The 121,896-nt window shown below is 45.5% G+C and overlaps 1 protein-coding gene across 2 annotated transcripts; it reads right to left on the minus strand.

Annotated features, from left to right (window-relative positions):
• Positions 1-19,826: 19,826 nt before the first annotated feature.
• Positions 19,827-120,652, minus strand: GTF2A1 (general transcription factor IIA subunit 1). Of its 2 annotated transcripts, none has more exons than XM_029597708.1 (9): positions 120,188-120,652; positions 100,339-100,440; positions 93,970-94,156; positions 79,347-79,411; positions 77,711-77,783; positions 61,105-61,238; positions 48,845-49,159; positions 37,208-37,297; positions 19,827-23,451 (listed from the first exon to the last, which is right to left on the minus strand). In XM_029597708.1, the coding sequence occupies exons 1-9, from the start codon at positions 120,215-120,217 to the stop codon at positions 23,344-23,346; spliced, it is 1,104 nt and encodes a 367-aa protein (XP_029453568.1). In that variant the 5' UTR covers positions 120,218-120,652; the 3' UTR covers positions 19,827-23,343. The 2 variants fall into 2 exon arrangements, with proteins under 2 accessions (XP_029453568.1, XP_029453569.1); XM_029597709.1 differs by lacking the exon at positions 120,188-120,652 and adding an exon at positions 119,244-119,290.
• Between the last annotated feature and the right edge of the window lie 1,244 nt (positions 120,653-121,896).

The raw sequence follows: 121,896 nt of genomic DNA on the forward strand, positions 1-121,896 counted from the left end.
AACACTAGTTTAAAAGGCTTGTTTCAATATTGCTTCAATCTTTCTTTAAGGATCTCTCAATAAGGTTCCACCCTCAACCAGGATTCATGGTTTTGCGGGTGACTACCGAGACCAGGGCGTCCCTGTTGGGCATTCTCAGCAAGGAATTCTTTTCTTCCAATGCGAGGAAGCACATCTTGTTCATAGTCTCTCCCCTTTAGCTCTCCCTGGGGTTATCCAATTTGGACAGAACCATGGATTTCAAAGCTCAGTGCAAAGAGAAGGCTTCGTGGACTTCCCGAACCCTTGTAGGATTTGGTCTCCTATCTGGACATCTCCCTTGGGTCCAAGACTCTAAGGGCAAACATGATGTCCAAAAGAAGTGCTGCTTGCTCCTCTCTATGGAGCAAACTTTTAAAGTAGAACAAGGGGGAAAGCCAACAGTCACTCAGCAGTGCATGGTTCGGAGGAATGTATCTTTGAAGGATACTAATGAAACATGAGAGTTAGGACATCCCAACAGAGAAGTTCCAATAAAAGCAAAAGCAGTCCATGTGCCTATAAGTAAAGAATCATCTGAGCTAAAGAATTCCAAATTATCCATATCAACTCAAAAACAGGTTGTTAATACAAACAAAAAATGCACTTAGACTTCTGGCATTGGCAAACAGATATTTCAAAGAAGTAAGATGGGAGAGTTAGACTGTATAGCAGTGAATGATGAGATAGACATAACTGGCATCTCAGAGTCCTGGTAGAAGGAGGATAAACAAAGGGACAGTGCTATATTAGGGTACAAATTATATCGCAATGATAGGGAGGATCAACTTGGTGGGGGTGTAGCACTTTATATACAGGAGGGTATAGAGTCCAAGAGGATAAAGATTATACAAGAGACTAAATGCTCAGTAGAATCTATATGGGTTGAAATCCCATGTATGCTGTAAGAGTATAATGATAGGAGTATACTGCCGTTCACCTGGCCAAAATGGTCAGACAGATGATCAAATGCTAAGAGAAATCAGGGAAGCTAACCAATTTGGCAGTGCAGTAATAATGGGAGATTTCAATTACCCCAATATTGACTGGGTAAATGTAACATCAGGACATGCTAGAGACATAACATTCCTGGATGGAATAAACGACTGCTTCATGGAGCAATTGGTTCAGGAACCAACGAGAGAGGGAGTTATTTCAGATTTAATTCTTAGTGGAACGCAAGATTTAGTGAGAGAGGTAATAGTGGTGGGGACACTCAGCAATAGTGATCATAACATGATCAAATTTGAAACTAATGACTGGAAGGGGGACAATATGTAAATCTACAGCTCTAACACTAAATTTTCAAAAGGAAAACTTTGATAAAATGAAGAAACTAGTTAGAAAAAAATGAAAGGTACACTTTAAAAGGTTAAAAGTACATCAGGCATGGACACTTTTTAAAAATACAATCTTAGAAGCACAGTCTAGATGTATTCTATGTATTAAGAAAGATTGGAGGAAGGCAAAATGATTACCGGCAAGGTTAAAAGAGGAGGTGAATGAGGCTATTTTAGCCAAAAAAACATCTTTCAAAAATTGGAAGAAGGATCCATCTGAAGAAAATAGGAAAAAGCATAAGCATTATCAAGTTAAGTGTAAACATTGATAAAGAAGGCTAAGAGAGAATTTGAAATGAAGTTGGCTGTAGAGGCAAAAACTCTTAATAAAAATCTTTAAAAATATATCCGAAGCAAGAAACCTGTGAGGGAGTTGGTTGGATTATTAGATGGCCAAGCAGTTAAAAGGGCTCTGAGGGAAGATAAGGCCATTGCAGAAAGGCTAAATTAATTCTTTGCTTCAGTGTTTACTAATGAGGATGTTGGGGAGATACCAGTTCCGGAAAGGGTTTTCAAGGGTGATAATTCAGATGAACTGAACCAAATCACTGTGAACCTCCAGAGATCAGGCTACAAAGTGATCTCAAGACATTCAAGAAAAAACTAAAAACATGGCTTTTTAAACAAGCATTTTACAAAGAGACAGGAGAATAGAGAGAAATATTTCAGGAAAAGACAGAAAGGCACAGACATACAGTCCTTAGGACTATACAGTAGATTAGTCTATGAACTCCACACCACAGTAAACCATAACTATAATACTATGTGTAATAAAACTACCGGTGTAAGTACCTTGGTACAATTGGTCAGGAACTATTTCGCTAAATGACTATGTCTAATGATATTTTGTAACCGAACCTTTGACGGCACCTGTTAGAATGTACTATTGTACACTTTTACCTACATTAAATATGTGCCTACATGTAAACCGTTGCGACGGTATTTAACTTAGCAACGGTATAGAAAAGTTAAAAAATAAATAAATAAATAAAATAAAACCTGGAAGATGTAGTAGGCTAGATTGACAAACTAAAGAGTAGCAAATCACCTGGACCAGATGGTATGCATCCTAGGGTACTGAAGGAATGAAAAAATGAAATTTCAGATCTGTTAGTTAAAATTTGTAACCTATCATTAAAATCATCCATTGTACCTGAAGACTGGAGAGTGGCCAATTTAACCACAATATTTAAAAAGGGCTCCAGGGGCGATCTGGGAAACTATAGACCAGTGAGCCTGACTTCAGTGCTGGGAAAAATAGTGGAAACTATTTTAAAGATCAAAATCACAGAGCATATAGAAAGACATGGTTTAATGGAGCACAGTCAACATGGATTTACCCAAGGGAAGTCTTGCCTCACAAATCTGCTTCATTTTTTTTGAAGGGGTTAATAAACATGTGGATAAAGGTGAGCCAATAGATGTAGTTTATTTGGATTTTCAGAAGGCGTTTGACAAAGTCCCTATTAGAGGCTTCTAGGTAATTTAAAAAGTCATGGGATAGGAGGCGATGTCCTTTTGTGGATTACAATCTGGTTAAAAGACAGGAAACAGAGAGTAGGATTAAATGGTCAATTTTCTCAGTGGAAAAAGGTAAACAGTGGAGTGCCTTAGGGATCTGTACTTGGAACGGTGCTTTCAATATATTTAAAAATGATACAAAATTATTCAGAGTAGTTAAATCACAAGCGGATTGTGATAAATTGCAGGAGGACCTTACGAGACTGGAAGATCGGGCTTCCAAATGGCAGATGAAATTTAATGTGGACAAGTGCAAGGTGTTGCATATATAAAAACCTCAAACTCAATTTACGTCAGAAAGAAAGTAAATGGCGTAAAGCCCCTTCCCCTACTACACTTTCTTCTTACAAACTCGCCCTCCACTCATACAAGAGCTCCACATTAAAAACAAAAAGAGACTACTACGCACATAAGATTCATGACATTATCTTCGACCCCAAAGCGCTTTTCACTTTCGTCTCCAATTTAACTCAGGCTAATACACCGGACATACCATCCAACCAAGCTCAATCAAAAGCTGATGAGCTGGCACTCTTCTTCAGTAATAAAATTACAAACCTTCTAACACATCTTAAGCCCAATACAGGCACCCCAGCCAGCACTTACGTACTCCACAACAAGGAAATATCCCTACAATCTTTTGAACTCACCACCTCCACAGAGATCCAAACACTTCTGAAGAAAATGAAACCTTCTTCTTATCCCTTCGACCAAATCCCATCTAAATTACTACTTCTAATCCCAGACACCATAAACAAATCTCTAGCGGACATCATAAACTGCTCATTCACCCAGGGTTACTATCCAGATGACCTTAAACTAGCATCCATCAAACCGCTTCTCAAGAAACCTAATCTGGACCCCAAAGATCCTAACAGCTACCGTCCAATTTCCAATCTTCCTTTCATTGCCAAGGTGATGGAGAAACTAGTAAATACGCAACTATCGGATTACATAGAAGAACACAAAATTCTATTCCCTACTCAATTCGGTTTCAGAAAAGCCTCAAGTACCGAATCACTACTCATTTCACTTACGGACTACCTGACTTTGGGCCTCGACAAAGGACAGGCCTTCCTATTGATCCTATTAGATCTATCGGCGGCTTTCGACACTGTAAACCACGCCATATTACTAAACCAGCTGGCGAACATCGGTATTGCAGGATCAGCGCTGACTTGGTTCAAGACTTTCTTAGAGAACAGAGGTTTCAAAGTTAAAATCCACAACAAAGAATCCCATAGATACCCATCTTCACAAGGAGTTCCTCAGGGTTCCTCTCTCTCACCAACACTCTTCAACTTATATCTTCTCCCGCTTTGCCAACTTCTAAACAAATTGAACCTAATACACTTTATTTATGCCGACGACGTCCAGATTGTGATCCCCCTTAAAGAATCCATCAACAAAACTCTAGAATTGTGGGAAAACTGTTTTCAAGAAATTAATGACCTTCTATCCAGCTTAAACCTAATTCTTAACCAATCAAAAAGTGAATTCCTGCTAATCTCTCCAGATAACTGCAAAATCTCCACGAACCCGCCAGCCAACTTACAAATCTCAAAAGTAAGAGATCTAGGAGTTTCGATAGACAACCGACTAAACCTAAAATCATTTATTAATCAAACAACTAAAGACTGCTTCCACAAACTACACACATTAAAAAGAATAAAACCCCTATTTCAGGGGTCGGGAACCCATGGCTCGCGAGCCAGATATGGCTCTTTTGAGGGCTGCATCTGGCTCGCAGACAAGTGTCGCCACACTTCGCGGTTCCCCGCTGACCCAGCTGCTCCCCGGTCCTCCGCCGCCCGGGCTTAAAATGCTGTCAGCCCGGGCGGAACGTGGCGGGACAGCTGGAGTCAGCGGCACCGGCGTGCTCTCTCCTCCTCCTCCCCCCCCCCCGCAGCCCGGAAGAGGAAGTGGTGAGCATCGGGTGCCTGCGCGGAAGAAGAGACCACGCTAGTGTGGTCTCTTCTTCCCGCGCAGGCACCCGATGCTCTCCACTTCCTCTTCCGGGCCGCGGGGGGGGGGGGGGGAGGAGGAGGAGAGAGCACGCCGGCAGCGGCACGACTGGAGTCAGCCGGGTGCCAGCGCTGGAGTCATCGGGTGCCTGCGCGGGAGTCTTCCCGCGCAGGCACCCGATGCTCACCACTTCCTCTTCCAGGCCGCGGGAAGAAGAGAGCACGCCGGTGCCGCTCAGCACCGGCGTGCTCTCTTCTTCCCGCGGCCCGGAAGAGGAAGTGGTGAGCATCGGGTGCCTGCGCGAGAAGAAGAGGCCACGCTTGTGGGAAGAAGACTGCAGCGCGGCTCGGAGGAAAATGAAGAGTTTCAACCGCGGCCGATGGGACTCCGCCTCCGCGAGGGCTGAAAATGAAGGAGGTTAGTGTTGGGAGGAGGCTGCTGCTGCCGCGAGTTCCTGGGGTGGGGGTGGGGGAGAGAGAGAGTGAATGAGCGAGCAAGCGTGTGTGTTTGAGATCCTGTGTGTGTGAGTGAGAGATTGCATGTATGTGAATGATTGAGAGCCTGTGTATGTGAAAGAGAGTATGTCTGTGATTGAGAGCCTGCCTGTGAGAGAGAGAGCATGAATGTAAGTTTACCATTGGGAACCTGTATGTGTAAGTTTGTGATTGAAAACCTGTTTGTGTGAAAGAGTATGTGTGTATGATTGAGATCCTTTGTATGTGAGAGAAATCATGTGTATGTATGCTTAAGAGCCTGTGTGTATAAGTAAGAGAGAGATCATGTGTGTCTGTGTCTGATTGACAGCTGGTTTAGGTGATGGAGCATGTGAGTATGTGATTGAGAGCCTGTGTTTAAATGAGAGAGAGAGACCATGTGTGTCTGTATGTGATTGAGAGCTGATTTAGGTGAGGGAGCATGTGAGTATGTGATTGAGAGCCTGTGTGTAAATGAGAGAAAGAGAGGACATGTTTGTAAGCATGTGAATGAGAGTCTGTGTGTGAGAGAAAAAGACAGCATGTATGTGTGTGATTGAAAGCCTGTGTGTGTGTAAGCGTGAAAAGATAGACAGCATGTGTGTAAATGTGTAATTAAGAGCCTATATAAGTGAGTGAGAAAAAACATGTGTATATGTGAGTACTGAGAGCATGTGTGTATAGGTGTGTCATTGAGAGCCAGTGTGAGAGAGAGCGCTGGTATGTGACTGAGAGAGGAGAAAGTTCCAAGCAAACCACCCCACCTCCTGCTAATTCAGAACAATCTCAGGACACCTGGATATCAAACGTTCCCAGGTATGCAGAGCCAAAAAATGTTTGTATCCTTATTATTTTTCATTACTGGATCTTTGTGTCTGCTATTTTGAAATATTTTGTTGGTATCTGGAAATGTTTTATATGAGTTTTAATTATTGGATATTCCTCTCATCAGCTGTTTCGAAATATGTTCTTTTTGTTAGTACAGTTTTACTGCTGATGATTTTATATTTCTTGATTTGTTTTATAAGGATGGGTGATGTTTCTTTTTTCCTTTGTTACACTGCATACAGAGACTCTGGCTTGTTGCAGTTTCCAATTCAGTTTTTTCTGCATGCTTCTTGTTATGCATTTTGGTCTCTTTATTCTATGTTAGGTGAGGGACAGCACGTGATTCAGGTGAGGTTTTCTGCTGGCGTGTTGTTTCTGTGTAGGACTCTATAGCAGCCTGACTTGGTCCGTTTTCCTAATAGGAGATGTATTGGTGTCTTAAGGCCTGGTGTAATATTTTCAGAGACTTATTGTACATTAAAAGTGGGATCTTACATAAAATGCACACATTTACTTGTATTTAGTTTTAAACATATTGTATGGCTCTCATGGAATTACATTTTAAAATATGTGGCGTTTTTGGCTCTCTCAGCCAAAAAGGTTCCTGACCCCTGCCCTATTTCATTTCCATGATTACAGAACAGTGCTCCAAGCAATAATCTTTGCGAAAATAGATTACTGCAACGCTATTCTACTAGGCCTCCCATCATTCCATACTAAACCTCTCCAAATGATTCAGAACACGGCAGCAAGAATCCTAACGAACAAGAGGAGAAGAGATCACATTACGCCAGTACTTAAAGACCTTCACTGGCTGCCAATCCACTACAGAATAATCCATAAGTCCCTCACCACAATCTTAAAAAATATTCATGGACTAGCTCCTCTCAATCTACAAATAGCTCTCAAAAAACACTCCTCCAACAGACCCATCAGAGAAGCGTACAGAGAATATCTACAGGTACCACACGCCAATACCACCCAACATATAACACTGAGAGACAGGGCCTTCTCTACAGCAGGTCCCCCACTATGGAACTCAATCCCCTTAGAATTACGACAGGAACCATGTCTTCCAACCTTCAGAAAGAGACTTAAGACATGGCTGTTCAAGAAAGCCTTTCCGGACCCTGACTGATGCTCTCCCACCAAACACAGCAAGACTGATTATCACCCACTAAACTAATACAGACTTACCAACCACTGCACGTTCTACTTCTTGTTAAACTTCTTGTTAAACTTCTATCATCCTCTTCTTCAACTCCCAGTTAGAACCATCCTTGTTTTATTGTAACTGCTTTTTCTGCGCACTTGTTATAATTTGTTATATTTTGCAAATGTATACTCTCATGTTATAGTTATGTACGTTTATAATTTATTGATCACCCCTTGTTTTATGTAAACCGACATGATACGAACTCCGTGAATGCCGGTATAGAAAAAACTCAAATAAATAAATAAATAAATAGGGAAAAATAACCCTTGCTGTAGTTACACAATGTTAGGTTCCATATTAGGAACTACCACCCCGGAAAGAGATCTACGCGTCATAGTGGATAATACATTGAAATCATCTGCTCAGTGTGCTGCGGCAGTCAAAAAAGCAAACAATGTTAGGAATTATTAGGAAGGGAATGGTGAATAAAACGGAAAATGTGAGACCGCACCTTGAGTACTGTATACGATTCTGGTTGCCGCATCTCAAAAAACATATTTTTGTGATGGAGAAAGTATAGAGAAGGGCTACCAAAATGATAAGGTGAATGGAACAGCTCCCCTATGAGGAAAGGCTAAAGAGGTTAGGGCTGTTCAGCCTTTAGAAGACAGTTGAGGGGAATATGATAGAGGTGTTTAAAATCATGAGAGGTCTAGAACAGGTAAATGTGAAGTGGTTATTTACTCTTTCAGATAATAAAAGGACTATGGGGCTCTCCATGAAGTTAGCATGGGGCACATTTAAAACTAATCAGAGAAAAGTTTTTTCACTCAACGCACAATTAAACTCTGGAACTTTTTGCCAGAGGATGTGGTTAGTGCATTTAGTATAGCTGGGTTTAATTTGGGTAAGTTCTTGGAAGAGAAGTCCATTAACTCCTATTCCCTGTACGTACCGGATCAGTCCAGACTCCTGGGTTATGCCCCCGCACCTTATATTTACTTGAAAATAATTTACCAAACATCCAGGAGGTACAAGTCCCCCAGCCCTGACCTCCACCCAGACTAAACAAATTGTGACCACTGATCCCTCACAGGGTTCCCTCTTAATCCCTAGTTCCCCCCCCCCCCCCCATCTCAATATCCACAGCCAACAAAATATTAGTGCTAGTTGCTCGCTAACCTCTTGCTAAGGAGTCCTGTCCCACTCAGCAAACCTTTAATAAGTCCTTGTCTTTAAGGCCAATTCCCAAAGCACATTCTTGCAAAAGTATAGCAATCAACAGCTTTGCTTAGCCATTTGCACAATAGGTTAGGAAAAAAATGGGAAAATTAGTAGCCCTGTCTTTAATGTCAATGTCCTTCGAAGAGCCAGCCCAAAGGGACTTAGAAGTTTCCTTTTTAGCAGCTTTGTACAAACTGGGGCAAATGTTCTCCTCTTGTGGCTGCCACCATAGCCAACTAATTCTGGAAATGCAGACTCTTTTTACCTTCATAAAACCACTCTCCTTTATGTCAGTATGCCTTCCAAATCTCCACTTTGTGAATAAAATTAAGTATCCGGGCAATGACAACGCAAGGCAAGTCAGTGTTTTCCTTCTGCAGACCATCCGTACACCCTCTCCACTCTCAGCAGGCAGTGTCAGGATTCCATATGAAAGCTCCACAGTAACCAAGCTTCTCAGAGCAAGACCAACTCAGAATAGGTCACACTTTCTGGTATCCCCACCAGATGGAGCTTATTCTTCCTGGACCGGTTTCCTAGGTCTTCCATCTTATCACCAAAGACTTGCTAGATGCCAACGTCTTCAGCGTTTGGGTACCCTATCCCCCAGCCCAAATGTTTAATAAAGTCACACCGAGTGCTCACCCCCTCTATCTGCTCAATTTACTGACCTTGCCTCATAACGTTTTAGCCACAGCCTCCACAACATCTGTGGTACATTGTTCTATGGGTTCAGTCGCAGGGCCTAGTTCAGAGGGATCTGCCTTTTTAGGATCTCCTACCTTTGACTTATCTTTGTCTTTGCACATCATTTTAGTTGCCATCGCCAGATTTAAAAGTCATGTATTGGCACCAACACACTCCTGACGAGCGTTATTGAGGGTACAAAGGATCATGTTGCAGTTTTGGTGAACATAGAAGAGGGCCCCAGGAGAAAGTCAACACCCATCCTCCTCCTCTCTCTGCATTGCATGACCTCTAGGATTTGTTTTAAATCTGGTGGCTGTTCATTTCACAAAGTGTCCCTTTATTTTAGAATGTTTTAAAAGGCTAAATAACTCTCCTTTACTTACCCATTCTACCCCACTCATGATTTAAAATACTTGTATCCTGTCCCTTCTTAGCCTTCTTTTCCAAGCTGAAAAGCCCTAGCCTGTGACTCTCAGCCATTCCTTCCCCTTTATCATTTTTTTGTCACCCTCTTCTGCACTTTTTCTAGTTCCACTATGTCCTTGAGATGGGACAACCTGAACTGCACACAGTACTTAGCATGCAGTCGTACAGATCCATACAGAGACAATGATATTTTTGCTCTCCTTTCCAGATCATTCTTAAACATTGTTTGCTTTTCTTTTACTGCCATCCCATACTACGCTGAGGATTTCAATAGGTTGTCCACAAGGATTCCAAAGGCCTTTTCCTGGCTAGTGACTCCCAATGCAGAACCTAACATTTGTCTACCTGTGGTGGAGATTTTCCCCAATGTGCAGCACTTTGCATTTATCCAAATTAAATTTCACCTGCTTTCAGATGCCTAGTCTTACACAGTCCCTCTATAGCAGTGGTCCCCAACCCTGTCCTGGGGGCTCACTAGCCAGTCGGGTTTTCAGGATATCCACAATGAATATGCATGAAAGAAAATTTGCATGCACTGCCTCCATAACATGCAAATCTTCTCTCATGCATATTCATTGTGGATATCCTGAAAACCCGACTGGCTGGTGGGCCCCCAGGATAGGGTTGGGGACCACTGCTGTATAGCACCTCACAATCCACGGCTTTTAACAACTTTGAATAATTGCCATTTGCAAATGTGATCACATCACTCTTTGTTCCCTTTTCCAGATTATTTATGAATATATTAAATAGCACAGGTCCCAGTACCAATTCCTGTGATACACAACCAATCATCTCTATCTAGAAAACTAATTAGTCCTATCTGCTGATTCCAATATATCACTTCCTATCTCAACTATTAATTTCCCAAGGAGTCTCTCATGGGAAGGCTATGCCCAATGCCTTCTCAAAATCCAAATACACTATATCAACTGGATTAGCTTAATCTACATATTTATTTACACCTCCAAAAATATGTAAAAGATTGGTAAGGCAAGCCTTCCCTTTGCTAAAACCATGTTGACTCTTCCCACTTGTCATGTCTGTTTATATGGCCGGTGATTTTGTTTTTAAGACTAGCTTCTACCATTTTGTCCGGCACAGACATCAGGCTCACGGGATTAGTTTCCCAGATCACCTCTGGAGCCCTTTTTAAAAATTGGCATCAGGCTCTCCACGCTGTAGTCTTGATTAGTAATTTTTATTCTTAATATATGGATAACGCAGATTTAGCAAAGGAAGGCTGGGCCTTACTAACCTATGAGAATTCTTTGACGGTGTGAACAAGCATGTAGACAAAAAATGAGCCAGTAGACATTATCCAAGGCCTTCTGAAAACCAAATAAAGTGCCTGAAGAGAGACTCCTCAAGAATTTAAAGGATGCAATGTCTTGCTGCAGATAGGTAACTGATTAGAAAAGAACGAGTACGGTTAAACTACTTTTCCAAAAAAAAGTGAATATTGCTATACTTCAGGAATTTTACTGGGACCACTGTTTACATTCATAAATGATCTGCAATCACAAGTGAGGCAATCAAGTTTGTAAACAACACAAAACTAAGTAGTTAAAACACAAGTAGACTGAGGAACCACAGAAGGACCTTACAAGACCAGGAGAGGGGGCATTAAAATGGCAAATGGAATTTAATGTGGACAAGTACAAAGTGATGCAGATAGGATTATTTTTCCCTAACTACAGATACACAATGTTGGGTTTTTGGATTAGGAGTCACCACCAAAGAAAAGTATCGCTGTGTCATTGTGACTGAAATCCTCAGCTCACGGTACAGCAGCAGTCAAAAAAGCAAATAGAATAGGATTATTCAGAAAGGATTGGCAAACAAAACCGAGAATAGATTGCCTCTGCAGAGATCTATAGCATGACCGCACCTTACGGCTCCCTTATGAAGAAACGCTAGTTAGGGCTCTTCAGGTTGAAGACGTTTTTCCACATTTTGTTGCGTTACAGCCTTATTCTAAAATGAGCATGCATTTTCTCTCCTCAAGCTACGCTCAGTACCCCCTAATGACAAAGTGAAATCAGGTTTGTAGACTTGTGCACATTAAAAATAAAAAATTGAAATATTACATTTACATAAGTATTCAGACTCTTTACTCAGTACTTTGTCGAGGCACGTTTTGCACCAATTACAGCCTCAAGTCTTGGATATGATGCTACAATCTTGGTACACCTGGATTTGAGGATTTTTCCCCCCATTCTTCTCTGCATATCCTCTCAAGCTCTGTCAGGTTGGATAGGGAGCATCAATGCACAGCTAATTTCAGGTCTCTCCAGAGCGGGTTCTGGCTGGGCCACTCAAGGATATTCACAGATTTGTCCCAGAGCCATTCCTGCATTGTCTTGGCTATGAGCTTAGGGTCATTGTCCTGTTGGCAGGTGAATCTTCACCTCAGGCTGAGGTCCAGAGTGCTCTGGAGCAGGTTTTAAAGGATCGCTCTGTACTTTTTGTCAGGATCGAGGGAAAGATGAATGAAGTAGTCTCCCAGCTCCTGCAGCTGAAAAACATCCTCAGCATGATTCTGCCACCACGCTTCACCGTAAGAATGGTATTTGCTAGGTGATGAGCGGTGCCTGGTTTCCTCCAGACATGACACGTGGCATGCAGCCAAAGAGCTCAATCTTGGTTTCATCAGACCAGAGAAACTTGTTTCTCATGCTCAGAGTCCTTTAAGTGCCTTTTGACAAACTCCATGCGGGCTGTCATGTACCTTTTACTGAGGAGTGGCTTCTATCTGGCCATTCTACTATAAAGGCCAGATTGGTGGAGTGATGCAAAGATGATTCTCCTTCTGGGAGGTTCTCTCTTCTCCACAACAGAATTCTAGAGTGACCATCTGGTTTTTGGTCACCTCCCTGATCAAGGCCCTTCTCCCCTGATTGCCCAGTTTGGGCGGGCAGGCAGCCAGCTCTAGGCAGAGTCCTGACTGTTCTGAACTTCTTTCATTTAAGAATGATGGAGGCCACTGTTTTTCAGGACCTTCAATGCTGCAATTTTGTTGTACCCTTCCGCAGAACTGTGCCTCAACACAATCCTGTCCCAGAGGCCTACAGACAATTCCTTTCATTTTGTTCTGACATGCAGTCAACTGTGGGACCTTATATATACACAGATGTGTGCCTTTCCAAATCATGTCTAATCAATTGAATTTAACAGAGGTAGACTCCAATCAAGTTGGAGAAACATCTCAAAGATAATCCTGAGTTCACACACATAAACACAGTAACAGAGTAATGATGGCAGAAAAGGGCCAAGTGTTCCATCCAGTCTGCCAGCAAGCTTATGGCAGTTTTCATGCCATACAAGTTACACCCATGTTTCTCTTAAGGGTAGCAGCTGCCACTGCATACAGTTATTCCCAAGTCTTATGATAACCAATACAAAATTTATTGCTAGCAACATTTTTAGTAGGGGATGAGCCTTCTTGAAAATTCAGACAAAGCTATTGTGTTTTGCTTATGGACTTGACCTTACAGGCACTCATGTGGTTTTTCACTTATGAGGGTTAGTGCCATGCTGGGCATGCCTAGTAGGGGCCAGTCAAAGTTCTGGAAACTTTGACAGAAGTTTTCCGTGATTGGGCTCCATCCTGATGATGTCACCCATATGTGAGGACTACCATCCTGCTGTCCTGTGAGAAACAATTTACACACATTTCTACAGACCTATTTTGCTTTGTCATTATGATATTGTGTATAGAGTGAGAAATGAAAAACTGCATATTATCCATTTTAGAAAAAGACTAATGTAACAAAATGTGGAAAAAGTGAAGGGGTCGGAATACTTTCTGAATGCAATGGATATGCTGCTAGCACGATGACGTTCTCCCTTTTCTCTCCCCCCCAAGAAGATGCTAATCCAATGAAAAGCTGAGGTTGATTTAAGGTCTAAGAATAAATCCACAAGCATTTTTTTTTTAAATAACATCTTTAATTAAAGTATCTGCAAAGGCAAAATAGTAAACTTAAAATAGTTCTCAGTACATCAAAATACCAAGTTCTCTAATTGTATCTGAAGCGTGGCTTTTGCTTTTATAATTGTTTTCAAACATAATATCCTGTAGATCAAAAGGACAGCAAACTTAATCTGCAATAGTACAGAATGAATTTTACAAACATAATAAATATATTTGCCCTCCCATACATTATAATAGTATGTACAACAGCAGTTGACAATAGCTCAAAATGAGGAACGAGAATGGGCTCTGCACCCACATTTAAGTCATTCTCCCAAGTTCTTCTGCTTTACCATGGTCAGCAGAACTCCATTAGCAGGTTTCTTCCTGTAAACCAAGTTTACTAGTTCTTAGAGGCCTACAGGACCCTCATCATAAAAAGGCAGCATGTCACGTCTACAGCTGTCCCTTACAAAATCTACTACGAGCAGGGCACAAATTGGAAGTATACCGAATTACTATTAGAAGCCATAAAAAAAAAAAAAAAAAAAAAGGTAAATCTAAAAATAAATCTCTTTAAAAGTAATCCAAGGACAGATTTATGAAAGACCGTAAAGAAATGGTAGAACCAGACAGTATAGACTGAAGCGTAGGATACATTTAAATTAAAATAGACTTTTTCAAATTTAGCTCGTACAGATAAGGTGACTCCTGAATAGCTTTCCAGATAAGCTTTTTAAAAGAAAAAATAAATTTATTTAGATGATAAAAATATCGCTGGGTATAGACATGTACAGGAAACATCTGATGCTTTTACAATTAGTCAACAGCTTCTCCCATAGGAACAGGAGGGAAAGCACTTTGATTAATCAGGATCCACGATGGCAACAATGTAAACAAACTGCAAATATCTAGTCAAAACCTTTCCATTGTCTTTTTGTGCACAGAAAGGAATTTTATCAAAGCCAAGCAAAGAATACGGAATCTTCCCAATTTCAAACAGTCCCAGGTCAAACCACCTTCCATGAGCTGGGGAGGCAGCGCTCCCATGTGGAGACCCAGGTCTGATTCCCGAGTTTGGCACAAGCTCCTTGGCCCAGGAGGGCTGGGGACGTTAGGGGTTATTCGCAGCCCTTGATAGAGTCCCAGCTATCACATGATGGTGACAACCAGAAGCCAAACTTGGGACGCAGCAGAAGGAACGGATCCCTTGCCGGGACTCTTGCTGCAATGGCTGCATTAATACGGGAGAGGGTTACAAATGGAGGGAAAATCCCAAGACACAGAAGGGTAACACAATCCCAAGCAGGTCTCAGAGCCAAAGCACCGTCCAAAGAAAAGACAATTCTTATTAGAAACACTATAAGTTGTGTAACTCCAGAACACGTTTATACACAGGTCTGATAAAATGTGCTGGGTTCTATACCATTGTTTACCACCAATCCCTGGCACCCATTGTCAGGCCTTGAGTGTAGCACTCAAATCATGATCTGTGTAAAAAAGACAAAATCAAAAACCCCAAACCACCACAACTTCTCTTCAGGGCGCTGCACAGTCCCCCAAATTCTGTAACCTCGGATCTGCATGGTGAGAAGGGGTTTTCAGATCAGAGCTCTTTCAACACTTTCTTCTATGGAGTGCTCTCTCCCACTGAAAAGAGAGACCACCATTCTCCCTTCTACTAAACCTGCTCCCACCCTCCCCCCCAAACAAAACCCCCCTCCTTTATCACACTAATTGTCTTAGCTGCCCATTACTGTACCAGTACCAAACCTGACACCAAGATTAGAAGACTGGCCTGAAAATGCAAAAGCCCTTAAACTACGATACTAGTTCACCTTATTTGGAAATTGAGTTTAGTGCCAGTGTCAAGATTTTATAGATAAAAATGAATTCCACAACCATGGAGAAGGGATTACACACAGAACTGTACCTTCAGAGATTAAGAATTATAGTTGGTTTTCAGGGGCTTGTGTTTGCAATTTGTGGAACAATTTGGTTCATGACGAGAGACTGCAAATGACCATCTATTTTAAAGTATTAAAAAACAAGCTATAAACATCGTATGTAAGCTACCCTGTGTCTGCAACTCTCTAAATTCATTCCCTTTCAAAATGTTCAGATAAAAGCAGGACATTTGGGGCTGTTGAATACTTTGCTTTCCATCTGTAATTCAGCTGAACATGAGCACTAGTGACTGCATTGCTCCGGGACATAAAGCTTAACCAACAGACAAAAAAGTTATCTCAACCTAAAGAGACTCCTAGCTGCAAAGGAGACTTGGGTTTTTCAACGCTCTGATGCACTAACCTAAGAGGCCGATAACGTCAAGTTGGTGATTATTCTGAGGTCATCCTTTGGCTCCAGTAGTGACAGTAAAACTTCTTCCCGAGTTATAGAAGAGAGTGTTTCCTGTACTCACATTCAGTGATCACAAACGCGTCGCTTCTTCCAGGGTGTGCGGACACTATCATGTTGGAGTTTTAAGAAAGCCCTGTCAGAGGTCTAACAAACCTCCCCCTCTTCAATGCGCTCTAGACATGGCAGAGACGCCAACAGAAAGTCCGGCGGCTGGAAAAACCACCCCAGAAATCCTGAAAGAGCATGTAATTAGCAGTTGCCAAATGGAAAAGATTTTTTTTTTCTAAATGTAGCATTACTTGAGAGTCAAGTATGGAAGGGTCACTAGATCTATGGTAGAGGAGAAAAGCTGCTGTTGGTCCCCTATAAAGTCTAGCGGGACTTGAAAAGCAATACATCTACAAGCCAGGAAGAAAATGGAGCATGCTCTTTCCTGCGCAGGCAGGACTTCCTACACCTAGGTGAGGGTGAGGAGCTGCTCAATGCTTCATATTTTGATATAAGATCAGAAGAGTGTGATTTGGGGATCACCACAAATATTTTTGAAACCTAGATCTTTAGTACTATAGGGCCATGGCTTTCTGGTGGAACCCCCCCCCCAAAGATTCTTAATCCAACAGGGATCACATTATCTTCTTGTGGAAAATTTTAGAATTTGCAGAATTCCGATGGACCTGTGAAAATGGACAAACCTTGTTTTTGCCCTCAGAAAAAACTGCCCATGCAGCTTTATGCCAAGACTATACTAGCGGCAAAGACTGCTCAGTTTACACTTCGTGCACACATGAATGCAGAGAATTGAACTTTTCCAGCTGTAAAAATAAGGCTCTTAAATTCTCAGTTTAAGTACAGCGAATCCTGTGACAACTGAGAAAAAGTGAAAGCAGACAGCAATCATTTTCCCTGCTTGACAGCGACAGCAACTGAGAACGGTGGAGCTGAGAAGATAGGCGCATTACCAGCCAACTCAGATTACTGTTGCCCATGGGGAAGTTCATCCAAAACCTGTGCTATTGTGTGTGTGGAATGCCTGACAAGTTCACAAGGAGGAATAAAAGCTTGCTGGATAAGTCTTCCCCAAAACTCTCATACTAGACATGAGTTAGACTACAGCGACACTACCGTCCAGGCTCAGGAAAAGGCAGCTGAAATAATTTCCACTTCACAAGAAGGGTTTCTGCAAACAGAGAGCAGAGATAGTCCCACAATGCTATAAAAGCAGTCCCCTACAACTCGCAAGTTACGTTTACAAAGTGAATTCTCCTGGGAAAGCTTCCTGTAACCTCTATGTAAGTTTATCTCCATAATAAGAACTATTTTCAACAATAAACCTGTTCTCCTAATTCAAGTCTAGCATCCAAAGCTAGCCCCCCTGCAGGAAGAACTCCTGAACAAACCATATAGTGCTCGGAGATGATTTTACAAAGCAGCACCAAGATTAAAATCTAAATGTAAAACCTTTCATTCAGTTAAGTTTAAAATTTGTTTTGTTCTTAAAAGAAAAACCACAATATGAAAATATGCATAAGCAGAGTTTGGTATAATTAGGTTTCATGAACATTTCAGAAGGGCTAACTTGTCAACGTGTGAAAGCACTGTTAAAGCTTTCTAGATGTGCTGTGCCATTTCTTCCTTCCCCTGGATTGTCTCAACAGTACTCTCAAGAAAGATGGTACTGAAAACCCAGAAGGACAGCTTGAATCCTGTCCTACTGTGAAATGCAATTAAGCGACTGGTGTCATGCCACACGTGGGGAAATCAGAGACTAAGGGCCAGATGTACTTCATTGTGTACGGAGATAAAACCATTCCCAAATAGCCACAGTACATCTGGTCTTTAGTGGCATATTCAGCGGTAAGCCTTGCTCTCCTCCCAAGGAGTAAGAGGTACTTGCAATGATCTCTAGGCCAAGCAGTTGCACCAAATGGAACTGCAAAGTAAGCAATCTTACCCTTTCACTCACAGGTGCCAGGAAAGCTGGAAAGGCTTGAGGGAGCATGGGGAGAAAAGAGCCAGGCTGCAGCCTGATGGGACCTCGTCACAAGATGACATTTCATTGGTCTAAGAGTAGCAGGTATGACTGTCGAATAGGATCAGGCAGCAAAGTGCTGGTGAGAGGTGGGCTCCAAGCAAAACTTGAGACATGAGGGGGAACAAGAAGGTGGCCTTAAAATGAAAATTATACAACAAAATCCTACACGCCAATGAAAGTTAAAGTATTTGTTCCATTTTTAAAAATTGTATGGCTGTAATAATAAATAAAGGGAAGGCTATCTGCTTCTGGGGAGCGTCTTCATCAATAGCAGGAAGCCCGGCCTGCCGGCAACACAGAACCTCGAGTGGTAAAGAAAACGCCCTGGAAATGGATAGTACTAGGGGTTAACAAGTCCATCGAGATGCACGTGTGCAAACAAACTGCAACCAATCACATGCCTCCAAGTTCTGAACCTGTCTATCACAGTAAAACAACTCAAAGCAGCCATTTAACACCAACCTAAATTAAACTAGACATGAGCTGCCCTCTGCCAGGGAGTTTTCTGAGTAACAGTCTATACAGTATTTCCAAGTCTGTTTAAAGGGGTGCACAATTTCACTGAAATTAACCAAACTGGTAATCCCATCCATCTACAAACATACTGCTGCAACAGTTCACTAAAAATAGGAATTTTCTACAAAGGGTTAAAAAAAAAAGGGGGGGGGCTGGTGCCAAGGATCTCCCCCCCCCCCAATACGATACACTGAAAGCACGAAAAAGCTGAGCCCGTAAAACCAAGAAACTTAAAAACACTTAGCGCATTCTTTATTGCTTTAAAACAGCAGCAGTCTTTTCTGGGAGTAAGGGGACGGGAGGGACAGAGTATTGTAACCAGTGAAAAGTGTACCCCAAAACCAGCTGACTAATTCATTCTGAAAAGCCACGTGCTGGATCGGTACTCGACAATCTTATCCTGACCAAACGCACGGGTCTAACCGGAATGGAGTAAGCGGCTGTTCTCTTGCATCATATAACACAAACTATCCACATCCCTACCACTTCCTTCTGCTTACGTTTAAGGCCCAATGTGTTGATTGAGGCTCAGCAATCTAGTCCAAGTGCTTGGGCAGTCTGAGTCAACAGGAGCTTGCATTGCATAATTAGGGAGGAGACTGGTGTTAAAGGTTTGCTATCTTTATTACCGTCACAGACAAGTCTGAATTATTTTATGTAATCACCGACCCTGTCAGCAAATCACAGACAAGACCGCTGGGCTAGGTACAGATACAAGTATAAAAACCCTACTGCGTCTTTAATATAGATATGAATTGTGAAGGACCATCACATCCGAGACCAACAATTCTACACTTGTTGCTTTTGATGTGGTAATCATCAGTCCAATGAGTTCCACTATTAAGATGTCAAACAATTACAATTAAATACTTTTATCAAAACACCACCCTGGTGTACTTAACTGAGGCTGTAGAATCAATGTCGCCATTCCTCAAGCCCATTGTACTGAAACTGGGTCTCCTATGGGCTGCGTGGTGGTAACCTTATCCAGAAATTAAAATGTGCGCACACAGTTTGGGATCTTCACATTAAATTCTATTATTCCTCGAGGACTAAATGAAGAATTGGAGTGGTGTATTGGGATCTAGCACTGGTCGGTCAGCTGGTTTTTGTTGCAATCATGTGATGTGTTTTGCACCCTAGAAAAGGCTGAGTTGCTGAATCAAGATGGCCGGAGAAGTGTGACACCGAGAGCACGCCTGCAGTCGTTACACGAAGCGGCCCCCTGAAGCAGATAGTTTTGAAACACAGGGCCTTGCCAGGCCGAGACAGGTGGTCAAGTCGACTAATATCAGGGCGTGAGGAATGGAGGCGCTGATTCTAAGACCTCATTTAAGTACACTAAGGTGGTGTTTTTTTAAAGTATTTTTTGGTTGCAATTGTTTAAAATTTTCAACAAAAGAACTGGACATTAATAGTGAAATTCACCAGATTGATGATTATCACATTAAAACCAACAAGTGTAGAATTATTGGTCTCAAATATGATGGTCCTTCACAATTCATAAATATTATTAAAGAGATGCAGAAGGGATTTTACACATAATTTATTCATCTACACATCTGAGGAAGGCATTGGAGCTTTAAGACAACATCTCTAGCAACAAGTACTTAGCCCGCTTATCCACTGCCACTTTAATTGATTTCTATACAAATTGGTTGACTGTTCCTCACAAGGGATATGAACTAGCAACAAATTTGCAGTCATCTTCAAACTGCACCAAAAATGCAAAAAACCGACAGTCAAAGCGCTTGGTTACCTTTCAGCTGCAAGAGATTTAATTACAAGCTTCACAACTCTTGCTGTGAGCTCCACTGGGTCACATACTGAATAGAATACTACTTATCACAAAGCTCCTAAGAGAGTACAAAGACATTGAAAAAAAAATGTATTCGCTGACATTCAGATTCTGATAATAATCCAATATAATTATGCTTAAATATCAATAATAAATTCCACTTAGAACTAATGAAGCCTACGCTGCAGAACACATCTATATATGAATTCAACAAAAAAAAAAAAAAAAAATTTAAAACACCCCCTCCCCTCGACATGCTGAAAATTTGGTGTGGGTAGGAAACTAAACACAAATATAACACAGAGAGAGAGAGAGAGAGAGACACACATACAGTCATACCATAAGCTTTCTTCTCTCCAGGAAAGTGGTTAAAAAACAAGTTTCTGTAACAATGGCTTGAAGTGACATTTGTTCTTACAATTCGACTGGATAACATTGCATTTCTTGAGAATTGTATTTATTTGATCTTAAAACTGCTGGGATACATGGTCACGCTCCGGCAAGCCACAAAATTATTTATTCAGGCATGCTCTCCAGAATACTCTCCTGTTGCTAGCAGAACTGCAGTGGCAACAGTATTGTCCTGTCTAGCAATGTAAGTTTTGCATTTTAGAAGAGAAATGCTTTTCCAACAAGTCTAGCAAGACTGCTGTATATCTAATCAGAGACCAAGATGAGCTGTGGCTTTGAGAAATTGTTTCTCAACCTTTGCAGCAGAAACAGTATTTAGAAGGTTTCATAAGCCTCATTTGTAATTTTTGGTCTTAAGATGATCTCAGAAAGGATTGATAAATATCCTGCCGCCTTCTGGAATCACATCTAGCACACGAGGGCAGGCTTAGCTTTTTATGGGCCCATTCTTTGGAATTCAATACCTAAGGAAACCTGGGAGGAGTTTAACTTTCTGAGATTAGGAAAGGAGATCACAGCATTTTATGGAGTGTTATGGGGGAGTAAGCTGAAGGTTGGGCCTGAATCCAATAAACCCAGGCTTTGTCACAGGAAGGGTAGATCTTGTTGATTAGAGACATCATTTAGTTCTTGGAGGAAGGTATCCATACTTTTGGGAACTTGTGGGGGGAAGGGATTTTGAAGGGGAGAGAGGATATAAAACTCTTTCCAAGCTCCCTGTCTGGTTTATATAATGTAAGGAGTGTTTACTTATATTGGGTTTTAAGTTAAGTTATTTGGTTAATTTAATGATTATATTTTATTTTGAAATATGTTTTACTGTAACTCACCTAGTATGTTGCAAGGGCGTTTATATTCAGGTCACAAAAATGTCAGGTTTGCTCCACACATGGTAGGGGAACACAACCCTAGTAACGTTCAATTACTGGCCAATGGCTTTTCTCAGTTAAATTCAACCCCTTGTGCTTGAATTTCCATTGGCAGAGTCTGAAAAATGGCAATAAATTGCTGAGCTCCTGACGACCCCTAGAGAAAATCCGAAGCACCAGCACACAGTGCCGGCTGGAGAATATTTTTCCCCACAAGCTAACTTGATGTACTTGGGCATTACACCTTTAGGTACTGAGGCAGCAGAACGGATGCCAGAACTTTCCAATAATTTAAGTCCAAGACTTGTTTAAATTTGCATGAACCTCAGTTTCATACACAGAAGCAACACAGAATAGGTGATAACCAGATATGCAGACTGTAGCCCTTCTCCTCCCATTCTAGCAACGGCCAACGGGTTTAGAGTCTCTTTGAATACATCAATAATTTTAACAGAGCTGATTTAAAAAAAAAAAAAAAAAGTTTTAAAAAGCCACATGCACATTAGTAATGTTTGCAGACTGCTGTCCCGCCTGAAGCAAGCTTTTACAGAATATATCACGAAACATATAACAGTAATACCCTTCCAGAATCCTCTCCCCCATCTCATCAACACAAAGCTTCAACTCAGTGATTACTGAGCAGAGTTACTTCCCATCCTGTGAGGTGTTACACAGTTTACTACTACAAAGGTACTGCTGTCCCAGGAGGAATCCTCTTCAAGAGTCAGCAACAACAAAAGCAACCTCTGTCCAGGACCTCCAGCTCCTTCACTCAACCCCCCCCCCCTCCCCGAGCTAAATCACATCTTCCAAATTTTAACAATGCGCCGCTAAAACCCCCCCTTCCCAAAGATGGGCGGTATCACAGGTGCCGACGACACACTGTAGTTTAAGTGTATGAAAACCACGGAAGGTGAAGAGAAACAGGATACAAATACGTCCCAAGAGTATTTCCTGGCACCTGGAATTTTGATTTTGACCACAGAACTATAATGGAGATCAGAGACAGAGGAAGAGGTAAGTAAAGGTAACCTGGTCGTCCACCAAGTAGCAAATGCAAAAAGCCTTAAAGAACACCCAATCAGGAGAGCGACTGCAGATAACCTAGGGTAGATGAAAACATTGCTCATTTCTAATGCTTACTCAAAAGCCAGCTTACAACATGATTGTTTCTCCATCATGTGCCCAAGCAGCTCCATCAAGAAGGGAGGTACAAATGTAATCGGGGGTCTAACACCATTATAAATAGTCATCTTTAAAATTAAAACCATTCAGAACTCAGATTGCCAGCCTCCTACAAAACGTTTCCAGATTTTGTATGAAAAGCCAGGGGAAAAAGCTTTGTTCCACTCTTCCCAGCCATCCCAAGGAAGTCCTTTGTCAGCTTGCTGCTGGCTCATCCAAGACGAGGCACATGGACGAGAGAGTGTGGCAGTAGAAAGCAGCACATGCTTTTGTGTTACCAGCTGTAATTACATGTATGTGGAGCAATGGCAACCACTTACCCTCCCCACCCTCCCCCAACACTGCAAGCTGTTGTCCTTTGTGTCCTTCCCGTTTCAAAGCAGAGCCTAGGATTTTCACATTCTGCCATTTGTTCCAGTAGTCTTAGCTTCTCAGACTCCACAGTTCTGCAACGCACAGATTCTAAAAAATAAAATAGAAGTTGGAACGCGTCCGTGTCTTCATCCTGTCCTGCTTTATCTTTTATTTTTGTATTGATTTTATTTAGATGAGTTTTCTTGTAATTTTTCTTGATTTTTTTTTTTACAATGTTTTTTTTAATTAATAAAAAGATTTCACCATTCTGCATCACCAATAGCTTTGGAAAACACATAATCCCTTCCATTTAGGTTCATGATACCGTCTTTGAGGTGAAACTTCCATTTATTTTTACTTCTGTGTATCTTTAAAAAAAAGAAAAAGAAAAAAGTGTTATATTTATTCAGCATGTAAGAAAATCAGCAAATCAGAAACAGTGAGAAAGCTTACGGTAGTCAAGCATCCTATGGAAAGCAGAGTTGCTCACCTGTAACAGGTGTTCTCCTAGGACAGCAGGAGGTTAGTCCTCACATGTGGGTGACATCAGATAGAGCCCGGCACGGAAAACTTTTGTCAAAGTTTCTAGAAGCTTTGACCAGCACATTGAGCATGCCCAGCCTGCCGCTGTCCACGCGTCCATGCGAGGTCCCCCTTCAGTCTTGTAATATAGAAAAATATGAGCAAAAAAAATAAAACAAACCAGAGGGAGAACCCAACTCCATGGGGAGGCGGGTGGGATTCCTGAGGACTACCATCCTGCTGTCCTAGGAGAACACCTGTTACAGGTAAGCAACTGCATTCTTAGGACAAGCAGGATGGTAGCCCTCACGCGTGGGTGAGTGCCAAGCTCCAGACTGTCCCTGCTAACAGAAGAGACCAACAGCGGTGGAACAAGGTACCAATGGGCACAACAACTGCGGCGTTGTGGGTCACTAGGGGACTGTCTGGTTCCCACAAGAAGTATGAAGAAGAGTTGGGTTCAGGTCTGGAACAGGTTGCGCAGGACGGATTGACCGAAGGCACAGCCCTGACGCCCATCCTTGTCCAAACAGTAGTGAGCCGCAAACATGTGAAGAGAACTCCAGGTTGCGGCTCGGCAGATTTTGACGACGGTGACTACACGCAAATGAGCCACTGACGTCACCATAGCCCGCACAAAGTGAGCCTTTACTCTGCCAGCTAGCGGAAGGCCTGCCTGCGCATAGCAGAAGGCAATGCAATCCATCAACCAGTTAGATAAGGCCTGCTTACCCACTGCCACTCCCAGCCTGTTGGTATCAAAGGACACAAAGAGCCTAGTGTCAGCCTCCCTAAACTGGACTATTGTCCCTAGTGTCAGCCTCCCTAAACTGGACTATTGCAACTCACTCCTCCTGGGCTTGCCAGCCAACACCATCAAACCACTTCAGATGGTCCAGAACGCGACAGCCAGAATTCTCACTAACACCAAAAAATGGGATCACATCACCCCTATCCTCCAAAATCTTCACTGGCTGCCCATAAAATTTAGGATACAATTTAAATCCCTCATGATGATTCACAAGGCTCTTCACAACATCTCCCCCCTCAACCTATCCTTCCAACTACAGCAACACGTCTCCAATAGACCGATCAGAAGTGCATACCAGAACATGCTTCACACCCAGCCAACAAAAACCTCATTGAGGAAACGAGCTCTGTCCACTGCAAGTCCCCATCTTTGGAACCTGCTCCCACCGGACCTCCGCCAAGAACCATGCCTTCCGACATTCAAAAAGAAGCTAAAGACTTGGCTATTCACTCAAGCTTTCCCTGAGAGCTAAAATCTGGTGAAGCGACAGACGATATACCTACCTCTGTACATTTGTTCCTGATTTATGGTTCCTGATTTATGGTTCACAGTTACATTTAATTGAGTTTATGAAAGTTTCTCTTTTAATAGTTTTCCTGTATACTTGTGTTAATGTATTCTGCCTTGAGGCGACTGTTTTAATGTATTTCCGCCCTGGAGGCGACTGTTCAGTTCCTTGTAAACCGGTGCGATATGTATTCTTTACAGGAACATCGGTATATAAAAATTAAAAATAAATAAATAAATAGTGGACTGCCTATCGCCGGCTGTGCGATCTAAATAGAAAGCCAAGGCCCTCTTGCAGTCCAACGTATGAAGAACCCATTCCCCTGGGTGGGAATGAGGCCTCAGAAAGAAGGTGGGTAAAACGATGAACTGATTGAATGGAAATCAGATACGACCTTGGGCAGAAACTTAGGGTGCACACGCAAGACCACACGATTGTGAAAAAAGAGCCTTGTGTACGGCGGGTACGAAATCAAGGCCTGAAGCTCACTGACCCTGTGAGCTGAAGTAATTGCCACCAGGAATATAACTTTTCAGGTGAGGAACTTCATGTTGCAGAAACGCAGCAGCTCAAAGGGAGGACGCACGAGCCATGCCAGGACAATGTTGAGGTCCCAGGATGCAACAGGAGGCTGAAGAGGGGGCTTCAGCTGGAGGAGGCCCCGCATGAAACTGCCTACTAAAGGCTGAACCGAAACAGGCTTGCATGTGACCCCGATGGTACGCTCTGACAGCGCTAAGGTGAACCCTGACTGAGCTGGTTTGGAGCCCAGGCTTGGAGAGGTGCCACAGGTAGTCCAACAGCTGGGAAAGGGGACATGAGAAAAGATCCAAGTCATGCCCTGCACACCAGATGGAAAATCTTTTCCACTTCAAGCTGTAGGACTTCCTAGTGGAAGGCTTCTGAGATGCCACTAGTACCTGGGAGACACAGTCTGAGAGCGCCAAGGACTGAAGAACTATGCGCTCAACATCAGAGCCAGCGCCGGAAGTTCAGATGGCTCAGGGCGCCCTGATCCAGCGGAGATGAGATCGGGCGCAGTCTCCAGCCGGATGGGGGCCCGCACCAACAGGTCCTGCAGAAGCGGGAACCAGATTTGTCGGAGCCAAAAGGGCACCACAAGGATCATGGTCCCTCTGCCCTTTAGAAGCTTCAGCAGTATCTTCAAGAGGAACGGTAGAGGAGGGTATGCATACAGCTGGTCCCTCCCCCAGTGGAGGGAGAAGGCATCGCAGGTCGGATGTTCACCTCTGGCCAGAGGGAGCAGGACCTGCTCACCTTGTAGTTGTGAGGGGAGGCAAAAAGGTCCACATCCGGCATATCCCACCGGCGAAATAGCTCGGCTGCTACCACCGGGTGGAGGGACCACTCGTGTGGCTGGAAGGAGTGACTCAAGCAGTCCGCCAGCACGTTTAGATGTCCCAGCAGGTATGTCGCTCGCAGTGACATCCCCTGTAAGAGAACCCAGGTCCACACTTGCACCGCCTCGTAACAGGAGGGACAAGCCCATGCCTCCCTGCTTGTTGATATACCACATCGCTACTTGGTTGTCTGTCCGGATCAGGACTTCCTTGCAAAATCACCAGTCTCTGAACACCCACAAGGCATAACGGATCGCCCGAAGCTCCAGGAAGTTTATCTGACAGTGGGCTTCAGAAGTGGTCCAGAGACCCTGCATGTGGATGCCATCCACATGGGCTCCCCAGCCCTGAGGAGAGGCGCCTGTGGTGAGGATCACCTGAGGCGGAGCAGTTTGGAAGGGGAATCCCCTCTCCAAGTTGGAGAGGTTTTCCCACCAGGACAGAGATACCCGCAGAGATTCTGTGACACTGACGCGAGTCCCGAGGTCCTGGGAGGCCTGCCGCCATTGTGATCGCAAAGTCCATTGAGACCTCTGCATGCACAGACTGAGCAGAAGGCGGGCAAACACCTGTCGGCTGTTGCGGACAAGGGCTGCCAGCGAGGTGAGGGCCCGATCCCAGGGTAGAAACGCTTTTGCCAATGCCGTGTCCAGCCTGGCCCCTATGAAGTCCAGCTGAGGAGACTAGCAGAAGTGAGACTTGGGGTAGTTGATAACAAACCCCAAGGCTTGCAGCTTCTGCATTGTCAGGGCTAGGGCGCTCAAGGCCCCTGCGCAGGAATTGCTCGACCAACCAGTCACCTAGGTACGGGAAACATGCATTGCCTGATGTCTGAGATAGGCTGCCACCACCGCCAGGCATTTGGTGAAGATGTGGGGGGCTGAGGCCAACCCAAAAGGCAGCACCCTGTACTAGTAAAAGGCGGTCCCCACCACAAAGCAGAGATACTTTCTGTGGTCGGGGAAAATGGCTATGTGCACGTAAGCCTCCTTGAGGTCAAGGGAGCAAAGCCAGTCTCTTGAGGAGGGGAATCAGCGTGCCCAGAGAGATCATCTTGAACTTTTCTCTTGCAAGAAACTTGTTCAAGACCCTGAGGTTGAGGATGGGGCGCAAGCCACCATTCCTTTTTGGAATGAGGAAGTACCTCGAATAGAACCCCCAGCCCTGCTGGGGGCAAGGGACCGGCTCTACCGTGCCTGCTGTGAGAAGGACGGAGAGTTCCGTTTGAAGCATGAGCTGCTGGGCAGACGAAACCCACGATGGACATGGGGGGAGAGGTCCTTGGGAGCCGACTGAAGTTGAGACGATACCCCCAACGGTCCAACATAACATCCTCCCAGCGATGGGCAAAGCAGAGGAGCCTGCCTCCTACTGGGGGATCCGGTGGCAGGGATACACTCAACTGACTTTCGTTCTCTCGCCACCAGTCAAAAGCCCATAGCCGGGGCTTGCTGGGACACCAGCTAGGGCCTAGGCCCTCGCTGCTGGCGAGGGCAGCCCCTGAAGCTAGTGCGAGGCAGATGAGCCTGGGAGGCCGGAGGATAATACTTCCATCACCTGTAGAAGGGCTTCCGGGGGTTCCGGCCTGGAGGATTTCCTGGCAGAGTACAGGGCATCGGAAGCACTGGTGGAAAGCTGCTGAAAGGTGTCATGGTGGTCCTTCAATTGCGCTACCGCATCCCGGACCTTATCTCCAAAGAGATTTTCACCTGTGCAGGGGCGGCCAGCAAGCCTTTCCTGCACGTCTGGACAGAGGTCAGAAACTCTGAGCCAGGCCATTCTCCGGGCACCTATGCCCACTGCGGGATGTCTCAAAGACATCATACGGTAGGTAGAATGCACCGCATGTTTGCCAGCTTCTAGACCCAGTAGGATGATGGCAGAGTGCGCCTCTTGCTGCTATTGGGGCAAACCCTCTGTGAGGTCCTGGACCCGTTTCCAGAGGTTCCGGTTGTACTGGGTCATGTATAGCTGGTAGGCGGAAAAATGTGTGACCAGCATAGTACCATGGAAGACCTTCCTGCCCAAAGCATACAGCTCCCTATGCTCTCACCCTGGGGAGGGGGCAGATGTGTGTGCAGGAGTGCCAGGCCTTCTTCAGAGCAGACTCCATGACCACTGACAGGTGGGGGAGGTGTCGTTTCTCAAATCCCATGGCTTGCTGCACCAAATAGGTGGCATCAGCCTGTTGACAGGGGAGATCGAGATAGGATGCTCCCACATCCAGAGGAGGTGGTCCTTGAAGATGTCGTGGATGGGAACTGCCACGATCTCCTTTGGAGCGCTGACAAACTGCAGTACTTCCAGCATCTTATTTATACCGACGTTCGTATACACATCACATCGGTTTACATGGAACAGGTATGTTAAGATAACGAACGAACGTTTACATATAACAGCTGGTAATATAAAAATAAACAAAAATGGGAATATGCGAATGGATTACAAATTTTCAAAGGAGGAATAAAACAATTTAACAAGTTTAATATTCAACGAAGTTAATAAATAAACCGTGTATGCAAAGGCTTAAGCAAGGGATCGGTAGGTTACTGTCGGAAGGGATGAGCAATAGGGAGGAATATAGGGTATTAAGAGTGTGAAAAGGCACTGTAAGGGGAGGGGCGAATACAATGAGGTAGAGAAGTAAATGCCTGTTTGAAGAGCAAGGTTTTTAGTTTGTTTTTTTTAATTTTTGGGTACAAGGTTCCAAGCGGAGATCAGGAGGCATAGAGTTCCAGTTTGAGAGTCCTGCAATAGATAGTGCTTGTTCTCTTGTGGATGAAAGATGCTTAAGTTTAGGGGAGGGTATATGTAAGGTTCCTTTGTAGGCAGATCTAGTGGGTCTGATTGAGAAATGGAAGTGGAGGGAGTCGTTTAGCCAGTGAACATTTTGGTTGTATAGGGTCTTGTGAATAATAGTGTGGCTCTTATAGAGAATTATGAAGGAGATAGGGAGCCAGTGGAGGTCTCTTAGGATAGGTGTGATGTGATCCTTTCTGCGTGTGTTACTGAGGATTCTGGCAGTGGCATTTTGTAACATTTGAAAGGGTTTCATGGTAGAGGCAGGGAGGCCTAGAAGGAGCGAGTTACAGTAGTCTATTTTGGAGAATATTAAGGCCTGAAGGACAGAACGGAAGTCATTGAAATGAAGGAGAGGTCTTAGTTTTTTTAGGACATGTAGTTTGTAATAATCTTTCATGGTAGAGTTTATGAATTTTTTTTTAAATTCAATTGGTTGTCTATGATAACGCCTAGATTTCGTACATTTTGAGAGATGGGTGTAGTGAGGGGTGTGGGGGTGATGAATGGGGAGGTATTGATAGTCAGGTTAAGTGATATGATGAGGAAGTCAGTTTTAGCGGTATTAAGAGCAAGATTTAGATTTGTAAGGAGATGGTTGATTAAAGATCTGGGATAGCTGTCTCACTTCAATGATTTGGAGAAGGAGTCTGTGATGGGGATAAGTATTTGGACGTCGTCCACATAAATGAAATGAGTAAGACCTAGGTCACATAGGAGTTGGCAAAGGGGTAACATGTAAATATTAAAGAGAGTAGAGGATAGCGAGGAGCTTTTGGGGTACACCTCGAGCTAGGTTGATAGCTTCGGATTCACTGTTGCCTACTTTGACCTTGTAGTGTCTGTTATCAAGGTAGGATTCAAACCAGCGGAGTGCAGTTCCTGTTATGCCAATATTAGTGAGTTGGTTTAACAGAATTTTGTGGCTGATGGTGTCGAATGCAGACGAGATGTCTAGCATGGCTAGGAGGTAAGAGGGCCCATTATCAATACCTGTGAGAAGGGTGTCTGTGAGTGAGATAAGCAGTGTTTCAGTACTGAAGAATTTACGGAAGCCAAATTGAGATGGGAATAGAATTTTATGTTTCTCTAAGTGTTCGGAGAGTCGGGTGTTGACAACATTTTCCAAGAGTTTGGCTAGGAAAGGGAGGTTAGAGATTGGCCGAAAGTTGGAGAGTTCAGAGGGGTCGAGATTAGGTTTCTTTAGGATGGGTTTGACAATGGCTTGTTTTAATGTGTTGGGGACATTACCGAGCGAGAGGGAACAATTGATGATCTCTGCTAGGGGTTTGGCTATTATGTTGGGGATAGTTAAAAGGGATTTAGTGGGGGATGGCATCAGTTGGATGTGAGGCCGGTTTAATTTTCTTTAAAAGAGATTCTATTTCAGATGTTGAAGTAGTCTCGAGGCAGTCTAGGCAGGTGCTAGTGTGTTTTGGGAGGGGGTTAGAATAGGATGTGTGAGAGGGAAAATTTACCATTAGCTTAGAGATTTTGTTATTGAAGAACTGGGCAAGGTCATCACATTTGCTTTTGGAGTCAGTCTGATAAGGGTGGGGGTGAAGGTTTTGGTAAGGTCAGATACATATGAGAAAAGAGCTTTGGCATTGAATTGAAAGTCATGAATTTTAAGTGAGTGGAAATCACATTTATGTCACGCATCCTCCTCTGTAAGCAGTTGGAAGGGAATGGCTTCAGCCATGGCCCTAACAAACCCCGCAGATTCTCAGGGGGTGACTGACGCCACTCCTCTGGCAGGGAGGGCTCCAAGAGGGAGGTCGTCCAAATAATCGGAGGACGACTCCATGGAATCATCTCTCCAAGGGTCATAAGGCCTTTCCTCCTCATTGGAGGAGGCTGATGCCCCTCACAGGCGAGGCCTGTGAGGGGCATCAGCCTTGGGCTCCGATGGCTTCGGAGGCCTCGAGGGCACAGTGGGAATAGACAGTTCCCCTGGCCATCGAGGCCACAGGAACGGCAAGGGTATGGGGAACCATGGTCTTGGGAACACGGTACCGGCCTTATCTTCCTCCTCAGAATACCTGAGGATCGGGATCTCTCCGGTGGGGGGCATTCGTGGCTGCTGGGGAACCAAAGGCCCCTCGGGTATCGATTGCATCGATAGGGCACCTAAAAGGACATCCAGGTGCTCCAGCAGAGGTGCTAAAATTGATGGCGGAGGCTCGGGCACTGGTATGGGGGCTGGTGGCACTGGCAGCTCAATGCTCTGAAGTGCTTTGTACACTGCGGACTGCACCCTGCGGTTCAGCTCCTCCTGAAAGTCTGATGTGGCTAGGACTGAGGAGGGGGACGAGGCAGCACCAGCTCTCCCTCAGGTCTCCGAGGTGGTACGGTGCCTGGCACCGATATCGGTGGGGAATGCCTAGGATTCCCAGGGGCATCGGAGGATGGGGGTCTCTGATGGCCGGTGTCGCTTCAGTGGCAGCACAGCAGCCACCGGTGCCGCACTTGATCTGGAGCCGTGCGTTGATGGTAGCCGGTGGCGATGCTTGTGGGATCTCTCACAGTGCTCGGCCCGGTCTTTCCCTGGTGCCGAAGAGGTGGAAGACCCCGCGATCCTTGAAGTGGTGAGAGGAATGGCAAGAGGGAGCGTATCGAGAGGCTCCCTGCAACCTCTCGGCGTCGAGGGTTCCGACGCAGGAATAGAAGGAGCAGACTTTGCAGAGCTGAAAGGCTTCTCCATCTTATCGAGGCGTGCATGATGGCCTTTGGGAGTCATCTGCTCACACAGATGACACCCATGGATGTCGTGCGAGGCCTCCAGGCAGAGGATGCAAATCTCATGCGGATCATGATGGACATGGTCTGCGGGCACATGAGAAAAAAATCGGCGTGTGGTTGATGACCAGTGGTCACTGAGGCAAAAAGTCGGGAATCCACCGCAAAAGTGAAAAAAAAGGCAATAATCTACCACACAGAGGAATCACTGACTATGAAGAGGGACCCGACAAGGAAAAAAATCAGGAAAAAGACCCGATACTGTCAAGAAAAATAAGAAAATAGAAGAGCTCCACGAACTGCGAGCAACTGCACCACGGAAAAGAAGAGACTGAAGGGGGGATCTTGCACGGATGCGCCGATAGCGGTATGCTGGGCATGCTCAGTCTGGTCAAAGCTTCTAGAAACTTTGACAAAAGTTTTCCATGCCAGACTCCATCGGATGATGTCACCCACATGTGAGGACTACCATCCTGCTTGTCCTAGGAGGAAGCAGAGTTGCTTAACTGTAACAGGTGGTCTCAGAGGACAGTAGGATGTTAGTCCTCACACATGGATAACATCAGATGGATCCCAGCAAAGAGAACTGATTTGGTTGGCTTATTGAGCATGCCCAGCATGCCCTACACCATGTGTCCACGTAGGGCCCCTTCTTCAGTCTTATAACAAAATCAGATTTAAAAAACAAAATAAAGGAAACCCAATTCTGCGGGGTGGCAGGCAGATTTTGTGGGGACTAACATCTTGCTGTCCTGTTACAGGTAAGCAAACTCTGCTTTCTCAGAGGACAAGTGGATGGTAGTCCTCGCACATGGTGAATCCCCTAGCTACAGGCTGCTCCCATCAAAAAAGGAACCAGACACCAACTAGGTGCCAACGGTTACAACAGTGCTGTTGGTATCAGAGGGGGAGATGGCCTGAACCCAAACAATGGGCCCAAGGCAGGGAGAGCTGGGTTCTACACCTCAAAGAGATTCAGAAGGACAGACTGGCCAAACCTACTGTCATATCGGCCATCCCTATCCAAACAATAGTGAGATGCGAATGTGTGCAGAGAACGCCATGTCACAGCCTTGCAGATCTCAACGGGAACTGCTCGCAAGTGGGCCACAGATATTACCCATGGCACTGACAGAATGAGCCTTGACAGGACCCTCAAGATGCAGTCTCATCTGGTCATAACAGAAAGAGATGCAATCTGCTAGCCAATCGGATAGTGTCTGTTTGGCAAAGGCAACTCCCAAATTATTGCTATGAAAAGAAAAAAAGTTGGGTGGACTGTCTATGGCAGTGGTTCTCAACCTTTCTAATGCCGTGACCCCGCAATACAGTTCCTCATGTTGCGGTGACCCCTCGCCCCGCCCTCGCCCCGTGAGGGTGGGGTGAGGGCGGGGCTTTGGTCATATGGGGGCGGGGTTATGGATGGGGTTGGATTTTAGTGCACACTTATCATTTAATTATGACATTTATAATGTGAATGTAACTCAACTCACCATAGGTTCTCACATGCATGGCACACTGACCCATGATCGTCACGGGGCTAGATGTAAAAGTAGTTTGTATCCACAGGAACCCCCCTGACCCACAATAATGGATGTAAAGCAGAATTATGACATTCCCCATACAACTCACCCTACAAAAAAGATATTCTGGTTCTAGTGACATCTCAGTAACAGCAACTCAAACTCCTTCTATTTCCAGGCTCAATAGCCCTACTTATGAAAAGACAGCAGTTTACCACCAATGCATGTCCTCTGAGAAAACACAACAAATAAGACCGATACAAACGCTAGCAAAATATCTCATCTCGGTAACAGACACAGAACCGACCTAACATACTCCCAGGATCTGTAGTAATGCACATAAACTAATCCGCACACAGTTACACCTGTATTATGGAATACACTCAAACAGGAGCAACCCTATCTATGAAAAGGCAACACTACAAATATTAAATCAGGTCCTAAAAACCAATACACCTCTTATTAGGAAAACAGAACTAGCAAGCAGCTATAGATCCCCACACAGAAATAATTGTAAAACTATACTAATAAGCAGAATAAATGTTTCAAAACAGCTATGAACATCCAACAATTAAAAACGCATAAAAACTATTAAACATTCTCCAAACACCAATAAAATATTTCAAAAAAGCAGACATCACACAATTAAAATGGCAGTCAAGAAAAATAAACTTAAAAAGCCACCTTTACTTACCCCCTCCAGCAGCTCTCCTACTCCCCTTCCCTGCAGGCCGTGGCACTCACCAGAAGCAGCAGTAGAAGCTAAGCTCTATACTTATGGTCCTCTTCCTTAGTGCCCATGTCTCTCACACACACACACCATACCAGTCATGCCCCCATGACCAGTTTCTGTCTCTCACACACCAATCATCTCCCAAACAGTCTTTGGCACACACACACCAGTCACCTTCCTGAACAGTTTCTCTCATGCCATACACACACACACACACACAGGCTTCCCACTCCCGTGTTCTACTTACATATACGGGCTTCTCACTCTCATAATCACTTTCTCACACACACACACACCAGTCACCTTCCTGAACAGTTTATCTCATGCCATACACACACACACACAGGCTTCCCACTCCCGTGTTCTACTTACATATATGGGCTTCTCACTCTCATAATCACTTTCTCTGTCTCTCTCTCTCTCTCACACACACACACTCACTCACCAGTCTCTCACTCCCATGCTTGTTCTCTCCACATGCACAGGCTTCTCATTCCCATAATCACTTTCTCTCTGTTACACACACACCAGTCTCTCTCATTTCCATGCTCACTTTCCACGTGCACAGGCTTCTCATTCCCTGAATCACATTTTCTCTCATTCACACACACACACCAGTCTTTTTCTCTCACACACACCATCACCTTACCAAGCAGTCTCTCTCTCTCATGCATGCACACTCACCCTGGTTTCTCACTCCCATGCTTTCTTTCACCCCCACAACACCAGGCTTCTTACGCCCATGCTTTCTCACATACCCAGACTTCTCCCTTCCATGCTTTTTCTCTCTCTCACACACACACATCAGTCACCTCCCTGACTGATGTCTCACACTCTCACATACACATCAGTCATCTCCCTGAGCAATCACTTTCATTGTCTCTCACATACACACACACACACACATCAGCTCTCTGACCAGTCAATCACACACAGGCTGGCTGGCTGCTTCTCTCTCTTTCTCTCACTCACTTCCTCTTCTCCCCCGAGCACAAATGGGAGCTGCAGCAGCCTCCACTGGCCAAGAAAGAAGAATCCCATCGGCCGCGGGAGGCTCGTGCTGCTCTCTCCTTTCTCCATTACCGGCTGCTTCAACTGATCGGGGGCCGATGCTGCAGCCGCCGCCGCTGCTACTTTTTCGCGCGGCTCTCTCTCCTTCCCGCGCACCACGATTCACTTCCTGTTCCGGGTCACGGGAGGGGCAGGCGCAGGAAGAAGAAAAGGCCCAGCCGCGGGTGCAGAGCTTCTTCTAGCGCCGCTGCCGTTCCCGCTGGGCTTGAACGTGCTGACAGCCCGGCGGCAACGGCAGCGGGAGAGACCGGGAGCGCGCGACCCCTGCGTTTTGGGCGTTCGACCCCCGCCGGGGTCGCGACCCATAGGTTGAGAACCGCTGGTCTATGGGCTTCTGTCCTCTCCAGATAGAACATAAAAAATTGCCATGCTGGGTCAGACCAAGGGTCCATCAAGCCCAGCATCCTGTTTCCAACAGAGGCCAAACCAGGCCACAAGAACCTGGCTAAGGCTTGCTTGCAGTTCAAACTGTGTAGTGCTTGTTCACCTTGGTATGAATGGGGCCTGGGAAAAAACGTTGGCAGGACGATAGACTGGTTAAGATGGAAGTCCATCACCACCTTAGGCAGGAACTTAGGGTGTGTGTGCAAGACCACCCTGTCATAATAAAACTTACTATAAGGTGGATAAGTCACTAAGGCCTGAAAGCTCGCTGACCCTGCGTGCTGAAGTGACCGCCACCAAAAATCTGACCTTCCAGGTCAGGTACTTCAGTTCACAGGAGGGCAGTGGCTCAAATGTAACTTTCATCAGCTGAGCTAGTACCATGTTGAGGTCCCAAGACACAGTGGGAAGCCTTAGGGGAGGCTTCAATTGAAGCAGGCCCTGCATGAAACGGATAACTATAGGCTATACAGAGATGGGCGCACCTTCCATACCCTGGTGGTACGTGCCAATCGCACTCAGGTGAACCCTAACGGAACTGGTCTTTAAGGCAGCTTCTGAGAGGTGCAGAAGGTGGTCAAGCAGTTTTTGCGTGGGGCAGGAGAACAGATCTAGGGCCTTCTGCTCACACTACATGGAAACCCTGCTCTACTTCAGTCCGGAGGACTTTCTAGTAGAAGGCTTTCTAGACGCCACCAGGACCCGAGACATCTTCAAAAAGATCAAGCTGTTGCAGGATTAATCTCTCAACATCCAAGCTGTGAGTGACAGGGCCTGGAGGTTTATTTTATTTATTTTGGGATGCCGCAGCCTGTTCTAAGCTTGTTTGATAAGATTTGGGGAAGTCCCCAGACTAATCTGTTTCCGGATGGTCAATTCCCACAGGAGTGGAAACCAGACCTGTCTTGGCCAATGAGGAACTAAGAGGATCATAGTCCTCTTGTCCTTGCGAAACTTCAAGAGTGTCTTTGCCAATAAAGGAATTGGAGGATACGTACACAGAAGACCCTTGTCCCAAAGACGAGCCAGGGCATCCAAGGCTGGTTTGCTGTCTGTCCCGTACAAGGAGCAGAACAGTTACCTGCCTGTTACAGGGGGATGTGAACAGATTTACTTCTGGGCTCCCCCCAGAGGCAGAAGATCCGATTTGCTACCTCCTGGTTCAGGGACTACTCATGGGGTCTAAAGGTACGACTCAGTCTGTCTGCCACCACGTTCTCCGTACCTGCCAGAATCATTGCCCTTAGCACCATCCCGTGGGACAGGGCCCATGACCAAATCCAGACCGCTTCCTGACATAGGAGGAATGATCCCATACTTCCCTGTTTGTTGACATACCACACTGGCTGTCCAACAAAGTAGTCCTGATCCAAACAGACAACCAGGTAACGATCTCTGAAAGCCCAGAGCGCGTACCTGATTGCCCGGAGCTCCAGAAGTTGATCTGGCAACAGCTTTCCTGAGATGAAGCGGAGAGATCATCTTGGGATAGGAGCAATGCCTACTTGCGCCTGCCCCAATGGTAGCACCAGTTTCAAAATGGCAACAGCAGACCCAACCCCACCCCCCACCACCATTCGCTCCCCTTGCAGCATTTTATAGTACAAACAATGGCATTAGCACAGTCTAGTAATTGTTTATTCTTCGTGGTTCTTCCTTCCATTCTAATTTACCTTATCATACTGGCACACAACAACATTTTCTGTGTCAAACAGCTCCTGTCCTTCCTCATCACTCACATCATCTTCACTGTTGAGGGGCTCCTAGGTGAGACAACGAAAGTTTTATAAACCCAGGACAGTAACACTATTCAGAACTTTTACGATGAAATGATTTTGCCATAAATCTCTGAAGTCTGGTGTGGGTGGCCATCCACAAATGAAAGTTAGGAGCCCAATAGTTCCATCCTTCCCATCTTGCTATCAGTCACCTGCTGGATGGCCACAGAAATCTTGGAAGCGTGATGACTACATGGCTACTCACTGTTGAAACACAATGGTCACATTTTATTCTGGTTGCCTGCCACCTTGGATCATAACTTAATTACCAACAGGCCAATACAGTACAGTGCGCTCCGGCGGAGCGCACTGTACTGTATTGGCCTGTTAACCCGCGATTGGACGCGCGGGAATACCTAATAGGGCATGTTGATGGCCCTATTAGGTATTCCCGCGAGATACAGTAAGTAAAATGTGCAGCCAAGCCGCACATTTTACTTTAAGAATGTAGCGCCTACCCAAAAGGTAGGCGTTAATTTCTGCTGGCGCTGGGGAAGTGCACAGAAAAGCAGTAAAAACTGCTTTTCTGTGCACCCTCCGACTTGATATCATGGCGATATTAAGTCGGAGGCCCCCAAAGTTAAAAAAAAAGTTAAATTAAAAAAAAAAAAAAAATTGAAATGGACCTGCGGCTTGAAAACCGGATGCTCAATTTTGCCGGCGTCCGGTTTCCGAACCCGTGGCTGTCAGTGGGTTTGAGCACCGACGCCGGCAAAATTGAGCGTCGGCTGTCAAACCCGCTGACGGCCGCCGCTCCTGTCCAAAAAGAGGCGCTAGGGACGCGCTAGTGTACCTAGCGCCTCTTTTTGCCGCTGGCCCTAATTTAAATAAATTAATTTAGTGAATCGCGCGCACAGGAGAGTGGCCTGTGCGTTCGCCCGCTCTCCCGCAACTTTTACTGTATCGGCCCGCAAGTGTGTGAACCCAAGAATCGCTTCAAGTTGCTAAACAGAAGCTCAGTAACACGTGCTGATGTTAAAGCACTATGAAGTCCTGCCTGTAGACTAATTTATTAAAGCATGAGCTTTGGAGGACAGAGTCCACTTCGTCAGATGCATGACGTGATGTACAAGAGATGGGTAAAATATATACAGAACAGAGAAGGCACTGGATTAGGCAGGACATAGCAACAGTGTTAATAGCATTATAGTATAGCTTACTGACAACTGCCCAATCAAATACCTATTCAATTCGTAAATTCAGTAGTTTGATTTAAAGTTTTTCAAAAACCAGCAGCTTCATTGCTCATCTTGTCAAAAAGACAGTTCTCATTAGGATCCCAACACGGACCCCGTGTTTTGCCGAACAGGCTGCGTCGGGAGGGATGACAATTTCAGTAACTAAAAATAAAGTAAAAAAAAACAAATAACCTTAATATTACTTTACAAGCAAGGACCAAAGGGAGAGTTACCGTAACACATTTTGCCGACAGACATTCCTTCTAAATGACAGCTCAGTCTAACAATTCATATGGCAAGGAGAGCGGATGGCAGAGACGGAAGCAAACATTTAAAGAGACCGTAGGAAATGGCGCAAAAATTCAAACCACTGAGGGAGTCCAGCTCCTCACAATTCCTAGCCAATCCAAGGGAGGAAACAGTCATTCGTAAAAACAAAGTGCAGTGGATAGACAACCAGTAGAGGATTAAGCATTTAAACAAAATATTGCCATTCTATTTCAATCCATTTCTGCTCTTTACATATTTCCTACGGTCTCTTTAAATGTTTGCTTCCATCTCTGCCGTCCACTCTCCTTGCCATATGAATTGTTAGACTGAGCTGTCATTTACAAGGAATGTCTATCGGTGAAATGTGTTACGGTAACTCTCCTTTGGTCCTTGCTTGTATAGTAATATTAAGTTTATTTGTTTTTTTTTACTTTATTTTTAGTTACTGAAATTGTCATCCCTCCCGACGCAGCCTGTTCGGCGAAACACAGGGTCCGTGTCGGGGGACCCTAATGAGAACTGTCTTTTGACAAGATGAGCAATGGAGTTGCCAGTTTTTGAAAAACCTTAAATAAAACTACTGAATTTACGAATTGAATTGGACCTGCTTAATTTCTTGCACTTCCTTGGATGTGTGTATATTGAAATTTTGGAGTGCAATTTCTTCTGCTCCATTTTTTGTATTCTGTATTTATTTTACCCATCTCTTGTACATCACTTCATGCATCTGATGACATGGACTCTGTCCTCAAAGGCTCAAGCTTTAATAAACTAGTCAGTCTACCATGTGCCACTCGACTCCTGTCTTTTTGATTACACCAGACTAAGATGGCAATCCCTCTGATGAAGTCCTGCTTGTGTCAGGTATTTTCCAAACCCCAAATTATCTGAATGCAAGGTCAAAAAAACTACAACCACTGTGAAAAAGGAGAACACAGAATCCTCATTATCCACACTTATGCTGTAATCAGCACTTAAGATTTCATGCCATCTTTTTAATTTTCTCAGGGGGAAAAAAATGTAAAAAACAAAAAAACCCACTCCATCATAACTACCTATAGATTCTGCTGTGACACAAATAGGGAACACCAAGCTATCAAAATGAAAAAGTTCACATGAGATTCTGGGAAACATGCCCACTACTCTATGTACGCAGACATGCTCGCAACTGAAGCTGGAAAGTGTCTGTCACACACAACATACATGAAGCCTGTGCATGATACAGGCTGTTTGTACGTGGATTAACAGAACTATAAATTACACTAAAGTTTGTATATGCTCCCAAGAAGGCGTCTAGCCAAAATTCTTCAATGATGGATAGAAAACCGAAGAGTTGTCGTATTCTTACAGAACTTACAAAACTACTCGGACCAAAACTGAGTGGCACTTCAGATCTAAATTTCACAATTTAGGTCTAACTCGATCAAGAAACATGCTGAAAGCAGAATGTAAGAAATGCTATGCTGCGGCAGACATGGGAGTTACCTCTCCTTACCAGCAGATGGAGTTGGAATATAAAGACTCTCTCTGTGCCATCACTACTTACATGTGGTGGAGACAGAAAAAGCCACTATTCTCATGATAAAAGCCGCCAATTTACAAACAAGAAATTCAAAAGTAGAAACAATCCGGGGGGGGGGGGGGGGGTGAGAGAGAGAGAAGAGATACCTACCTCTTCCATTTTCAAAGCAATAGAGGACAAACCATCAGAACAAATACAGGAGAGAGTGTACATTTTTTGTAATTATAGCTTACAAAACTTCTAAGTACATCAGACCTTTATACTGACCAGAAAAAAAAAAAAAAAAAAAGCGCAACTCTTCACCACGGGTAGAGTCCAGACTTCCAAGGAGGGTCCTGGACTGGTGTAGCAGGACTTGAAAGGAAATCAGGTAAGCTTAAAATTTCTCCTTATCCTGCCTACAACAGTCCAGACAACTGGAAATACCAAAGACCAATTAGATTGGGAGGGTGGAAGTTAGGACCACTCAGAGTACACCTGCCCCAAAAGCATCATCTTTAGCATGAAGACCTAATCTGTAATGCTTAATGATTAGATCTTCAGGCCGCCTTATAAAGTGTCCTCAGGACGGATGGCCATCACCTCTGGCCAAGACAACTGGGCTCGAAGAAGTTCTGGAACATGATGACCCTTTAGAATATAAGCTGAAATAGTTTTCTCTCTTATCCACCCGCTAAAGTAGCTTTAGAGGTCACCTTGCCTCTGCACGGTCCTCCAAATAAAACAATCTGTCCAACTTAGGAAATTAATTCCTAACTTCCAGATACTTGAAAATTTGATGGACAACCAAAAGCCTCAAAAACATTTTGCTGCCCTGACACACTTTCCTGGAAAAGGCAGGCAGAGAAACTGATAAGTGGAAGACAAACTACCTTTAGCAAGGAAGATGGGCCTGGATGAATAGAGAGACAAAAGCTTTAGGAAAAGATCTCTATCATAGAGCCTGAAGATCAGAAATACACTTAGCTGAACAAATGGTGACTAGAAAAACTGCCTTTAAAGAAAAATCCTTAAGAGAATCATGTTTCAGATATTTGAAGGGAGATGCTACTAAAGCTTTAATAACCAAATTAAGATCCCACTGAGGAACAAATGGCCTGAAGGGGAGATGCATTTTTACTCCACTAAGGAACTGAGCAACAACCAGATGAAACAACTGAGATCACTTGGGCTCTACCCCATAAAAGGTGAATGCAGCCACTTCAACCTTTAAAGAATTTAAAGCCCAACCTTTACTGAAGAAAGGTCAAAATGTTCTAGATATCCGCTCACCAAGGACCATTCTCTGCAATGCGCTTCAAACAGACACCACACCCAAACAAGCTAGGAGATGCTCAGTTCTTACGTGCCTTTACAGAGCAGAAATTATAGAGGAAGTGTAGCCTTTCCTGCATAATCGTTACCTTTTACGAGCCAAGACATAAGATAAAATGGAGAGGGATCCTCCATAACGGGACCGTGAATTAGAAGACCAAGTTCATGTGAAACATATAGGGTAATTAATTCTTAATCTCATTAGATTTGGATGCCAAGGTCTTCCTGGCCAATCTAATGCCATCAGAACTTGAGAATGTTCCCTTTATTTTTCTTAAGGTCCATCCTATCAGTGGCCAAGGAGTGAACACAAACTATCCTCTTAGCCATGGCTGGACTAGGGTGTCTAACCCTTTGCTACTGAACTCTGTATCGACGAAAGAATCAGTCAACCTTGATGTTCTTGCAAGTTGTCAAAAGATCCATAAAGAGTTCCTCATTGTTCCACCATTTTCTGAAAGACTTCTTGACTGAGCACCACTTGCCTGGATCCAGAAGATTTCTGCTGAAAAAATCTGCTTGAACATTCTCCACACCTGCAATGTGCATTGCTGAAATTTACAGAATATTTTCTTCAACCCAAGGAAACAGGTTAGTCTCCTTGGATACCCCCCCGGCTCCAAGTACACCGTTGCTTGTTTGCTTAGAATACAGCAGTTGCATTATCAGAAATAACTGACTGATCTTCCTCTCACTAAGAGTAGAAAGTAGTACTAGGCTAGCTGAATTGCCCTGGTATCTACCAACCTGTTGATGGTCCAAGAGGCTTCCTCTTAGCACGAACCTGGATTTATCCGATTCAGACAGGCTTGCATCCATGGTGACTAGAATCTACACCACATGCTTCAAATCCACACCCTTCGCTAAATTTGGATGTATGGACCACCAGGAAAGACTCCATCCCACTGGACCCTGGAAAGGTCCAATAATCCTGAGATTGAGATGACAGAGAGAAGATAAAACTGAAGAGGTCACATGTGGGCTCTGGCCCATGGTACTAGGTATAATATGGCAACCATGAAGCTCAGAAGCTGAAGATAATCCCAAATTCTAGGAGCCCCTCAAGCAGAGAACTTTTTCACAGAACCTATGATCTTGGCCACTAGCTCTGAAGTTAGATATGCATAGCCAATCTTCGTATCGAATTGAGCTCCCAGGTATTTTGGGGAGAAGGAAAGATAAAGCTTGTTCTTTGGAAAATTGATTATCTAGCCTAAGCCTTCTAAAACTTGGACAACTCTGTCAGATAATCTGATACCTTCTTGATAGGATTTGGCTCTGATCAATCATTGTCCAAGCAGAGATGAACATAGAAACATAGAAATGACGGCAGAAGACGACCAAACGGCCCATCCAGTCTGCCTAGCAAGTTTCACACTCTTTTCTTTTCATACTTATCTGTTTCTCTTGGCTCTTAGTAACCTTTTGGTTCTATTACCCTTCCACCCCCACCATTAATGTAGACAGCAGTGTTGGAGCTGCATCTAAATGAAATATCTAGCTTAATTAGTTAGGGGTAGTAACCGCTGCAATAAGCAAGCTACACCCATGCTTGTTTACCCCGACTATGTAATTCATTCCTTGTTGGTTGTCTGTATATAGATCCACTTTTCTTCATTCCCCCTGCCGTTGAAGCAGAGAGCTATGCTGGAAATGCTTGAAGACTTCCTCCCCTGCCGTTGAAGCAGAGAGCTATGCTGGATATGCTTGAAGACTTCCTCCCCTGCCGTTGAAGCAGAGAGCTATGCTGGATATGCTTGAAGACTTCCTCCCCTGCCGTTGAAGCAGAGAGCTATGCTGGATATGCTTGAAGTGTCAGACTTCCTCCCCTGCCGTTGAAGCAGAGAGCTATGCTGGATATGCATTGAAAGTGAGGTATCAGGCTTATTTGATCTGGGGTAGTAACTGCTATAAAAAGCAAGCTACTCCCTGCTTTTTTGTGAATGCAAATCTTTTTTTTTTTTTCCCACATTCATTTACATCCTCTAGACTTTATGGATCCACAGTGTTTATCTCACGCCCCTTTGAAGTCTTTCACACTTCTGGTCTTCACCACTTCCTCCGGAAGGGTATTCCAGGCATCCACCACCCTCTCCGTGAAGAAATACTTCCTGACATTGGTTCTGAGTCTTCCTCCCTGGAGCTTCAAATCGTGACCCCTGGTTCTGCTGATTTGTTTCCGACAGAAAAGGTTTGTCGTTGTCTTTGGATCATTAAAACCTTTCAAGTATCTGAAAGTCTGTATCATATCACCTCTGCTCCTCCTTTCCTCCAGGGTGTACATATTTAGATTCTTCAATCTCTCCTCATAAGTCATTCGATGAAGACCTTCCACCTTTTTGGTCGCCCTTCTCTGGACCGCCTCCATCTTGTCTCTGTCTCTTCGGAGATACGGTCTCCAGAACTGAACACAGTATTCCAGGTGAGGCCTCACCAAGGACCTGTACAAGGGGATAATCACTTCCCTTTTCTTACTCGATATTCCTCTCTCTATGCAACCCAGCATTCTTCTGGCTTTAGCTATCGCCTTGTCACATTGTTTCGCCGACTTCAGATCATTAGACACCATCACCCCAAGGTCTCTCTCCTGCTCCGTGCACATCAGCCCTTCTCCCCCCATCGAATACAGTTCATTTGGATTTCCACTCCCCATATGCATGACTCTGCACTTCTTGGCATTGAATTTCAGCTGCCATATCTTTGACCACTCTTCCAGATTCCTTAAATCCCGTCTCATTCTTTCCACTCCTTCCGGCGTGTCCACTCTGTTGCAGATCTTAGTGTTATCCGCAAAAAGACAAACCTTACCTTCTATCCCGTCCGCAATGTCGCTCACAAATATATTGAACAGGACCGGTCCCAACACCGATCCTTGTGGTACACCGCTTAAAACCTCCCTCTCTTCAGAGAGAGCTCCATTTACCATCACACATTGTCTTCTGTCCGTCAACCAGTTTGCAATCCAGGCCACCACCTCGGCACTCACTCCTAAACTTCTCATTTTATTCACCAGTCTCCTGTGCGGGACCGTATCAAAAGCTTTGCTGAAATCCAAGTAGATGACATCGAATGCTCTTCCTTGATCCAATTCCTTGGTTACCCAGTCAAAAAAGTCAATCAGATTTGTCTGACAGGATCTTCCCCTGGTGAATCCATGCTGCCTCTGGTCCATCAATTCTCCCGACTGTAGATAGTTCACTATTCTCTCTTTCAACAGTGACTCCATTACTTTTCCCACCACCGAAGTGAGGCTAACCGGTCTGTAGTTACCAGCCTCCTCTCTGTTCCCACTCTTGTGAAGCGGGACCACCACCGCTCTTCTCCAATCACTCGGCACCACTCCCGTTTCTAGGGATCTATTGAACAGGTCACACAGCGGACTCGCCAGCACATCTCTGAGCTCCCTCAGTATCCTGGGATGAACTTCATCAGGCCCCGTGGCTGATGAGGTTCAGCCATGGGGCCTGATGAACCATTAACACCTCCACTCTCAAAAAAGGCTGCTAAAGCCACAATTATTTTGGTGAAAGCTCTTGGCGAGTCCAAAAGGAAGCACTCAACTGAAAATATTTCCCCAGGATACAGAAAGTGAGAACCACTAATGGTCTTCCCTGATTGGAATGTGGAAATAAAAATAAAAATTGCCATACTGGGTCAGACCGAGGGTCAAGACCAATAACCCTATTTCCAACAATGGTAAAATGGCAAATAGATCCCATGCTGCTATCCCATAGTGATAAGTAGTGGCTATTCCCCAAGTCTATCTGGCTAATAACAGTTTATGGACTTCTTCTCCAGGAACCTATCCAAACCTTTATTAAGCCCAGCTATGCAAACAGCCTTAAGCATATCCTTCGGCAATGAATTCCAGAGCTTAATTGTGCATGAAGAGACAAAAAACTCTCTCTTTTTTTTTTTCTTGAATATGCTACTTACTAACTTCATGGAGTGTCCCCCGAGTCTTTGTATTTTTTTGAAAGTGTAAATAAACCGATTTACATATACTCATTCTATTCCATTCATGATTTTATAGAACTCTAATCATATTCCACCTCAGCTGTCTTCAATATGCCTCCAAAAGATCCAGTGACTAAAGAAACTTGCCCTGTTGGGACACTACTGACCAAAGAGTCTCCACACAGAAATGAGAGATGTGAAGACTGCTGTTCACTCCTTTCAGATCAAGAATAGCTCTGAATGATCCATCCCTTTTTTTGGAACTATGAAGTAAATGGAGCAACAATCTTATCCTCATGGCTAGCATGGAACCGGACTCACCGCCTTCAACAGCTGAAGCCTGCTTAGTGTGGCTTGAACTGCCAATCTTCTGGCAGGTGACACACAAGGAGAAAACAAAGCCTTGGAAATTGGAATGACAAATTCTAGGGAATAAACAAAGTGAATGATCCACAAGACCCACTGGTCTGAGGTTATGTGGGTTCCCTCCTAGTAAAAAATTGCTGCAGACTTTCGCCTACAGCTGGCACCAAGGGGGCAACCTACGGAACTTCATTGGAAAGTGTGACCAGCACAAGAAGAGTTGGCCATCTTGGGTGTAGCTTTCTGGCTCCCACAAAAAGGACCCATTCCTTCTCTTGAATTTAAACAGTTGGGATGAACACTATTTCCCAGTCCTGTATCTTCTTGAATCCTGAAATTGGCCACAGCTTAAGACAGTAAAAAAAAAAAAAAAAAAAAAAAAAAAAAAAAAGAGAGACCCTTATCTTCAGGAAGTTTAAGGAGTCCCAGGCTCTTAACTACCTTTTCAATATCCTCACCAAATAAGTTTTCCCTTAAAAGGAAGCTTACATAATCAAACTTTGGACCAAGAATCTGCAACCCAGTACAGAAGTCAAAGAAGCCTAGCTCCTACAAATGAAGCCACAGACTTACATGAAACCCTGATAACTACTTACTTGATAATTTCCTTTTCTTTAGGTCAGTCAGATAAATCCTGAAGAGGGTTATGCACCTCTACACCAGCAGATGGAGACACAGCAAACTGACATCACAGTATATATATATACCCCTGTAGTAACATCGGCCTGCCAGTATCATCTTCAAAAGCAACTGTGGACAGACTAGCAAAAACCTGATTAAAAACAGATAACCATTTCCATACTCGGCCATCAGGCAACACTGAGCTCAGAAAAGAATGTAATAACATTAGTCTAGGGACTGGATTAACAGTTACCAGTAATCCCTGTAATATGTAGTCATACAGGAGGACCATACTATAAACATCCAGCAGCCAAGGGAGGGAAGCTGGATTCATCTAACTGTCCTAAAGAAAAGGAAATTATCAGGTAAGTAGTAATTTCTCATTTGTTAGCATCCAGTCAGATGATCCAGAACAAGTGGGATGTGCCAAAGCTACTCCCAAATAGGGCAAGAGACTGCCCTATGTCCAGTCAAAACTGCACATGCAAGGCTGCATGCTCCCGTGCCGCACATCCAGACAATAATACCTGGAAAAGGTGTGTAAGGAGGACCACGTCGCCACTCAGCAAATGTCAGCGGGAGACAGCAACCTAACTTCTGCCCATGACACTGCCTAAGTCCTAACCTGACTAGGTAACGGCTTGCAAGCATCAACGTATGCTGCTGTGACTACCTCCTTAATCCAGCGGGCTATTGTAGCCTGAGGGGCCAGTTCTCCTTGTTTAGTACCGCTGTGAAGAACAAGCAAGCAATCTGTTTTCCGTAAAGTCTCAGTAACCTCCAGATACCGGATGATATGTCTCTTAACATCCAAGGGTCGCAACAGACGATACTCCTCTACATCACTCTCTGTCCAGAGACGGCAGGCAGATGGACTGATTCAAGTGAAATTCAGTGACCACTTTCGGTAATAAAGAAGGAACAGAACGCAGCTGTATCGCCCCTGGAGTTACCCAGAGGAAAGGTTCCCAGCAAAAACAAATTTAAAATCATGAGAGATCTAGAACAGATAAATGTGAATCAGTTATTTACTCTTTTGGATAATAGAAGGACTAGGGGGCACTCCATTAAGTTAGCATGTAGCACATTTAAAACTAATTGGAGAAAGTTCTTTTTCACTCAATGCACAATTAAACTCTGGAATTTGTTGCCAGGGTTGTTGTTAGTGCTGTTAGTGTAGCTGGGTTTAAAAAAGGCTTGAATAAGTTCTTGGCCCGCCTTCACCTGAGGGATGGCCCATGAATATGCCTAACACCTCAGGGAGTGTTTATGATCTAGAACCTAAAACTACTTTAACTGCTGGAGTCAGAGAAATACTGAGATCCTGCAGGTGCCTCTCAGTTAAGTAGCAGTGCCTCAAAGTTTTGTTCTCTGACTCCATCTGCTGGAAGGGATGAGTAACAAGAAAATACCTAAATGGTGTTCAGTGCACCCCCTTACAGTTAAATGTCTTCTATACTATTTGAATGTTAGGGACCAGCTAACTACCTTATTTACAGTGGCTGTAGCACTGACAACTGGGGGGAGTGAAGTCTGCCTAGCAATTGAAGGGGGTAGGGGAAATATTTATGCTGGTTCTCTAAAAACTGAAAGCTGCAAATTAGCAAAAAATAAAATAAAAATTAGTGAATCAATTTCTTTACAATTTAATTTCTAATCATATAGGGCCCTTGTTTCTATTTACTTATTATTATTTTTTAAGACTTGGAGTTCAATGCCTAACTCGTTAAATGCAGAACATTAGGAATCTAATATTTTGAGAGCTTTTGCAAAGACCTTTATGTTCCTAATCTTAGTGCTGTAATTCACCATTTTCTTTGCTGCTATTTTTTTTTTCATATGTTTATACACAGAAATGAGAAACCCCACAAAACAGAGGGGGGCAAGAGTCAGGCCTATTCAACCCCCTCACCCCCCCAATTGCAGAATAAAGGGGCAGAAGCAATTCCCCCTTGCTCCTGCCCCACCAAATGGTGCCAGCAGGCCATGAGGCTGGTGCGATTTTGACACAGACTCCCGGTGGAGCAAGAGCAGGTGGGTAATTGTTCTTGCCCCTTAGACCTGCTGATAGGGATAAGTAATTGGGGGCAGAGTCGGGGGGGGGGGGGGTTGGTGGTAGTCATCTGAAAATGAAACCAAATGAAAAAAAATGTTTTAGTTTTGCTTTTGAAACTAAAGTCCATCTCCACTTAACAGCAGAGATCCCTGCTTCAAGAAATCAGCTGGAAGGCAATAGGGATTCTGTAAATGAACAACAATTCTCTTGTAATTAAATATCGAATACACCTGTTCTTGATCACTGTTTACCTCTTCGACCTGTCCATCCTCTCCTCCATCTTTTTCCTTGTCTTCTTCCTCTTCATCATCGTAGTCCTCCTCTTCCTCTTCCTCCTCTTCAGAGGATGTGTCGCCTGCTCCATCCACCTGTAGCACCAATGGCTGCTGTGGCTGCGCCTGCTGCTGCTGGTGCTGGCTGGCTACAGTAATCTGTCCTTGTGCTGGTGTTTGTGCTGCTACTGTGGTAGGGATAACCTGGGTCTTGTTTCCCGTAAATAGGATCTGTTGAGGCTGGATAATCACGCCTGTCTGTTGTGGGATTCCTCCAGAAATTGGAGCCAATACCTGAGGCAAAGATAAATATACAACAGATGTGAAATTACAGATGTATTTGAAAACAATCTGTCGTAAAGCAGAGTTACTTATCTGTAACAGGTGTTCTCACAGGACAGCAGGATGTTAGTCCCCCTTCAGACTCGTCTTATAGTAAAAGTACAGGTGAAAAATAAAACAACAAATCGCGAGCGAACCCAACTCCGCGGGGTGGCAGGCGGGTTTCGTGAGAACTAACATCCTGCTGTCCTGTGAGAACACCTGTTACAGGTAAGCAACTCAGTTTTCTCACAGGACAAGCAGGATGGTAGTCCTCACATATGGGTGAGTAGCGAGCTGAGGATGCCCGAGCAATGCACCAAATGCACCCAAAGAATTGCAACAGGCACAACAGGGGTGGATTTGGGTAGGAGGGCATCCTGAAAACCCTGAACGGGTCGCTGGTAGGATGTTGGGTAGTTAAGCTGAGAATAAGTAGCGTAGGATAGACTGGCCAAAAATGGAATCTTGCCGACCAGCCTTATCCAAGCAATAATGGGCTGCGAAGGTATGGAGAGAGCTCCAGGTCGCAGCCTTACATATATCTATAAGTGGCACTGAATGAAGGTGTGCCACTGAGGTTGCCACGGCCCTTAACAGAGTGTGCTTTCAGACGGTCTTGTAGCAGAATGCCTGCTTGCTGGTAGCAAAGGAGATACAGACCGCCAACCAGGAGGAAAGGGTCTGTTTTCCCACTGGATTTCCCAATTTGATGTTATCGAAAGAAACAAATAGAGTGGACTTCCTGTGGGCTGATGTGCGCTCCAGATAAAAGGCAAGGGCACGTTTGCAGACCAGGGAATGTAGAGCCTTTTCCCCTGGGTTTGAATGGGGCTGGAAAGAAAGTAGGTAAGATGATGGATTGATTAAAATGAAATTCCGACCCTACCTTTGGTAAAAACTTAGGGTATGTATGGAGGACCACTCTGTCATGTAGAATTTTAGTGTAAGGCGGGTAGGTGACTAATGCCTGTAACTCACTAACTCTGTGAGCAGATGTTATAGCGAGAAGAAAAATTACTTTCCAGGTGAGAGAGCAAAGATTGCAGGAGTGGAGAGGCTCAAACGGAGGTTTCATGAGCCGCCCTAAGACCACGTTAAGGTCCCAAGCGGGAGCTGGAGGGGGCAATGGAGGTTTCAGGTGGAGCCAACCTCTCATGAAGCATGTGTGACTAAGGGCTGTGTCGAAATAGAGACATCTCCTACTCAGTTGTGGAACGCGGCTACCGCACTGACATGCACTCTTATAGAGGAAGTTTTCAGGCCTGATTCTGACAGATGCCAGGGAGAGTCCAGAAACTACACAGTGGAACAAGTGAAGGGGTCTATGAACATGGACATGCACCAGACCATAAACCTTTTCCACTTAGAACGATAAGAGCGTCTTGTGGAAGGCTTTTCTGAAGCTACCAGGACTCGGGATACCGACTCCGAAAGGTTAAGGGGTTGGAGCATTAACCTTTCAACATCCAGGCCGTCAGGGATAGGGCCTGGAGGTTGGGGTGGCGTAGGCACCCATCGTTCTGAGTTATCAGAAGCGGATCCTCCCCTAGAGAGATGAGCCGGCAAACTGATAGGTCCCGGAGGATTGACCAGACTTGGCGTGGCCAGTGAGGGGCTATCAGAATCATTAAGCACTTGTCCCTTCGTAACTTCACGAGAGTCTTCGATATGAGTGGAAGTGGAGGGTACGCGTAGCGGAGACGGCTGGATCACGAGAGGGCAAAAGCGTCCCTCGGCTGTGAATGGCAGCTGCGAGTGAGGGAGCAGAATTTCTCTACTTTGCGGTTGTGGATGGATGCAAAGAGATCTATTTGTGGATACCCCCAACGTTGGAAGTTGGTGCCTGTTACCATGGGTTTGAGAGACCATTCATGCAGATGAAAGGTTCGACTCAACTTGTCCGCTAGAACATTGTCCACGCCCAAGTAGGTCGCTCTGAGGTACATCGAGTGGGAAAGAGCCTATGCCCATATTTGTGCAGCTTCCTGACACAGAAGGTAGGAGCCCGTTCCACCTTGCTTGTTTATTTACCACATCGCCACCTGGTTGTCGGTCTGAATCAGGATGGCCTTGTTTGAGAGACAATCCTGAAGACTCTGAGGGGATATCTGATCGCCTGAAGCTCCAGGAAATTTATCTGATGTTTGGCTTCCTCTGGAGTCCCTGAGTCTGGAGGCTGTCGACATGAGCACCCCAACCTAGGTTGGAGGCGTCCGATGTCAGGATAATTTGAGGTTCTGGAATTTGAAAGGGAAGGCCTTGAAGAAGATTGGAGAACTGCATCCACCAGGCCAGTGACATGCAGAGCTGCTTGGTAACATGGACAATGCAGGACACTGAATGATAAGCCTGAACCTACTGGGACTTCAGAGTCCATTGCATGACTCATGGCAAGACGTGCCATTGGAGTGATATGTTCAGAGGATGCCATGTGACCCAGCAAAATGAGGAAATGACTAGCTATCATGTAATCTTGATCCTGGAGGCATTGCGCTAGGGACATGAGTGTAAGAGTCCGATCCTGAGGGAGGAATGCTTTCGCCTGCACGGTGTCCAGGTCAGCTCCTAAGAGGGATAGGGTTTGAGATGGAACTAGGTTGGACTTGGGATAGTTGATCAGAAACCCGAGAGACAGCAATATATGGAGAGTTAGACGTAAGGAGGCTAGTGCATCCTTTTGAGTTGGAGCCCTCATCAGCCAATTGTCGAGATAAGGGTAGATATGGACACCCTGACACCTCAGGTAGGCCGTGACCACTACAAGGCACTTGGTAAAGACTCGAGGTGCGGATGCTAGGCCGAAGGGCAGTACCTGGTACTGGAAGTGCCGGGGTCCGACTAGGAATCGAAGGAATTTGCGGTGAGACGGAGTGATCGAGATGTGTGTGTACGCTTCCTGAAGATCCAGAGAGCAAAACCAATCTCCTCTTTGCAGAAGAGGAATTAGAGTGCCCAAGGTTACCATCCTGAACTTTTCCTTCTGTAAATACTTGTTTAATTTTATTTATTTATTTATTTATTTTTATTTAGCATTTGTTTATATACCGAGGTACAGCTGACATAGCCTTCACTCCGGTTTACATTATAACAAACCAGTTACATTTAACTTCATAACAGTGTGACAGAGAATGAATCAGAACATTAACTTAAAAGTCAATAAATACATTGAACCATTCATAGAACAAAAGTTATGAGTGTAAGCAACACTTGAAGTAGACGGTTGAAACCGTTAGAGAGAAGAGAGGTTTTCTGCAAGACAGGACGAAAGACAGAAGGAGGGGATTACTGGCATAAAAAGGATGTGAAGGTGGATGTGAAAAAGATTATGTTCAGTTGTCATTGGGTGAGCAGCCATTGTACGATTGTGAGAGTAGCCAATCTTTAAGATCTTTTTTAAAAGATTTAAAGTTTTCTTACGAATTGAGGCGTTGAGGTAGTGCGTTCCATAGTTTTGGGCCGATGATAGAGATGGCTCTATTTCTAGTGGAGGATAATTTGGCTTGAGGTAAAGAAGGGACATCCAGCTGAACTTTATATGTAGATCTTGTTGTACGTGAAGATTTGTGTAGATGTATAATATTGTCCAGGGCAGAGAAGTCAGCTTTGTGAATTGATTTGTGTAGGATTGTGAGTACTTTGTACTCTATTCTTTTTTTAACTGGTAGCCAATGTAAGTTGTAAAGTACTGGGGATATATGGTCGGATTTTCTTTTACCAGACAGGACTCTGGCAGCTGCGTTTTGGAGTAACTGCAGAGGTCTTAATGTTGAATTAGGGAGGCCTATCAGAAGGGAGTTGCAGTAGTCCAAACTGGAGAAGATGAGGGCTTGAAGAACGGTTCTGAAGTCATGGGGATGAAGCAGCGGTTTTAGGTGTTTGAGTATTTGAATTTTGTAAAAGCCTTCTCTTGTTTTTGTTGTGATGTGCTTTTTAAAATTTAGCTCATTATCTAGCCAGAAACCCAGGTCTTTAACGTTGTCTTTGAGTTGAATTTGAATGTTGTCAAATTGGAAGGGTGGAGTGGAAGTTATACCAAAGTTTTTTCTTGTAAGGCACGGAGGTCCAGAATTGGACGAATTCCTCCTGACTTTTTTGGAATGAGGAAATATTGGGAATAGAACCCCTCCCCTGCTGGGAGAGGGGCACCGGTTCTATTGCTCGGGATTTCAGGAGGGTTGAAACCTCCTCCTCCAGAAGAGAGGAGTGGTCGGATGATCCCCACATTGGCCGAGGTGGGGAGTCTGCTGGTACAGACAGGAAGTTGAGGTGGTAACCTTGAGTCAGTACAGCAAGTACCCACTGATCTGAAGTGATCGTGTGCCATAGGTTGGTGAATAGGCACAACCGACCGCCGACTGGTACAGACGGTAGAGGAGATTGGCTTATGCTTTCCAGCAAGGAGTCAAAATCCAGCAGCTGGGCCCGGTGGAGGAGCTGGCTGAGTTTTCTGAGGCCTGGATGGTCTGGCCTGACCCTTCTGGTAAGATCTGGAGGGGCGACCTCGAGTAGCAGGAAGATAATATCTCCGTGGCTTGAAGGACGGCCGCTTAGAATCTTTTCGGAATGTCCTTTTAGAGATGGGCAGAAAATCAGAAGGCACCGAAGAAAGCTGGCGTAGCGTCTCGTGGTGGTCTTTGAGCTGTGCTACAGTCTCCTGGATTTTATCCCCGAATAAATTATCTCCAGCGCAAGGCAGGTCAGCCAACCGGTCCTGTACCTCTGGTCTTAAGTCAGAGGACTTCAGCCAGGCCCATCTTCGTGCACTAATCCCCGCTGCAGACACCCTAGCAGCAGTGTCAAAAATGTCATAGGCAGCACGGACCTCATGCTTGCCAGCATCTAGACCCTTCTGAGCCAGGGTATTGAGCTGATCCTGAAGCTGGTCAAGTAAAGACTCAAAATTCCTGGATCTTTTTAAATAGGTCTCTGTTATACTGGGTCGTGTATAACTTGTAGGAAGCAATGCGAGAAATAAGCATTGAGCCATGGAAAACACGATGGTCAAATGCATCCAGGGACATCTGTTCTTTCCCTGGAGGTATGGAAGAATGAGGCTTAGAACACTGTGTCTTTTTCTGAGCTGATTCTACAACCACAGAATGGTGATCCAGCTGTGGTTTTTGGAAACCAGGGGCGGTCTGTACCAGGTAGGTGGCATCTGTTTTTCGATTCACCGGTGGTACAGATCCTGGATGCTCCCAATTCCTCTTCAACAAGTCCAGGAGGACTTCATGAATGGGTATGGACATGATTTCCTTGGGTGCATCTATGAATTGGAGCACTTCCAGCATCTTGTGTCTGGAGTCCTCTTCCGTCTGAAGTTGGAATTGTATAGCTTCAGACATTTCCTTTATAAAATTAATAAAGGACAGGTCCTCTGGAGGAGAATGTCGTCTCTCCTCAGGGGGAGATGGCTCTGAAGGTAGATCATCAGAATCCTGGGAAGAATCATCGGTCCAAGGACCATAAGGCTAATCACCTGCTCCCATAGGATCTCCAGAGGGAAGTAATGGTGCTATTCCTGAAGGATCAGGTCTAGGCACAGACGACACTGATGGTGGCACAGATTGAGGACGATGCAGTATCGATGGCGAGTTGGTGGTGAGATCCCAGACGGTCCGGGCATAGGTTCCGGCCTCAGTGCTTCCTCATCGTCCGATGACAAAGGAATCGGGGGTGGAAGGCGTTGGACATACCGGTATCCTCGGTTCCACCAGTGGAAGGGCACCGATCAACACATCCAGCCTGCCGAGTAGTGGTGCGAGCGCCGTGGGAATTGGGTCGGCGACTGGAGCTGGCATCAGTGCCGGCGTCAACGGAGGCTGGAAACCTTGCAGTGCCTTTTCGATGGCCTCTTGGATCAACCGATCCAATTCCTCATGGAAGCCTGGGACGTGGAACCCTGGCTCCGGAATAGGAGGCAGCACTGGCGTAGCCGGAGGGTCCAACGGTGAAAGAGGAGTTGCGGCTCCCTGCACCAATGAAGGTGGGGAATGCCTCGGTGACCCAGTCGCAGAGGAGGATTGGGCCTTTCTGGATGGGATTTCTTTGTCGGTGGCTCTGTCGACGTCAATGCCGAGGGCTTGCCTGGATCAGCGGACTGAGCCTTCAGATAACTGTGTTGACGCTTTTCATGATGTTCACCTCGGTCCTTCTCTGAAGCCAAAGAGGAAGAAGTCTATGCCTTCGGAGTAGTTGGTGCGGGATGGACAGAACCGGTGTCTCGCTGCTGGCAAGAGGTCGATGGCACCGGCTCAGACGATGTCGAAGTGCTCGATGGAGTCGGTGGCTTTGCCTGAAAAAGAAACTCCATCTTCTCTGAGCGGTCCTTACGGCCTTTCGGTGTCATTTGGTGCAAGTTAAGACATCGTGATCCGACCCCAAACACCACACAGACCCTATGCGGGTCTGTGATGGATAATGTCAGAGGACAATCGGGGCACAGACGAAAACCCGACGCCATGGATTCGACAAACGTTTAGCCATGGTGCGGTCAATGGCCAGTAGGCCCCGAAGGGAAAACTCGACGGGAATAGACTACAAATGAGGGTACAGCCTTACCTTACAACCGCGGAATCGATAGGGGGACCCCTATGGGGTAGAATTTTTGAAATAAGTTCCGTGAGGAAAATTCCTGTCAGGAATCTCTAGAGAGCTCCTTAACCCCTCGTGGCTACTGCTGCACGGGGAAAAAAAAAAAAAAAGAGGCTGAAGGGGGACCCCTGCTGGATGCAGGGTTAGTGCCATACGGGGCATGCCCAGTAGGTGCCAGTCAAAGTTCTAGAAACTTTGACAAAAATGTTCAGTGTTTGGGCTCCAATCTGATGATGTCACCCATATGTGAGGACTACCATCCAGCTTGTCCTGTGAGAACATACTTTCATGCAAGACTGGATGATTTTCTATTGCAAAATTTGCACTTAGATGCTGGGGAATATTATGTGGACAGACCACCAACAGGCTCCCTCTTACACACATGATGGTAACAATTGTACCACTTCTGGCAGCAGTGTTTTCAGCTGCAATAAGATATTTGGCTTATCTGTACTCGATGTACTCTCATGCAGTAATGTTTTTGTTTTTTTTAAATCAGCAATGCTTTTCAATAGTCAAGTTAAACTTAAATATGCTCTTTTGTTCAGTTTTGGCTGTGTGGGTGGTCACACTTTCTGGCCTACTATACTCAACTCTGCCATCAACTGAACCATTGTTTTAGACCATAGGTAGGCAATTCCAGTCCTGAAGTGCCACAAACATCTGGTTTTCAGGATATTCACAATGAATATGCATGAGATATTTGCAGACAAATGAGATAGTAAATATACTTCATATATATTCATTATGGATATCCTGAAAATCAGATCTATTAGTGGTAACTTTAGGACAATTTTAGACTGATCAGAAAACCAAGTTCTTACTGTACACTGTGTTCTCTGTAGACAGCAGGATGAACTGATCATGACACATGGGTGACATCTGACATGGCCAAACAGACCTCAGCAGAGTTTTTTCTCTACTGAGCATGTGCAGGAGCTATGTGTGCTGCCTCACAATCTCCTCAGTCTATTTGTAGATCTTAGCTTTAGCTAGGTGGCCAACTCTCCAGAGACACAGGTAGGTATTTAGCATAGCTAATTTATCCTATGGAGAACACCATTTATGATGAGCAAACTTGTTTTCTCCATTGACAAAGAGGGATGAATTAGCCATGACACATGGGAAGACCCAAGCTGAAGTTTGCACTGCAGAGCATTTACTGATTGGCAACCTGGCTACCCCACGGAAAGAAGCCTACTGGGTGCACAGATTGCCCCAAACTGTTTGTCCAAGTTTAGTGTCAAGATTGTAGTGGGATGTGAAGATGTCAATAGACAACTAAGGTGCACAAATACTGATTGACTTCAGTGCAGACAGATGAGCAACCGAAGTATTCATGGCTCAGACTTGAAGAGCCTTGATAGAGAGCTCTGTAAGACAGGAAGCGCATAAGAGTACACCACACAGTACACTAGCCACTTGGAAAGGGTATGTTTGGCAATTGGTACTCCCAATCAATGGGATCATACGAGAGAAAAGTTGAATGTCTTCCCTTTACAAAATAAGCAAGTGCCCTTTACTGTCTAGCATATGAAGGGCCTTTTTGCCTTATATACATTTGTTCTCAAAAAGAACATGAATAAAGCAATTGCTCAATTCAAATGAAAAGCAAAAATCACTTTAGGTAGACCCATTTAGCCAAAGTGATGGCCACAAGAAACTTTCCACATGAGAAACTTCAGCTGTTCCAACTCCAATGGCTTGAGAGAAGGTATCATCAGGCATGCCAGGACAATATTAAAGTCCCACAGCACAGGGGGTTCCAAAAACAGTTGGCCTTGTGTAACAACTTTCATAAAGCTGGAGGCCAGTGGATGAATAGCAGTTAGATTACCTTTCACACCCGAGAGTGACACACAGCTATAGCGCTGAGGTGAACCTTTACCGATGAAGTGCAGAGACCAGAGGAGATTAAGGCAAGTAGTTACTGGATCAAGCTGTCTTCAGGAATAAAAGGGGCCAGAAGATTTTCCCATAAAGAAAAGCACTTTCCCATTGGGAAACTAAGATCTCCTTATGGCTGCCGTGCTGAAATCACTTCTTCAAACTTCTTCATGCTCAACATCCAGGCAGTCAGTAGCTAATTCAGATGCAGCAGCATCTAAAGTGATGGTCTTAACCTCCAAGAAACTGGAGTGTGAACTGACAACCAGACGAACCGTACTTGCCTGAGCCAGCTTAGTGATTAGGGTTGGATGTGCTCAAGTTCTTGAGCAATTTCTGTACCATCCTTGCCACTTCCCAAAGTGGCGAACAAAGTAGATCTGCATCCCATGGAATCAGAAAAGCATCCAGTGGAAGTGAACTGGCTTTGAAGAACAGAATGAGACTTTTAGGTTTTAGGTTCTTGTGGCCTGGTTTGGCCTCTGTTGGAAACAGGATGCTGGGCTTGATGGACCCTTGGTCTGACTCAGCATGGCAATTTCTTATGTTTTTATGTTCTTATGTTTCATTACCAGAGGTTGAATAGCCCATATGCCACTGATTAATCTTGGGTCTATTCATGAGGGAGGAAGATTTGACTGAGATCTACTAACATGCACAAACCCTTAGGAAGTAGATTGCTTGCAGCAAGGATCGACAGCCAGCCACCTATTCTGATTCCTAGGTGCCTGTAAGCAAGTGCCAAGGATCCTGTGTTTCTGTATCTGCTGATGTGGAACATTGCCAGCGGATATGTCCGCTGAAGTCAGAATTCACAATCATTGAAGAAAGCAAAAAACAGCTCTTGCAAGCCAATCTCCACGCTGACATTCGATTTGAAGAAAAATGTTTGCATGTAGTCCAAGCTCTAAATTGAGGCAGATTTGGTTTGCATGCTGATAACCAAAGTCATTGGGTAGGGCAACATCCACAATCCATGGGCTTTATCAGGAGTACTCTGGAGAAGATTTAAGTTTTGTTTTAAAGAGATTTGGTGGATCATCACTCCAATTCTGGAGGTGTAGCTTCTTATATGCCAGAAGACAGGAAGCTGGATCAGGTGAAACCAAGATGACTGCCAGTCCTGAAAGGTGTCTTCTGAATTCAAAGTAGATTAACTTTCCATGTGGATACTTGTTCTTAGAGTATGAAAGACTCTCTGGTGGAGCCGTGGGCTTAATTTAGATGCCCAATCTCAGATGAAATTTAATGTCAACAAGTGCAAGGTGATGCATATAGGGAAAAATAACCCATGCTATATTTACACAATGTAAAGTTTCATATTAGGAGCTACCACCCAAGAAAGATTTAGGCGTCATAGTGGATAATACATTGAATAGTCTGATCAGTGCGACACAGCAGTCAAAACAACAAACAGAATGTTAGGAATTATTAGGAAGGGAATGGCGAATAAGATAGAGAATGTCATAATGCCCCGTATCACTCCATGGTGAGAATGCACCTTGAATACAGTGTGCTATTCTGGTCACCACATCTCAAACAAAATATAGTTGCACTGGAGAAGGTACACAGAAGGGCAACCAAATGAAACAGCTTCCCTATGAAAAGCTACAGAGGTTAGGGCTGTTCAGCTTGGTGAAGAGACAGCTGAGGGGGGATATAATAAAGGTCTACAAAATCATGAAAAGACTTGAACAGGTAAAATGTGAATCAAATGTTCTCTTTCAAATAATACAAGGACTAGGGGGACATTCCATGAAGTTACCAAAAAGCACACTTAAAACAAAATTGGAGAAAATTCTCTCATTCAATACACAATTAAGCTCTGGAATTTAATGCCAGAGGATATGGTTAAAGCAGTCAGTGTAGCTGGGTTTAAAAAAGGTTTGGTTAAGTTCCTGGGGTAGAAGTCCATCATGTTGACTTAGGAAAATCCACTACTTATTACAGTCATCAATAGCATAGGATCTATTTAATGTTTGGGTACTTGGAAATAGGATGCTGGGCTTGATGGACCTTCGGTCTGACCCAGTAAGGCAATTTCTTATGTTAGGAAAGCAGGGATTCCATAAACCCCTCCCCAAGTTGGAGCGCAGAGGGACATTAATCCCAATTCGCAATGAGGAACAGGCTTGCCACTCCTGAAGAGAAATAATAGTGGGAAAAAGTCATGTCAGCTCTGCTTTGTGTTCTACTGATGGTTGGACTCCTTTGCTGAAGGACAAGGAGAGCTAACTTCCATAGCCTTAAACAGATAACATGTTTTGCGGCATAGGAAAGGATGGGATTCCTCTTGTAGGTGTAATTGCCATCTTTCACAGGAAGGATTGAAGTGAACTAGTAACTAAGGAAGTAAAGGATTCTTCGCTATGCCCAACACCTGGTCCATAGGCTACTGTGGCTGTGCTCTGGTACTAGAGAGAAAGAATCCTCCTCTTAATCCCAAACGCATTCATAATATCCTTTTTTTTTTTTAATCCTAGATCATCTAATCTGGAAGAAAAAGTGAGACAGGAAGGATGCTGTCTTGCTATCACCCTTGGTGAGTCTGGCTTGATGATGCATCCCTGTCTCAGCTCTGGCACCCAGGGCTTTTGCCTCCATGGTACATGGTGTGTAGGACATCAGCAGCGCTAGGAACGCTGGAATCATCTTGAGTCGGATGTATGTTCCAAGTGCCTAGTCATAGTAAGACGGAGGGGGGTATCTGGTGAATGGTGCGCCTTTCTGATGGGGACTTTGGCTGAATTTGTTTGACTTTTGAAAAGGGGGTGGGAGGTGAGAAGAAGTGTTTCGAGCTTATAGGCCCTACAATGATTCTTACATTTGATGGTTGGGAAGGGTGCTAATCAGTCACCTGGGCCGACCTTGCTTTTGTTGAGATGGGATCTAACTGGATGAATCCGCTGCCATCAATGTTTAACCATCGATATCTTTTGAATGTTGCTGGTTAACAAAGTTATTCAGGGGCACATTACATTACTGGAGAACTTTGAAACCTAACTAATGATATTCAAAGGTATATGATTAGGTTTCAAAGTTATCTAGGTAAGTATATATGGATAACTTTTTTCGTCAATATTCAGCAGGACGTTTATTCCACTGAACATCCCAGATAACTGGCTAACTTTAGCTGGATAAACTAAGTTATCCATTTTTCGTTTTTTATAAAATTGGTCTCATGGTAACTTTAGGAGGGAACAAATTAACATTCTTTTAAGAATGAAACAAAATTTAATTAAAAACTCAAGATCTCTAGCAGAGGGAGTGTGAGTTTCTACATTATAGAAATAAAACTAAGAAAAACAGAAACAAAAAAACAAAAGCTCTTAACCCAACCCTATGTCACTTCCCAATATTAAAAAATCCTTACCTGCTTCCCCCAGACAAATGGAACCTTTCATGCAATAAAAGTTACCCCTGCCCCTCATTACCTGCTGTATAACAGGAGCCTGCACCCCTCCAGGTTGCATCTGTGGTATGACTTGCTGCTGAAGGACCATGGGCTGCTGAGGTCCAATGATATATTGAGCTCCATTTGCAGCCCGAACCACCTGCAAGATCTGGCCTACAATTCAAAAGCACAAATAATCCACAAATGTACCAACTATTAGTCCCTCATCCTATTTTATTCACAAAAAGGAGGATACCATAGGGAAAATCTGAAATGTTTTTAAAAAGTGCTCTTCTCCCTCTAAATGGCCCCCACCGCTAGAGTGACTTCCCTGTTTCTCAGCCTTTTTATTTAGGGTTAAAAGGAAAAGAAACAGGGAGTCTGGGGGGAAAACAGCCAGAACCTTCAACTCTTGAAATATATTTATTATTGAAGTAGATGGCTTATTAGTGGCAGAGTGACACTGCACTAAAGTTAACCCCTGTTACTTTCCAAACACAACTGCAGTGACTTTTGAAAAATCAGAGTAATAAAAACAGAAGTCCTTGCAAGTCAGTCATGTGTGGCCACTTAAATTGCTCTCCCTCCTTGAGAAACTGCTATGTTTAACCCTTTAAAATTGTAGCTATGTGGTCATACAGCTCATTCGAGTTGCTTACCTGTAAACAGGTCCTCTCGAAGGACAGCAGGATGTTAGTCCTCACACATGGGTGACCTCATCAGATGGAGCCCCGATGCAGACCGCACGTCTACATGGGGTCCCTCTTCAGTCTTGTAACATGGAATTATAATTAAAATTAAAAAAAAAAAATAGGAGAAACCCAATTCCACAGGGTAGTGGGCAGATTTCATGAAGACTAACATCCTGCTGTCCTCAGAGAACGCCTGTTACAGGTAAGCAACTCTTCTTCCTCCGATGACAAGCAGAATGGTAGTCCTCACATGGGTGAATTCGTACTTCAGGCTGCTCCCAAACAAAAAAAGGGAACAGACACCTAATTAGGTGCTTGTTGGGTTCTACACCTCAAAATGGTTCCGAAGGATAGACTGGCCAAACCTACTGTCACGTCAGCCATCCCTATCCATCACAACCTTGCAGATCTCCTCCATGGGAACTGCTTGCAGGTGGGCCACCGATGCTGTCATGGCTCTGACAGAATGAACCTTGACATGACCCCCGAGATGCAGTCCCGCCTGAATATAACAGAAGGTCTTGCAATTTGCTTGGCAACAACAATGCCCAACCTATTCGTATCAAAAGAAACAAGAGTTGGGTGGACAGCCTATGGGCTTCTGTCTGCTCTAAATAGAAGGCTAAGGCTCACTTGCAGTCCAAACTGTGCAGTGCTCATTCACCTTGGTGTGAATGGGGCCTGGCAAAGAATATTGGCAGGACGATTGACTGATTAAGATGGAAACCAGTCATCCCTTTTTGGCAGGAACTTAGGGTGCATAAGCAAGATCACCCTGTCATTTTAGAACTTAGTGTAAAGTGGATAAGTCACTAAGGGTTAGATTATTGCTGACCCTGTGCACTGAAGTGACCATCAAAAATATGACCTTCCAGGTCAGGTACTTCAAGTCACAGGTATGCAGCGGCTCAAAAGGAGCTTTCATTAACTGGGCTAAGACCACACTGAGGTCCCAAGACACAGCGGGAGGACTTAGGGGAAGCTTCAGTTGAAGCAGACCCCACATGAAATGTACAACTATAGGTTGTACAGATATGGGCATACCATCTACACTGTGCTGATATGTGCCAATTGCACTAAGATGAACTAACAGAGATGGTTTTTAAGCCAGCCTTTGATAGGTGTAGAATGTAGTCAAGCAGTTTTTGTGTTGGGCAGGAGAATGGATCTAGAGTCTTCTACTAACACAACACGGAAACCCTCCTCCAATTTCTAGTGGAAGGCTTTCTAGAAGCCACCAGGAACAGAGAGACATCCTCTGAAAGATGAAGCAGCTGCAGAATTAACCTCTCAACATCCAGCCTGTGAGCAACAGAGCCTAGAGTTAGGATTGCTGCAGCCTTTTGCACAATGAGATCTGGGCAAGTCCCCAGACTGATCAGTCTCTGGATGGACAACTCCCAAAGGAGTGGAAACCAGACCTGTCTCAGCCAATGAGGAGCTATGAGAATCATAGTCCCTTTGTCCTCGCGAAGCTTCAAGAGAGACTTCGCCATTAAAGGAACCAAAGGATATGCATATTGAAGACCCTTGCCCTGATGACAGGCAAAGGCATCAGAGGCTGGTTTGCGATCTGTCTTGTGCAGGGAGATGAAGCAAGGCAACTTCCTGTTGCAGGGGGGATGCGAACAGATCTATGTCCGGGCTCCCCCAAAAGGCGAAATATCCAATTCGCTACCCCTGGACCAGGGACCCCTCGTGGGATCTGAAGGCTCGACTTGGCCAGGATGGAGAACATGGTAGCAGTCAGGCTAAGTACATGGCCCTGAGCACCATCCCATGGGATGGGGCCCACAACCACATCTGGACCGCTTCCTGACACAGGAGGTACAATCCTGTGCCTCCTTGCTTGTTGACGACATACCATATGTCAACCTGGTTGTCTGTCTGGATCATAACAACTTTGTTGGACAGCCAACTTATGAAAGCCCATAGCACGTACCTGATCGCCCGAAGCTTGAGGAAGTTGATTTGACAAGAATGCTCCTGAGCGGATCAAAGAACCTGGATACCAAGACCATCTACAGGAGGTCCCCACCCCAGGTAGATGCATCCATGGTTAGGACAATTTGAATGGGGAGACTCCAAAATGAGATCCCTTTTCCAGATTAGAAAGTGCCCGCCTCCAGGACAATGAGTTCCAGAGAGAGGGGGTGTCTGATGCAATGCTGAAGGCTCTGAATGGCCTGGCACCACTGTGACCTCAGGATCCACTGGGCTCTGTGCATGTGTAGATGTACCAAGGGAGTAACATGGACTGTTGCGGCCATATGGCCCAAAAGCCTCAACATGTGCCAGGCCGACACCTGCTGGCTTTGTTGAATCTCTGTCACAATAGACACCACAGCGACAGACCTCTGGTGAGGTAGAATTGCCTTGGCCTGAGCCATTTCTAGCAGGGCTCCTATGAAGTCCAATTGAGGTGACTAGCTGAGATGGACTTTGTGTAGTTAAGAACAATTCCTAATGACTCAAACACCCGAATGGTCAAGCACATGGACCTGATGGCCCCTGCCTGAGACATGCTCTTGATCAGCCAATCATCCAGATACGGAAAGACACGTACTCCCAGCATGCAGAGATGTGCTACCACCATGGCCAGGCTTTTGTGAAGACCCGTGGGATAGACGTGAACCCAAATAGCAACATCTGGTACTGGAAGTTCTGTGTTCCCACGACAAATCGGAGATACTTCCTGTGACCGGGGAAGATCTCAAAATGAGTATGTGTCCTTTAGGTTGAAGGAGCATAGCCAGTCTCCTTTTACAAAAGGGGAGATAAAGGTGCCCAGGGAAGTCATCTTGAACTTTTCTCTTTTTAGAAACTTGTTCAAGGCCCTTAGATCTAGGATGGATGAGTCCTCCTGTTCTCGTTGGAATCAGGAAGTACCTGGAGTAGAATCCCCACCCTCTTTGCCCTGGTGGTACAGGCTCGACTGATCTGGCCATTAAAAGGGAAGGCAAAGCTGCTTGTACTACCTTCTGATGCGCTACCAGCCCTCAATATGGGCATGGAGGGCAATTTGGCAGGACACCCAATAGATTTAATTGGTACTCTTGGCAGACAATGGACAAAAAAAAAACCAAACTCACTGGTCCAAGATTACACTGGGCCACTGGTTTGCAAAACCAGAGCCTGCAGCCAACAGGAGAGTCCATTGCCCCAGGTATGCACAACTGGCTTACACTCCATAAGGCCCAGTCAAAACCCCATCCCCAGAATTGACAGAGGAGCTGGCTGGGGTTTGGAGGCTCTCTGCTGCCTGGAATGGCCGTGAAAGCCCTGTTGGTGTTGACGGGAGCAAAGAGGTGCAGGATAGTACTTCCTTGGCCCCGATCTCGACTGCCTCCTGGATGAGGACCACGGGTCTGGCGTACTGACGGAGAATTGTTTGAGAGTCTCATGGTTATCCTGAAGTTGGGCCACAGCATCCCTCACCTTATCTCTGAAGATATTCTCTCCAGTACACAGCATATCAGCTAGTTGTTCCTGTTTCTCTGGTCAGAGATCAGAGGCCTGCAGCCATGCCATTCTGCTGGCACCGATTCCCACCACAGAGACTCAGTGCCCTTTCGAAAACATTGTAGGTTGCCTAGACCTTCTGTTTTCTGCACTCCAGACCCTTGTGCACCAGCAACATGAGAGTGTTTTGCTGCGGTGAAGGCAGCTGCTCAGCCACCTGCTTCCAGATGTCCCACGAGTATTGGCGCATATAGAGCTGGTAGGCATCAATGCAGGCAATAAGCATGGTGCCTTGGAACACCTTCCTCCCAAACCACCACCACAAGCAGAACCTAATGGTCGTCCCCCTCTTGGCCTCTCTCACCCAACTTTCTCATTGTAAGTGAGAAAAGCTTGGTTATGAATAAAATGAAACACTACCTTCCAAAAAGACAGAATATCAGATACAGAGAAACATTCCTTTAAACATTACCAAAGGTCACCAAGGAGACTGACTTCAAGACAGACACTACAAGCAGGACTGGTTTTCAGGACACTTACCATGAATATGTATGAGCTATGTTTGCATACCCCGGAGGCAGTGCATGCAGATACACCTTATGCATGTTCACTGTGAATATCTTGAAAACTAGATCTGTTTGTAGCACTCTAGGACCCAAGTTTTCTACCCCTCTGCCACCCTACGAGGCTCAAGAGGAAGGGAAATCAGATACCTTCAAAACTAAGCTAACATTCCAAGTTGAGGAGACTAGAAAACATAAGTATCCCATCTGAGAGAGCTCCTGTGACTGTGCCCCTTGCAGCAAGCCAGAGCCAGTATCTGCCCTCTGCAAGACCTGTGAGTTATGTCTTCATCCCATTCTCCTCTGGTGCAAGGACAAGATTAAAGAAATGGATACCTCAAAAGGGAAATAGTCTAGAGTCTGTAAACTGGCCTTTCAGAAGCTCCATATTCTGATCCAGGTCTACTACATGATACACTTTTTGCTATACAGCCTGGTTTTCTTGTAGGGATGAATCTTCTGACTGGAGAGAGGGGGAGAGGAGGGAGTGAGAAGAGAGAACCCCCTGCTTGCTGCTCCAGAAATCTGTCCAGGCTCCTGGCTGGAGCACATGCAGGAGTCAGGAAGCCGGTTATGCTTCTAAGATATTCAACACCCCCCACCCCCACCACCAGCTCCTGCTTTCCTTTTTCACTTGCCTTGGAACTTCACTGGGCTGATCCAGAATCTACTTTGAGGTACCCCATCTGACTCCTAGTAGGCAAAGGCCCCAGTTAAGATATTGACTCAAAATATTTGTCTGTACTATGACCGGGTCCACCATGTGAACTGCTGCTAGGATCTGCAGGGGAATTCCATTCCAGACCAAATGTGGCTCATTTGCTATTTATTAATCTTAAAACACTGTAGATTTTAAACAGATAGTGGTTATCAGAGTGCCTCAGAACTATTATATTCCCTCAGCTTGTTCACATCAGCTAATGGCATTACATTGACAGCCACTACCCGGGCTGCCTTCTTCTGAGCTAGGGGCTAGGATTTGCAGAGTACTAGATTTTTATTTTATTTATTTATTTATTAAGGCTTTTATATACCGACTTTCTTGATACAAATCAAATCAATTCGGTTTACAATGAACTAAGCAGAATATACAATTAACCAATCAACAAGAGATACGGAGCATACAGTTACATTATAACAAGGAAGCCTTAACTTGGAGTAGGAAAATAAAGAAGGAGTGAACGGAGCAATAAATATATAAATAAAATGAAATAAAATAGAATAAATACTATATACAGAAGAGGGCTGGCTCTGGCCCTTGGCCTAGACCTGGACCCACTTGTTCTCCAATAGGACTCCAGTCCCTCTGGATCATAACTCCTCTTCCAATCTACAAGGCTCATGCCTATGCTGTGAAGTAACCAAGGAGGAGATTCCCTGCAGAAAACAATTATGAAAAGCTACTAGCTCAGGCGCCTTCTAACCTCCCAAAGAAAAAGTAGCCTTGCAACACTGGACTACTGGATAATATCCCGATAGAAATGCTCATCCTGGCAAGATCATCCAGTCAACGGTTTTCTCTAAAACTGACTACTGTAATGCTCTACTCTTGGGGCTCCCCATCTCCGCCACCAAACCACTACAGATGCTCCAGAACGCAGCAGCTTGAATCTTAACCAATACCAACCGGGGAGCTCATATCATCCCCATACTCCGAAACCTGCACTGGCTGCCAATAAAATACAGAATCTTGCACAAGGCACTCACCATAATCTACAAAACCATCCACAATCAATTCCCACTAGACCTTCAGATCCCTTTCAAACTCTACTCATCCGCAAGACCCAGAGAAGCATATAAAGGAACCCTACAACTCCCACCAACTAAATCCACGCGCCTAACTTCCACCAAAGAACGTGCTTTCTCCACAGCAGGCCCCGTCATTTGGAACAACTTGCTGATTGACCTAAGATTGGAACCCTGCCTTCTAACCTTCCGAAGAAAACTTAAGATTTGGCTTTTCCTCCAAGCCTTCCCCTAATTTCTAAAATGTCAAACCAGACTCAGCCCAACTGACTAGACTCTCGGACCAATCCCAGTATTTTTCATATGTATTTAACTTCTAGTTTATTGCTGTCTTTCTACTTCCCGGCTATTCTAGCCCTCAAGTTCAATCTCCTTGTTATATGTAACTTTGCTTTGGCCTTCTTGTTATATGGTTATTTAGTTAGTCCCTAAGTTCCATGTAAACCGGTTTGATATGAATCCTTTTCATGAAGGTTGGTATAGAAAAATGTTAAATAAAAAAATAAATAAAGATTCCCCCCCTCCTCCAACCACCCACACCCTCTGCTCCCTCCCACCCTGCAATGACTACTTCTAGACCACACTTCCTCCAAAGAAATCAAAAACATCCTCAAAAAACTTAAACCTGCTTCCCACCCCAATGACCCCATCCCCTCCAAAGCCCTTCTGGCCATCCCAAACGCCATAGCCAGCGTCATAGCAGACATCATCAATTGCTCTCTCGCACAAGCCACTGTCCCCGACACACTCAAGCACGTGGTAGTCAAACCCCTCCTAAAGAAGCTGTCCTTAGACCCCAAAAATCCATCCAACTTCCGCCCTATCTCCAACCTCCCTTTTATTGCTAAGCTAATGGAAAGAGTTGTTAATTCTCAACTTATGGAATATCTTGAAAATCATGAGATCCTCCATGTCTCTCAGTTCGGCTTCTGGAAGTACTTTAACACGGAGTCATTACTCCTCACCCTATCCGACCACCTTCTCAGAGGAATAGGCCAAGGTCACAGCTATCTCTTTGCCCTCCTTGATATCTCCTCGGCCTTTGACACCATCAACCACAACCACCTCTTAGCCCGCCTTGAACACATTGGCATTTCTGGCCTTGCTCTTGCCTGGTTCAAATCCTATCTCTCGAACAGGAAGTTCTCCGTAAAAATCAGAGAAACCATATCTGCTTCTCACCCCCTGCAACAAAGTGTCCCACAAGGCTCTTCACTCTCATGAACCCTTTTCAACATCTACCTTACCCCCCTATGCCAGCTCCTCACTGACCTCAAACTAAAGTTTTATTTGTATGTTGATGATGTGCAGATCATTATTCCAGTCCACAACTCCATCTCAGACGCTCTAAACCACTGGGAGAACTGCCTATCAGCTATCAATTCCCTGCTTACCGACCTCCACCTTGCTCTCAATACAAACAAAACTGAACTTCTGCTTATCTCCTCCCATGCCCCCCCACCCCCTCCTCCAACGACCCCAAATTTAATATCACTACTATTCAACCATATGTAAGAGATCTTGGAGTTTTCCTCGAACAACAACTAAGCATGAAGAAATACGTTAACTCTATCCTTAAAGAAGGCTTTTTCAAACTGAACGTCCTAAAAAAACTGAAACCGCTACTGCACACACAAGATTTCCGTACAGTGATCCAAGCCATTATCCCCACCAAACTAGACTACTGCAACGCCCTTTTCCTAGGGCTCCCCTACTCTACGATAAAACCACTACAGATGCTGCAAAATGCTGCAGCCCGGATCCTCTCAAGTACCCATAAATGTGAACACATCACACCCATCCTTAAAGAGCTACACTGGCTCCCGATCCTTTCCCATATCCACTACAAAGCGCTGAGCATTGTTCACAAATCCCTCCATGTGCACAACTCCAACTGGCTCGATCATCCTTTTATCCCCCACCGGTCGACCAGACCCACCAGAATCACCAATAAAGGCACCTTAACTGTACCCTCTCTTAAAACAGCCCGCCTCTCATCCACACGTGAACGTGCCTTTTCAATTGCTGGTCCAACCCTCTGGAATTCCCTTCCCCTGACTCTTCGCCTCGAACCATGCAATTTCAAATTTAAGAAAAAGTTAAAAACCTGGTTATTCAAGTGCGCCTACCCGGAATAACCTATACATACTCTCAGCTCCCTCATGTACCTCCATATCAACATAATTCTCTCCTTAAGTTAAGATTTCCGCTTAGTTCACATCTTGTTGTTTTAGCTATGAACTCTCGACTTCCATGCTGTTCTTAAGTTGTCCCCCCTCCCTGTTTTGTTCCCCTGTTAACATGTATTTTCATCCTTTTGTTCAAATGTGAACCGGTATGATGTCCCCACTAATACCAGTATATAAAAGCTGTTAAATAAATGCAAACGGCATGAGACAAATATGAATCTACGCCTAATGTACTACATTCAGGTCCATTTCCCTAAAGCCTAGGACCTGCAGAATGGACCACGCTTAGGATAGATGTGGAAGCGGGAGATCTGGACACTGGGAAGTCCAAGGCCATAAGAACAAAGATGGAGAAAAAATTAATAGTTATTTGATATAGTCAGCCTAGGGGTTCCACACTTGAATAAACCTGATTGCAGCCAAATGGCTTTCCTGTTCTTACTTTGCCATGAATAATCAGTTGTCTGACTAAAGGAGGAACCAGAATTATGGTTGGCACAAGGGGACAGCCTGATAGCTGTTAGTAAGGGATCCAGAATAACGCTCATTCTCAATGTTGTAAGCCCTCAGTGCTTAGACAAATACCTACAGTACCTGAATGGGAGAGTCTATATAAATAGAGAAATTTCTATCCTTTCTGAGAATCCTGAAATAAAAATAGTACTACACCCTGACCTCTTTTCAAGGGAGGAACCAAGGCCTACATTGAGGGCAACAGGGAACCCTCCCAAGTGGCGTCTGACCACCCAGAGCAGAAGACTCCAAGAGTTGCCGTGAAGGAGCATGCCAAGAACACAGTAGCCTGCATCAATGAGGCCTCTCCAGCTGAACCCACTGTCCTGGACTACCTCCTTGAGGAAGGGAGAAACCTTTTTTAGCAGATTGCTTGTAGTAGTCTCTGAAATAGCCCCAACCATGACTAGTACTGGAGGGTTGGGGACAGAGAAGCTTCTGATAAGCACTCACAGTCAGCCTCTGAACTTTGGTCCTAAATCTCCAGAACTATGACAGAAGACATCTCTCTGGTAGAGAGGGTAAACTGTACAAGGCTGAGATCACATCGAACATTGCCCTGTGGGGAAGCTCCCAAGAAGCACGGCTGTAAACACTATGGCCCCATCTTGAAATAGCCCAAGCCAGGGCATACAAGGGATATGACCAAAAGAGCTCCTAGCATCAGTTGCCTTCACTGAGCTAGACTGGCTAACTGTGAATCCCTCTCTGAGCTACAGATCCCAGTGTAGAAAGGTTTGAGCCCCTCCCCAAGCTCAGCACACTGTGGGGGAAGGTCATCATGGCCTCCTCAGAGGAATGCTGAACCAAATGCAGAAGAACTAGAAGCAAAAAGCCATTGGACATAGCTGCCTGAGGACATCAGAGGAAAAAAAAACCTGTTGAATTAGAGAATTTCTGTCTCAGGGCTCTCGGAATGTTGTGCATCCCTCCACCAGTAACTGATCTTATTTATTTAGAATCTTTTAATGTACCGATACTCAAGATAAATATCTTATCGTACCGGTTTACAGCAAAGCAAGGGAAACCAACATATATGAGAAAAAGTTACATAAAACAAGGTGATGAATTCAGGACAACTGTAATAAATGGAAATAGCTTAACATAGCGCTACTATAGAGAAGAAAACTAGCAAAGTAAAATACTGACTAGGTGAACGACTTGGAAGGTGATCCACAAACAACGGACGAACGAACAAGCAGTTTTTCAATCAAATAGTAGGTGATCAAACCAAAGCAGTGTTTTAAGAGGTGGCACTGTCTGTACAGGGCAACTGATTAGTAGAGATGGGGTTGATGCTAAAAGGGGGGGGGGGCGGGAGATCAGAGGGGCAGAGATCTTAAGATGAGGACAGCCCCATAGGTGATCCATATTCTCTCTCTTCCCTGGGAAGGGAATAAGTCCTTCATTGTTTTCGCTACCTTAAGGCTGTAATCTGGTGTCTCACACTGAGGAGATCCCATCTCCAACAGTCAGATGTAATGGGAAACACTTGGGAAGGGAGTGGGGCCTACAAGCACCCAGGAATATGGGATCCCTGTACGAATTACTGCCTCTCATTGCTCATCCAGAAGCTGCAAGGAGGTCACATCCCAGAATTAAGGGTCACCGGCTTCTCCCTCCCAAACAGCCTCCTCACTGAGGCTGTATCTCCTTCTGAGGAGGCTCTCGTCATGTCTGCCAGATCAGCTATAGCTTCCTCCTCTTCTTATCCAGCCAATGGCGTAACATAGTAAATGTTGTCAGAAAAAGATAGAAGTGGTCCATTCGATCTGCCAGCAAGTTGTCTGGAAAAAGTTGATGAAACTTATGGAGAGGGCTGACAAGACTAGTCCCCGACTTGCTGCCTCTATAGGTGGGCAATCCTCTTTTTTTTTTGCCAGTCTATCTGCAATAAGAGTGTCGTGAGGACAAGATGGTTCGCCTATTGATGTCACAAACATCCCTGAAAGGAAGCCCAGTGACTAGCTGTAAGGGCATTGGAACCCCGTCGCAATGCACAAGACTATCGATAAAACGAAAAGCTTCGTAAAGTCTCTTGCCATGCCCCGCAGTGCCCACAGGGCCGAGCGCTCTTGGACAGAGGCTCCCAAGACTGGGAACATCTATGGAAGACCATGCCACACAAATCATGTGATGCTGGAATCTCGTGTGCAATATAGAGTATTGGAGTATCCTCCAATCGAAGCGGTCAAGACATATTATTATTATTATTTATAGCTTTTATATACCGAGGTTCAATTAACAGGATTATCACTACGGTTTACATTACAACCAGCAAAAACCAACAGTGACACAGTCTTGTCTTACACTGAACAGGGTAGAGAAACCTGGATAACATAACTAGGGTGAAAGCAGGTATAGCAACATGGGTAGACATAACTTGGGCGAAAGCTGGGAACTTATATTGGGAAGGACTATGCTAACCTCCTTATGGAGACAGTAACATGATGATACGGATATATTGCCCTTGCTGGGTGGTGCATTGGATGAAGGCTAGATTTTCGCGCTTTTGTTTTTTCCTTTTAATTTGCTTATCCTCGATGACCGATATCTGAGGGAATTAAGAATCTGGAGCACCCAATCACCGTGGAAATAATGTGAGATCCATGTGCAAGGAGGGCCACAGTCCCCAGAAGGGGCTCCCAGGACTTATATCGCAGAGTAGGCTCTGCCGGATGTCGAAAGAAAAAACTTTTTTTTCCTTAAGGATCTCAAACATCTGGTGAGTGAGTAGGGATCTCCTGAGTCCCCATCTTGAGAATGTGTGCCCAGCTCTTCAGGATTTTCATGAGATGGATGGATGGACCGGTCACCCAGTGGTTCATCCGGGTCCAAGGGGCACCCCGTTCTCACAGATAGGAGTGTCCACGGTGGCTGGAGGAGGCACAACGTCTGGTGGAGACATCGCGTGGGGAACCCTGTCCACTGGAGGTGACATCATGGCCATGGTGCAGAGCCCTTGGGTGGATCGAAGCTAGCGGCACATTGCCATTCTGGCCCCATGGGAATAGGACATCCTCCGGAGTCCACACCCCACCTTCATGGAAGGTTCCTGAGCCACAATCTATGCCAGTGGCTGAAGAGAAGGTCCCTCCCCTTCTTTTTTCTTTTTTTTTTTCTAAGGGGCGGAAGGACCTGTAGGTTGCTCACGCACAGCGGGCGACCAGAGGCAGCAAGGAAAAATGACACACTAGCACCCAGCATTGAATGGGTCCCTCGTTCAGACGTCTTCACGTTGGTATCGCACTGTGGGGACACCCTCTAGACCAGAGCTTTCCAAACTTTTCATGTTGGTGACACACTTTTTAGACAAACATAATTTCGGGACACAGTAATTCAGTCTACTAGTAAACCAGAGGTTAAAGGTTAAACGAACGAAACATATTTCGACAATTTATGTATGTTTCCTTAAATATATACATAAATAAAATGTTTCACGACACAACCTATCTCATGAAAACCTTAAATTTATATTAAAAATATATATTCCAAGATTCATGTTATTGTTATAATTTATGAGAAACAATAATAAAACAAATTGTCTGTCCCCCACACACTCATCTCTCTCCTCCCCCCAGCACATGTCTGGCCCCCACACACTCATATCTCTCCCCCTCAAGCACATGTCTGTCCCCCCAGCACGTTTGCCCCCCACTCACTCATCTCTCTCCCCCCAGCACATGTCTGGCCCCCACACTCATGTACCTCGTCTTTTGATTGTTGCCAGTTAAGTGCTTCACTCCCTTCCATGATCACCAGACACTGCTGCTTGCAGTCAGTACTCCTCATGGCCAGGCCTCATCGGCAGCAGCAGCCAATGCAAGGATGGCTGGGCTCGTTCCACCCACCAAGCCCCCCCCCAAAAACGCGATTGACAGCAAAAATCACCCAATAATAAGCAACCCATAAACTGAAAAAAAAAAGTGAATCTCTAGGAAAAAAAAAAGCCCAAACTCACATCAGAGTTGACCAGGCTTGCGCGACACCCTGCACACTGCAGGCGACACACTAACGTGTCCCGACACACAGTTTGGAAAGCTCTGCTCTAGACGCTGGCGCCCTCTCGACCAATGCACTGGTCAATCGGAGGGTGCGTTGGCGATGGACACCTCGGACGTATCGGCGAACGGATTGATGCTCCAGCGGACGGCTCAGTGGTGCTTCGTGCCGGCGGGCGCATTTGAATAGAGTCAAAGCTGCCAATGCCTTTTTTTAATTCTTGCTACCATATACATATCTATATTGACCTTTTCTTGCTAAATATTTTTGGGTCTCAGTCTTGAGTAATTTTTGAATTCTTGTCATTGCCCCCGGATCTCTCATCAGCGCTGGCCTGGAATCGGGAGATCCACAGACGAGGTCCCATGGTAAGAATCCCTTTGTGGCCGGAGGCGGGGGACCCCGGAGAAGATGAACATACTTCTCCCTAGGGCAATCCTTTCTGTTTCTGACAGTTTGTCTTCTTTATCTCCCTTCTTTCTGTTTGTATTTTTTTTTTTTTTGTAAACACTGACGATAAGATCTATTTACTTCTGCCAATATCAATTTTAATTGAATTCTTGTCACTCATAAAGGGTATTCGGCTCCCTTATGTCTCTTTTTAATTTTTTAAGATATTGGATTCTTCTTTTTAAAAAAAAAAACAAAAAAAAAAACTTTGAGGAGAAAGAGAGAGCTCCACACACTCAGTCGCTCAGAAAAAAAAACATACTGAGGAGATTTGAGGCAGCGCGGGATCATGCAAGCAGGCACTCCTCATTAGCAAAGATCTGTTTTTCAGCTTTGAGAGCTCTGCCACCTAGTGGCACAGAGGATGTTCCCAGACAGCACGACTAATTCATGCTGCTTATCTACAGGAAAATACACTGGCTGACGCAGGGAGTCACTGTGACTTGCCTCCCCCTCTTTACAGCCTACCAGAAGCAAGAGGGAGAAAGGGTGATCACTTTATACCCCTAATCAAGTCTAAATCCAACAGTACCACAGAAAAGTGGGAGACAGTCCAGGAAAAAGGCTGTGCTAATTTTTTTTTTTTTTTAAATTTACTGCTTGCCATTACTCTTCAAGAATAGAAAGAGAGTATGCCATCAATAGCTCCTGCTACCAGACCCACAAAGAACAATGTCACCAGGGTCCACCTAGGGCTTGACCCTTCAGTGAAGGAACTCAGACCCCCAACTGAGTCTGTTCCCAAAAGGGGAGGGGAGAATCAGTCCTAACAAGACAGTCACTCAGAGTACCTCTAAGACTCTGCCTATGGTATACCAGGAACCTGAACCTATAGCCTTCCTGGGAGCAGCCTACTTCCAGCTGCTGCATCAGTCCACGTCTGCACCATCTGCTGGATATAGAGAAATACACAAGGGCTGAAGAGAACTGAAGTGAAGTCAGTTTTGAGATTTTTTTTTTCTGTCGCCATCTGCTGGCAAGGGAATATAACTTCATTTGTCTGGCTGATCAGGAAACTGTGGTATTTTCTACAATACCAATAAGCACTACTGAAAATTAAACACTAGAAAAAAGAAAAATAAAGTAACTGAGGAAAAAAAAAATATTACCTGAAAATAGGCTGAGAGAAAGTGCGTTCTGCGATAATGCTGTCCGTTGAGGTCACCCTGCACTTGTGTGGTTTAATTCAGTCCTGCTTGCCCATGGAGAAAATAGGTTTCCCCATGGGTGAATTCAAAATATTGATAAGTACATAGCTCCACCTTGTGTTTGCTGAATTTTTTTTTTTTTTTAAATCTCTCGATCACTAGCAACTAAAATTGATTATACAAGCTAAACTGACTGCCACCAAAATGCAGCTCTTAAATCAGAGCTCAAGATTCAAGTGCCTCAATGACAGCTTTAATAAGCTGGGTATTCATATCCCATAATACAAGGTCTTCCATGGGAGAATTTAAACGTGGAAGATGTTACACATAAGTAGTCATGGTTAAAACAGGGAGCATATCCCTTCTAGAGGGACATGGAAGGGATCACATAGTTATAATTAAATTCTGCGGGTGCTAGATTTTAAGCCAGCCTGGCAGAGGTACAAATATTGAAGTTTGTGAGTGAGCCAAAAAGATTACAAAAAATGACAGATTAGGGCAATAAAGAGATCGATGTCACGATGATAGCATTACTGCTTAAGCATCAAACTTATATTAGTTAAAGTGACTGTGTTTTTGCCTAGCACAGATGCTGTAAATAGGCATATATTGTGCTGTGAAGTCCTGCACTAGGTGCATGCCCTTTATTTAAAACTATTTGTAAGACATAGCCTATTGCTTCAAATGCAGTCAGAAAGATGCAGCTGAGAGGCAGCCAGCTGGTTAGCTGCTCTGCCTGACAGCAGATACCGGTGACCGACGTCAAGTGCAAATGAGGGAATATAACATTACAATTTAGTTCTTTGTTGTAGGACCACTGGTAAATGGAGAGTACAAAAAACAAAACTGGAAATGCCTCAGTTACCAGGACTAAAGCAGGTTTCTGATTTGGGCTGTTGAATATACAACTGAAAAGTACAGAAATTCTATAAATATATTAAGACGCCCCACGTAAAGTATTCAGCTCAAAAAAATAACAGCTAGATGCCATGAGTTTGCTCTCCAACATCAATGCAAAGACCCTGAATTTAAAATTTTTACATGATTTTTGCTTTTACTATTCTCCTGAGGTTTTGTCAGCTTTGCTTTTTTGTATTTTAACAGTTTAAGCATGTAAAATATTCCTCCTTAGTCATCATGGTGTTTTGGCATAACTATTTTGGAATTTACATTATGGCAGCATAATGTAAATGTTCACCTTAGTCTAAGATATTTTTGTAGTATGTTTACTGTTTCTAACATTTTATTTTGTACCCTGCTGCAAACTTTGGAGCATGTAGGCTATATATTCTTTTAAATAAAATAGAATGCACACTATCAGGCTTCAAGCTACTTATTCCTCCCCTAAAGCTAGACAATATGAAAAACAAAAGTATCAGTTACTAGACCAGAGCTGACAGTCCTGCCATAAAGCAAAAAAAAAAACAAAACCAAAACCCTGCAAATACATCCCCCACCCTCACATTTCAAAACAGCTTCATCCAAGGGGGTTCAAAGCAATTTACAACAGCACTCAAATTACTACATCAACTCAAACATCCCAACCCCACAACCATACCCTCATCCAATAAACTCATAAAATCCCTCTCCCACAGTAAATACAGTAAAAGCAAATTAGCCTTAAATTTATGTAATGATATTGGTTTGTTTTTTGAGCTATGCTTTGAACATTTTTTTCTTCTGGAAAGTGTAAAACAATTATTAAAAGAAATAAAATCCATTATTTCATATAAACCATAAACTCAGATTAAGACATCCATCACTCCCATAGCCTCAAGCATAAAAGCAATTCAAAGCAAAAAAAAAAAAAAAAAAAAGTAAAAATACAAATCTGAATGCATAAATCACAGAACAAAAATGTTGCATGGGCTTGAATGTTACCTGAATTAGTGAGTATCTGCTGAACAGGAGTACCAGCAGGCAAAGCCAGGGTTGCAGCAGCTGCTGCTGCGCTCTAGAGAATTAGAAAAAAAAAAAGGATTATCTCTCTAATACTTAGAATATAACACAAGATCAGTAATTTCAGACAAGTTCTTTCATTAGCATGGCAAGAGAGAAAATTTGAATTCTTCAGTTTTTTTTCTAACACAAGCCAATACTGCAACATATAGCCAGGAAAATTTCCTAGCCTTTTATAAAATACTTCATCTAATAGTCACACTGAATGGTATACATTGCTAAGAAAGTTCTACTGGCTATCAAAACCTAAAAATGTTTCTTCATAGCCAGAGTGAAAGCCAAAAACCAAGATTAGAATATCAAGTCAGCATCTTTTACACAGGAACTGTTCATATATCTGCTGCCATGTTGCACATCCCTGCTATCAATAATGCTCGCATCACTTTGATTAAATACAAAACCATCATCTTACTGTTTCAAAAAAGAATTAAGAAACTAACACCTGAAAATACCGACCTGACCGATATGACTGGCATGTACTTAATAAAACAAAATAACCCATGCACGACTAGAACTATGCTCTTTTTACAGAAAACTTCCTTCTCATGCACCAGTCTCCCTCTGCTGGCCAGTAGTGGGATGTATGCAAAACATCATTACTATTAGGATTAGAGCACTGCTGCCGAAATGCAGCCAAGGGGAAAAAAAAAAGCATGTTCCGGTCAGCTTCTGCACAGGGAAGTCTGGCGTTCCCACGACGCAGAGGACACAGGATACATAGCATATTGGAAAGAGAGCCTTCTCGTCCATCCTTGCAGCACTCTCTCATCACCACCCGAAGCACTATAAAAGCTGAACTGCAGTCTGCCTGCCCCTGATGGGATGCTGCTGCTCAGGTTAGGTGGTGCTTGTGAGAAAGTGCCACTGGAAGAGAGGCAGCAGTGGCAAATTATTTTCACTGTGTCACACATTCAGAACCTGCTCTCTGCTTCTGGGGGCCAAGGGGTGCTTACATAATCTAGTACCGATGGCAGAAAAACAAAACAAAACACAAATGCACCATCACACTGACTTTTTCCTCCCTGTAAATCCTGCCCTGTGTACAATAGTCCTTAAATTAGCTGAACTAGCTACTTTATAAAATGTGTTGCGACAGCTAAAGGCTATGCAAAAGTTAGGTGGTAGTTAACAGCTAGAGATGACTTCCTGTGTTGAATGTCTTACTTTCTATCTCTTCTTAGCTGATAGGACAGCATCAGGAAAGAACAGAAGATGCAGCCATTGCCACATTTCTTGTACGACCTGGTTTGGTAAGCTTGGGGTTTTTTTTTATCTATATAAATGGCATTAAAGTGGACACATTTTTTAAAGTACTTGCTTCTCTTATTCACTGCAACATCAAAAAACAAACAAACATTCAATGAAATGTTACGCATTTGAAAAACATTTTTAGTTAATATAAACTATTGCACTGCCATCTGCATTGTTTGAAAAGAGAAAAAAAAAAAAGAAGTTGCCAATTTCTTTTTGGGGGGGGGGGGGGGGGAGAACTTTATCATGAACTGCTTCTTTTAAAAGCCCAACCGGCACAGTTACTAAAGTTCTGAATCTCCCTTACCATGCCCGACGGATTAATGTGCTGTAACAACTTGGAATCTGGCATAAGAACCTGCTGTTGAGGTGCTGTCAATAAAAGAAAGCAGGAGAGAGAACACACAGTCATATCACTAGTTCAGCACGTGGACGGCATTCATGCAAGCACAGACGTTGTTGGCAGATAGAGACCCCCGCCCCTGCATCACCAGACCCTACTCAATCTCCTCCCTTGCCCGTCCCGCCCATGCTGGAATTCAGGTCACAGTTCTGGCTGCTGCCATCTCTCTTTTGGTGACCCATTCTGGACATATGCTGCCCTCTCAATAAGGAGCACTTTTCTATCAAGCCCGCCTCCCTCCAGCTTTCTCTCACTGCCCCTGGTTCTCGAGCTTCCTTCTCCAGAGCACATAGTGAAAACCCAGTAGATATTTGAAGGTTCTCTTCCCCACCCCTCCTGAGTACATTTTGACTATTTAAGCCTGTGTGTACCATTTCAGTAGCCCTCCTCTGAACTGTCTCCATCCTTTCAAAGTTCTCACAAGAAAAAGCAGACTCCAGAACTGAATACAGTACTCCCAGTGGGATCTTATCAGTGAGCTGTATAAGGACAAAATTTAATTCTTTTTACTGGCAATCCCTTTTTATTCATTTCAGCAGGCTAGCTTTAGCTCTTGGCTTTATCTCACTAACGAGTAACCTTCAGGCCATTTCCAAATTACTCCTATTCCCTTTGGCAGTTATCCGTTCCCGTCTTCATAATAAAGTGGCTAAGTTTTTACATCCCTAATGCACGATTTTACACACTCTTGCACTGAAGAACGACATCCAACATGAAATTTGAGAATTAAGGGCAAGCACTTAATGTGGCTTACTAGCATTTCAGCAACGCTTGATAAGTCCCACATAGGAATATTCCTAAAACAAAATGCACAACCTGGGGAGCTGGACCCAAAGCGGCAGGCTGGATTAGAAACTGGTTGTGCGACACAGAGGGTGGTGATAAAGAATTCATTTTGAGCAGAGAAAGACGATTGGTAGAGTACCTCTGTGATGGGTCTGTGGCTAGTCCAGTTTAATATCTTTATGAGCAACAATGTTAGGTTCTATTGTAACCAGTCAGTTGTGCTAACACCATCTTAGGCAGGAATTTGGGAGAAGAGAGCAACACAACCCCATTATGACGACATTTTAAATTAGGTGGAGAAGTCTTGAGAGCCTGAAGCTCACCGATTCTACTTGCTGAAGTGATAACCACCAAAAATATGACCTTCCCAGGCAGATATCTGAAAGTCACAAGAGTTCAGAAGCTCAAAGGAAAATTGGTTCTTACCTGCTAATTTTCATTCCTATAGTACCACGGATCAGTCCAGACAGTGGGTTGAGCCTCCTGTCCAGCAGATGGAGACAGAGAAAAACTGAAAGGGTATCCTACATCAGGACAGTGCTCACCCTGCGTCCTCTCAGTATAATCGTTATCAAAGCAGACAACTAGTAATTGAAAAAAGTGAACCAGAAGATCAAGCAATTAACCAACTGTATCCTTCAATTGAAAACAGTAAATTCAAACAGATCAGAATTTGCTAATGTGTTCCGGTGCCTTATATATATCAGATAGGAAGTACACAGATCCAAAAATACTGTGAAAGAAACTTCGAGCGGATGTATGTAGTCAGGGAGGGAGTCTGGACAGATCCGTGGTACTACAGGAACGAAAATTAGCAGGTAAGAACCAATTTTCCTTTCCCCGTACATACCCAGATCAGTCCAGACAGTGGGATGTACCAAAGCTTCCGATCGTGCCTCAGTACCGATGGTTCCGATCGTACCTCAGTAACCGCAATTTCAAAGTTAAAATAGGAAATCATGAATCCAAAGCCATTCCTCTTAACCAAGGAGTCCCACAAGGATCATCCCTGTCGTCCACCCTTTTTAATATTTACTTCCTACCTCTCTGTCCTCTCTCCAGCCTCAAGCTACCCCACTTCATTTATGCAGACGATGTACAGATACTCATCCCTATCTCAGACACTCTCCCGAATGCCTTAAAAATCTGGAACTCCACGCTCCTCTCAATCAACAAACTGCTAAATTCTATTCATCTTTCCCTTAACACCACTAAAACTGAAATTATGCTAATCACGTCACCAATCCACCACATCACGCCCCTCCTACCATCTCTCCCACCACCCTCCTTTCAGCTTTCCCAACATGCCAGAGACCTAGGGGTCATCATTGACAATAGCTTTAACCTAAAGAAGTTCATCAGCAATACCCTAAAGGATGGCTTCTTCAAACTCCAAACCCTCAAAAAACTGAAACCTCTTCTACACCCCACTGACTTCTGCACTGTACTTCAAGCAACAATTCTATCCAAACTTGACTACTGTAACTCCCTCCTCTTGGGGTTACCTAAGAATGTCACACAACCCTTACAAACTCTACAAAACACCACTGCTCGAATCATAACCAACACACGCAGAAATGAGTATATAACCCCCATACTCATGAACCTTCACTGGCTCCCTATTACTTCTTGTATTCAGTACAAATCCCTCTCTCTCATTCACAAAGCCCTTTACAACCCAGAAATGTACTGGCTTAACGGTTCCCTTAAATTCCACCAAGCCAAGAGACCCACAAGACACCAATATCATGCAACCATGCTAACCCTCTCTCACAAAACCACCAAACTGGCCGCAACTAGAGCTAGTCTACTCTCTGTATCAGGACCAACCCTTTGGAACACTATGCCAGTAGATCTACGCCAAGAGGCTTGCCATAAAACATTTAAACGAAAACTCAAAACATGGCTTTTCACTAAGGCATTCAAATAGTACATAACACCAAAACTCACTCATTTGCTCTCCCCTCAATCTTCTTTGCCGACAAAACACTCTCCCTGCCACACACTGCTTCTACCCTCACCACCCCTCCTCTCCCGCGTCCCTGCCCCTAACAGATCCCTCAGTTCTAACTTTCCGATCCCTCATAAGATAACTCCCTCTCTTAGTTGCTACCATCTTTGATTTTCAACTTCATGCCTTGACTTACATATCTTCAATAATGTACACCCTGTATATAGTTTTATTAACATATATGCTATTTCCTCCCCAACGCATCTATTGTAAATAGATCCTTGCAATCTATGCAATTCCTCCTTTCCCTCCCCCATGCAACCCTTTCAACTCTTCATTCCCCTCCCTATATACAACCCCTCTCCCCTTATACTTTCAGTCCATCTTCATCTCCCCTCTACCCCCTTTCTTTCTTTCCCCCACTCCATCCCCCAATCATTTCTCTCAATACCGTTCCCAGTTATCCAACAACCTCTATTTAAGTCTCTCTATTTAAGCCTCGTTCATTGTACAGTTTATTTAATTTATTTTATTTCATTTTATTCACTGTTTTCCTATAAGTTCTATGTAAAGCCTCTGTTTTGCTGATTTTGAAGTTATAATGTAAACCGAACTGATGTTTTCCTACGAAGTCCGGTATATAAAAACCATAAATAAATAAAATAAATAAATAAATAGGGTGGGACCGAGACAGTCCCTCTCGAAGCACCTGCCTACCAAAGGAACCAAAAACTGGTGCCTGTACATCAATGTGATAATGACGAGCAAAAGTATGCAGAGACTTCCAAGTAGCTGCTCTGCAGATTTCCTGTGGAGAGACCGACTGACTCTCCACCCAAGAAGTAGCCTGTGAATGCAAAGAATGGGCCTTTAGGCCCTTCGGAACCATCCGGCCCCGACAGATATACGCTGACGCAATCGCCTCCTTTAGCCATCGAGCAATCGTAGCCTTAGAAGCCTTGTTTCCCTTATTTGGGCCACTCCATAAGGCAAAGAGATGATCAGAGACTTGAAACTCGTTTGTAACCTGTAAATATTGCAGAAGTACTCTTTTTACATCAAGGCACTGTAAGTCACCACCAGATGTGTTCCGAATGTCCTCAGAAGAAAAAGCAGGGAGTTCCACCGACTGATTGACGTGAAAGGAAGACACAACCTTTGGCAAGAATGAAGGAACAGTCTTAAGGGAGACACCAGAGTCAGAAAAACAGAGGAAGGGCTCCATAAAAGACAATGCTTGAAGCTCTTTACACCCTCGTGGCGGAGCAAATAGAAACGAGAAAAATAAACAGTCTTAAGAGTCAGATCCTTAAGCATGACCCACCGGAGGGGTTCAAAGGGCACCTTGCAAAGAGCTCAAAGCACCAAGTTAAGGCTCCACGAAGGACAAGTAGCCCAGACAGGTGGTTTCAAATGCTTGGCTCCCTTGAGGAAACGAACGACATCCGGATGAGCCGCCACCGCATGACCATTGATACTTCCCTAAGAGGGACCCGAGAACGGCAACCTGGACCCGCAAAGAGTTGAAAGACAAACCTTTGGAAAGGTCATTCTGGAGAAAAGAGAGAACCTGGGATACTGGAGCCTTGCGCGCCGGCACGCCAGACTCCGCACAGAGACATTCTTAAACACTCTCCACACCCGAACATAAGCGAGAGAGGTAGAAGGCTTACGGCCCGCAACAGGGTGGATATGACTTCTTCCTTATACCCCTTCTTTCTCAGTCGCCCCCGCTCAAAAGCCAGGCCGCTAGACAAAAGCGATCCACCTGATCGAAAAATACTGAACCCTGCTGGAGCAGGTTTGGGAGGTGACCGAGCCGAAGAGACAGTCTGTCTTCACGGTTCACCAGATCCGCATACCATGGCCTTCAAGGCCACTCTGGTGCTACGAGAATGATGGACCCCCTGTGGAGTTCTATTCTTCTGAGTACTTTTCCCACCAGAGGCCAAGGGGGAAACCCTAGAGGAGAATGTCATGAGGCCAGGGAAGAACTAGGGCCTCCACCCCTTCTGAGCAATGCTCCCTCCTGCGGCTGAAGAATCTGGGGGCTTTTGAATTGTTCAGAGTAGCCATCAGGTCTAAGTGTGCCACTGTTCTATGTAAAGCCCCTTATCTCTGTTGGGCAGTTTATCGTTATATGTAAACCGGAGTGATTTATAGTCTCTATAAGAACATCGGTATATAAAAATTAAAAATAAATAAATAAATAAGTGGGGAATCCCCCACGTGCGGATGATCAGATCCATCGCCCCGGACAACTCCCACTGTCCGGGGTCTAGACGTTGACGACTGAGGAAGTCTGCTTACACATTCTCCTTCCCCGAATGCGGGAATCTGCCAATCGATCCAGGTGATGCTCTGCCCAGGAGAGCAATTTGCTGGCTTCCAGAGCCACCGGACGACTTCTGGTGCCCCCCTGTCGATTGATATAGGCTACCATGGTGGCATTGTCGGAGAGCACTCGCACCACCTTGTGACGAATCAGGGGCAGAAATACCTTGAGAGCCAGACAGACCACTCAAGCCTCCAGGCGATTGATGTGCCAGTGGGATTGAACTGGGGACCAGCATCCCTGTGTAGACTGAGTCAGACACACTGCTCGCCAGCCGGAGAGGCTGGCGTCCATCGTTACAATAACCCACTGAGGAGTTTCCAGGGGCATCCCCTTCAACAGGTGGGCGAAAGAGAGCCACCACTGTATGTCGGCGATGGTAGCATCGGAGAGCAGCAGAGGTGCTCAAAACTCCTCAGAGACCGGTTTTCAGCGGGACAGCAACACTTTCTGTAACAGACGCATATGCGCAAAGGCCCAATGAAACAAATCTATAGTTGATGCCATAGAACCCAGCACCTGGAGATAGTCCCAGGCCGTGGGGACTGAGAGAAATACCAGATGTTGTACCTGATCCATAATCTTGAACGCACAATTCTCGAGTAACGACACTTTGCCCACGCGGGTGTCTAAGCGCACTCCCAAGAACTCGAGGACCTAAGAGGGCTTGAGGTTGCTCTTGGAAAAATTGATTATCCACCCGAAGGAGGTGAGGACCGACGAGACCCAGTTGACCGCCTTCACACACAGTTTCTCTGACTTTGCCCAAATGAGCCAATCGTCCCGGTACGGGTGGACTAGGACTCCCTCCCACCAGAGGAAGGCCGCCACTACAACCATAACCCTGGTAAATGTGCAGGGAGCGGTGGCAAGACCGAACGGGAGCGCTCGAAACTGGTAGTGTCATCCCAGAATGTTGAAACGAAGCAACTTTTGGTGGTCCTGACGAATCTGGATGTGTAGGTAGGCCTCTCAGATCAAGAGAGGCGAGGAATTCACCTGTGTGCACCGCCGCTATGACAGCCCTCAGGGTCTCCACGCGAAAATGGGGAACCTTGAGTGCCCTGTTGACTTTCTTGAGATCCAGGATGGGACGGAGGGATCCAACCTTTTTGGGCACAACGAAGTAGATGGAATACTGGCCAGCTCCCCGTTCCTGAGGTGGGACCGGGTCTATGGCTCCAAGGGCTAAAAGCCTGTCCAGAGTCTGGCAGACTGCCGGCCACTTCCGCGCGCCGCAGGGAGAGATTAAGTAGAGGTCCAGGAGATCGAGCAAATTCTAAAGCATAACCTTTTTGATTACCTCAAGGACCCACTGATCCGCAGTAATTTTGAACCATTCCTTGAGAAATAGGGGCCGCTGACCACCTAAGTCTGGAACGGAGGAATGGGGCCGGCCACATCTCATTGCAAGGGCTTTGTGGCGGGGCCTTGGTGGGTGCAGTCTCTGAAGGATCGTCATTCCCCATGCTGTTTTGTTGAAAGGAACCTCTTGGTTTCTGGAATCTGTGCTGCCCCGTGAAGCGAGAGTGAGATGGAAAAAACTACCTGGACTGTTTGGGGTGGTCCTCAGGCAGCTTATGAACCTTGTTATCGCTTAAGGATTTTATAAGCTGATCCAGGTCCTTGCCAAAAAGCAATTTACCCTTGAAGGGAAGAGTGCCCAACTGTGATTAGAAGAGGAGTCTGCAGCCCAATTCCTCAGCCAGAGGAGGCACCTAGCTGAAACCACTGAGACCATAGCGCTGGCTTGAACACTGAGGAGATTGTAGAGAGCGTCAGCTCTGTAAGCCACTGCAGCTTCCAGCCGTTCTGCCTGTTCCGCCTCTGCAGACGGGAGGTCCTGGGTGCTGAATAATTGCTGAATCCACCTGAGAATTGCCCGCTGCATGAGACTGCTACAGACTGTCACCCTAACTCCCAGTGCCAGAACTTCAAAGATCCTCTTGAGATGAAGCTCCAGCTTCCGATCCTAAAGATCCTTCAGAGCCGTGGCTCCTACCAATGGGATGGTGGTGCGTTTGGTGACCTAGGACACAGAAGCAACAATTTTAGGTACCTTACGCATCTCCAGGCATTGATCTGGCAGGGGATAAAGCTTGTCCATCGCCCTTCCCACCCTGAGGCCTGACTCAGGAGATTCCCACTCCCAAAGCAGGAGCTGCTCAGTCCCGCCAGGACCGGGTCCACGGTGCATGAGGTTGAGGCAGTGGGTGGCTCCTCCGGGGGAACTTCAATGCCAAGTTCATCCAACACAAAGGGAATGAGTGGGTCCAGCTCCTCCCGTTGAAACAGCCTCAAAACTCTGGGATCGTCCCCATCGGCAGGCGGATTCGGGAGAGCCAGATCTGAGTCTGGCTCGGGATCCGGCAGAGGCGATGGTTGAGGAGGGTCTGGAAGATCTGGTACGTCCGGCACGGTCCTGACCCTATTTCTGCCTGGTAGCTCTGGGGCCCTACCCGGTGCCCACCCGAGGAATCTTAGCTGGGGGGGGGGGGGGGATCATTCTGTTCCTCCAAACTAGCTAGAAATGATTTGTGCATTAAGAGTACAAATTCTGTAGAAAAACGATGTTGAACCCTCCCATGCAAAGAGAGGGGGGGGGGGGGCTCAGAAATTGGATAGGGGGAACCCACAGGGCTAAGATCGGGCAGCGAAGGGTTAAAATTCAGCTCTGGGGGATCCTCAGGGCTTGTATTAGGAGGGAGCTCTGGAGACAAAATGGCCGCCATTCCCGCGGTTTTTCGCGAGGGGGCCATCTTAGGAACATACTTCACGGCCCGACCCCGGACCACCGATTTAAAACGCTGCCCTGGAGGGTCCCTCCCCTACGGGGAGTCATAATGAGCAAAGCCCATCACGGGAGAGCCAGGCTCCCCGCAGGCCAGGCAGGTCAAAGAACGCGGCATCCGCTCCGGGGGGGGGGGGGGGGGGGGGGGAAAGCACACTTGAGAAGGAAAAACGGCAGTGCCTGGCTAACATGAGCTGAAGCAAAGGAAACAACCCTGCTACGCTCCTTCCCCTGTAAGTGCTGCTGAAAATGCTGCCGATTGCTGTTTGCCTGTCAGTCTGTGGGTTTGTTTGTTTTTTTTGTGAAACTTTAAGCAAGCAGAGGAAAAACCACCTCTCTGCTATAGAACCAGAGGCAAGAGTCTCTTCTGGGTCAGACTATGCAAGTAGGGGGGAGTGACTGGACCACAAGTATCACCCCAAGCAGCCAGGCTGGAGGTCACCGGGAAAGAAGGCCCCAGGCTGAATCAAGGGAAACAATCCCCCCTGGGACCCAGTAAGAGCTAGGAGACAACTGTCTCCCTTTGCACATATTCTGTTTTGGGTTTTTTTTGGGGGGGTTTGTTGATTTTTTTAAAGACTGGAATAAACGATACTTATTTGATCCTGAATCAACCTACTGGGAAGAAGAGGAAAGAAATCACCAAATAGAAGATAACAATGCTAGGGAACCGCAGGTTCAACTGCCTGAATCTGCTGGAGACAGAGAAATATTGAAGAGACGCAGGGTGAGCACTGTCCTGATATAGGATACCCTTTCAGTTTTTCTCTGTCTCCATCTGCTGGACTGGAGGCTCAACCCACTGTCTGGACTGATCCAGGTACGTACAGGGAAAAAGGGTTTATCAACTGGGCAAGTACAACACTGAGCTCCCCAAGACACAGAGGGTGGCTTAATGGGAGGCTTCAATTGAAGCAGGCCCAGCAAAAACAGAACGAAAGAGATGGAGGTTCCCTTATGCATGGTGGTGATAAGCACCAAATACACTAAGGTGAATTGAAGAGTTTGTTTTGATACTGAGCAGACAGATGTAGAAAGTACTCAAACAATTATCGTATGGGGCAAGAGAAGGTAGCTCGAGGAAGTTTACCTGCTAGAACTTTTCCTGAGTGGACCGCAGGCCCTGGGTGCTGAGCCCCTCTACATGAGCTCCCTAAGCCCAGGTTGGATGCGTCTATCATGAGGACAATTTGAATTGGAGAAATTTGGAAGGGGATTGTTCTGACCAGACTAGAACAGTCTCATCTCTAGGACAGGAGTCTCTGAGCAATCATGTAATTATGGATGCCATCTTATAAGTTTTGAATGGCCTACAGTCACTGAGACCTTAAGGTGCATTGGGCTCTCCTCATATGAAGACATACCTTAGGTGCAACATGTACTGTTGACGCCATGAGACCCAACTGTCTCAATGTGTGCCATGTGGATGGCTGCCTACTCATAATTAACATCAAGAAAACCGAACTAATCACCCTTGACAAAAAAATCAATGACTTACCCAGACAAGCACTCAAAACAGAAAACCCAGAATCAATAATCTCTCCTGTCGACCACGCCAGAAATCTTGGAATTACAATTGACATAGAATTATCCTTCAAAACTCACATTTCAAATAAAATCAAAGAAGGTTACCACAAATTACTGACACTCAGACCTCTCAAACCCTTCCTCTCGCAAAATGATTTTAGAACAGTCTCCAACTACTCCTATTTACAAACCTAGACTACTGCAACACCCTTGGCCTCCCTTTTACCACCATACGTCCACTACAAATACTGCAAAACGCAGCCACCAGGATTCTTTCTGGAACCAAGAAACAAGATCACATTACACCTATTCTTATTTCCTTCTATTGGCTCCCAATTAAATACAGAATAGAATATAAAGTCTTATCAATCCTCCACAAATTAATCACAGGACAACAGAAACATTGGCTATCTGAACACATTGAAATACACGCTTCAAAAAGGAAACTTCGTTCAATGAATAAAGGCCTCCTCAAAATTCCTCACGCAAAAATCACGAATCTAGTATCAACCCGAGAAAGAGCTATATCCATCGCCAGCCCATCTCTATGGAACTCCTTACCTCTCAATCTAAGAACTCAATTTGACACCAAAACTTTCAAAAAAAACTTAAAAACCTGGCTTTTTACCAGAGCCTTCTCAGATGATCTTAACCACCAACACCATCAAACTCCTAACCAGACAACACAAAAGAAAACAGAAACACCGCCCGATCAACCCTCGATGGAACAATAAAACCTCGAACTCTACAATAGACATCTAAGAACTTTTTTTTACCTATATAAACTTACCCCTTCAATCCCTCAATGTTACTCAACTTTATCGTTTAAACTCTGTTAAATCTCTATTGTTACTCTCCTAATTTTCCATGCCCTGTAAACAGTTTTGATAGCAAAACCGAATATAAGGTATACTAAACATGTTAAATAAATAAATAAATTTGTATCTCTTCTGCTTTGGACATCATGGTAGCAGCCCTTTGCTGCAAAAGGAAGCTTTTGCCCGAGTCATGAATAGCAGAGCTCCAATAAACTCCAGTTGAAGAGATGAACTCAAATGAGATGTGGGATGGTTGGCAACTAACCCTAGTAATTCCAAAACCTGGATGGTTATGTGCATCAATTCCTCAGCATCTGCCAGAGATGCGCTCTTGACCAACCAATCATCCAGACAGGGATACACGTGCACCCCCAGTTTGCATTAAGGGTGCAGTCACCACCTCTAGGCATTTTGTGAAGACACATAAGGCAGACACTAGCCCAAAGGCTGAATATAATACTGGAGATGACGTTTTCCCCACCACAAATCAGATACTTCCTGTCACTGGGGAAAACCTGTGAGTTTATGTATCCTTTAAATCAAGAGAGCAGCACCAGTCCCATTTTTTGAAGGAAGCTGATTAAAGTGCGAAGGGAAGTCATCTTGAACTCACTTTTGATGAATATATTTAATGCCCTTAGGTCTAGGATGGGATGAAGGCCCTCAATTTTTTTTTGGACTCAAGAAGTACTTGGAGTAAAATCCCCACCCTCTTTGCTTGATGGAACAGGCTTAACCACACTGGCCAATAAAAAGGAGGAGAGCTCCTTTTGAAACAGGAGCAGGAGGCTCCAAAACTGTGACAAGGGCTTCATGGAAAAAGACTGAAGGGACTCCATGTGGACGTGTGTTATAATGGCATAAGTCAGCATGCCCAGTGAGGCACCGTGAGTCAAGTTGTAGAAATTTTGAAGTTTTATGTGCTGGGCTCCATTGGATGTCACGAGGACTGCTATCCTGCTTGACCTCAGAGAATCTTTAGTATTCCAGCATAGGGACTAGGATTATCGCAATGTGGTCTGGAACCAGTCAAAAAAAAAAATCCCATCCCCGGTTTTAACTGGGTTGCCAAATAGAGTTTGGAGCTTTTACAATTGCATGGATGAGGCCTCAAGTTCTGCTGTTAGTAGGGGCTACATGTATGAAGGTTAATACTTTTTTGGAGGAAAACCACTTCAACACTTTTTCTGAAGTGAAGGATGAGTTGGAGGTAGCAATGAAGAGCATATGAAGCAACAATAGTGGTCTCATTAAAGGTTTCCTTTACTACCTCCTAAGAGATTCTCTCCACTGCATGGCATGTCAGCAAGCCTATAGTACACATCTAAGGCCTGAGGCTTGTAGCCATGAAGGCATAGAATAAACAGAGAAGCCTTAGTTACAAAAATGTGAAGAGACAGAAACATGACCTAGCGATACCGCAGGCCATGGGGTAGCTGGGTTCATACAGTAGCCTACTAATCCCAAGAGATCTCTCACATTGTGGTTGCAAGGGTCCTGCCTAAGATAAAAAAGATTAAGCCTCAGCAGAACACATTGGGTCAGTAGAAGTCTGTCTGGATCTGCAATCACGCCTGCATTTTGGGCCAAGAAGCAAGCTGTAGGAGATGGTGAAAGCATTTAGATTAGAAGCAGAATGGGTACATGTCCACTAAACAGAATAAGAGGAATGAAACAGGACTCATACCAACTTTAGTGTACAGAGGAAAAATGCAAGCCCGCTGCATCTCATTCTGATTCGCCTAGAAGGCCACAGCCTTGAGACATTTCAAGAAAGACAGGTTCATAGTAATTAAGCTTTTATTCTCCTAAGCAAAAGCTGTCTTGTTGGATATCAAGAGGATTATATGGGGAAATGAAACAGGAGGTATTTAAACATGTTTTGCCTGCGCCTATAATAAAACTTTCAAGCTAAGTGGATCACATCTTAACATACAGCAAGAAAAAGAAAAAAGGTAAACCAGAAAATATCTAAGCATGAGATGTGGATGATAAGCAGCTAGTTCTGTCTAGCAGGTTGCAAGCACAGTAATGAATAGAAACCTTGTGGAAACAGGTTTCATGATGCCAGATCTGTCTGGCAGGCTATACACGGGACATAGGAGGCCAGAAGGTTGGGCAGCAGCTTTGTAGTGTGATGTGAGAAGGATATGACCTAAAAATTGGGAATACTTTATGCTTTACACAGGATGAAGTAGTAAAGAAGAAAACAAGCTATCCTGATAAGAAGCAATCTCTTCAAAGTGCCATGTTTTATGGCTGGCAGCTGATATGCATCCTTAGTGTGGACAGATACCTGACGCAGCTCGTCTGCTGACATTTATTATGTTACTGCGAATCTGTGGGTTCCAGTAGCCTTGGCCAAAACTCTCAATATTGTCTCAAACAACAGATTGAGTGGACTAATTCTCTGCTTCACTGATTCTCCAGAAGGAGAAACTCAAACCTGTGTAGTATGGTATTCATATATTCGATGAGGAGGATCTTACAGGATACTATGGGGAAGCTAATCATTGCATTCTGAAAAATCTCCCGCCCCCTCCATAATGGTCTTTGCCTTGTGCCCCAGGAAGCACTAAATAACGAGCCCTAAGACTTAGTTCATTTCAGGGTGGACTCAACAGCCACAGATTGGTACAGTAGCTGGACTTAGGAAACAATGAGCAGGGTTTCCCCACATACTGGAGAAGCTGGTAGAGAGGCACTGCCAATTCCTTAGGTGTTGAGATTAAGTTAACTCGCACATATTAAAGGAAGCCAAAAAGGAACCCTGGGTTCACCTACCTCCAGCTTAAATAGTATGACCTCAGTCATTTCCTACACAAAAGTTGACAAGGATAGATCCTCCAGTGGGAGTTCAGGAGATTACTCTCGTTTAGAGCCTGAAGTGTCAAATCCAAAAGTCAGATCCTAGGACTTTTCAGATTCTGATTCCAACATAAGTGGTTCAGAGTTCTGAGGTGGCACCAACCCTGCAGTCTTGACCTCAAAAGAGGTCATCTGCAGACTGTTTTGGCTTCTGGACCAAAAGCTGTTGAGCTATTGAAGAGGCTTCCCCTTCAGAGTTTGAATGGCTAAGAGTTAGCACAGACAGCACTGAAGCTGAGTCATGGCTCCTGGCTTCAATGCTGAATTGCTTGGTGCCTTGGAAAAGGTTTCCAGAACTGGTTCTGTAGGCACCACTGAAATTAACTAGATGCAGACACGTCCATGTGCTTGAGGCACCATCAGAATGCCTCAAGAATCCTGCTCTCTCAAGCTGTTGATGCCAAAGCTAGCGAGAACATAGCAGCAGAGCTGTCCTTCTAGTTAATCAAGAAGTTAGGAGGGAGGGGAGAAATGAACTGATAGGTCGGATATGGATCACTGGGCAACCACAAGAAGCTGCTGGCTTTCTTCTGTCATTATGAGGAAATAAGTCTAAGTCTAAGTCAAATCAAAAAATGAAAGTGGGACAAAGTAAAGCAGACTAACGTTGATGAATAGGCCCTCACCAGGATAAAAATGGAAGGGTCCTGGGGCTCAGTACCTTGCAGGAAAAAAAAAAAAAAAAAACTTAAGTGCCGAAAAACATGTTTATAGAATAGGAGGAAGATGACCGAGGGAGCCAAAAAATTGCAGCAAATTATCTTAGACAAATGCATCTGACCTGGTCTGTAAAAAAAAAAAAAAAAAAAACCAAAACATAGGAAGCCCCATGCAGCATTAGTAGACAGTCTCATGCAGGTTAAATAATGTATTCTAGTCTTTTCTAAAGCTTACTATGAAACGCTTTCTGTTTGCACTGTATACATCACCCACTTAGGAGGCTGCTTGTTTATGGAGCATGGAAATATGTCAAATATAAAGAAACTGCAAAAGATTATGCAGAACAAAGCTTGGTTCTCAGCATTTCCACTTGAGTGTTTAATATTGGATGACTGCACAGCTTAAAGTCCTTTTTGGGTAAGAGACACTACACAAAGGTAAACCATTACTGCTCTGCTGATGGCATATAATGGATGCACATTAGCTTGCGCTACCAGTCATGGCAAGTGGTTTGTGGGGGAAGGGGGGGGGAGAAGGCAAGATCAGCCAATATCATCGATTGCTACAGGCAGCAGAAGCCTCAGAACACAAAATTGCTAGAAAACTGTAGATATAATGCACAGCCCCAATCACATGAATTTGTACCTATCTAGAGCATAACTTTTGCAGGTAAGAAGTCTATAAAACTTGAAAACCTAAAATGACTTCCTATGACCTGATGCTTCGCTCTGTGCAATGCCCCCTTCCCACCCAAGCACTGCTGTTAACAGAGAAAGAGTCACACGAGCCACCTTGCTGTTGTGCAGGAATGAGGACGTGCGTCTGGGACGGATGCTGAACCGTCTGCTGCGGCTGTGGCTGCACCTGCTGCGGGTGATGGTGCTGCAGCTGCTGCTGCTGGGCTTGGAGTATTAGCTGCTGTTCCTCGGAGTGAAAGCCATCCACAGCTTTGGACTGCATCAGCTTGTTCTCCCATAACTGAATTTAAAGAGAAATATGCAATTGTGGACTTAAGATCAGCATGGCAATTCACTTTTGGAAAGAAGTCCGAAAGAAGTTAAATATTTTACAGCAGAAATTACACAGCACTCCATCCACAAAGCAGGAAATGAAAATTGGTTCTTACCTGCTAATTTTCGTTCCTGTAATACCACAGATCAGTCCAGAAAAGTGGGTTGTGTATCCCTACCAGCAGGTGGAGTCAGAGAACAATTAGAACTTTGGGCACTGCTACATAACTAGTGCTACCTGCAGTCTCTCAGTATTGGTCTGTACCCAAGCCCACATTAACAGAACTAACTAGCGGCCGAAGTTGAAACACAAAAAAAAAAACCGACAACCTGCAGCCTCAAACAGACTCAAACTGCTCCATCGAGTAACTGTCAACACGGAGCTCCGTAATTAAAAAAAAAAAGCAAATCGTAAAGCAATGAGGTCTTTCGGTATCTGAAGAAAGGGGTGGGCCTCTGGACTGATCTGTGGTATTACAGGAACGATAATTAGCAGGTAAGAACCAATTTTCATTTCCTGAACATACCCAGATCAGTCCAGAAAAGTGGGATGTAACCAAGCCACCCTACACTGGGCGGGAACCCGAAAGACCCGCACGCAATACACTCTCACCAAAGGACGATTCATCATAAGCTTTAATGTCCAAGCGATATTGTTTAGTGAAAGTGTGTAAAGAAGACCACACTGCCGCTCTACAAATCTCCTGAGGCGACAGGAGTTGACACTCCACCCAGGAGGTCGCTTGTGCCCTGGTTGAGTGTGCTGTGAGACCCAACGGCACTTGACGCCCTCAGGAAATGTAGGCGGGGCCGATGACTTCCTTAATCCAACGAGAGATGGTCACCTTAGACGCCCTGTCACCCTGTTTGTGCCCCCCAAACAGGAGAAACAAGTCATCCGAATGTTGGAAATTATTAGTAACCTCCAGGTAGCGCAGCAAAATACGCCAGACATCCAATAGATGATAGTCCCTGCCCTGAGAGGAATCCCAAGCCCAGTGCGGAAAACCGGGAAGATCCACTGCCTGATTGACATGGAAGGCCGAAACCATCGTGGGAAGGAATGAGGGAACCATGTGCAGGGAAATTCTATCGTCATAAATCTGAAGAAAGGGATCACGGCACGACAATGCCTGCAATTCCGAAATCCGGCGTGCAGAGCAAATAGCCACCAAAAAACTGTTTTTAAAGTCAGATCCTTCAATGAAGCCCTGCGCAGAGGCTCAAAGAGGGCTTTGCATAGCGCCCAGAGAACTAGATTCAAACTCCAATCAGGACATAAAGGCCGGACAGGCGGATGCAGATGTTTAATCCCTTTGAGAAAGCGAGCAATATCCGGATGGACAGCTAGAGACACACCATTCAACCGACCCCGCAAGGCACCCAACACTGCCACCTGAACCCAAAGGGAATTAAACGCTAACCCCCTAGCGAGTCCTTGCTGCAAAAATTCAAGCACCCAGATGACGTCCACCATCAACGGATTGCAGGAGCATTAAAGACACCATGCCTCAAACAGTTTCCAAACGCGAACATAGGCCATAGATGTGGCTGGATGGCGAGCCTGTAGGAGCATGGAAATCACCTGCTCGGAATAAGCCTTCAAGCGTAAACGTCGCCTCTCAAAAGCCTGGCCGTGAGAGAGAAGTGATCCTCCCGATCCAAAAATACGGGCCCCTGACAGAGAAAATGCGGTAGATGAGCGAGTTGCAACGAACCCTCTGGAGCCAGGCGAATCAGATCCGCAAACCATGGACGATGCGGCCACTCCGGCACCACCAGAACCACCCTGCCGGGATGGAGTTTGATGCGACGAAGAAGTCGACCGATGAGGGGCCACGGAGGAAAGGCGTACAGAAGAATTCCCGTGGGCCAGGAACACACCAGCGCGTCGAGACCCACCGAGCCCTCTCGCCGACAGCTGAAAAATCTGTCCGTCTTCGCGTTCGCCCTGGTTGCCATCAGATCCAACTGAGGCACACCCCACCGGGCGCAACTGAGGTTCCACACGTCATGAGAGAGTTCCCATTCCCCGGGATCGAGCTGTTGTCTGCTGAGAAAATCGGCCTGCACATTCTCCACTCCCGCGAGAAGCTGCAATTCCCTGGAGATGGCGCTCAGAAGGCGTGCCTCGAGCACAACCGCGGGACTTCTTGTGTCCCCCTTGGCGGTTGATGTAAGCTACCATCGTCGGAGAACACGTGAACCATGCTGTTCCGTATCCAGGGGAGAAACGCCTGTAAGGCCAGCCATACGGTTCTCGTCTCGAGCCGATTGATGGACCAGGACCCCTCCGGAGACCAGAGCCCTTAGGCGGTTCTGTCTGCACACACTGCTCCCTAGCCAGACAGACTGGCATCGGTGGAGATTATTATCCAATCCGGAGGTTCCAAGTCCACTCCCCGTTCCAGATTGTCGCACGACAGCCACCACAACAGACTGAGTCTGGACTCGGGAAGTAGCGGCATTGGGAGATGGAACTGTTCCGACACTGGACTCCAGCATGACAAGGGCGCACGTTGTAACGGTCGCAAGTGAGCGAATGCCAGGGCACCAAATCCAAGGTGGAAGCCATGGAGCCCAGGACTTGCAGATGATGCCACACTGTGGGCTGCTCGCTTTGCAGGAGAGCGTGAATCTGTTCTTGCAACTTCCGCAGACAATCCTCTGCCAGAAACACCTTGCCTTGTAATGTATCGAATCGCGCTCCCAAGTAAATCAGCTTCTGGGTGGGTTCCAAATTACTTTTCTGCACATTGATGGCCCACCCGAGTGACTAAGGTGATCATCACCGTGTGGACGGATCGTACGCAATCCTCCCGAGACTTGGCGCAAATCAACCAGTAGTCCAGGTAAGGATGGACCAGAATACCCTCCTTGCGAAGGAAAGCCGCTACCACCACCATAACCTTGGTGAAAGTCCGAGGAGCTGTGGCGAAGCCAAACGGAAGGGTTCGAAACTGGAAGTGCCAACCCAGAGTATCCGCTTGGCTGAGGAGCCAATGGGGCAAAGCTACCTTCTGTGGGATTATGACTGAATGTCTCCAAGTCAGAATCCCCCCTAAACGGAAGGCCTTGAAGCGCAGGAACCGCTGATGATGCATCCGGATCGGAATATGAAGATACGCCTCCGTGAGATCCAGGGACGCTAAAAACTCTCCCTTTTGAACCGCCATCACAGTCCGCAGGGTTTCCATATGAAAACGATGGACCCTGAGACAACGGTTGAGTTTCTGCAGATCGAGGATGGGACGAAAAGTACCCTCCTTTTTTTGGACCAAGAAGTAAATTGAGTACTGTCCCTGTCCCTGCTGCACTTCCGGCACCGGGACAATGGCTCTGAGGTCAAGCAGCCGCTGCAGGGTATCCTGTAGCGCCTCGCGTTTGGCGCGAGAGCGCACATGGGACTCCAAACACTTCCCGGACTGGATGCGTAAACACCAGGGCGTAACCGTCCCTGATCACCTCCAAGACCCAGCGATCCGAGGTTATTCTTGCCCATTCCGCGTAAAAGCCAGATAATCTCCCTCCGACAGCTTCTACGACGGAATGGGTGCTCGTGGCTTCATTGGGCGGGTTTACTGCTACCTGCTCCGAGGTGTCCAGAGTCCCTTCCGGTGCGGCGGCCACCGCGAAAGGACTGTTGGCGACCCCGTGTCGACTTAGGACCCGCCGGAGCAGAATATCTGCTAGATCAAAAAACGGCGAGAGTCCCGAAAACGAGCCTGAGGGAGAAAAACTTTCTTGGTCGCTCTTCTATCCTCTGGTAACCTATGGCCCTTGGACTCCCCGAGGAGCTTGACCAACTTATCCAACTCCTCCCCAAAGAGAAGCTTGCCCTTGAAGGGAAGGTTACAAAGTTGGAATTTTGAGGAGACGTCTGCTGCACAATTCCGTAACCAGAGAAGGCGACGAGCTGCCACCACAGACACCATGGACCGAGCCAAGGTCCGAACGAGGTCGTATAGTGCATCTGCTCCATACGTAATTCCGGCTTCCAAACGGGCCAACTGCAACACTCCAACGTCGGCGTCCGCTGCATTAGTACTCGCCTCTTGGACCCAGCACAGGTACGCTTGTTATTATGGTTATTACTATGAAGGTCGGTATAAAAAAGTGTTAAATAAATAAAAATAAATAAAATAAATAAGGCTAGCGCAGACTGCCGCTCAAAGGCTCAAAGCAGCCACTTCAAAAACCGGCTTCAACTGGGTCTCCAGCTTTTGGTCCTGCATGTCCTTTAAGGCGGCAGATCCCGCCACGGGTATCATGGTCTTCTTTGTGACCGCCAAGACGGCTGTTCAGCAGGTCCAGCACCTCTGATGACAGCGGGAAGAGCTTTCCCATCGTCCTACCCACCTTTAAGCCCGCATCCGGAGTATCCCACTCGCAGGTCACCCGCTTTCGGACTCTCTTAGGCAGTGGAAAAGCTCTTGATGGTCCCCGAATACCATCCAGTACCGGATTAACCCCTTCATTATCAGAATCCTCGAATAACCTTAAGACCGAGGACATGCAGTAACTGGGGAATAAGCGGACGAAGCTCATCTCGCTTAAACAGGTGGACATCAGTAGGATCATCACCCTCCACCGGAGGGAGGTCATCCCCATCAGGATCATCCGTATCAGTGTCCACCGGATCAGGATTCTGGCCCGGATTCGCACCCAGTAGCTGCGCAGATCCAACCTCCAGATTTGGAACCGGCGCCGCCCCTGCCCCAAAACTTGGGTCATGGGGATCCCCACGACCATCCTCTCCAGAACGAGAGTGGACCACCAGGCGCTGCTGGGTGGTTGCAGGAAGTCCCTGCTTCAGAGGGGGCTGAGCGGGATCCCCAGCGTGCCTGGGTCTCTTTAAGGAAGTCTGTCTCCATGCCAAGAAGGCCTGATGCATCAACAAGATAAACTCTGGGGAAAAATCTCCCGCGTCGACCTCCCCATCTGGGGGGTCCTGTGGGGCCGATTCCCCAGTCCCCAACATCGGATCTACTGCCATGGGGACCAAAGCGGGATGGGGGGAATCCTCTTCTTGCTCAGAGTGTCACGAGTCACACACCCCCGACGGGCCTTCCAAACCGGAACAGTCTGGGCACAACGACAGTTCAAATTCTGCCCGCACGCCCCACAGGAGCGGCAGACCGCCGATTTTCACGGCGCCATGCTGGGCCACGTAGCCACGCGGTCAGAGCAGCTGAGGGAAGAAAAAATAGGCCCGAGACCTGCAGCCGAGTGAGTGCCGCTGGCAGCGCAGGAAAAAAAAAATAGAAAAACAAGGCCTCCGCGAGGAACCGCGCTGTTCAGCCACCCGGGTGCTGAAAACGCGGCCTGGACCCAGTACACACCCTGCCTACCTTCACTATCAACCCGGAGCCCCGGGAGAGGAAGGAAACGAAACTGCGACGGCTCAAAGCTGTCCCCACAGCCTGCTGCACAGCAGGCTCTCCCGGTGCCAACTCCTTACCTCAGACTGAAGAGACTTTTTTTTTTTAAAACTAACTTTAAACAACTAAACTACTGAAGCCTGCACTAACAGGGGTCGAGGGAGCAGCTTCGGGGGTAGGAGGATCAGGAGCCCCCGGCCTGTACACCCTGGGACAGAGCAGGCAAAACACAGTCAGGGGTGTCTAACCCCCCCGGACGCCTGACTTCCACTGAGGGATGGCCCACAAAGGTGCCTAACACATCAGGAAGCAAACGAGAAAGAAAAATAAAATAAATTTCCTAACTACCCTGAAAAAAACTAAGACTGCAGGAGATGCCTTGGGGAAAGGTATAGGAAAGTGCATCCATACATAATCCTAATTAGAAGGGCAAATCTGTCTATCTAGGGAAAATGAAAGCACACAATTAAAAAAAAAAGGACATTGAAACCCGTATTTTTCAAACTCTGAAATGGAATTAAAAACTGCTTTTTTTTAATACAATCTATACACAGTAACATAAGACCTTGCAAATTACCAAGAACTGAGCAGTTCCATTATTCGTCTGCTCCCTGAGTAAAAAAAGACCACTGTTAAATCTGATAAAGCCAAAACCAGAAGATGGTTATAGGCTCTCTCATCCCCTTTTAATATTGCAGTTTTTCATTTAAACATCTGTTCCTTACAGAGCAAAATTTATATTACCAAACTGAGGTTAGAGATGACCCACCGTTTTCAGTTCCATAAGCACTTGTTCATCCACTCCTTCATCGAGAAACAGCTCTCTGACATCGTTGATAACATCTTCAATTACAGATCTGTAGAGTTTAGGCTTGGAAGGGAAAAATGCAATTTGCAGAATTAGCCCTCTTCGGAAATGTTCTTGCTAAGTACCAATCCCACACGGCTGCCCCAAAATCCATTTACCAATACAAAGCATTTATATGTTTTCATCTTTAAACCAAAGGCAATATTTTATTTTTAAAAAAGCATACAGATTTGCCACGAGTATCAGTGAAGCCACTGAAAATGCAAGTCCTATACGATAGTCGTATCTGATTAGTGGTAATGGGCCTCATTAAAATGAAAGAAAGCAAGTGATGGACCCGGGAGGTGCGGTAAACGCTGCCTTTCTAAAAAGTCCAGTAAAGCTTTTGACACAGCTCTGTAGAGAAAAGTTGGATGGTAGGTATGTAGGCCAGAAAGCAGTAAACTGAGTGCGCAGTGGCTGAACAGCAAGATTAAACAAGAGGCTGCGGTCAATGGAGTCCATGCTGGTGAGGCCTAGTGGTTAGGGCAGTGGCCTAAGAACCAGGAGACCAGGGTTCGAGTCCTGCTGTCACTCCTTGTGACCTTGGGCAAGTCACTTTATCCACCATTGCCTCAGGTACAAAACTTAGATTGTAAGCCCTCTGGGGATAGAGAAATACCTACAGTACCTGAATATAAACAGGTGTGATATCTCGATTGAGATCGAATGTCTGTATATAAAAATAAATAAATAAAAATAACTAGTGGGGTGGGACCAGGTCAATATCTTTTACCAACACGGCTGAGCAAGTTGAGAAAAAAAAAAATGTGCTTTGTATGCTGATGGTGCAGAAATTGGTAACACAAGCAGGAAGGAGGTGAAAAAATGAAAGGGGACCCAAAACAAAGCATGCTGAAAGGTTTAGAAATGTTATTTAAATACAATTTATATACCACCTTCTTGGTCAAAGGAGCATTGAAAGTGGTTTAAAAGAGGACCAGAACTGGAAACCATCAGACAAGAAAAGATTTAAAGAGAGATCATCTCAGATGGCCTCAAGGAAGCCAATCAAACGGTATAAAATAACTGGGAAAGCTTAATGGTATCAGCAGCAGGAAAAAAAAAAAAAAAAAAAGGTGGTGGTAACAGTGCCTTAGCATGTGTCACTAGCAAGATCCCACTTTAGGTCCTGGATCGTCGAAAGGTCACTAAGCTAGAAGTAATTCAGAAACTAGCTACTAACATGAGACAAGGCCTGCAATGCTCATACTACAAAAAGGCTTATGACTTTCCAAATGTACTCGCTGGAGGCAAGAAGGCCTTGGGGGGGTGGGGGACACAAACATTCAGATATTTGACAGGCTTCAATAAAGTATGGGAGGATACATTTTGTTCCTATGGAAAACTTCTAAGGATTAGGGGTCCTGACCTGAAGCTGCCCTTCCCTACCGAGAGGCTGGTAGATGCCTGGATAAAAGGTTAATGGCGAGGGAGCAGCAACCCAAAGCATGACAAGATTCAAGCACCCCTGGGATAGACAGGAAGGACGGCAGCAGGAACAATAATAGGAAGCTGCGGTATTACAAAGAGCCCTCCCCTTCACTGAGTCAAGAGCAAAAGTAAGGGGGGAAAGGGACCGGGAGAAAACAAGGCACACACACAAAGGAAAAACAAACCGGCCACCCTGCAGACCATGGGGTAGCCAAGGGGAAACCAACTGACTGGATACTGGCAGGCTGATGGGAGCCAGGACCATATCCATCTGCCTTTCTACTTTTGCTAGCTGTTCAGATTACAAAGCTTGATGGGAAGGGCTGGGTACTGTTAGATTAAATATTGGAAAACAGGTATGCTTATCCACCCAGAACAAATAAACATAGTAAAAAGTGATTTTGGTAAGGAGCCATATCCTGCAAGCAGTCGAGCCTCTACAGCCAACAACTTGGATATCTCCTTAGCAGCACAGACCAGAAAAACTGGCCAATAGTACTATCTTCTGTCATTATTTTACTATGTGCAGCCATCGCAACAAAATGAATAAGAATGGGTCTAAAGACTGGGATTTAGGATCCTAATCCATCTTTTTTTCCATAGGCACAAAATGTAATCAGGACCTTACTGGGGAAAAGCAGATATCTCACTGCCTTTAATTATGGCCATGCTGTTTTTAGAAATCTCATTCCAAGTCTACTACTTTTGTGACATGCTCACCCTTTTGGATTTTTAATTGTGATGCCTGCATGGTATCCTGGTAAGGATTGAGGTCTCCATTTATTTTGTTTCTTAATATTGCTAGTGCTTAAGTAGAAGCTGTTTTCAAATGCTATCGCCGCCTCAGGATTGCAGGAGGAAGGAAAAGCCAACAGAGGGGATAGGACAGACGTTTATAGACGTCATGAGTGGGGTAGAACGGGTAATTTAAAATATTATTTAGCTTTTTATATACTAAAAGAAGGAGACGCTCCATGAAACTAACAACCAGCAGATTTATAAACAAAATCATGGAAAGGGCCTTTTCATGTGGCGCATCGTCAAGCTGTGGAATCTGTTGCCCAAGAACACAGTCACAGAGCAGGGTTTAAAAGAGGTTTCTGGAAGTTCCTGGACGAAAAATCCATAAAATATTAGCAGCCAGATTTTTGAATCTGCTGGCTACTTGTGACCCGTGCTGATCACTGTTGGAGGCAAGATGCTGGGCTTGATGGACCTTGGTTTCACCCATCATGGCATTTCTTATATTCTTATAACCTGGAGAAACTGGATGGTCATGCAGAGGAAATTCGAGAACATCCAAAGAATGCAGGCCCATCACCAACCAGCGTGCTGAGTTGTGCAGCTCCATCTGCAAGACACTGTGAACGCTCTTGGAGCCACCAAAGGCCGAACACAGCAGCACCTCATGCTGGTAGGGCATGCGCTTTACCACACACCTGAGGAATTTCCAACGGGCAGAGTGAATGGACATAAGCACGTGTCTTTCAGATCCACATCAATATCACTCATGAAAATGTCTCCATTTCTTTTTTTTTTTTGGGTAGAACTTAATTCTGTTGCGGGGCTGCAGAGGCAGCAAAAAAAGGAGAGTTTGCAAGATATGAACTTGAACAGAAACAGTAATGGTAAATGGAGATCATGCTGAGGAGAGTGGCATTACTACTGGTGTGCTGCAGAATCAGATTCTTTCCTGTTGATAGCAGGGCTGAATTAGCCATGCTGTCATGGGATCTGTCAATCAGGTCCGGGAGGCGGAGCTTTATCAAGCAGAGATTAGATTTTAGCTCTCTGTGGCTGCGCGTATGTTCCTGCGCAGGAAAGTAACAGATTCTCCTCAGTCTGTTTTTTCCGCGCGGAATCGCACACGGAGCTGACTTCTCCTCAGCGTTTTATTACATTTTCTAAAAATGTATAAGTAATCGGGGTTTAAACCCTGTACTTGCGGCAAGGTAATGTCAGTCATGGATGGCCATGACCGATGTTACCGATGCCTGGGGCCAGATCACAATCTACAAGCCTGTGAATTCCGGGCCCGAATGTCCCCGAGAGCCCAGAAACAGCTAGCTTATCGAATGCGGGAACTTTTCAGCCCATCGCAACCATCGGAGGCTCATTCGTCGCCTGGCCCCTCAAAAACGATGCTTCCAGCACAGAAGAGAGCATCTTCGTGGGATCCTCCACCTCTCCAGACTTGGACGTAAGGACTTGCCACGAAGGCATAGGCCATCGGATTCGAAGGAACAAACAGAGCCAGAATCACCGGCGCGGGAAACAACGGTGCCTAAAATTTCGGCGCCGAAAACTTATGCGCCCAAGATGCCTTCTGCGCATACAACTTCTGCACCCAAGACATTGCCGAACAAAACTTCTGCGCACACGGCGCCGAATATATCCGCGCGCACGGTGCCGAAGACATCTGCGTGCATGGCGCCAGAGGCAAAGGCGCCGCAGATATTTACGCAGACAGTGCCAAAAACATATGCGCACAAGTCGAAATCTGTGCATGTGGCGCCGAAAACATAGACGCACACAGCATAGAAGGCATCGACCCACAGTACACAACAAGATTCTACAGCATCGAGAAGCCCGACGCCTACCCAATACATTAGAGGCCTAACGACGCATAAACTTACGGCATCGCATTATACACCACAAAGAGCTGAAGATAAATCCAAACACCCATCTCACCCAAAGAAACATGGGTTAAAACGACGACATGAGTCCTCAGAAGTATCTTGTTCTGCCTCTCCAGCAGTAACACCGAACCGCTCGGGTACTTCATGCTCTTCGAGATCCACTTCTACAGGTTTGACAACAAAACATAGAAAAATGATCACAGTCTTCACGGAAGAACCACATAGAATCCTCGTCACACCATCATAAGAGACATTCACATCACTCGCACCATAAAAAGACTTCGAAGACGAGTGAAACATGGGAAGAAGCCCTTCTATGTCTAAGTCGTCTCACACACAAGGTGCAAGGACCTTATCTCATAGAGAGATAACTCTGAGATATCTCATAGAGTGCGCAGAAGTTTTTCGGTTTTCGAAAATCCCTGAACACGGAATCGCTACTAGCCTCGCTTTCTGATAACATCCTCATCAACCTGGAAAAAGGTCAACCTTTCCTTCTCGTCCTACTGGACCTCTCCTCAGCGTTCGACACCGTGAACCATTCCTGCCTCCTTCAGAGTCTAGCAGATATTGGCATAACAGGTACAGCTCTCAATTGGTTCAATTCCTTCCTTGAAAACAGGCAATACAAGGTCAGGATAACAACAAAGAGTCACTAGATAAAAGCTGGGGGTACCCCAAGGATCTTCCCTTTCACCAACACTATTCAATATTTATCTACTCCCACTATGCCATCTACTAGCTAACCTCAAGCTAACTCACTTCCTATACGTGGATGACATTCAGATCCTCATCCCGATAGTGGAATCCCTCCACAAAACTCTGTCTTACTGGAACAGCTGCCTTGCAGCAATCAAAAACCTACTAACAAGCCTCAACCTAGTGTTAAATACTAGCAAAACCGAAATCCTCATAATAGCTCCAGATAACTGCTCTCTGCTCAACCCCCTTAGTTCCTTCCAACCCTCATTCACATCAATCGACCACACGCTGTAAGTAAGAGATCTGGGGGTGCTTCTAGACAACCAACTCAACTTCACCAAATTCATAAATAATACTACCAAAGACTGCTTCTTCAAATTGCAAGTATTAAAAAAATTAAAACCTCTTCTACATTTCCGAGACTTCCGCCTGGTACTTCAATCTATCATCCTCCCTAAACTGGACTATTGCAACTCACTCCTCCTGGGTCTGCCCGCCAGCACCATCAAACCACTTCAGATGGTACAGAATGCGACGGCCAGAATACTCACTAACACCAAAAAACGGGACTACATCACCCCTATCCTCCAATATCTACACTGGCTGCCGATAAAATTTAGGATACAATTTAAATCCCTCATGATGATTCACAAGGCTCTGCACAACATCTCCCCCCTCAACCTATCCTTCCAAATACAGCAACACACTTGCAAAAGACCAATCAGAAGGGCATACCAGAACATGCTTCACACCCAACCGGCAAGAACCTCACTGAGGAAACGAGCCCTGTCCACTGCAGGTCCCCTTCTTTGGAACCTGCTCCCACCGGACCTCCGCCAAGAACCGTGCCTTCTGACATTCAAAAAGAAGCTAAAGACTTGGCTATTCACCCAAGCTCTCCCTGACAGCTAAAAACCGGTTGAAGCGATAGACAATATACTTACCTCTGTATTTATGTTTCCGAGTTTGAATCCCAGTTACATTTAATCAAGTTTACGTATGTCTCCCTAAAAGTTTTCCTGTCCTCCTGTGTTATTATATACCGCCCTTGAGGCAACTGTTTTAATGTATCCCGTCCCTGAGGCGACCTGTTCAGTTCCTTGTAAACCGATGCGATATGTATGCTATACAGGAACATCGGTATATAAAAATTAAAAATAAATAAATAAGAGATAATACAGGTCACTTCCTCTAATGCTTCTACTCTTCAGATAATTCCATTAGGACAGGTCACTTCCTCTAATGTTTCTACATCCTCAGATAATTCCATTAGGACAGCAGAAGACAAGATAGGGAAAGAATATGACGTTCCAAGTAATTTACTTCAAGTGCCTCTAATGCACTCTAAAGCATGTGACTTACCAAAACCATCTGGTCGTCCAATAATGCCTCCTCACACAAAAGAGGCATTTTTTCAATTATCCCAATCATTAGCAGGGTTTTATGAAACTCTTCAATCATCCTTTAAGATGTCTAACGAACTCTCTTTGAGTTCCCCGGAACATAATACACATACTTCTAGAGAACCGTCGGTGGAGCCTCTGGCATCCCCAATAACAAAACAGCCAGTTTCACCAACTCAAAAGCAAGATATATCTATTGATTCCCCGTCTCCACAAACCTCCCCATCATCATCTACCGGGTTCCTGTCGGACCCACAGGAACAACCGCAGGAACCGTATTCTCCTCCAGAGGACCTTACGTACACAACATTTTTAGAAAAATTGGGTACTATATTACACCTAGAGGTCCATAAGGAGACAGACCCTAGATCAGAAACCTTATGTCTCCTAAATATTTTCAATACTCCAGGGGAACCAACATCTCTTCCACCACAAGAACTCCTACATACCGTCTTACAGAAATCGTGGGAAACACCTTACTCTGTCAGCGGTTTCAAGAAAAAAAGGATATAAAATTTCGTATGCGGAAAATATCGCCTTACTCTATGCCACAATTACCGCATGCTTCAATTGTAGTGGAATCTGCGATACAAAGATTCAAGAAAACAAAGTCGCATCCCTCATATCCACCAGGCAAGGATAACCGATATTTAGATGAGTATGGCAGGAAGATGTACCACAACTCAATGCTGAATGCCCGCATTACGCACCACCAATTCTACATGGTACAATACCTATATGAGTGCATACAAGCCACAAAAGGTATGCTTTCCTCGACGGCAGTTCAGATACCACCACCTCTTCACGATATGGATGAGTGTTCGACACCTTTGATATATGAGGGATTTGAGACATCTTCCAGAGCGTATGCAACAGCCATCGCAGCACGTAGAATGGCATGGTTAGGTTCCAGTACAATACGGGAAGATTTGCATGAGAAGCTGGCGAACCTCCTGTGTTCAGGAGACAACCTGTTCGGAGAACAATTTCAGGACAGTGGGCAAATTGAAAGACGAAGCTCTAGCAGTTCAAACCTTAACATCACATCCTCACTACTCGACCACATGTCGTTATGTCGGATCCACTCGTCGACAATCAAATGCCCGCAGACCTTATTGGTCTTATCAGTCCTTTTGTACACAACTGTATCCATCTTACCAGCGTTCTACGCCACAATAGCAGACCCCGAACCAACGTAGGGGCAAAGCACGTAACCAAAGACAGCAGGCACAGCAACCGGCTGCTGCAGTAAAATCAAGTGTTCAACTAAACTGTCAGAGAACCATACATATTTTATCACAAGACAATTAAGTGAAAACATACAAAAATGTGTTATTCTAAAATAAACAACACCTGTCTAGACAATAAAATACTCACTAACCATTCATACAATCCATTCATTCATTCAATTTGGTTTTAATGAATGAATGAATGGTTAGTGAGTATTTTATTGTCTAGACAGGTGTTGTGTTATTCTGAAATAAACATTTTTGTATGTTTTCACTTAATTGTCTTGTGATAAAATATGTATGGTTCTCTGACAGTTTAGTTGAACACTATTGATTTTAGAGAACCCATCGAATATTAGCCCTCTGTGTTAGTATTACCTTGGCAGTAAAATCTACGCCATCTTTTGAGTAACCCAGCCACCATCACAACACCAAGCACCACCCGGCAGAATACATTCTTGCCTGGCAGCCTGGGAAAGAATAACATCCGATCAATGGGTTTTAGAGATAGTATGACACGGTTACCAACTCCAATTTACCACAAAACCCATGCTACCTCACCTTTCCACTCTAAAGATTCAAAGCTTCCAACCGCAACTGGGGGAGGAAATTGCTTTACTTCGCAAACAGGCCATTCAACGGATTTCCCCGAAGACCCAACAAGCGGGGTTTTATTCCCCATATTTCCTCATACCCAAAAAGTCGGGTGGCCTTCCTCCCATACCAGATCTGCGGGAATTGAACAAATTCCTGATCAAAGAGAAATTCAAGATGGTATCATTGAAATCGATCCTACTTCTGATTCAACCCAATGACTGGATGTGTTCCATCGATCTGAAGGACGCTTATACACATTTCCAATCCATCCATCCTCTTGGCTATACCTATGCTTTCGCTACAGGCATCACCACTACCAGTACAAAGTTCTCCCCTTTGGACTATCGGCTGCACTCAGGGTTTTCACCAAATGCATGGTTGTGGTGGTGGCTCATCTCAGACAACAGGGTATAAACCATTTTCCCATATCTGGACGATTGGCCGATAATCGCCTCGACTCCGGACATCTTGATCGACCACCTCCTACAGATGATAGCCTGCTTACAGGAATTAGGGCTAGTGATCAATTTTCAGAAATCACACTACAACCAACACAACAGCTGCAATTCATAGGAGCATGCCTGGACACCACTTGCAATCGGGCATACCTACCAAATGACAGGAGATCACAACTACGTCAACTTCTCCATGTGTTGAACCATACTCAAAGGCCTTCGGTGAGACACGTTTTAGTAGTCCTAGGCCACATGGCGGCGGCTATTTTCACAGTTCAACACCGGGCTACACATGAGACGCCTGCAATGGGGACTAAAACATCAATGGAAACAACACTCACAACCGTTGACACAAAAGTTATTGTTGACCTCCAAGATGATACAGGACATAACATGGTGACTCCTAGAATCCACCCTTTCCAAGGGAGCATTATTCAGTCCCCCTCCTCACAACGCAGTCTTAACCACAGATGCGTCTCACAAGGGATGGGGAGCACAGCGAGATTTACGAAACGCAAGGGTTATGGACAATTTCCGAACAGAACCTGCAGATAAATTTATTGGAGCTCAGGACAATTCGAAATGCACTACAAGTGTTTCAAGATCACTTAAAAGGGATGCAGGGTCATGATCTACACAGACAATCAAATGGCAATGTTTAATATCAACAAGCAAGGAGGGTCCGGTTCATGGTCCCTTTGCAAGGAGACCCTGACAATCTTCAAACATGCTCACCGACATTGCATACATCTGCAAGCAACTTACCTACCAGGAGTGGAAAATACAAGAGCGGACAGGCTAAGTCGTATCTTTCATCTGCATGAATGGACACTCAATTCGGATGTAGCCCAAGACATCTTCATTCAGTGGAGGACACCCTCGATAGATCTCTTTGCAATGGAAATCAACGCTCAAGTTCCCAAATTCTGCTTGATAAGACAGAGCCAGTTCAGGATCAGTCAAGATGCCTTCCTCATCCCGTGGACGACAGGCCTCCTGTATGCCTTTCCTCCCATATCACTCATAACAAGGACAATTCAAAAGTGCATAGCAGACAAAGCTCAACTGATACTCGTAGCCCCGGCCTGGCCAAGGCAACCGTGGTACAATTTCCTTCTCCGATTGTCCATCACGAACCCAATTCGGTTACCAAATCGCCCAGATCTTCTCTTCCAAGATCAAGGGCGCTTCTACACCCGCTACACTCATCTCTCCATTTGACTGCATGGAGATTAAAAGGCTCCTTTTAACAGAACAGGGAGTTTCCACTTCGGCACAGTTCATCTTGTTAGAATCAAGAAAACTCTCAACGAGGAAAGATTATAGCTATAAATGGAAACGCTACTCTACCTGGTGCACTTCCAATGGCGTACCACCATTGGACTGCTCACCTGAGCTACTCATTGGTTATCTTCATACACTGTACACAGCTGGTCTTACAACATCATCCATTAGAGTTCATCTCAGTGCCATAGGGGCATATCATAGACCAGTTAACAATATTCCTATATCCAATCACCCCCTACTATCCCATTTCATTAAGGGATTAACTCACCTTCGTCCTCTGATCTCTAAGCCTCCAGTTCTGTGGAACCTCAACATAGTTCTTGAACAGCTTATGCTTTCCCCGTTTGAACCCATGGACTTGGCACATATTAAATATCTCACATGGAAGGTGGTATTCCTGGTTGCAGTAACATCAGCATGACCAGTCAGTGAATTATAGGCCTTGGTCCATTATTCTCCATATTGGAGAAATTACTTACCTGATAATTTCATTTTCCTTAGTGTAGACAGATGGACTCAGGACCAATGGGTACAGTGTACTCCTGCAAGCAGTTGAAGACGGATCAGATTTCAATCTGACGTCAGCCCCTAGTACATATACCCCTGCAGGAAGTGCAGCTCTTCAGTATTCTCCTCAAAAAGCATTGTGGATATGTGTGTGACTGACTGATTGATTAACTTAATAATTTGGTTAACTTGGATAACTTCATAACTTGGTTAAATGTTAAACTTGATTAACTTGAACTGGTTGATTGACTCTAGCTGGAGACCGCCAGTGTACTCAACCGGAAAGCATCGACACACGGCAGGGTGGATGCCCTAGGTAAATGAAAAACATGGCTTACCCTTGAACATTTGAAGGCCCTGCGTGACAGCAACCAAGGGTGGGATGCTGAGTCCATCTGCTAACACTAAGGAAAACGAAATTATCAGGTAAGTAATTTCTCCATTTCCTAGCGTGTAGCAGATGGACTCAGGACCAATGGGATGTATAAAAGCTATTCCCGATCCGGGTGGGAGGCTGCCCGTGACCCACTTAGTATTGCCCTTGCAAATGCTGTGTCCTCCCAAGCCTGAACATCAGACGGTAGAATCTGGAGAAGGTATGGATGGAGGACCATGTAGCCGCCCTGCAGATCTCGGCAGGTGACAGCATTCTAGTTTCTGCCCATGATACTGCCTGGGCTCTGGTAGAATGGGCCTTGACCTGTAGAGGTGGTGGCTTGCCAGCTTCTACGTAGGCCGCCTTGATGACTTCCTTGATCCAGCGGGCGATGGTTGCCCGTGAGGCTGCTTCCCCTTGTTTCTTTCTGCTGTGAAGGATGAAAAGGTGGTCCGTTTTTCATATGGGCTCAGACAATGCCAGGTATCTGGATAGGAGTCTACCGATGTTGAGGTGGCGGAGACTACGGGCTTCTTCCGAATTCTTCCGGGCATCTGCCGTTGGTAGCGAGATGGTCTGGTTAAGATGGAAGTGAGAGACCACTTTGGGGAGGAAGGAGGGGACCGTGCGTAGTTGGATGGACTCCGGGGTGAGCCTGAGGAACGGCTCATGGCAGGACAGTGCTTGTAGTTCCGATATGCGGCGGGCTGAACACACCACCAGCAGAAACACCGTCTTCAACGTTAACAGGCGAAGGGAAAGGCCTCGTAGGGGTCTGAAGGTGGTTCCCGCTAGGAAGCCCAAAACGAGATTGAGATTCCACAGAGGTACCGGCCACTTTACTGGTGGGCGAATGTGTTTGACTCCTTTCAGGAAGCATGACACGTCCGGGTGAGAGGCTATGCTGTCGCTCTCGCTCTTGAAGCCGTAGCATGACAGGGCAGCCACCTGTACCTTGATGGAATTGAGGGACAGGCCCTTCTGTAGTCCGTTCTGTAAGAATTCCAGGATCACGGGGACAGTGAATGAATGTGGTTTGATGTTGTGGTCTTCGCACCAGGCTTCAAATACTCTCCAGATCCTTATGTATGTTACTGATGTGGAGAACTTGCGTGCTCGTAGGAGGGTGTCGATTACCGCCCCTGAGTACCTGTTCTTTCTCAGGCGAACCCTCTCAATGGCCAGACCGTAAGAGAGAATTGAGCTGGGTCCTCGTGGAGGATCGGACCTTGTTGTAGCAGATCCCTGTGTGGGGGCAGGGGTAAGGGGTTCCCTGCCAGCAGTCTTCTCATGTCTGCGTACTAGGGTCTTCTTGGCCAGTCCGGAGCCACCAGAAGAACTAGTCCCTTGTGTAGGTGTATCTTGTGAATGATTGCGCCCAGTAGGGGCCACGGCGGGAAGGCATATAGTAGAGTCCCCGGGGGCCAGGGCTGTACCAGGGCATCGATCCCTTGGGACTGCGGTTCCCGACTGCGGCTGAAGTATCTGGATACTTGGGCATTGGATCTGTTTGCCAGAAGGTCCATGTCCGGTGTCCCCCACCGATCCACTATTATCTTGAAGGCTGTGGGTGACAGCCTCCATTCTCCTGGGTCTAGACTTTCCCTGCTGAGGAAGTCTGCCGTGATGTTGTCTTTCCCAGCGATATGGGCGGCGGAGATCTCCTGGAGGTTTGCTTCCACCCACACCATCAGGGGTCTATTTCTAGGGACACCTGTTGGCTTCTGGTTCCCCCCTGCCGGTTGATGTAGGCCACTGTCGTGGTGTTGTCCGACATTACTCTGACCGCTTTGTTTCGAAGTCTGTGGGCGAACCGCATGCAGGCTAGTCTGACTGCTCGCGCTTCTAGGCGGTTGATGTTCCATCCCGCCTCTTCTGCATACCACTGCCCTTGGGCAGTTAGCTCCTCGCAGTGTGCTCCCCATCCTCGTAGACTGGTATCTGTGGTGAGTAGAGTCCAGATTGGGGAGGACAGACTTGATCCCCGGCTCATGTGGCTGGCCTGCAGCCACCACCGTAGCTGGGTCCGAACTCTGCCCGGGAGTGATAGACGTACGGTGTAGTTCTGGGACCATGGGCTCCACCGTGATAGGAGTGAGCGCTGTAGGGGTCTCATGTGGGCTCGCGCCCATGGCACAACGTCCAGTGTGGATGCTATCAGCTCAAGGACTTGCAGGTAATCCCATGCTGTGGGACGAGGATAGTCCAGCAAGGTTTGTAGCCGGTTCCACAATTTTGATCTCCTTGTGGGGGTCAGGCTGACCTTGTCCTCTTTGGTGTTGAATCGGACTCCTAGGTACTCCAGCGACTGTGAGGGCTGTAGGGAGCTTTTGTTTGTGTTGACTACCCATCCTAGGCTTTCCAGTAGAGTTATGACTGCTGGTTGCTTGGCGGCTTTCCTCCGGTGACTTTGCTCTGATCAGCCAATCGTCCAGGTAGGGGTGAACAAGGATTCCTTTCTTCCTCAGTGTTGCCGCCACCACCACTATTACCTTGGTGAACGTCCGGGGTGCTGTGGCTAACCCGAAGGGTAGTACCCGGAACGGGTAGTGACAGTTCAGGACTTTGAAGTGTAGGTAGCGCTGATGTTCCTGATGAATGGGGGATGTGCAGATAGGCCTCCGAAAGATCCAGGGATGTGAGAAACACTCCTGGTTGTATCGCCCTTATAACGGATCGTAGGGTTTCCATGCGGAAGCGAAGGATCCTGAGGTGGCGGTTGACCGACTTGAGATCCAGGTTGGGCCTGAATGTTCCCTCTTTCTTGGGAATGATAAAATAAATGGAATAATGGCCAGTATTTATTTCCTGTGGAGGTACTGGGGTTATGGCCTCGAGTGCCAGTAGCCTGGACAGTGTAGCTTCCACCGCCGCCCTCTTGGAGGGGTCGTGGCAGGGGGACTCCACGTACTTGTCCGGAGGGGTTCGTAGGAAATCCAGGTAGTACCCCTCCCGAATGATGGCTAGGACCCACTTGTCCGAGGTTATCTCGACCCATCTGTGGTAGAATAGGGCTAATCTGCCCCCTATGGCTTCTTCCCTTGGATGGGTCGGCTGAATCTCATTGTGGGGTGTGGCTGGGGCCCGTACCCGAGCTGGCTTCCCTCTTGTTGTGCTTGGTCCGAAAGGACTGGTTCCTGCCCGTAGGGCGGGGCGCTTGATAGTTGTTCCTGTAAGGATTGAAGCGCTGCGAACTTCTGCCCCTGGAGGACCTGGGGAAGGGACGCTGATTTCTCTTTGTCTTATCTTCCGGCAGTCGCAGCAATGGGGACTCGCCCCATTTGTCGGCCAGTTTCTCTAGTTCACTGCCGAACAGGAGGGATCCTTTGAAGGGCATCCTTGTGAGGCGCGTTTTGGAAGATGCGTCGGCCGACCAGCTTCGGAGCCAGAGTTGTCTCCTGGCAGCCACCACAGAGGACACTCCTCTGGCCGCTGTGCGCACTAGGTCGGAGGCAGCGGCCACTAGGAATGATATTGCTGGTTCCATATCTTCTCCCGGGGTGTTGTTCCTGGTTTGTGATAGGGGGGCACGTGTCCCCATGGTACAGCAGGCCGCAATTTGTAGAGACATAGCGGCGACGTCAAATGATTGTTTGAGGATGGACTCCAGACGTCGGTCATGTGCATCTTTGAGCGCAGCTCCTCCCTCCACTGGGATAGTGGTGCGCCTAGAGAACATGCAGACCATAGCATCCACTCTTGGGCATGCAAGAAGATCTTTGGTTGCTGGGTCCAGGGGGTACAGGGCCGCAAGGCTCATCCCCCTTTGAATGCAGACTCCAGAGCATTCCATTACAGGTCAATCAGCTGTTGTGCTGCTTGTAACAGAGGGAAATGGCGAGAAGTCTGTCGAAGACACTCCAGCAGGGGGTTCGGTTTCAGTTCCCCCGAAGTACCTGGGCCCAGGATAGTGAGCTCCGTCAGACATTGATTGACCAGGTTCAGGAGCTCATCCTGTGTGAAGAAGCGTCTCATGTTTCGGTGAGGCTCTGTCCCCGGGGGGAACTCCCCTTCTTCTAGGGGTTCGGCTTCTTCCTCAGAGGTGTCAGAGTCCCTGTAGGTGGGGCTTCTGGGTAATGGGAGCCTGTGCCTAGGTCTTGAGGGGCCTGAAGCATGTGGGTCCTCCGGTGGAGCATGTGGTTGGACAGCCAGATGTTCAGTTTGCATTTGAACAAAGGCGTGAATACCCTTGAAAAACTCCAACCATAATATGGACGCTGGATCAAAGCCGAGAGGCGCTGGTTCCTTGGGGGTCCCCATCTGTGGGGGGGTCCCCCTGGCTAGGTCCGGGGTGCCCCCTGAGGAGCTGGAACTCTGCCCTGGGTTGGACTAGCCCTGAGCTGGATCTCCCAGGGCCTCCTCGCACTGCGTGCACAGGGCATCGGCCTCCTTGCTTTGTGTGGCTCTGATGTGGCATGCCGGGCAGAGGCCTTGCGCTTTAATTTCTGTTCCTAGGGGTGCCATGGTTGTCGGTGCGTAAATCTTATGCGCTCCGGTGCACTTAGATTGAGCGTGTAAGTTGTGCGCGCAAGTTGTGAGCGTGACTGTGCCATAGATATGCGCTCAGCTATGTGTGCGCAAGTTATGTGCGCAAGGATTTATGCGCGCATAAGTCTGTGCGCACAAGTGCTTTGTGCGCCTGGCTCGGAGATGTGCACTCCAAGATGGCAACTGCGAGCACAAGGGCAATATGGCGACCCCCTCGGAGAGTCTCCACGTGGGCAGACTCTTGGAATAGCCGGGGCCTGGCCCTGCTAGGGCGGATCAACCCGGTGGCACTGGTCCCGGTCGGTGACCTGTGCTCATCCTCGACCCTCAGAGACCGGATTAGAGTAGAAGATTTCTACCTTACCTTGTCTTCGGCGCTTCCCGGTTTCGTCCCGGGCGGTCTCCGGCTACGGGGGGAGAGGGCAAATACCTTTACCGCCTTGCTCGAGGGTGCACCCGCAGCCTCTCAGCCACGCCCGAAGGATTGGGGGCTAGGTCCTCGCCGCGATTCGGCCGCCGGACCGAGGCTCACCTCTGAGGGACCCCGGAAATCACCTCGGGAATCTCAACTGGGAGAGGGACCCGAGGGTATCACCGCAGGAGAGCGGGGCTCGTCTTCAGGTAGGTTTTCTTCTTTCAATTTTGGGTTTTCTTCTTTAAATTTGATCTAACGCTTGAAAGCGTGCAGATAGTCCCTAACTGCTATGGAGACGGAAAATACTGAAGAGCTGCACTTCCTGCAGGGGTATATGTACTAGGGGCTGACGTCAGATTGAAATCTGATCCGTCTCCAACTGCTAGCAGGAGTACACTATACCCATTGGTCCCGAGTCCATCTGCTACACGCTAGGAAATTACAGTTTCATCACCAAAAAGTGGTTCTCCAAACTCACCCGTCCTTCCTACCAAAAGTGGTTTCTCAAGTCCATCTCAAACCATAGAACTACCCATCTTTTTCCCTAATCCTCATGCAAATGATAGGGAAAAATTACTGCGCACACTAGATTGCAAAAGAGCCTTAGCATACTACAAAGAAAGAACAAACTCGGACTCCCGTGTTTCTCAACTCTTTGTCTCTTTCAACCCGAAGGCCCCTGGACTACCAGTGGCCAAACGCACCATCTCTAGCTGGATAGCACAGTGCATCAAATTCTGCTACGACAAACAGAAACTACAGCTACATTCTGTTCCTAAAGCTCACCAAGTCAGAGCAAGGAATGGTCAGTAGAAAAAGAAAAAAAGATATTGGAATGCTGTTTACAATTCTGAAAACTGTACCTTCAAAAGGATATAAACTGGATGAAGTTGGTCCAGAGGAAAGCTGCTAAAATGGTCAGTGGTCTTCATTCTAAGCATATGGACACACACACCTTAGAGGTAAGGCAGGATAAGGAATACGGTAGAGATTTAGATAGCTTAGAGGTATAAATGCACAGGAAGTGGGTCTCTCAACAGAAAAGACACTCTGGAACAAGGGATCAGGGAAATCAGTATGAAAAGGAGTGGGTTGATCTAAGGAAGTACTGCCAAACAGAAAGGGTGGTGAATGCATGGAACAGTCTCCCAGTGGATGGGATGGAGACAAGGACCTTATCTGAATGCAGGAAAGTATGGGACAAGCACAAGAGATATGAGGGTGTATAGGGACTGAAGTGGATAGGTAGATGAGATAGAGAAACATGACAGCAGAAAAAGGATCATATGGCCTATTTCTAAGAAAAGGCCACCAAAAAAAAAAAAAAAGATTAACTGGGAACATTTTTGTGCGATAGCATAAACAAAGAGAGAGAGGTTCAGGAGGCAGCAGGCACGGGAATTCCTGTGCTCGCTCAGACCTTTTCCAAGCTGAGGGATGGGTCCATGCCGACACCATAAGATGTCAACCACACATGACGGCTGATACATGCTTGCCAGTTGACAGAGAAATTACTTTGGCTTACATTTTATTCAAGGAAGGGAGTATTATAAACAAACCTACATGCTCTGTATAATGAGTTAGGCATTCTATCCATACAACTATCGGATCAGAGTATTATGAACTCTCTGGAAATTCAATGAAAACCATTTTTTCCCTCAGGAGAATCACTCTGGTTTATCTGGCTAATAAATCAGTACAGTATCTTCCTCATTGCTCCTTAAGATCTGCTGATAAAGGAATGTTAATGGTCCCCACTATTGAAACTTGTCATCTGCAAATTATTCATGCCAGGGCTTTTTCAAATGTGGACCCTACCCTGGTGGCATGCTCTACTTCAGACTGCCAGACCTTTAGGAAACAGCTGGAAACTCACTACTTCCAACTGGCTCTCTCTTAAATTTTTCCTATTTTTTTTTTTTTTTACTGCTGGGTTTGTGTGATTTGCTGTGCTCTCTTGTTTATTGTATGCTGCCTGTCACATTGTTATGCTTTACTCTGTGTTTTGCTAATCAAATACTGTTTTGTGTACTGCTTGTTTTTGTTAGTATACTGCAAACTGCCCAGAACAGAGCTCTGATATGGGCAGAATATCAGAACCTGTAAATAGAACAGTACCAAAATGTGTGGGTTTTGCTATGACAAAGCTTGCACTATACCAAGTAAAATTTAATTTTCTGCCAATTTAGTAAGACTCATTCATCAAATATGTACTCAGGAAACAACTCTGTGAAAGGGCAAAATATCAAGTCAGCAGGTAAGAGAAACTAGAATGCCCTTTCCCAAAATAAGATATCAGGAGGAGAAAATGGTCACTGCATTTCATTTAATTGAACTGACAGTCAAAAATCACTGTTTCTCTTTCCATTCTGATTTTGTTGCATTATTGTCCTATGAGGATGAAATAAGTGAAGCAAATTTCAAACTGGGCCCTGCTGAACTTCATGCAGGTATCATTTCATGAAGGATGCAAACATATATCATACATAGCTGAGGTTTGAAATTAAAAAAAAAAGCTTTAAAAAGTGGACATGACCATAAAAAGTGAACTCAGGCCAAAAAAAAAGAGGAAGCCAATACAGGGAGGAGGAAGTAAACTGGAAATAAAAGTTAGATTCCAGCAAATGTTTTATAATTTAGCTCCGCCAGTGCACTTTCATTTGACTTGTATTTGAAGAAAATGCTGATCGATTTTAAAATCAAAATTACCCTGAAAGGTTTTCATTTTGAAAAATCAAAATGCTTTTATTGTTTTAAATTTGATCAATGAAGTAGAATAGTCTTGTCAGCATATTATTTGCAGCAGTGTTTAAAATACAACTGAAATTTTCTCCTGCAAGTTTGAAAGGTAAAGCACAACAGACACTCATCAGATCGTGAATCACAACTTAATGAAAGCCTAACATTAAATACACGCATAGATCTTACAGCCCCACTCCTCATATCCAATACCCGGACAACGTTTTAACCTAGCTGCAGGCGTCTCAAATCTACAGTCACGTTCCTTCTCCGTCTCTCATCTTTTACGAGACAAAGAAAAATGCATTCACCTTTACTACAATAACAGAAAGCAATCTGGAGAAAAAAATGTTATCAATTGCTCACACACAAATCCAAAGATTCTCTCCCTTCCCTAATCAAGCAAGATAGGAGGCAAGAAGCAGCAATAATTCTGTAAAAGGAACTGGGAGCCGGGCCACGCCGGTAGCATCAGCTGCCGAAAACAGGTCTCATGCAAGTCCCCGAATGCGTAAATGCGTGTTTATCTATCTCCCTTATCTATATATGCACACACCACAGCCAGTCTCCCTCCCTGCGCTCAGCAGCAGCCGCCACATGCACCTCCCAGCCTGCAGCCAGCGCCGTCTCCCTCTATTTAAAGCCCGATCTGGTGTTTAAATGGAGCTGCGGTGACGTAGCCCAGAAAAGCACCTTCCCATCCTGGCAGAGTCTATATTAGAGAGCGGCTATGGCTCTATATAAACAGGGCAGCCGGAGGGAGGAGGATCACTGCAAGTCTGCACGGAGGAGGAGGAGAAGGGACGCCATGATGGCAAGAGCTCAGCCGCGAAACTCCCCAAACGACACGAGCACTGGGAGACCTCTCCAGGCTGCGGGGGGGGGGGCTACTTTAACATCATTTTTGTGACTTTTTTTTCTTGCTCTTTATTTTTGGGGGGGTGTAGAAGAGGATTATCGTACATAAGGCCAGCAGCAGTGTGACTTTTGTTTTTGGTTCCGCTTAATATCTGCGAATATTAAGACAAATTTTCCTCTCCTCTCCGAGCTCTGAAAAGACTTGGATGGTGCTTTTCCACCTACGTATTTTCGTGCTTTTTTTTTTTTTTCATAGGATGCTGACGAAAAAAACAAAGACCAACAAAGCGAATGCATTCCCTTGCCTTCCCCCTCTCCAAGAGCAGGACCCGAGTCACTTCAGGCAGTCCCAGAGCCCCTAGAAAGCGCCACAAGAAGCGGGAGAAGAGCAAAGCGTGGGGCGGGGGCCTCGTCTTCAAGGCAGCCCGCACCTCCCTCCCCACCAAAAGAGAAACGAAACAGCAGCTTCCCCCAGATACCTTCATTAAGCATCGCCCTGAAACCGCCCCCTCCCCGGACCCAGAGGGGGAACAGCATGAAGCCCCACGCCCCCTCCCAGGACTTCACCCCTTTTTCTGGGGGTGCTCCCTCCCTGGCCCCCCCTCCCTCACCCCCGGGCAGCATCATCCCCTCCCTCCTTACCACGGGGTTCGGGTTAGCCGAGCTCGCCATTTCCAACCACCACACAAAAATAAAAAATAAAGTATATATATGTATTAAAAAAAAAACACCACGAAAACCTTTCCAAAAGTCCCCTTCCAAAAAATGTTTTCCTTATATAAAAGACTTTAAAAAAATAAAAGCAAGGCTTAAAAATTAAAAACGAAGGTAAAACCCAATTTTTTTCTTTTTTTTTACGGTTTTTGTCATGGACTCCCCCCTCTCTCTGCCCCCAAGGAGGAAATAAGTTACTGCGAAATAAAACCGATAACGTCTTATTGTTTCCTTGGGTTAGGCGGGTCGTCCCTCGGGTCTTTGGCGGGGGAGGCCGCAGAGCCGCCGCCGCCAGCCGTCTGCTCTGCCCGATTCTCTCCTTTATATAGCGAGCGAACGGGCCGCGAGCCGCTGCGAGACAGGGCAGGGTGAGGGGGGCGCCAGACATCGCGAGACTGCCAGCATCCGGGATACCACCAGAAGAATGGGGGTGGAGCGCAGGCAAGCGGAACCTCACGAGAAACGAAGACCTGCGCACCCGCAGCTGTGACGCATGGTGGACACGCCCCCACGCTCTTGGTCGCCCTGGCTCTCTTTCTCAATCTCTCTCTCTTTCTAAATCAGATTCAAGAAACTTTATTGGCATAACAACTGGTATACGTGTTAAAGTAATACAGTTACCGACTTATCCAAATAGCCTTCCCTGCAAAACAGCCAACTCTCTCTACCTCATCTCAGAAATATCGGGAAGCCGGTACAAGAAGAGTTGCCAACTTGAATACCTGAAAAGGAAGGAAGGCACTAACGCCAAAAGTAAAAGTTTCCTAAAAGGCAGACAATTCAGGACACATATTTGCATTGAATTAGCATATGCAAATACACAGTAACAGAGAGATAATGGCCGATAAAAGCCAAATGGTCTTAGTTTACCCACCAAACTACTTATGGTTGTAACTGCCTCTCCGTGCAGGTCACCCCCAAGCCTTCTGTTAAAGGTTGTAACCGCTGCTCCATGCAGGTTATCTCTATGCACCCTTTTCTTCCACTCTCTAGCCTCTAGTAATCTGCAATGTTTATCCCATGCCCATTTGCATTCATTTACTATTTTCATCCTCATCACCTGTCTGGGAGGGCATTCCTGCATCTACCATCCTTTCCCTGAAGAAATATTTCCTGATGTTAGATATGAAACATCCTCCCTAGAATTTAATTTTGTGAGCTCTAGTTCTATAGTTTCCTTTCCAACAGAAAAGGTTTGAAGTTTGGGAATCATTAAGTCTTTCGGGTATCTGAAGATCTGTTTCTTATCTCCCCTGCACCTCCTCTCTTCCAGGGTATACATATTTAGATACTTCAGCCTCTCCTCATAAGATTTCTGACAAAAAACCCACACCATTTTAGTCACCCTTGCCTGGACCACCTCCATCCTTCTCTATCCTTTTTGAGAAGGTCTCCAGAGCTGAACACATTACTCCAGGTGAGGTCTAACCAAGGACCTGGACAAGGGCATTATCACCTCCTTTTTCTTACTGGTTATTCCTCTCTATGCAGCCCAGCATCTCTCTGATCTTAGCTATCATTGTTTCACTGCCTTCAGATCATCAGACACTATCATCCGAAGCACACTTTCCCAGTATATTTTAGTCTTTCATTCCCCATTAACTACATCTCTTTTGGATTACTGCACCCCAGATGTA

This window comes from Rhinatrema bivittatum, chromosome 4 (genome assembly GCF_901001135.1).
Source record: "Rhinatrema bivittatum chromosome 4, aRhiBiv1.1, whole genome shotgun sequence".
NCBI lineage: Eukaryota > Metazoa > Chordata > Amphibia > Gymnophiona > Rhinatrematidae > Rhinatrema > Rhinatrema bivittatum.

Coding starts and splice junctions, on each gene's coding strand:
- GTF2A1 (XM_029597708.1), bottom strand. CDS start 120,217: ATGGCGAGCTCGGCTAACCCGAACCCCGTG. Junction 77,784..79,346: donor ACATTAATCCGTCGGGCATG/GTAAGGGAGATT, acceptor CTAATTCTCTAG/AGCGCAGCAGCAGCTGCTGC. Junction 61,239..77,710: donor GCAGATACTCACTAATTCAG/GTAACATTCAAG, acceptor TTTGAATTGTAG/GCCAGATCTTGCAGGTGGTT.